Below are 124675 nucleotides of genomic sequence, written 5' to 3' on the forward strand. Positions count from 1 at the left end.
TCTAGACTATGCTTACCAATGGCGTGAGGTGGCGGCCAAACTCTACCATCCCATGCATAAAGAAGAAATGGTTCAGACCTTTATCAAAGCACTAAAGGATCCATATCACACATTATTGGTGACCTAGCCGTTGAGAGACTTTAGTGATGTTGTCAGAGGTGTCATGAGGACAGAGGAGTCAATGCGTCACGAGCGCATGAATTTGGTAATAGTTGGGGCAGGAAGCTCACCTAGTTCTACTCCTCGACTCATGAAAAGCTCAGCTTGGCTTAGTTTCAACCAAGCTTCCTACCAAACTCAAGCCCAATTTACAGGCCCGTTTATTAGTCGAGCCAAGCTCGAGCCTGATAAAGCCTCGCGAGTCGAGCTCGAATAGCTACATACATACATACATACATACATACATACATGCATGCATGCATACATATATTATTATTATTATTATTATAGATATAATATTTGTATTTTTATATAATAATAACTAATTATTATAATTCTTAATTTTTTAAATATCAAATAAAAAATATTTTTATATATATAATTTTTATTTTTATAAAACATTTTTCTCAAGTTGAGCTCAAATAGCTAGCTATTCAACTAGGCTAGAATCTACCCCTACCCCTAGACCAAGGAGATCGGAGTAAATACAATCTCCACCTATGGAGTTGCTCAGCCATCTACCTTTCCCCAAACTAACTTTGTAGTCGTTGTTCAAATCGATCCCTCACCTGTTAGACCACCCTTGTAATGAACCTCCCACCTTAACCACAAGTCCACAACCACCTCACCCTGCAACGCCCTACTAGCCTACACCTCCAAGAAACCCCTGGTACCCTCCTCTCAAGTACAATAACGTGCCTCCTGTTGCCTATCCCCCAACAACTCCCCCTCGCCCTCACAGGGAAAGGAGAGAGCTAACCTGAATTCCTTACCCATACTATCAACTATTTCCCACCTTGGTCAAAGAAGGATAATTGCAGTTGTTGAAGTGGAGGCCACCTACAGAACCCAATATTCAAAGTATCGACCCGTATCAGTTGATACATATCGTATCGGCGGCTTCATGGTACGCCCCTACAAGGGTTGTATCAGGTCAACCACTGGTTCAGAGGGTAGTTGGGCCTTAAACCGGCCCCTCTGAATTGATTTGGAAAAAACTAAGTAAAACATAGAAAAAAAACCATTGACACAGGCTAATACATCGAACCTTGACGGAACCCAAGTCGAGGAATTACGACGAGAATGCATACTTCACATTCCACTAGGGACCCAGCCATACCACAAACCATTGTTGGCCTTTAAAATTTGCCATCCAAGACTTGATTGATCAAAACCTGATTACCTTTAATCTGGTACGAGACCGACCTCCTCAACCAGTTATGGGCATAACACAAAACCCTTTACCCGACCATAGAGCTAGTCCTAGTTCATCCATCAACCTCATAGAATCTGGGGAGATGTTTGTTGATCCCAAGGAAGTCATAGTCCTTATGGAGAATCCCATCATCCTGAACTATCCAGTAACTCAACTTGACACTTTTGCCCTTACCCTAGAGCCTAGAAGGCCCCCTCTCGTTATTTCTTTCCCCTTGCCCAAAAATCAATATTGCCAAGTATTCCCCCACCACCCGCCTCTTAGGCCCATTAACTTTCCACCTTGAAGCCCTTTTGCCATCCCCTTTCCAAAATTAACTTACTAGGAAACCAACCAGGTCCCTAAAAAATATTTGGTGGAGCCTATAGTAGCACATACACAAGGTCCCTAAAAATTATTTGGTGGAACTGAAAACACCCCACTTTTGTTCCCTTTCCACACTAAAGAATCCTCTGAATGCAAATTCTAAACTTGAGATTAAAGAAAAACAAAGAAATTCCCAATCATTGAAGTCCCTTCTAAAGGTTAGAGCCTAGTAAATAGCATTATCCCTTATCATAAATGTATCTGCTACCACTACTTCTTTATCTTCAGCCAAACTGAACAAGGTGGGAAACATACCCTTTAAGGGAATTCTCCCTTGTCCAGGCATCCAACCCAAACCCGATCCTTCTTCCCTTCCCAACTTCTTCAATTCACATAAAAGATCACTTTATCTTATTTGTGTCAATATTGACAAACCCTCAACTAGTCTAGTGACAAATATCAGTTGAACTTCAACTAAGTATAGAACCTCAATCTTCATAGTTTTTACAAAAATTATGCAAAGAACTTAAATTCTAGCTAGATGCTCTTAGCTAGAACCATGGGACTAGAAAAAGGAAAGAAAGAAACGTTTGTAATAAATACAAACAATTAAATATTTTCTTTCAATTTTATGAAAAGAATAACAATAAATGAAATAATCTATAAAAATGTAATAAATTCTTTTGAAAACACCAACTGTTTAATATTCTTAATAAAAATAAAAATATTCTTAATAAAAACAATAACCCATAGTTCATCCAGCCAACCCCAAGTAGTTGTAATTGAGGTTGAGTTCGGATGAGTTAACTTGGGCTATCAATTGATTTACCTATGTTTGATTAATGCTCAAAGCTAGGTTATTAGCCTCTTTTGTCAAATTTAAAGTTGAAAATCTTCATGAGCTACTTGAGCTTGACTCGTGAAAAGCTTGACTTGGCTCGGTTTCAACCGAGCTTCTAGCCGAGCTCGAGCCAAGCTCGAATAGCTACATACATACATAACAGCCAAGCTTGAGCCCAATTTATAGATATAATATTTTTGTTTCTATATATAAGAAGAACCAATTATTATAATTCTTAGTTTTTTAAATATCAAATAAAAAATATTTCTTGTATATAATTTTTTTTATTTTTATAAAACATTTTTATCAAGTCAAGCTTGAGCTTATGAGCTTTTGACTTTAGCCAAGCTAAAGCTCAAGGTTCTAGATCAAACTGAGCTTGAGCCTTGTACTACCTTGGCGAGCCGAGTGCGAATACCTAGCTATTCGGTTTGGCTCGACTCGGTTCAAATCTACCCCTACCTTTGGGGATGACATAAATTGTAATGCTAGTAAAATTCCTGAAGTGAACATTGTTGAATTTCCAATGAGTAAAGATACAATAGACTTGCTTGGAGGTTGAAATAGGCAAGAAGCTCAAACAAATAAACTTACCTGCTTATATCAAATGACACTTTAAGGTAAGGTTGTTGGTCTAAATTCACCAGCTGCTCATGCCCACAACTTGCCTCAACACCCTCAAGTGTCAACTTTTCCTGTGTTGAACATTTGGATAACAACCTAGTAAGTTCACAAAGGGATTGTATACATGGTTCTAATAGTGCAAATAAGCATCTAGCTAAGGTCAAGAGTGAAATTCATGGGGAATTTGGAACTAATGATTAAGATCACATTGGTGTCATTAGTTCCTGTTCCTGCCAGATATGGGGCCGACTGGTCTAATCTAAAATTAAGAGAAGAACACACGTTAGCCGAGTACTTAGAGAGGGTTGGGCTATGCAAGAGATAAGAGCTTAGAGTTTAGGTCTTAATGGCCAAGAATGGCAATCTAGATCTTTACCTTGAAGTGAGTGCCCCCTTTTATAGCTAACCTTACCTTAGGAGTGGTTGGAAGCAGTTGGTAATGTGCAATAGGGATTTGGTCTGGTTAATGCCTTGTGGCACAATCTTTGGCCAGCCAAGTATCCCTACATCACTTGCCCCCACTCTCGTGGCCTTAGTGATCAAGGTTTGATGACGTGTAGTGTGGAGACCTCAGCTTCAACCAAAAAGAGAACCATAGAGTTGTACAGAGGCTTCAGCCTTGGATGAAGAGAGTACCAAGGTGCTGTGTGGAGGTGCCAACCTTAGTTGTAGGGGACACTTCTTGGCAACTATGTGGTGACTGCTTCTCTGTTCACTCTCCATATTGGTGGAGGATTGTTATGGGTCAAGAACGCGTGACCGTGGCCTGTACGGGTATGGGATGTCTACGTTCATTAGTCGTGCCCCACATAGGTGTCAATGTCATCCAATGCATGTCCATACACAAGACGAGCGTTGGTTTTGACCGGTCGGGACCGTGTGTGAAATGGCACAGAGGGGCATCCAGTTTGGTCCATTCTTGACCCAGAGCTAACAGGTAAACCGGCACCTTCCTTCGACACCATTTCGTCTTCCCAAGGTCGATGCCATGTGGAGCCTGTCAGTTCAGGCTATCAGATCATCTAGTCTATGGCCATTGGATAAAAGGGATCTAAATCGTATGTTTTTCTTTAAATTAGGAGGTTGGTTGAGAGAGTTTTCACCATTTTCTCGATCCTTGATTTTTCACATGCAATTAGAGACTTCGGCTACCAACAACTAATTCCCCAAGTCTTGTTTGAATGAACACTAGGCAAAGGACTCTCGTCTTCAATATGCCAGCCTTAGACTCTAGACTTGAGAGCTCCCCTCAGGCACCTAGCGTTTAGGTGCTAAGGGAGAGGACCGCCCTAAAGTGGTGGCTCTCCCGATGAAAGTATTGGCTCTACGAGACCAAGGCCTAACACCATGGGGAATGCCCCTAAGCTTCCCAAAGTGGTGGCTCCAGAGGAGGCTGAGGATCCTACACCCGAGGAGCGAGTTAAGGCCAAACGTTGAGGCATGACGTTGATGCATTACCCCCCGCTCCAACTTTGGTAGTGAACTCTACAAAGAGCCTGTGAGACCACTGTCCAGAATGTACCATATCTTGGGGGCTATAGGGTTAGAGTCCCCTGTGTCGATGTTCGGCCGTGGTATCCCCGAGGAGGAGGTGTGTGTCCATGAGCACTACCTCCACTTCAGCCTCTATTTCTCTTTGCCTCCCCTATCCTAGACATCCTTAATTACTTTAACCTTTCCCTTAGCCAACTTGCCCCAAACGCCATTAGGACCATAGTGGCCAAGTTGGTGATGGCCTACCTTTGAGATGTGATCGTGACCCTGAGCATCTTTTGGGGTTTGTTCTTATTGAGGAAGCATCCTGACAGGGAAGGCTTGTGGTACTTCCAAAGCCGATGGGGTAGGATAGTGGACAATTTGTTGTTTGTCCACAAATAGAAGAAGTTCTTCTTCATTATCTGTCCACAAGGTTGGTCCTTTCAGATCGACTGGGGAACGCCACACTTGTTGGCGAAAGGATCAGACCATACAACAACAAGGATGAGTCAACTATGATGAATCGGCTTCAGCAGATTGGGACAATCCATGCTAGTCCCTTAGTGGAGGAGGCCTTGGTATTGGCTGGCCTCAATCCTACCCCCATTGGTATGGGAACTCTTCTTGTTGGCTAGTTGTGTCACTTCTTTAGCATTTATCATTGTTCTTCTAATGTCAACTCTTCTTATTGCTTGCAAAGATGGACAATGGCTTGAAGGAGAGGCAACTGCAAGTTGTGATGGCCAAGTCGAGGAAGGGTCTGGCCGAGGGGACATCATCGGAAGCCGAACAATGGATCTGCCTCAGCCAAAGGGGAACACCGAGGTCAAGAAGAGGAAGGTGGCCATAGTCCCTCTCGACACAAGGACGAAGAAAGTCACGATGAGGGACTGCCGAGCTAAAGGTGTTGTCAGGGGATCTCGGCAGTTGAGGTCTCACTCCTCAGACCCGCGAGAGGATATGCCGTTGTCGACGCGCCGGGTGTTCCACCCGTGCAGGAGCGTTAGGGAGGGAGACACATTGAGCAATGCAGGTGTCGATCGCACATTAATCACTGGCATGTTGTCTGCTAGGGACCATCAATTGTGTACCTAGGTCTCTCCACAAGCTGTCCGAGACACGTTACATGACTAGTTGGCCGAGGTAAGCCTGAACCTTTACTTGCTTTATGACACGACTTTCTACCTTAGACTTTTCTAACTAACATTAGTTCTTTGTGTCTTCGTAGACATCTTCTTGCGTTGCTGGCCTCTGCAACAAGATGGAGGTGATAATACAGTAACTGTAGACGTCACAAGAAGAGATCGAGCAGTTGAAACACCACTTAGCCAAGGAGCAGGCCAACCGAGAGCCACTACTGAGATGGCTCATGGGTAATACGAGCATCGTAACAAGCTCAAGGACGATGTGGCTGCCAATAGGGACCAGTTGAGGGCCGCTAAGGCTTCGTTGGATGAGGTGGAGAAGGACCTTCAAGAAGCATCCACCGAACCATGGAGGAGCACAAGACCTTGGAGGCCCATAAGGAGGAATTGGCCGAGTTCAGTGCTGCCTCCTATCTAGAGGGGATCAAGGACCCCAAAGCTCAAGTGATGACGTTGTTCTTTCCTAACTTCGACATCAATCAACTGGGTCATCGTCTTTTGAGTCAGTAGATAGCCAATGTAGCAGGTGCAGCCAAAGGCCAAGACGGCGCTCAACAGCCCACGCAGCAAGAGGTGGCAGCCGATGAGCACGTTGATATTGGGACCGAGTGAGGATGCTTGTCTATGGCTAAGGCTCCCTTCTTCAAAGGCTTTTGAACATACTTTTTGTTTCTTTTTCTTTTTGATATACTTTTCATAAGGGGCTCGGCCTCCCCCATTAGAGGGCTCTTTTTGTAAAGGAAATTGAAATGAATATACATTGGACTTTTTGCAATATTGAGCTTCTTGTTAAAAATGTGCATTTCCTTCTTTTTCTTAATTTTCTTTTCTCTAATGCAAGGGGCCGATGCCTCCTTAGAAGGGGCAAATTTTGTAAAGAAACTCATAACTCTTAACTTAGCTACTCGCGAAGGCATTTCATCTTAAGGTTTTTAAGCCGTGGTCGACCCTTGTTGTTGAGGTCTCAAAACCTTCTACCTTAGCAAAAAGGAGGGAAGGTGGTTGCCTTAGACCACATGGATTGTTCTTCCTTAGGGACTTAGAGACTGAACATGCAAGCGCTAAGGAAGTACCTTTGCCTTCATGGAGTGGTATTATTTGCTTAGTGTGTTTTTCGTTGTATTTTGTGTTAAGTAACGGGTCGATGTCGGCTCTTTGGCCTTCACAAATACTCACTTCTTTTGAGGATCTTTGAGGCCAAGGCTAGTGTTGTAGGTCATTCGTTAACAATGGCAGAGGTCCCAAAAGTTCTTTTCTTAGTAAAAAAGGCGACTAGGTGTATGACTCTCAAATAGTTGTATGCCTTAGGCCAACATCAAGTCTAAACATATAATCTTAATAAATTTTGTGTTCTACAGCCGGTCGTTCGGCCGAGGGGTCTTGGCAGTTAGATAAAACAAAAAAAAAATTACACTAGGGCAAATGAAGCCAAGGTGAGAGGAACTTGCACACTCTATTCAAAATTGTCACTAACCATGTTTACATCACTAATAATACATCCGGAGGTTCTTGAAGTTCTAGGTACGGGGTACTGGTTTTCCACTCATGTACTAAAACCAAAAAAATACCAGGGGCAACCACCTGTTTGATTCTGTAGGGCCCTTCCCAATTAGGGCCAAACTTTCTAATGCCAGGCTTCGAAAGCATAACCTTCCTAAGGACGAGGTCACCTTCCTTGAAGTGATGCTCTCTAACCCAGGAGTTGTAATATCTGTAAACTCTTTGTAAATAGGTCATAACCCGGATTTGAGCTTGATCTTGGACGCCTTTCGACTGATCAAGGTTGTTCCTTTAGCTTGTCCAAGATGGTTCTATTAGTGACCTCAGCTTGTCTTTTGGTTTGGGGATAACCGACCGAGGTGTATTATTGTCTTATCCCCAAACTTCCACACCATTCTCTAAAGCTCGCATTGTCGAACTGTCGGCCATTGTCTGTGATGAGCATGTGGGAGATGCCAAAATGACAAATGATATTCTTCCAAAAGAAATTTTGCATCCTCTTAGCCGTTATGATATCCCGGTCTCGGCATTATAGAGGACCTTTCTAACATAAAAGAACAACCTTTGAATTCCTTTGTCCTCTCATACCAAAACTAAGCTTATGGCCTTGTGCCTGGCCAAGAGGTATATGAATAGGGTCTCTCTCGGGAGGGGAAGTGTGAGCAAAGGAGGAGACATGTAGTAGGACTTCAATTCTTCAAAGGATTTTTCGCACTTTTCAATCTATTGGAAGTCCTTCAACTTCTTCATAGATTGGCTGACTTAAACATGAATCAGTTGAGGGTTGTGACTCTGCCAGTGAGCCACTAGGTTTCCTTGATGGACCGAGGGCCTTCCATGTCAAGTATGGCTTGTATTTTCTCTGGGTTGGCCTCTATGCCTCGTTGGGTGACCACAAAGCCCAAAAACTTGCCTGTGGTGACACCAAAGGCACACTTGTTGGGGTTCAACTTCATACTGTACTTCCTTAGCACCTCAAAGGTCTCGTTAAGGTTTGAGGTTTGCTAGCTAGCCTTCAAGATTTTCACCACCATGTTGTTGACATAGGCCTCAATGTTCCTCCCTATCTGGTCCTTGAATATCTTATTCCCCAACCATTGGTAAGTGGTCACGGTGTTCTTTAGTCCAAAAGGCATCACTTTGTAGCAGTAGGTGTCATGCTTGGTGAATAATGAGATCTTGTCCTTGTCGTTGGATGCATCTTGATCTGGTTGTACCCAAAAAAAGTGTCCATGAAGCTTAACAACTCAGTGGTGGTGTCGAAGAGGTGATCAATCCTTGGCAACGGAAAGTTATCTTTGGGGCAGGCCTTGTTGAGATCTATGAAGTTAATGCATATGCATCATTTTCCATTAGCTTTCTTAATCATGACCATGTTAAACAACCATTTAGGGTAATGTACCTCTCTGATGAAGTCGACGTCGAATAGATTATCCACCTCCTCTCCGAAGGCTTTCCAATGATTCAGTGCAAAGTTCCAATTCTTTTGTTGAGCAGGCCTATAGCTCAGGTCCACCGCTTCGCCTGTAAGTAATGACCATGGGGTCAACTCCTGGCATATCAGTGGCAGGCCAAGCAAAGACGTCAACATTAGTTTTAAGGAAGCTAGTTTGGAAAGTATGTCCTGAAGGTGGTGTGGACCGACTCGTATTGTCTTCTCAGTCTTAGTCTCGTCTAGGGGAATCGGGATGATGTACTTGGCCGATTGGCCTTGGCTCGTTAGTTCATACCTTAGGTTGAGTCCCTCCAGTGGTAAGGCTTCTTTATTCTTGCCTTTTAGTGTTGTGGCATAGCACTGTCTGGCCGCTTGTTGGTTCCCATGATTACTCCCATGCCATGCTCGGTGGGGAAATTCATGGCGAGGTGATAGGACGAGATGACCACCTTGAGTGCATGAAGGGTCAACCTCCCTATGATGACATTATATGGGGAGCCTATCTTCATAACCAAGAACTTGGTCATCCAGGTGACTTGTCGAGGCTCAGTCTCTATTGTGACTAGTAGGGTTTTCTGCCCTTGCTTGATGACTGCTCTAGAGAACCCGACTAGCGGCATGTCCATAGGTAAGAACCAATCTAGCGTCAGTTACATCTTCTCAAATGTGTCATAGAACAAGATGTCGGTCGAGGAATCATTGTTCATGAGGATCCTCTTCACCATATAGTTGGCAATGGTCATAGACATCACAATGCATCATCATGGGGTAGTGAGACCCCTTGCAGGTCATCGTTGAAGAAGGAGATGGGGTCTTTCCACCTTGGCCTTTTAGGCTTCAGGCTCTAGATGTTGTACTTCTTGACGTATGCCTTCTAAGCCAAGGAGAATGCTCCACTCAAGGTTGAGCCCCCAATGATAACTTTAATGACTCTAGCTAGGGGGTGATGAGCCTGGAGCCTAGCCTGTTGTTGTTGCTATGAGGATGAGACGTCGGTGTCACCCCTGACATACTCCTTCAGGTGCCCACGGCGGATGAGAGAATCAATCTCATTCTTGACTTCATAGCAGTCCTTGGTATCATGGGGTTACCAATTTTAGGGTTCCTCTTCAACTTAGTCGGCCAATTCAAGTATTCCTCTTTCCCTACTTGCTATGTTCGGGTATAGTTCAGTGGTGTGAATCTGTTGAAGGAAGGGGCCAGCGACTTCTTCTCTTTGTCTTTGCTTATGTGGCCATGGTCGCAGCCATCCCTTTCCTTTCTTTTCTTTTCGATGACCCCTCGACTGGCCTCGACCTCTAGTTCCTAGAGGCGCTTGTTGGCTTCGACCTCCTTGGTGGTGATGTATTTTTGAACTTTATTCAATAAGTCGGCATTGTTCTTGGGCAGCGTCTTGGAGATGAACCAGCTAAGGGGTCCGAGCCGGAGGTGGTTGATGGTCGCATGCATAGAGATTGAGTGGTCAAGGTCCCTTTAAGCTCCTCTTGGTTGAATCAGTCCATGTATGTTTAAAGGATTTCCCTTCGCTTCTGCTTGATTGACATTAAGGAGACGATGGTCTTTTAGCACCGTCCGCTGTTGACAAAGTGGGAGAGAAAGAGATATGCAAACTGGTCTGAACAGTTGACAGACCGGGGGGAGTGTGGAGAACCATTTGTGTGCAATTCCCTTCAAGGTGGCATGGAAGGCTCAACACATCAGGGCATCAGAGTATCCGTAGAGGACCATGAGAGCTCTGAAGCTCTCCGAGTGGTCATCCAGATCTATGCTCCCATCATATGTCTCTAGGGTGGGAGCCTTGAAGTTAGGTGGGAGTGGCTCTGAGGTGATGGAGTCAGTGAAGCCCTCCATCCGGGTAGATGATAGTTTTTGACTAGTGGAGTCATCACGTTGGCCCTCCTTCACCTGTCTAATATGATATTGGATGGCGCCAATCGATGCCTGAAGGTCACTATGACGTTAGTCAATCGGGGCCTCAACCTCGTCCATGTTCTCTTTCACGTGGGATGGGTTGGCCCTATTCTCAAAGTGCTTAGATACTCATACTTCTTGAGCCTTGTGAGCTCGACAGTCGTTAAGGAGATTGCGAAGGTCAGACACTAGTGGGGGAGAGGTGTAACATTAGCATCTGGCCCTCAGAGGAGGATTGTAGTGGCTAGAGCATCCACCATTGTCCCAGTTGATCTCCACACAATGATGGTGGTGATTATGGTTCTTACGGTTGACTTGGGACCCCACAGGTTCGCCTCTCCAAATAAGGAGCCAAGAGTTCTTTAACAGGGACTTGCTAGCTCGTCAGCTGCTATTATTGGATTCTGAGTGATCGGCCTTCCCTTGGCCGACCAGGCTTTGGCCCAGTGATGTATGGGTGGATCACCCACTGTATTGTCCCTGGATCTCAACGAGGCGGCCTCCTGTCGGATTCCCTACCTCGTCTATCTGTTGGGATTGGTTATCTGGCCTGTCTAGGACCAACTTGAATTGGTCCATCGTAACTAAGTTCTGAGCGTTAGGAGTATTGTCTTGCTTATCATCCATGTATAATTTTACAAAAACCCCAAATTTTCATAAAATATTCTTTATACTAGAATACAGTTATTTCAATTTCATCCACCCTATATGATACTGCATTTTTTTTTTCAAAATGACATAAAATTTTGGCTTAATTGAAAACCTTGACTGCAACATAGAGAAGTGTACATTTTAGTACAAAGACCTTCTCCATTGTACTAAAACACTCCTATTTATAGGTTGAAGAAAAGACCTGGTATCCCCACTGATACTTGGAGAAATCTTGAAACCATTTTCCAGTGCCTTGAATTCTTACCCGACGCAACCCAGCAACTCTACGCTCAAGATATGCTCCTGAATCCTTAATAGGATGAATACAAGTAATTAACTGAATGCTAATTACTAAAAATTGGCATTAAAATAAAAAAATAATCACATATATTTAAATTTGGTGAAGTAATAAAAAGGGGGCAGAGAGAGATTACTGGTAAACCAATCATGACACTTAGTAGTGAAATATTGTTGACCCCATAAGAGCTTAGAGTTTAGTCCTTAATGGCCAAGAATGGTAATCTGGATCTTTACCTTGAAGTGAATGCCCCCTTTTATAGCTAACCTTGCCTTAGGAGTGGTGTGCGACCAAGATTTGATATGGCTGGTGCCATGTGGTGCGATCTAAGGCCCGCCAAGTAGCCCTACATCAGTGCCCATTGGTTATTTGGTTCCATTGTTGTCATACTATCAAATATCAAATCCACCATTGTTGTCCATCCCATTTCAAATACCAAATATAAAACGATGTCATTGGTGTCATACTAGGGGGAGAATGTATGTCCATGTGAATATAGGTGGTTCCATGGCCACAATGACAAATGATGATACTTTCTAACAACTAACTATAATCCACTCTAACAGAAGAAGATAAATCAGTTCATAAACATAAACTCAAATTCCACTACATAAACATCATGGTGTTTGATATTTCTAGTAGCCATACCCTATTATGGTTCAAAAATTTAAGTCTAGAACTCATGTATTTTCCCCTACACTTGATAAACTAAACAAAGGATAAAGTCCAAAATCATTAGAGTCTTGTTTTCAAGAGGGTGCAAAGCATGGCTGGTTTAGACATTATTAGTTCTAGTTGTGGAACCCCAAAAGACTACAATGACATTGAATTTGGAATCTCTCTCAAGCCTCTCAACCAATCTAAGTTCATCTTGCCTAAAGTCAAGAATGTTGAGACTTTTACAGTTTCTAGAAAAGTTGGACCACTCTTCCTCATTCCTCCACAGGGAGTATCGACCTATGATGGAACCACAACTCCAAAGGAGGCATCATCTCCCTAGTGGATTCCAGATACAGGTTATATACACGTTACCCATTATTACTGCTAATGAACACTGTCTTCAATCTTTTACATATAAATAAATTATTAAATAAATACTTTGCATGAGGTAACTTTGAGCTTTATTGTGTGTTCAATATGAACTAGTGAAGATTAGATATGATTCAGGCAGAGACTGAATTGATTTACTTCATTTTCCATCTTATGATTACAAATTTTTAGCTCCATTTTGCTTAGTTTCTTTTGTTGAAGAGTACAAAATATTGGGAATTTGAGTTTCTGCTCTATTTAGAAACTCATATCATCTGCTTATACAATCTAATGCATAAGTTTTTTTACTCTTTAAGATGTTGGGAGACCTTTATGGTGTTTTTGGTGCATGGGTTTACCAATTTGAGGTTGCCTTCTTGCTCTTGAAGTTGAACCTTTCATTTTGCTTTTCTTCCTCTTGAAGGACCAAAAAGCAGGTAAGTAACCATGAATGTGTCTGCAAAACATATATACCAATGTATATACAACACCTAACTACATGTTTGTATATATAATTGTTACCTCATACCTAACAGCTAATCCAACTTTACACTTGAGTTTTCTTTATATACCTTAGAAGATCTCTATGACATTTTAAAGACATTTGTTATTTTAAATGTTATAAAATTTCCAAATGCTTCTTGGTATTTGTAGAACCCAATTTTGAAATGAACCCTTCTTACAAGGGCGTATTTAATTTATGAAGGCATCACAAGGGAAATTTCACGGAGTTCTTTTTCTTATGAAGATAAATTATGACTGGATCTAGAAGTATTAAAACAAACTTATCACTTCTTTATCTTTAAGCCTCTTTAATTCCAAAAATAGGCAGGTCGCAAAAGAAATTTAATCATGAAAGTGAAGTAAAAAAAAAAAAACTCCCTTTTATAACTCTAATCAAGCATTTTAGACCTCTTAAAATTTAAGGATTAGTTAAATTGATTTTTATATATGTTATGTATATAATATGTAGATGCTAAGAGAGAACATGCGCTTAGGGAATCAAAACAATCCAATCACCAAAACCTACATAAATCTCCACATCAACCAACAAGGCAAAAGGACCTCAATTGTCTGATCCACTATTATGTCCCGGAAACATAGGGGCCCATTTCGCAAGTCTTTTTGAGAAGATCCTCTCGGAGCTCTGACAGCCAATAGACACATTGAGCTTTTAACATAAGATCTAGGCAGCCCGAAGACCGTTTGGCATATGCGCATCTTTCCGTGCGTCATTTCGGGTCTTTCCACATGGGATTAAAATGCAGAAGACATAGGAAGCTTCATTTGGAAATTCCCGAAATCAGCCCAAAATGGGCTTCCCACATCTTTTTGGCACCCCGTATTTTGGCGACGAGATCTTCCACGTGCCAAATGAGAATAAACCGATTTTTGGTCTTCCCGGCAGAAAGATGTGCCAAACAAGGCCATAGTATAGATAGACTACAAAGGTCTTTTGACACCCAAACACCCAATTGTCTTCATCGTTCACCTAGTAGATCTCATAGACATCACTATCAAATGATGGATTCCACACCCAAGTAGCATTTTCCAATGAATACATTAAAGTTGTAGAAAATCTTAAGGAAAATAACTCCATTGCACATACCCCCAAACACCTGAAACTAAAGATCTTTGCATCCAAAAAACTTGACTTTGTTAGCAAGCACCAAAGCAATCCTTGAACTGAGGGATGTACATACAACTGCCTTGTGTTTCCTTAAATGGCGAAGGCTGCAATTGATGTTAAATAATGAGCCTTTGAGTGGAAGACATTTCATGAATCTCATTTTGATCAATGTCAAAACAATTTATAATAGTTTCATTCAACCAGATAAATTGTAAGAAGAAAACTTGATTCAGTCTTTTTAAATATTTCTTAAATAATCTTTTAAATCTTAACAATGCCATCCATGACCTCAGATCAAAGGTTGCTCCAGTGGTTGTCCCACAATTGATGCAGCAACAAATTCAAAGAAATTCACAAGCCCATCTGTCTTGTTGTCAGACTGACTCAAGAAAAGGAAAAAATGAAATTCAGGATATGTAGGAAAAAAAGGAGTAATGGAAACAACATGCCCATGATATTTTTAAAAACTTCCTCTTTTGATTGATGACGCCCTCCAAAAACTCTCTGGTTCCTTTCATGCCAAACTGCCCAGAACACAACTACAGATATAATGTTCCAAACCACTTTTCCAGCCTTACTTAGATCCTTAAACCACCAAGCAAACAAAAAGCCATAAACAATGCCTATACAAGCTGCCCCAAAATGCATCCATTCATCAATTGGTCTAAAATCCAAGAGCAGTTGCAATTAAATGCCTTCTGAAACAAGCCTTCTAACACCTTTGATAGATCAACCAAGATCCAATTATGGCAAAGATAGGACCTGTCCCTCCAATAGTTGGCTTTGGTGCATAATGGAACTTATCAAATTGCCAGAAACCCCTCTAAGAAGAACCCAAACACCAAGAACAACATGAAGAAATCTAGTGTGATTAAATAAAGATCAGATGTTTCATCATATGATTGTAGTCCTTTGGTCATTGATAAGAGATCTGATGTTCCAGAAGGTTTCAGATTTATCATGTGCCCAGACCTTCCTTGCACCAGATTTTTTCTGTAAATAAATATATGAACCTCCCTTGCTGCCCAGGCTTTCACAACATTTGGTGTTGTTATACCTGTCACTTTTGTTGTATTAATATTCCATAATATTGCTAAGTTGATACATATTTTTAAGTGGTATTAGGATAGCTTGCAATTTCTTTAGCTAATTGGCTTGGTAATGGTATGGGTCAAACATTAATCAGGTAATCTGTGCCTACTGCCACGGGGTTTGGTCTGCCTCTAATATTAAACTTTAACCCACAATGGATTCATATCAGGCCTAGATTTGAAGATTTCAAGTGCTCTTTATATTGTTATATTGTTTTATATTTATTCTTTTCTAAATTATTATTTTTATATCTTTTTTTTGAAATGCATTATTTTTCATCTCACCCTACCTTACCCAACTCTGTACCCCCCTCTTCCATTCTGTTTAGGATGCGAGGGGGTTGATGATGCGCGATTTGGTAGCTCATTGTTAGAAGGCAACTCGAATGCCAAGTTGACGAGTTCGTTGGGTCGACTTGTAAAAAGATAGTATTAGAATGCCCGGGCTGCTTTACTTAGGGTGGGAACTCTAATGCTTAAGTCAATGAATTAGAGATTTTGGAGAGAGCTAAAAGCAAGAGATCTAGAGTGTTTGAGAGCTGAATCGTGCGAACCTTCTCTCAAGGAGGGGATGCCTTTATATAGGTGTAAGAAACTAGGAGCTTCTTGTAGCGCGTCCAAGATTCCCGAGAAACCGTGCCTGCCATGTTCGGAGGAGAGGAATAGAGTCTGTTCGATCAACTCTGATACAGATGATACGGAAAGACGGGTGTAATGGTCAAACGTCGTGATCCCGAAGAAGTAACAAAACAATAACCTGCTTAAGGAAGAGGTCAGCGAGCACGTCTTGCAGGTCGCCACCTGGACCTTAGTCAGGTCGACAAGTCCTCAAGGAGGTCACTGCCCATGCCAAGGTCACTTCGACCGATACTGATGATGTACCATAGGTTGACAAGTCCTCGAGGAGGTTGCTCCTCACGCTGAGGTTCCTTGGATCTGTAACGACGAGGTACTATAGGTTGGACGTAGATAAGGTGCTGCTAGCCGCCCTACCGAGGTGCCCAAGCTTTGTATGAGGTGTCCTAGACTGATTCCAGGGTGCATCCCCTTGACTCAATGAGATACGCATCTATCTGTGTGGCATTGAGGTGTCAAGCGATGAAGACAAATGCCACATATCGCTAGGTCAACGGAGGGCCAAATTTGCCCTCAAGAATTGCCCCCGCACTCAAGCCGAGGCCAGTTTGGTGAAGGTGTAGCTTGTTTGAAGATGAGACCCGAGGTGACATTCTCTGGACGTCAGTCGAGTCAATCCGCACTGGTTTGGCCGACTTGTCAGGCTATTTATTGGCATGAAGGTGTGTACTTGAAATCAAGCACCACTCTTCAAAATTTGAAATAGGGCGTGCTTTCAAATGATGTGAGCACCTTGCAAAATTTCGAGCATGCACGGCTTTCCGAAATTCAAAACAAGGCACAATTTCAAAATTTGAACTATGCGCATGCTTTTGAAAATTTGAGAGCGAGCTTCTTTCTGGACCATTGGATTGGGCGAATCTTGATTGTTGGTAGTCTACACTTCTATCTATAAATTGGGGGGGACCCTAAAAGGCCCTATGTCGCTTTCCAGCTTTGGACTTTTGCCAAGGCAAAGATTGGTGATGATTTTGATGACCTCCAGCTTGGTTGTGATGGTTTCCAGCAACTCATCCTTTTCTTCTTATCATTGGTAATTCTCCATTTTTCTTAGTTATGTCTAGCAAGTCAAAGAGGAAGTGCTACCCAAACGCTTGGGCCAAGGCAGGGACCTCGGCTCAAGAGCGAAGGGGTTCCCATGGAGGGGCCTCGACTTATCAACAAGCCCCATCTACAAATATGTTTCAAGCCCTCTGAGTTGTCTAACGAGGAGAAAATGGACTTGATTAACACCTATCAGATCCCTAACAGCTTAAACTGTATCCCGCCTGAGGACGGGCAATATCCATGGAACCACAGAAAAACTAATGTTTATGTCTTCAAGGAGGCCCTCATTGTCGGGCTCCACTTTCCCCTTCATCCATTCATCCGTGAAGTCCTTCAACACTATGGTTTGGCACTAGATTAACTACATCTGAACTCAATTAGGACCATTGTAGGCAACGTTTCTCTTATCTATCACCTCGATTTCCCCTTAGATATAGAGATCTTCAATAGGATATGTCATGTAAAGCGAGTGCCAAATGAAAATTGTTGCATATACATCAGCTATCAACCTAGGTTTAGGCTTCTAGACGGTTTTCCATCCAAGATCGTGAACTAGAAAACAAAGTTCTTCTTTCTGAGCCGCAAGGAGGGTTGGCCTATGCTAACAACCTGGAGGGTCGAGGCAAATCAGTATGAGGTCAAGTTTGACAAGGAGTTGTTGAACAACCTTAGACTCCTCATTGAACAGCGCTCCTTGGTCGATGAGTTCTTGGCCGAACTGATGTTCATCAAGGCTGGTCTTAGCCCCATAGGTAGGTTGCACTATATTTATTACCTTCAAATTTTGTTTCTTGCCCTTAGCATCTCGATTGATTTTCTTTTTCATTTGATCGCAGGGATGACTAGCTTTTCCTGGAATGTAAATGCAGCACGGATGCCATCAAAGAAGAAGAGAAGGGCGGTTGGTAAGTCTAATCGCAAGGTCAAAGAGAGGTTGATGGATGGTCACCATTTTGTAGCTAACTGAGCTATTTTTCTATCCACATATCAACTCGTTGGGTCAAGTCATGCTTGATCAAGTCACTTCCTCGAGGCATGAGTCCCACGAAATGAAAGCCAACATAGAGACCCTAGAATCTCAGCTAGAGGTCGCCCATCTCAGCACCGAGGAGGACCGTCAGTTGTTCTTTTCCCTTACTGCGAGTATGAACCGTGAGCTAGAGGAAGCTAGGGGGATGATTATCAGTTTGAGCGGCGAGCTTCAGGAGCAGTGAACCAGGCACTCTGACAATATTCACCGAGCTAAAGTTACTGTTGTTGAGTGCTTTCACCAATCTTCAGAGTTTCAACAGAAGAGAATTCAAGCGACAGTACCTTCTCTGAAGAGGGGCTTCAAATTGTGCCACCGCTTTCTTCAACACCAGTACCCGAACCTTGACTTGAGCTTTATCGCGCTTAGGTAAGTTCCAGGCAATTTGACCTCTTGTGGTAGCATTATCGATACATGCATCACTGTTGACATTGAACAGCAGGTCGGTGCCACGGCTACACCAAATCAGCCCTCGAAGACACTGGTCGTCTACTCCTACAATAAGCAACAATGAGCTTAACCTGCAGGGGCGGCTCTACTAACTATAGGTCACCAACTCGCATGGGAGCCTTGGAAGGCTCAACCCGCAAGGGCGACTACACAGTCTATTGGTCGTCAACTCCTTTAAGAGCTGTGAAGGGCTCAACTTGTAAAGGTAACCTCGCGAATAGAGCTGACGAGGCTCGTCCGGGCTTATTAACATTGAGTGCGAATTTAAAATGAGAGTTGAGAACTTGACTTCTAAGTAGCATATTCCACAGACGACACCAATTAATGATGCGCGATCTGGCAGATCCCTGCTGGAAGGCAGCTCGAATCCCAAGCTGGCAAGTTCACCGGGTTGACTTATAAAAAGGCAGTATTAGAGAGCCCGGAATGCTTTACCCGGGGTGGGCACTCTGATGCATAAGTCAGCGAACTGGGGATGATGTATGATCGGACATTGATGTTGATCTCAATGTTCTTATTCGTCCCGTGGATTGTATCAAATGAGAGTATTTCAGGTTTTGGAAAGTCTCATGTTGATCTAGTTGTGTTTCCAAGTTTCAGAGGTCTAAGAGGAGGGTAAGAAGAGGTAGGGTGAAAGGACAGAGCAAAAATTAGGTGCTGACAAATGCCCCTTTGTTGGAGCTAGCAAGGTATCGAACAACAAAGAAAAAGAAGCACACGGAATTTTTTGTAAGGGCCAAGAGTTTGGACGAGGAGATTTCGCTGTTGGAATTTCAGTTGAGGTTGAAGTTGATGTAGTGCAAAACCTTTGCTTGGAAGGTGTTGTACCATCCCAAGCCTTAGAAGGAAATTGCACTTATCAAACAAATACGAGAAAAACATAGTGATGCCATCCCCAAAATAGCTAGCCTTAGTAGATGTTTGATTTTCTATTAATGCATGCATTGGTGATTGATGATTTGAAGGATTTTATATGTTTTAGTATGAAATAAAGCTTGTTATTTTTTTGTTATTATTTTTATGGATGTTAAAGTTGTTATTTGTTGGGTGCTTATAAGTTGAGTTTGTATGGGTTTTACCTTTTTATGACATTTGAATTGATTATTTGATGAAATCCTATAAATTTTGATTTGAAAGACTATTGAGTTTTTTTACAAATTTAGGTTTTTGATAATTGATGTTGAAGCTTGAATTTGCTATTTGATTCAAATGTTTTATGGAATTTTACTAAGTTAATATGGATTTTGGTTTTTGATTTAAGTTTTTTATAGGTCTTGATTTTAATTTAAATATTTGATGGATTTTGAATTTTGATTTGAATTTTCATGGGTTTTGATTTTTGAAACTAGTTATTTGATTTAAATATTTGAATTTTTGTGCACTTTAGTCATTTGATATAAATGGACTTTTGCTTTTGATTTAAATTTTTATGGGTTTGATTTTTGAAATTGGTTATTTGATTTGAATATTTGATGGATTTTGACTTTTAATTTGAATTTTTATGGGTTTTGATTAGTTATTTGATTTTTTTATATGAATTTTTATGGGTTTTAATTTTTGAAAATATCTTATGGATGTTTAGTATAGATTTTGATTTTTGTTTTGGGTTTATGAGTTTTAATATTTGAAATTTGTTATTTAATTTGAATATTTGGTGGTAGTTTACTAATTTAATAAGGATTTTGATTTTTTTATTTGCGTTTTTACAGGTTTTGATTTTTAAAATTAAATATTTGATGGAGGTTTACTAATTGAATATAGATTTTGGATTTTGCTTTGACTTTCAACGGGTTTTAATTTTTTATGTTGGATGTTGAAATCATTTTAGGAAACCATTTTGAAAACTTGACAAAGGCCATGTGATTGCTATAGCGCATGCTATTGTTCTGATAGGTAATAAGCCCTTCAGATAGGAGTTACTTGCGCATTAAAACTTCGAAAATTCAGGTGATCAAAACTATATGGTGCAAAGTGTATGATGTTAAAGCAAGTCCAATGCCCCCAGTAACGGTTTGGATTTCATAAGAGTGGTTTAAGGATAAGGTGGTCTAAATGAATGATGAGGGACCGAGAAATGATCGACCGAAAATGGCCTCCAGTCATTTATTTGATCAATGAACAATTGATATTGGTTTTGATGCCTTTATGTTGACTTAGGAGTAGCTGCTGTGAATTCAATTTAATGCCCCATTGCCTTTTAGTGTCTATACTACCCAAAGTTGTCCCTTCTCCGAACATTTCCTTTTTTGAATTTCCATTCAACAACCAACCTTTCTCAATATCATATTGATGAAACTTGTTGCAAGTTTTCGATCATCCAATCTAGATACATTGGAAGTATAAATTGGGCCAAGTTGAATTCATTGTTTTGTCGGGAGCAAGCATTGGGACATAAATTTAGATTGATAAAAGACATAAAGCAAGATTTCATTAAGTAAAAACTGAGTACACTTAGTGCAAAGAAAACAATGTTTAATACAAGTGTTCTTTAGGTGGTAGCATGTCCATAATCTTAAGCGTAGGGTTGTATTGGCCATCACCAATGAGGTGTTGGATAGCATACTTCAATTGTCAGCATCCATTAGTCTCATATTCTGGTATTGATGGTAGACGCAATAAGCCTTTTTGTTGAAATTCTTTGAATCTATACGAGGCTACTAAGGCAATAAATGAATGTATCTTTTCTTGACCAAGATGGGCAAAAGTTGGGAAGGTTGGCAAGGTAACAGGTTAAACTTCTTCACTTCTTTCTTGAATGGTTGAGGCGGTGGCTTAGGATTTGAAACAAAAATTGGTGGTGTTACTCCTGTGTGGGAGATTAACCAATCAACTTGAAGGGTTAACAGGTTCATTGCTTTTCGAAGCTCTTGTTGGATTTTGAATTGATCTTTGGTAGGTGTGGTCATCTTTCCTATTGGGAGAGTTAGACTTTAGATGGAATGTAAACATGCATGTAATGAATGTTAGTGAAATAATACATAAATGTTGCAAACAATGCCTAAACTATAAGGGTTGGTACTTAGGGGGTGTCTAGGTAGAAAACCTAGAGTTTTTAGGGGAAGATGCTAAAAGGTGTTCATTTGAGAGTCCTAAAGTTTTACTTTTATTTGATTATCCAAGTCGCACCTAAACACCACTGCCCAGGTTGCTTACGTACCCATTGTGAGGGATCAGACCAGTTGTAGTTCTTAAAAAGGTTACAAACTTGACTACATATTTTAGTTATTTTTTAAAGTCTATTGTTCGGTGTTGATTTGATCTTGATTGTTAACTTTGAGAACTATGTAATTGTTCATTGAGTGCCCTGATCCTTAGTGATAAGAGCAATATTTACCCATCTTGAAGCTCTTTGGTAGGGGATTGGGAATTAGTTTAGGTGACAAAGGTGTTAGATATCCACTCTCGATTAATTAAGTAAGCAATTGAGATTACAGAGGGGGGGGGGGAGTGAATCGTCTCTTGACTCTTCTTTTGAAATGATTAGTTAAAGTTTGACGTTTCCATGTTGAAAATGAAGGTTGATGTATGATAGCAACTATAGTAGGTTCTTTGGTCTCAACTAATGGATTTGTGAATGTTAGGTGGATTTTCTCGTGCTTAATTCCCCATTGGATGCATGCACCAACCTTTGGCAACAAATGAAAGTCTTAGAAAGCTTGTCCTATCATTAATGAATAGAAAGGTTCTCTGAGTGACTTGATGAAAATCTTAATCGCATCATCCTCTTGAAAGGGTTCATTCACTTTGATAGATGCAACCTTCCATCATTTCAAATACACAGAGAAGTTTTCATCTAGTCCTTGAGTAAGGTGTTCTAGATCACCCCATGCCAACGATGGGTCAAAACTCTTGATATATTGTTCCACCAATTTGCTCCATGTCCTCCAAGTGTCTAGGTTGAGCTGGGTATACCAATCCAAAGCGCCTCCTTTTAGGCTCCTAGAAAATAGTTGGGCTAACAATCTTTCCTCAGATCCAAGCTGAAACATGTCCATACAATAAAGATGGATGTGTTATTTGGGACAACTAGATCCATTGTACTTCTGGAATTTTGGGATTTTAACATTTTCAAGAAGGTTTAAGTTGGGGTGAGGGAACAAAGAAATAAACTTGATTATTTTTTCTAGTTGGAATGCTTATATGTCCTTCATATCTTCCTTCATCCAAGCCAATTCTTCTTGGTAGAGCACAATTAACAACTCTTGCTTGGTGGGAAGTTAATGAGAGGCTTGCTCCATGATGATCCTGAAAGGGTTTCTTTTTAGTTTAAGAGGGATTTGAACTTTTGGTTGAGGTCCTTTGGACCGGTAATGATGATGTACTACATGTTGGCCCTAGACGAGGTGCTGCTAGCCGCCCTACCAAGGTGCCCAAGTTGTGTATAAGGTGCCTTGGACTGATTCCGGGGTGCATCCCCTTGACTCGGTGAGATACACGTCTATCCACATGGCACTAAGGTGTCAAAGTGGAGAAAATGGGTGCCACATGTCACTAGGTCAGCAGAGGGCCAAATCTATCCTCATCAGGGGTCAAGGTTGTGGGAAAATTAAGTACATTACATTTTCGTTAGACTTCAAACCATGATGAGTTTGACCCATTTTCATAAATGATCTTTTTAGTTTTTTTTTTTTTGTTTTTTATGGGTTTGTGCCAAAGATCTATGTTAGCATGTTTACGCAAATGTGACTTAATTTGATTTATATAGTGTTGCTAACACGAAAGAATGCTACTTTGCTTCTAAGAAGGATATCATAGTGAGAGCCACCGAAGAAATTAAATGATTTTATCATATAATCTATCCCTATATCTAATGTCAAAAGTGTTTACACATTCTAGGGATTGGACATACAACTAGATGGGTCTACTTGCTAGACAAAAACTTATCTGCTTGGGTATTCTCACCTACACTTATCATTAACCAATGTCAATGGGATTAGCTTCCCTATTTTTGTTGATAGCATAGCTACATCATCCCTTAAGATTGATGTTGATCTATTAGTTTGGTTGCTATTATAACTTTTTAATTTTTATCAATATAATTGGGTTAAGCTATAAATCATTTTTATTTTCCTTAATGCATTATTTTTGTTCCTATTAGCTATATGCTTTGTCTGAATAATTTGTGTATATGTTTTAAGGTAGTCAAATATTGCATAGTAAATGATGAGATCATAACGTCAATTATTTCTACAAAGTTTCTGAGAGAATGCATCAAGAGAGGCTGAGACACAAGTTCATAGCTCCCCATCCAATAATCACATTGAGATGCCACCCCCACAATTTGTACAAAGGGAGCATACTAATAGAAATGAGGCTTCAAGCTCGGAAGGTCATGTTGCAATGAATTTACAAAGAGATACCCCTTCAATTAGTGCATTTGGTAGTTCTTCTAGTCTAGTGCCTATAGGTAATTTTTATATGAATAAAGTTTCACAATTCATATTTATATCATTTTTTAAGTATGACACTATAATATGTGATGTGTGCACAAATTACACATAAAATTTTGGTGTTTATGCATGGTTTTGATGCTGATTTGTATGAATTCTTATCCCAATTGAGCTTGATTTCAGGAAATTGTTAAAGGGGACAAGTGTAGGGAAAGGTGCATAAAACCATGCTAAAGGAGGCCAAATTGAAGGTGATACAACCCAATTGGGAGCAAGGCCCAACTGAAAGTTCAAAGGAGGGTTATTCGGCCCTTAAAGCCCATACAACACTCTTTGGGAGAGCCCAAAGAGAGAGCCAGCCACAGCCTTCCAAGGGAGCCTATTCGGTCCAGCAAGGAGGAGGCCCATTTGTAGCTCGAAAGTAGCCCAAATTGCAGCCAAAAGAATCTAGGGGCGGCAACTTCTAGAAGGATCAAGAGAAACTAAAGGCGCCAAACTTTCTAGATGAGAGAACTTTCTAGATGAGAGAAAGGGGTTGAAGAGAAGGCTATAAAAGGAGAAGAAGAAGAGGGAGAAAGGGGTCAAAAACCTTTTGGGCGAATTCCTTTTGGGGAGAAGAGAAAGATAGGTGCAAGAGAGGAGAAGAGAGGGGAAAATTCAAGAATATTCAAGAGAAGAAGAAGCTAATTTCGAATTTGGAGAAGAAGCCATTGGATGAGATCAATCTAGGTTGTCTTCTTCCTTGATTTATGCACAAGTGGTAATCGAATTCAGCTAGGGCTTTCATGTTTATTTTCTCCATTAATTCAATCTTTCTTGCTGTAATTGAATGATGTTTCATGTAAATTCAGATCTGTAATTAGTTCTCAAGGGTTATTCGAATGAATTAGATTCAATTTTAATGTTTCTTGATTAGAAATTCAATTATAAAATTGTTAGTGGAGCTATTATCTTATAATCTCATATCTGAAATTTCAGTTCATGCAATTGTGATACCCGAACTACTATTCTCTAATTTCAGATCATGAACTTGTAAAGTCTGAATTGTTATTTTGTAATCTCATATCTGTAATTTCAGATCATGAAATTGTAATATTTGAATTGCTTGAGAGAGAATTCAGGTAACTTTGACTCAGTTTGGCCCATTTGTTCCTTGGAAATCTTAGAGTGCTTGAGAAAGATTTTGAGATTTCAAATATGCTAATCAAAAACCGAATTGAGTGCAAGGTTAGAGATAATTTGCACAATTCGATTGGTGATCATTGAAATCCGAAATGATGCCCTAGAATTTCTAGACCTTAATGCATGCATGGGGATTACAATCTTGCTAGAGATAGAAGAATCATCACTCATGCATAGAATGAACATGTGCTTGAAAGAGTTTATTCATTGCCTTGGGGTTTCACCAAACCCAGGCTGAATCCTAATCTAATCGAATGACCTAGAGATCTAATTGCTGAATCAATTCTATGCATAGTTAACTTGTCTTCTCAATTTGCTTGCAAGGTGTGATCAAATTTGTTAGAGCTAGTTTTGTAGTTAGGATTTCAGATTTGAATTAGATTTAAATTTTGGATAATCAGATAAGAGTTGGCTGATGTACTACTAGTAGTTGCTACATAAGTCATCGTGGGAACAATACTCTATTCATCACTCTATTACTTGTGCGGCTAGTGCACTTGCTGGTGTAAGCAAATACGCATCAATATGTTATTTATTTTGATATAGTTTCTAATAATACAAGAAAACAAACTCAGGGTTAAGGGCATACAATCCTTAGAAACATTGTAGAACTACCCAATGATCAATGATTTAAGTTACAATGGAATTATGACTTACATCCTATTAGGGAACATAGAGAAAATTTTGTAAATTATATAGGGATGCAAGCAAGGAATGGGAGACTTGTACATATCCATCACGTGGATTAGAATGAGGTTCCTTAGAGGCATAAGGATGAGGTATGGCAGATGATCCAAGTAATATTACCAACAAGCATATAAAATCATTTTTTTATTGTTATGTTGCCTTATCAATCTAAAATGAATATATTTTAATTTTATAATTTATTAACCAGTTGCAAAAGAAGTTTGAACCTAAAGAAAAAACATAAGGATTTGGTCATGAGAAATCTTAGAGATAGGTGGAGGGCATACATGCATAAAATGAGGTAAACTATTATGATAAGTATGAAATTAATGAAGAAAGAATTACAAATTGCCCCCTAATGTTCATTTGGATCAATAGAAAGAATTTGTTAAATATTTTTAAGTGATTTATTTGAGGTATGTTATAATATCAGACATTTTTTATATATCTAGTCTTTATTATTATTATTCTTATCTTAAATAATGCATTTATATGAATGCACAGTGCAAGCTCGAAGTGGAAGAGGTAAATTAAACTGAGCAAAGCATACTATGGTTCATGTTTCTGGTTAAAATCAAGAATAATTGGTAATTTATATTTATAATTGAAACAAATTACAAGTTATATTTACATTTATGAATTTTAAACTTATAATTATTGTATGTTAAAAAATAAGAAAAACATGCATCCAGAAAAAAGGGAACCCACACGAACAAAGATATTTAGGGCCACACGTCAAAGAAAGAATAGAGATGTTCCAAATGAAGATATTGCTCATGCTATTGTAATTTTTGTTGTTATATTTTATTTAATAATAAATTTATGTATATGAAATTAAGTAAATCTTTCATATTTTAATTTATATTGTAGAGAATTTTAGATGAGATAGAGATTGATGGAGAAAATTCACAAATTAGCAATGGGCATCTGGATGTTATTTCTCAAATACTTGGTCTAGAGCATAATGGGTATGTTCAATTGTTTTAATTTGGACCAACTTCATCATAAGTTTGGTGTAAAAAAGGGAGAATGATAGATTAAAAATGGAGAATGTCAAGTTACAAAAGTAATTAGAGGAGGAGAGAACAAAGACAGAACAATTGGAGACACAACAAAACCAAATGCAATTGGTTACGACTTCACTGTTGGCTAATCTTGGTCAAAATGGAATTATAGACTTGTGGCATATTTTACGTGGATCGACTGTAGCATCAGAGGTAATTTTTTTCTTAATAGATTTATTTAAAGTTTGAATTAAGTAAATTTTTTAATATCATAATTGATAAAATTATTCATACATTATTTTTTTGTGTAGGGGAATAATGAGGGTGCTAGTGCTTTTGGAAATCAATCACCACGAGAACAAATTTGATGAGAAGAAATTTTAATATTCTTTGAGACTAGCATTTTTTATTTAACTGTTACTTTCTTTTTTTATTTAAACCTCTCATATATTAGATTTTATGACTTGAACATATCTTTTAGAAACCGATGAATATATATTTATACAATGGATGGTTTTAAGATTGTCTATTGATTAAATGAGAAAATGAATATCCATAATAAATTATATGTAAAATATGTTATATGGGTGTAGCATAAGTTAATTGTTAGCAACATTGAATTTAATATTGATAATATTTTTATTGTTTTAATGCTCAGTTAATTTATTGGTAACAATTAGGTCTAAATTGACTACAACTAAGTAAATATATACAACAAACAATTAGGTTATCAATGAAAATTGGAAAGTATTTACTTACAATTATGTCATCATTAGCAATAACCGTGTTACTTTTAGATATGGTCAAATTTTCTATTAACCACAATTTGTAAATTATTTATAAAAATTAAAAATATTGATAACATCAACTAAATGAATATTGACAACCATTTTCAATTGTAACTAAATACAATACAATTTATTTGGTGACAATTGAAACAATTATTTGCCTGTTGCTAATCTTACAACAGTCCATGATACTGTTGTTAAAACTATAGGAAATAATTGCATAATTGTTATCAATTATATTGGCAACAAGTAATTTGTTTGTTATCAACAATTGGCAACAATTATATGATTTTCACTAAGAATTATTACAAAAAATGGTTACAAGCAATAATTGTTCGATTGTTGCCTATGCTTTAACAATAATTAGTTCAAATGTTTCTTATGATATGTAGGCAATGATTGCATAATTGTTGTTAATACAATTGGTAACAATTAATTAAATAGTTTTATTAATAAATGATAACAATTACATTATTAGATTGTTTTTATTTTGTTAAGAATTGTTACAAAATATGGTTATAAGCAATAAATGCTTGATTGTTGCTTATGCTTTAGCAACAATTAGTGAACTTGTTTCCAGTGACATATATGACTATAATTAGGAAATTGTTGCAAAAATTACTTTTTAGCTACAATCAATAGTAATTGTTCCAAATAAAATATTTTGGTACACAATTGAATTTCATTGTTGCAAAAAACAATTTTAAGGACATTTAGATTAGTTACTGTTATACATCGTCATTAGCAACAGTTAATTGTAATTAAAAAACATTTAACCACAACACTATCGGCAATAGTTGATCCAGTTGTAATTAAAGCCTTTAGCAACAAACATGCAAGTGTGGCTAAATGTCAATTTTTTTGTAGTGTGACGATAAAAAAAGTATCCACACCAAGTTAATTTTAACACATAACTACCTATAAAATGCTATCCACTCCAAATGATGCAGGTAAAATATTAATCTTTATAATTCAATTTCATAATTAAAATAAAATAATTATTGTAAGAGCGTTTTAAATTACAATGTAAATCTGATTTACTTATTTAAATAAAATAAAAGATTCAAATTATATATAACTATGGGATAGGTAGTGAATCTCAAATAAAATGATATTTTTATAAAAATAAAATAATATATAGGTGTAGTTAGGGGTGAGCAAATGAATAGGTTCAAACTAGAACCTGGAACCGACCCTACCCAATCTATTATCAGGTATGGTTTGGTTCCAAAATCTTGGAATCAACCACCACCTAGATTGTTTCCAAGATTTGAGGGCTTATCTTATCCGAAGTGATCTAAAGAACCAACTTTGATTGCCTTTGGTTGACCTTTGTGGAATTAGGCTTGAAACCAAACTTTCCTTGAAATAAATCCATAACTATTTTAAGGATGTGAACATTTGAACCAAAGCACTCATGTTTACAAAAACCATGGTTTCACTTGACAATTGAGTTACTTAGTGAATTGATAATTTTCTTCATCTAATATTTTAAGGTGTATATACATAATGTAAAAGGTAAAATTTACGAAGTTTAAATAATAATGATAAGTTTTGAAGTATATGTTAGTATATTATGATAATCTATAAATTACTTATTTTAATCAATAAGGGTAATATAAGTTTTGAACTAATCAATTGTATTTATTAATAGTAATATAAAATGATTATAACATTATCAATGATATAATTTGTAATTATATTACATTCATAATTAATATTTGATGTAGGATGATTTGGCCCGACTTTGCTGCACGGGTACACGTGGGCGTGACTTTGCTCAAATAGTGACTCAGCATGACAGCGCAACGAGGGTGAGCATAACTCGGAGGGAAAGTCCCACAAAGTTCATCTCAGCAACTCGGCGAGTAAACTACTCGATGGGAGCCGCCTTACCCGCACCTCCTCCCCGGGGTCAAGGCACTTCAGGGGTTCCCAAGTTTAGGGTGCCCCAACCCCTTTTAAGACCCAAGCTCCTCCCAATGGACCTCGGGCCACTCCCAGGCAAGAACACACTGATCCTTCTCAGGACACCCTGAGGCACAGACACCTCGAGGTGGCTAGCTCGGCATAACCAGCTACAGGTGGCCTGTCACTCAAAGGACAGCCCGGCTCAAGGTAATTCGCGAGAGGGTAGTTCGGTATACCACAGGAGGGCTTCCTGCTCGACCGTCATACCGGACAAATCTGTGGACATCAGGCTTGTCCCTCTCACCGCGCCTGCCACCTTTAGAAAGGTGTCTCGTACCTAACAAACACGTACCCTGCAGCGAAGGCCCCGCGCGTGCCACCTCAGCCTTGCCTGTAACGGCTATGGTAGATTGACAGTGGCGGTTATGCCTGCCCTGTCAGAAGTCAGAGGGCCTGAAGCAATGGAATTCAGTTATAAGGGGCTTATTCTCAAGGAACAAGGTATCATCGAATCACCTGCGTAACCCGCACTCATAGCCTTCATTCACCTTCTGCTTCTTGCACACAATACTAACTTAAGCATCGGAGCGTTCCTGCTGGGAAACCCCCCGGGAGTTCTTCCTCTTTCCTCTCGTCTCAGGAACCTCTCAGGAGCCACGCAAGCGCTAGCTAGGAGTGACCAGATTGTGCTACATCATTTGGCGTCGTCTGTGGAAAATGCTTCAAAAGGCCTTTCTCTCTAAACTTTCACAATTCTATTCTTCTTTGAAACAATCCAATGCTCATGGCCTCCCCTAGCAACGTCGGATGAAGCACGGAAATGGATAACTCCAGGGAACAACCACTGCTTCCTACTATCTGTATCGGATAGTTCATTGTCCCCCTCTCAGCGGACGGAATCCCCAGCTTGAATGTGCCTCTCACAGTGGCACCTGTCATCGCCCCACTCCCTGCTACAGTCGAAGCGACGTTCACCGAACCTTAGGTCATGCCCCCAGCGGCCAGCTCAAACCAACTAGAGGACTTGATGCGGTGCATGCAGGCCATGCAGGCCCAAATGCAATAGTTTCAGCAACTTCAGCTCTATCAACAACACGTACTGCACTAGGTCTCCCAGTATCAGTATCAACAGCAGTTCCCCCAGCTGCCTCAACCTCAACTTCAGCAGCCGCAGTTCATACCTCGACACCTAGCCTCGCAGCAAGCTAAGTCTCGTCGCCAGGACGAGCGCCCATCTGGCCAAGGAGAGGTCCCTCGAAACCTCCCAAAAAACCAGGCCTCTCCCTGTAGCAGACGAGAGAGACTAACTACCCCGATCTCACCGCGGGCAGACAAGTTGTGACGACTCCATCTGGCCAGGTCTACGTCACCTTAGCAGTCAAAGTTTGAAATCCCGCTCCTTAAGAATCGGTTCGAGGTCCTGGCAACAGACTCCAAGTAGGACCCCTCTGTTTGCAACCATCACCAGCAGATCGGGATACTCCTTGCACAGACCATTCCGGACAGCGCAGAGGTGAGCAGCACGAATGCCGAGCCCACCAAGAAGCATAGACGCCACCGCCGAGCTCACCAATTTGTCACCCGCGATTTGCCCGAGCTCATGGGCAAAGAAGAGGTAAGCTCGGCCGAAGTCAAAGCTCCCTACCTCTCGGTTCCATCCCCCCTATCTTCCGAACTCTTAACAGTCCCAATGCCCAATTCAAGCTCCCCCCTCTTGACAAGTATGACGGGTCATTTGACCCAAATGACCATGTAGATGCCTTTCAGTCACAAATGCACCTGGTGCAAGCCAACGAGTCATGCATGTGCATGGCTTTCTCCACTACTTTTAGGGGAGCAACCCGCACGTGGTACCAGAACTTGGCATCTAGGTCGATAAGAAGTTGGGCGCAGTTCGCACAAACCTTCACGTCCCACTTCGTTTCTAGCAAGCGGTGTCCGCGAACTGAAAAAAGTCTCCTCAGCATAGTACAGAGAGAGGGAGAATCCATTCGAAGCTATATCAAGCGATTCAACGATGCCCGAATGGAGATACCATGCCTTTAATGCTTGATCTCCACTTCGGTGGCTATGAACCTGTCCGCAAGCTTCAAGAACTCGGTTATGGTCACTGGTTGGTTGACGACCATGTGTCATTTAAACTCTTTGTGTGTTACGCCATTCTTAACTGCTACAAGGCGTACGACGGGGTCCATGCGCGGTATCAAGGCCAACCCGGATAAAATTAAGGCCATTTTAGATATGAGACTGCCCCGGAAGTTGAAGGAGGTTCAAAGGTTGAATGGCCGCATAGCCGCCCTGAGCCGATTCATGTCTAAATTGGCAGACTACTGTCTACCATTCTTTAAGGAAATTAGGAGCAAAGGGTTCAAGTGGACCCCAGACTGCCAGCTCGCATTCGACGAGCTGAAGAAATACCTCACTAGTGTGCCGACCTTAACCTGACCCGATGAGGGTGATGTTTTAGAACTGTACCTCTCGGCGAACAACGAAGTGGTCAGTTTGGTACTAATAAAGGAAGTAGATCGGGTCCAACGACCCATCTATTACATTAGTAAAGTATTGCAAAGAGCAGAAACGAGATACCCAGCGAACTGCCATTAAGGCCCAAGCTTTAGCAGATTTCATAGTCGAATGCACATTCAACTCTGAAGTTCCCAAGTCGGTTGAGTACAAGGCTCCCAGCTCGGGTGAGCCTGAAGCTCCCGAATCGGTCGAGTCCGAACCCCGTGAGGTAGCAGCCAGTGTGGCACCTCTCCTAGCTCGGCCAACCGCGAGCTGGGATGAGGAGCCTTGGATCCTTCACGTAGATGGCTCCTCAAACCAACAGGGCAGCGGCGTTGGAATAGTTCTGCATGGCCCAAGCGGTACGAAACTGGAATACGCGCTATGCTTCGAGTTCGTGGCATCTAACAAAGAAGCAGAGTACGAGGCGTTGATAGCTGGACTAGCCATAGCCAGAGAAGTAAAAGCAAAGCACATTGTTATCTGCAGCGACTCCCAGCTCATGGTTAACCAGTTCACCAGCGAGTATGAAGCTCGCAAGCCAACCATGGTTGCCTACTTGACCAAGGTTAGGGAGGCCCTGCTCGACTTCCAGTCACACTTCATCAGACAGATCCCTAGGTCGGAGAACGCTGAGGCCGACACCCTATCCAAGTTAGCCAGCACTAGCGACATCACCATGAGAACCGTGTACATAGAGGACCTGTCTTGGCCTAGCATTCTCAGGGGCGTAGAGGAGGTCGCTCCCGTCGTTCAAGCAGAGCCGAGCTGGATTGACCTACTCGCGAGCTTCTTGCTACACGGGACCCTCCTTGCATATCGCAATGCAGCCAGAAGGGTGCAACGCTAGGCAGCCAAATACGTCATGATAGACGAGCAGCTGTACAGGAGATCCTACACGCTCCCCTATCTGCGTTGCTTGCGGCCTACCAAAGCCGAACTCGTACTCCACGACACTCATGAGGGGTTGTGCGGCGGGCACTTGGGGGGTAGAACCCTTGCCTAGAAAGCACTTCGACAAGGGTATTATTGGCCAACAATGAAGGCAAATGCCATTGAACTCGTTAGAAAATGTGACAAATGCCAGAGACATGCCAATATTCACCACCAACCCGCTGCCGACCTCAAGTATCTCACCAGTCCGTGGCCCTTTGCACAATGGGGGATCGATCTACTTGGGTCATTCCCGCCAGCAACGGGTGGAAGGAAGTTCTTAGTGGTAGCAGTGGACTATTTTACCAAGTGGGTAGAAGCTGAACCCCTTGTAACGATAACAACCCGAAATGTCCAAAATTTCTTTTGGAAAAACATCATATGCCGCTTCGGATTACCTCGAGTATTGATTTTCGACAATGGCAAACAGTTCGAAGACATCAAATTCCAAGACTAGTGCCAAGATATGGGAATTCGACAGAACTTTACTTCAGTCGCACACCCTCAAGCAAACGATCAGGCAGAAGTCATAAACAGAGCCATCCTCTGTAGATTAAAGGCACGGTTGGACCGGGCTAAAGGATTGTAGGCAGATGAACTACCTAGTGTTCTATGGGCATACCGGACCATGGAGAAGACCGCCACAGGAGAAACACCCTTCAATCTCACCTACGACACCAAAGCAGTGATTCCCACAAAGATCGAAGTGCCTACACTACGATTAGAGGCATACAACGATCAAACAAACGAAGATGAGCTACATACCAACCTCGATTTACTCGACGAAGTAAGGGACCTCGCGTACATCAGGACAACAACCTACCAGTAGAGAGTAGCTCGGTACTATAACGCCAGGGTCAAGAAGCGGAATCTCCGAGTAAAGTTATGGTGCCTGAGCCTGGCACTAGCAAGCTCGGGTCCAACTGGGAAGGCCCTTACCGAGTGAAACGAGTGCTCAGGGAAGGAACATACGAGCTCGAGACCTTCGAAGGAAAACAAGTACCTCGGGCATGGAATATTGTCAACCTAAGACAATACTATTTGTAAGAATTGAGTAGGTCACGAGCCACTCCCAAAGCCTAAGGGCCAAAATACCCAACTAATATGACCTCGGCACAACAGGACCCAGTGGCCTCTATGGCATGGGCAAACTCCGAGAGTGAGCCACGAGTTGCCCCATCAGCACGAATTAAGTACTTCAGCACCTGAGGTAGAGACAGCTCGGGCACGAACCTTACGACAAATAGCCTGCCTTGGCATGCGAAGAGTTAAACTCGTAAGGGCAACTGACAGCAACCTACCTCGGGGGCAGACAGGTCGGGCATGCGCCCTACTATGTCCCTCACCCCGACGTACACGAGGCTGCCCCTGCTAAATAGTTTGGGGCCACGATGGCCATTAAGGAACACCCACTTCGGAAGTCCAACTTAACAGGTTGACAGCTTGGAGTGAGATAACAGTTTCGACATAAATGAATTGCGCAAACTTTTGACAAAAGGAAGAAATTTCTTCATTTCAGAAAATTCATTACATAAATTTCATTAAGGATGCCTTGATTTCAAGAATGAAAAAGGGAAAAGATTAAGTTACAAGTATAAAGAGCAAACTACTTTGGGAGCTCGTCGCCTCTATTAGGGACCCCCTCGGGGACAATATCTGGACCAGCATCCTCTGCTTCATCTTCGGCACCCTCATCTTCGGAATCGGGGTCATCTTTTGACTGACGCACGATGTCGTTAGTAATCCGTGAAGTAGTGATGGCGCTCGTGTCCAGCTCGGGGTAGAGGTGCCTGATCAGCCATTGACTGAGCTTGAAGCCCTTACGGTAGGCCTCCGTCATCATGTCGTCGAATCTGGAAGAGTTGACGTAGTCAATGATGACCTGAGTCTTGGCCTCCTCAAGAGCACCCTCGAAGATTGCAGTCTTCTCCCTTATGTCCTCCTGGAGGTACCCCACTTCATGCTCCAGCTTCCCCTTCACCTCCTTGAGGCCTTGCACCTCGAGCTTCAAGGCATCCCGCTCAGCCTTGAGGCTGCTCACCTCGAGCCCTAAGGCCACCTGACCGACCTTAAGGCCGTTCACCTCGGCCCTCAACTTGTCCTTGTCTCGGGCCAGCTCCGCCCTCTCTGCCATTAACACATCGATGAAGCTCTTTTGAGTCGAGGCATCACTCTCCAAGCAGTGAACCTGACAATGAGCTGCCCTCAACTCAGTATGGGCTGCGCGAGACAACTTCTCAGCCTCCAGAGCCTGCCTCAGGTGCCGATCTGATTGGAAGGTCAAGGCACGAATGGCGGTGTTCACCTACAAAAGGGAAACCAGTAAAAAAAAAAGAAGAAAAGAGACTCACTACCATAGTATGAGTGGCAGCTCGGTCGCCGAGCTGACCAGGAGTGAGTTCGGCCCACTCGCTAACCTCCCTCAGGTATGTAGCTAGTGTACTCTTCTTCAGGCTGCACTTGAGGTTCAGGACGGTTTGGCTCCCTTGACCCTCCGAGCTGGAAGCCGTCATCTCCACATCACGAGTGGAACTCCTAGAGGTCTCGGCGACAGCCTCGGCAGGATGAGCCCCGGTAGCAGCAGTGTTGGCCTCGGCAATGCTTTCACCGGTAAGTTCGGTGGGCTTGACAGTAGGCTCGGCGGGCCTAACTGCAGGTCCCGTTGACACCTCGGGACCCTTAGGCATGACCCATTCTTCCATGTCAACAACAGGCGTGACTACCACCTCGGGCCCCGTGGCTGAAGTCTGCGGAGGTTGGGGCTCGGCTAAAGCTCGCGGGGACTCAATGCGTGCCTTCTTGGCTATGCGTTTCTTCCTCTTCATTTGGCGGAAAAGCTTTTGGTTGTCTAATTTCTCCGCCTCCATGGTACCTACAGCAAAACATGACATTAGCAACCTGAAGTAAACATATGAACAAAAAGTCGAAGTGAAGGAAAACCTACCCAGGCTCAAGCTCGCCTGGACGAGGTTTCTCCTCAGAAGTGAAGTCTTTATAATTCAATCCAAGCTGAGCCAAAGACTGGAGCGCCTTCTTGGTCTTCCCGTCAAGGATGATGCCAGGGTAGTGAACAGTTATCCTCCAATCGGGGGGGAAGGGCCACCCCGTACTGCTCCAGACTACGAAGTGGTCCTGCTTCCAAGCTGGGACTTTACTCGGGAGCTTGTGCATGAGTTTGAAACCCGGGTGGGGGGACAGGTAATAGGACCGCCTATGCCTGGGGAGAATGCCCGAAGCGCTCTTCTTTATAACCAAAATTGTGCTAAGAATATCTAAATCTATAGAGAGGGAGCGGTCAAAGCAAAGAGAGATGGACCCCACCACATTCCGTATGGAGTTTGGGTGGAGTTGGTCCAAGGTGATGTTGAAGTGTATCAACACCTCAACGATCAGAGGGTGAAGAGGAAGTCGGAGCCCGACTATCAGTTGTTCCCTGAAGATCACGATCTTGTTGGGACTGTGCTCCCATGGGAAGTTGCCGGTGGAAAGGTTATATGAGAATTCCTTAGGGAGGCGAAACCTCTGTATGGGGTCCTGAAGCCTCTCTGAAGTCATTATAGAAGGGCCGAACTGGTCTGGCTCCCGACCTCGGTGGGAGGTGGACGTCAGGTGACCTGAAGCCACCCGTACTTCGAAAGGGAATAAACAAATTGAAAAGGAGGGAGGAAGCTCGGGAGGACTCACCAAAAGAAATGCAACCGGACTAGGAGAGCAGGACGAACTGGAAGACCCGAGCTAAGAGACCTCTGATGCGAGGTCAAACACTAACGACGAGAGCTTTTGTGGCGAAGAAAATGGCCAAGGGGCCCCTTATTTATAGCCACAGCTGCGGGTTTGTCGAGGCGAAATCAGTTTAGCGCATTTTTGACGTCTGCGAAGTCCAAATCACGTGAGATCCGCGCGTAAACCAGACGCGACTCGAGTCTTTTCTGATTGAACCGGACACAAGACCGGCTCAACTGGACGGAGTGCGCGAAAAAGCAGCATGAAAACTGATGCCAAATCCACCCAGCGCGTCATGACCTCCTCGCGTTGGGTCATCACCGCCAGCACAGGGAGTGGGGGGCAATTGATGGAGGGTGATTTGGCTCGACCTCGCAGCACGGGTACACGTGGGTGTGACCTTGCTCAAATAGTGACTCAGCATGACAACGCAATGAGGGTGAGCATAACTCGGAGGGAAAGTTCCACCGAGTTCATCTTAGTAACTCAGCGAGTAAACTACTCGTCGGGAGCCGCCTTACCCTCACCTCCTCCCCGGGGTCAAGGCACTTCGGGGGTCCCAAGTTCGGGGCACCCCAAGCCCTTTTAAGACTCGAGCTCCTCCCAATGGACCTCGAGCCACTCCCAGGCAAGAACGCACCGATCATTCTCAGGACACCCCAAGGCAGCTAGCTCGGCATAACCAGCTATAGGTAGTCTGTCACTCAAAGGACAGCCTGACTCAGGGTAATTCGCGAGAGGGTAGTTCGGTATATCACAGGAGGGCTTCCTGCTCGATCACCGTACCCGACAAATCTGTGGACAGATGGCCCGGTGCGTGCCACCTTATCATCGAATCACCTGCATAACCTGCACTCTTAACCTTCGTTCTCCTTTTGCTTCTTGCATACAATACTAACTTAAGCATCGGAGCGTTCTCGCCAGAACCCCCCCCCTGAGAGTTCTTCCTCTTTCCTCTCGTCTCAGGAGCCACGCGAGCGCCAGCTAGGAGTGACCGGGTTGCGCTACATCAATATTAATTTATAATATTAATTATATAACTTGATTATAACATAACATAGAGACTTAACAAGCTATATAGACCAAATGATCTTCAATGCATGCACATGATTAAGATTGCATCCATGATGAGCCATGATATGCACCGCCTTGTTGAAGTCATGAGGAATATAACGAAATGGGTAATGGGAGATATGTGATAAAATTTTTCTACACTCTGCTATCAATGACATGATACGCCAAAGAGGGGAAGTGTTCTCCAACAAAGAAGTGATAACTTTTGAAGCATCACCCTCAATCTAAATCTTTATCCAAATGAAGAGAAATAAAACACAACTTCTGACAAAGCCATAGCCTTACCTAGCCACCTTCTACAAGTGACCTTGCATTAATGTTCAAGGACCAAGCATAGATCATAAAATCATTGTGATCTCTCAAAATGAAGTCAGCTCTTGCCTTAGTCTCCCTATAGGAAGCGTTGAAGTTTAATAATTTCAGCCATCTCATTAGGGGCCTAATCCATTGGTTTGTTTCATGTCTATAAAGAATTGAAGACAAAAAACACACCTCGTAGAGAGAGAGTGACAGAGAGAGCGATAGAGATTCTATGGGGATGTAGGACACTACTTCATTGATAATTCTATGGGGATCAAATCTTAATTCCTCCACAACTAACTAGCGTATAGCCTTCCAAACATGCCATATAATAATGGCACACTTAAGCCAAAGTTGACAAAGAGTCAAGAGCCAAGGGAGCATAAATACCAGCCCAATAAGAAAGCCAAGTAGAATAATTGTGCACCTTGTACAAAAACTCCAAGGGGGTCCAAGCCAAACTTTTTTAATAGCCTCACAATGAAAATAGATGATTGATCGATTCCTCATTTATAATTCTTAATGTTAAAAAATACGATTTATATTGTACTACATTAAACTCAATAACATATATAGCAATTTAATTTGATTTTTTATTGTTATGTTTTTTTTTTAAAGTAATTTTTTTTTAACTTGAATAAAGAAAGAATAGGTTCCATGAGTAGACTTTGCGATCAACCCTAAAAATGCCAAGGCTTGAACCCTCCATGTAACTGATCTTGATAAAGTATGTTATAATTCCAAAAAACCTAAAATTGATTATTGATCCAAATATAGGTTAGAGTTCTACCATGAAACGGAACTGAACCAAATCATGCTCACCCATAAGTGTTGCTGTTGAGTTCGGATCTCCTGTTAACAAAACACATTCCAACACTCTACTAACATGATCTTACAATGCACATTTCATACATGGCATTCTCGGTTTAACGGTGAGATGTGTGGTATTAGATTATGTTGGTAGGGTATTGGGACATGTTTTGTTGGTAGAGATCCTAACTCGTAGTTGTCTGATTGGTTGGTGGGGGGGTTCTAACGGTGAGATGTGTGGTATTAGATCATGTTGGTAGGGTATTGGGATATGTTTTTGTTGGTAGAGATCCTAACACGTAGTTGTCTGGTCGGTTGGTGTGGGGTGCGGGGAAGGGGTTTCATTCTCCAGCGTCTGGCCCAACTGAGATTGTTACTACTCACGAGGTTTCTGTCACAATTTCTTTTCACAATACCCGTGCATTGTACGGGTCGAGACTAGTGTTTATCATAACTCTAAAAACCGAGAAGCAGTTTAGGGTTCCGTCGAGCGCTGAAGTGGTGGAGATTTGCATTTGTCGATAAAGGAAAAGTTGAGATGGGAGGTCTGAGCTTCGAGGCTTGGATGTGGAGCGCTGGATGCTTCATATAGAGTTACAGGTACACTATTTTTTTCCCTGCATTAGTCTTCAAACTTCTTCTTCTGCCGCCGCAGCTACTTCAAGAAAACAGGGGTCCCTCCCCTCGTAGTTATAGTTTGTACTTCACCTGGAATTTGGAAAACATATGCTTTCTGTTCCTTGGAACATGAGATGACTGGTTGTTAGTATCCATGATGTTTTGATTGTTGTATCTGTGTTTCTGTTATGGGATTTATGTGAATTGTGAATTGTTACTTACAAATTACTTAGTTGGAAGTGATGTATTAACGGCTGATGGCATTTTTATGACTTATGTCATGGTTTGATTATCGTTTTTTTATTTGAAAATGATAGTTGTATTAGAAAGTGCGTTAATTGAAAACACGTTTGACTTTATTGTTTAGTCTCCATTTCATTCTAATGCTGGTTTTCAGATTCTTCCTTGTTCTTATATCATTGATTGATTATCAATTTTAGATTTGAATTTGATGCTGCTATTATTAGTAAGTGTGTTTATCGAGAACATGCTTGACATGACTGTTCAGTCTCATTTTTCTTTCCAATGCTGGTTTTCAGATTCTTCTTTGCTCTGAGGTTTCCTTATCTCGGGTCCATGGACCAGGTAATAGATATTGTTCTTGCAGTTTGTCATTCATTGGCCTTTTGGTTGCCTTCATTGTGTATTTGTGTTCTAACGTTTGTAAGTCTGGCAGTATGAGAAAGTTGAGAAGATTGGAGAAGGAACTTATGGTGTGGTGTACAAGGCTCGTGACCGTTTGACAAATGAGACCATAGCTCTTAAAAAAATCCGACTGGAACAGGAAGATGAGGGGGTTCCAAGCACTGCAATAAGAGAAATATCCCTTTTGAAAGAAATGCAGCATGGAAACATAGTCAGGTCACTCTAGCAATCCCATGTATCTGTATTAGATTTAGAGGCTGAATAGAAATACATTGTTTCTTTGTTTTCCATGGCATACAGTCATTACTTTATGGTTGGCAGGACGTTGATTTGTTGCTTCCCATATTATTATATATCAACAATGATATCAATATATTGAAAGATAAATTATGCTTCACTTTTGATTTATACTATCTCAAAGAGATTTGTTGATCTGAAAGGGCTCTCTAGACCATTATAGGAGGTTGGTGAGTCGTCTTTTATTCATTTTTTATTTTCATGGTACTTTAATCTTCAAAGCAGAGACAAGAGATAAGCCGATATGAGTTTTATATTCTAATCTAAATGCTGTACACCCTTACTTTATCAGAAAAAAAAAAACTAGAGATGTGCATTATGTAGCAGGTGTAGAGAGAACACCCACTGACCCACATAAAAACCCAGAAGTGACTGCCATAGTGAGAATATAAAAACTATAAATGCTGCTTACTCCTTGAATTTTAGTAAGAAAACAACAGATGAAAAAATCGGGCCTAACCATTGCATGTGGCAGTGGCTCCCTTATTGGCCAGATAATTTGGTTCTTCAATCTTGTTGTAGAAGGATGACTAAATAGAAATAGAGATCAAGAAATTGCACAATAATTGTTCCTCAAAGATGCATAATAACATCAACTTTTATAAGTGGAAACTTAAGATGGACAATTTGTTTGCTGAACATAAGATGGGCACCACAATTTGCCCCTTACGTAATTTTTGTTTATAATGCTAAGGAATAAAATAAAACAAGATACAAATAAAACAACCTCACTACTTGGAAAGCATGCATCACCTTGAATTTGCACGTGATAAAATCATAAATTCTCATGTTCATGTAAGTTTCTATCTTGGAGATCTTGGTAGGGGTTTAAGAGATTGTTAACGTGTAGAAGTTTTATTGATTTTCCTGAGAAGTTCTCTTGGATTTGGGACCAGGAGATCATGGCTTTTGCATCTAGATTCTAAACCATTACTGCCAACAGCTCCTTTTTAATTTTTATTCATTGATCAATAACATGATCAAAGGAGTGGAAATTGGGGCAAACTTGGGATTGGAGACCAAGAGATACTTCAATGTGGCCTTTTCTATTACATTGGTTTGAAATCCATAACAGGGGTGGGATTGAGGAGGATGTTTCCCATAGTAGGATGAGCAAAATGGAGGGATACATTTGGAATCATAGTTGTCAAGGCGATGCCTAGGTGACAAGGTGCCCTTGGAGGCTCACCTTGCCTAATCACAAGCTGTTTTGTACACTATGTTATAAAATACTTTTATATTCTTAATTTTTTGAGATTAAAATTATAAAATATACATTATTAAACTAAAATATTCATTTTGTGTGTTTATATACTAATTCCTTTTTATTATTGTCTTATTTGTTAGGGTTTTATTAACATAGACATTGCTAATGCTGTATTGAACCCTCAAAGACTTTAAAACCTTAACCAATAAGTAAGGAGGAACTTAAAATTTTGTCTAATCAACACATTTTTCTTCTTCTTTTCCTATAACAAAAAATGGGCATTCAGCCCCTATGTTTTTTGAATTTTCTTTTCTTTCTTCCTTTTCTTCTCATGAAGTTATACTTTTCTTATGAAAATTATGTATAATTATTAAGGAAATATAATTACGGAAACTAGGCAACTACCCTAGGATATATGTTTTTTACTTAAAAAAATCCATTGCCTAGGTGACTAGGAGACAAGGCGCCCCCTATTGCATAGCCTTGCCTTGGTGCCTTGAAATCCATGTTTGGAATCTTATTTGATAAGAGAATACTACTTAGGTTAAATGGAAAATTTCATAAAACGGCTATAACATAGTTTTCAAGGTGCCAAGGTGTCTCGTTGCTGAGGTGCCTGCCCACCTAGAAAATGAGAGAAATTCTGTCTCAAGCTAAGGATGTGGGGGCTATCTTCAACTGGGTTAAGAGATCAGCAAATGGGTTAGCTGACTATATGGCTAAACAAGGAATGCACTGAGATAAATCATTTTGGGCTTAGTTGTAATTGCTGTTATTGGATTTATGGTGTATGGATTCCTATCCATTAAACTTGTAATCCTTTTTCCTTAATCAATGAAATCAGTTGCTTATTCAAAAAGGGACTAAGTGTTGAGAGCCTAGGTCCTGGTAATGGCCTGTTCTAACTATAAAAACTATTGTTTCTCCTGTAGGTGTTGTAGCATCGGTTGTTGCACCCTAATATTTTAAAATGCCTGGGAGGCATATGCTTGGAGGCACTCCTCCATGCTAGGTGTCCCCAAAACGCCCTAAGGTGCATGCTGGAGGTGTTTATGCCTTTGCGGCGTATGCCTCATGCATCTTGTGCATGCCTTATACAAAAAGAAAGAAAAGAGGAAAGGAAAGGGAAGGGAAAGAAAAAGAAAAAAAGAAACAAAGGAAAAAAAGAGAAAAGGAAAGGGAAGGGAAACTCACTCACTTCACTTGCTCGCCTCTGCTTTGACAGGAACCCCCCCTCCCCCCCAATTTCATCCATCTTCATTCTTTCTTAATACAAACCATCTTCATAAAAAGAAACAAGGAAAAACAAGATGAGATCCTCCTTTCTCATTTACCTCTTAAGGGGGCTTTGTGCCTGGGAGGCTTACACCTTTTGCATTTTAAATCATTGGTTGCATCCTTGTGCATATCCTTAATTAGGTCCGCATATCTATTTAGAACTCTTCTTTTGCAAAACCAACCATATTATCTTCTTAGGGACTCTATCATACACTTTTTCTAGATTAATGAATACCATATGAAAATCTCTTTTCTTCTATTTGAACTTTTTGATCAGTTCGTTTTAAACTTTTTTCCCCATCAATTATCTTAATAGAAAGATACACACCTAGGAATTGAGATGGAGAGAGGAAAGTTCGTTTAGATAGTGTGATGGAGGAGGAGCTTGAAGGTTGAGGCAAAGATCTTTGTCTTGGAAGAAATCAAGACTAAGGGCTAAACACATTAAAGATTAGAGAACTGAAGACAACCACTGGTGGTAGTAGAAGAAGTGATTGCCTGACTCAAAGATTGTTTAGAGGGAGCTATCTTGACCAAGTGGGAGTGCAAATGGAAGAAAACAATGGAAACTGGAGGAAGGAGATATGTGATAGAAAGGAAGAGTAATACTAAAGGTAGATTTCTAGCTCTGTGGGACTTTTTTTGGAAAAGGGAGGAAATAACTCATGTGCATTCCTAAAGTAAAAAGAAGCGCAAGTCGAAAAGTAGTCCAGGTGATACGGGTTGTTGCAGAACCTGAGGGAGGAGCAGAAGACTATAGAAGATGCCCCAGAACTGTTAAAAGCAAACTCAAACAGGGAGTCTCTTGTGATGGGATAGATCATGAGGCTAACAAGTTTCAATGGTTCGATTAAAATGGTGATCAATCAGGGTAGGGGTAGTTGAGAGAAGTTGAGAGTGATCATGACTAAGGAAGAGCTTGACAATTGGTGACTGTTAGGTGAATCTATTAGCAGGGGTTTAAAGTTGAAGGGATCCATTATGCTAACTCCATTTGATAGAAGAAGGCGGTCTTGAATCTATTTGATGAGAGGATGGATTTTGATGTGTTAACGATTCACATGCGTGCAGGACAAGTGCTGATTTTAAGATGGCGTCCTTGCTCCAACTCTAAGGATTTTTTTTTCCATGAGAAAAGTATAATAGTTAGGCTCCTTGGCCTACCCTTTCATCTATGGAAAAAGGAAACCTTAGAGTTGATAGGATCAATTTGTGGAGGGGGCTTGGAGGGGCTTTTCTTGAATGACCTACACTCAACAACAATATAGCTAGAATCCATTCCTAGGAAGGCTGAGTTATTCTTCGATGGTTTGTCTTTTAATGTTTGGAAGGTTGCAAGCAGGAGGACAGAATGGTTGAGGAAGGTGCATTATGTGGCGAAAACTACGGATAGGGGTAAGAAGAAAATGGAAGTTAAAATTCTGGACAGGGGAAAAGAAGTGCACCAAACCACTATCTTTGGCTTCTATTAAAAAACTAGTCAAAAAGCATGTGGTAGATTTTACATGCAAGTGTTGATAGGTGGTTAACCTAATAGTGGGGTGGGTGCGAAGGAACTCAGTGGGGACAATGTATATGAACCGACTCGAGTTGACCTGGGGGAACCACTTGGGTTGAGGCTAGCATTTGGCAACTTAAAGCCATAGGTGAGGAATGATGGGCCTGGGCTGACTTTGGGAAAAAAGAGGTTGGACCCAAATATTAGTAGTGGGCCTCTTGAACTCAGAGAGGCACACACTGTAGTTAGTAAGCACATGAACTGACCTCTTCCAAAGCCTTGATGATAGACTCTACAAATGATCCATCATTGTGCAGCCCCAATCCTAACAACCATCACAAGGCTCCTGTTGTTTTGAGAACGATTAGGTTGGAATGGAACCCACTTGCCTTTTACTTAAAAAAAATGGAAACCCACTTGCTCAGATAACTCTACCACACCTGAGTGTCTGAATCCGAGGTATAAGAGAAGTAGGGCAGAAGATGAGGAAGGAGACAAGGGCTGGGTATCCATGTTAGATGGAAGTGATGAAGAAAATCGAGAACCTTCAAACATTTGTTGATAGTAGAAACCTGCTAAATTATTAGGAGATGCGGTCATTGGAACAGAGATATTGTTCGTGGAAGCTTCTCCGATTGACTCTAGTAGGAAGGATGTGGCTACCACTTGCAACAGGACTTCTAGTTTAGGAGAGGTGAATTGCTTGGTAACCCTGGAGAAGGTTGGTTCACACCCAAATCATGATAAAAAGAAAGGGTATACGTAATTGGGACAGAAACGTCAAAGCTTGTTAAGGATACCAACAGTCATGGGGCAGAACAGGTGGAGCCTTCCAAAGCACCTCCTCCCATACTCCTTTGCACAGTCAGTGATGGACCTGGTTCACCAGTTGCTGAAGCTCCTACAGTCCGATTGCCCCTTAACCCTCCTCCTAAAGGTATTAATGCCCCTTTTTCTTTGCAATTTCTAACATTGGGTCTCAGACAGGTATGGAAAATTTTCATTAAGTCTTTATTTCAACTAGTTGAATAAGACTATTGGATTTCCTCACAGCAAGATATAGAAAATCCTAGTCCCATCACAGGTAACTTTTATGATCTGGTCAGCCTATTATGAAAATGTCCTCTCAAGGGATAAGCTTTTTAGTAGGATATGTTTTTTTTTTTGATCAGTAATTAAAGTAGATTTCATTACCTAGAGAAAAAAGATATACAGAAACATGGGAAGCCTCGGCTACCAACAATAGAATACATAGACAAATTGGTGATCAGTCTCACAATTGAGCCCAGAAGCACTCTGCTCTATTTACCCCTTGCTTTGCTAGATGGTCAGCTAAGCCATTTGCCGACCTAGGAGCCCATTGAGATATCAGCTGCATATCCCTTGAGAACCTCTTGAAATGTTTGAATTTGTTTTTGAAAAATCAAGGAATCTTCTCGTTCTGCTTTAACAAACTTATTACTATTTTGGAGTCGCCTTCAACTATTAGCTTCCAAAACCCTATTTCCAAAGATTTCTGCATCCCATATAGTACTGCCTTCAATTCTGCTGTTACAGAGTTACACACTGCAATGGGACCTGAGTACAATCCCAAAATCACTCCGCTTTCATTCCTTAGAACCCCTCCAATTCCAGAGGGCCCCGGGTTCCCAAAACTACTTCCATCGAAATTTAATTTCAGGAAACCTACCCTTGGGGGTTCCTAGTCCTTTAGTGTCTTCCGCTTAGCTGAAGTTGAGGCTGCAATTGTTTTCCAGTTCCTTAATATATCATCAATAGAGAAATCTAAGAACAACTCCAAAGTCTTTATCCAGAAGGCCACTTTTGCCATGATCCCTTCAATTAATGCTTCCTTGCTTCTTTTCTTTTCCTCAAATATACGCTTACTTCTTTCCTCCCATAGGGTCCATATTATTGCTGCTCTTGTTCACCTCCACATCAGCCTTCCCCTCCTTTTTGGCCAGCTGAAAGTGGATCTATCAAACAACCTGTCCAATCTGTCTGGAGTATTCCGCCTGCACCCATAAAGAGAAAAGAACTGATCCCAAATACCACAAGCAAATGGACAGGAAATGAACAGGTGAAAAGCAGATTCACCATTGGATTCACACAAGCAGCACCAATTTGGGAGAGGCACCATCCAGGTCTCTTCCTCTGTAAAATATCACAAGTGTTGACTGCACCATGGAAGACCTCCCAACAAAAAGCACTCACTTTGGGGGGAATCGGATGACACCAGATCTCTTTGATTGGAAAGGGAGCAATTGGTTGAGAAGGCACAGACGACTTGAAAAACGAAGCACGACTGAAAACCCCAGAAGGATGTAGAGTCCAAATTCTATCATCTTGTTTACTTAGGTCTGGGAAAACCCCTTCAAGAATGTGTAGAAGGTTTGAAACAAGACCTAACTCATTGCCAAGGGAGAGGGGGGGCAGAAACTCAGAAATTGGCTTACCCTTAAGAGCAGAAAGGGTGAACAAAGAAGGGAAAGAAACCTTTAAAGGGCCTTCACCCACCCAAAGATCCTCCCAGAACTCGATCTTGTTACCTTGAAGATTTGGACTCTACATCCTTCTGGGATATCAGAGTTAAACATCTGTTCCACCATTCTGGTGGTTTAGACCACCACACATGAAACCTAAGAAAAGATTTAGCTTGCTGGGCCATACAGTGTGCCACGGAATGAGAGATACATACAAACATATTGCTATAAAAAAATCTAAGACAATCTCTAATTTGGCCCTCCACATCTAAACAAACTAAGTCAATTACTGAGAAAAACCATTCAAAATGTGGATAGCATTCAAGTAGTCAGACTCCATCTGGACTGATCTCCAAATTGCTTCCCCAGCAAAAAGCTGACTTCAAAAGGGCACCTGATTCAGCTTCCAGATAATCAGCCACATCACCCAACAAACCACCTGCCACAGAAATAAATACATTATTATCTACTGCATAAAGACCAAAAAGACCATTTATAAAAAAAAAAAGATCAAAGAAACCTTTACTATTGGCCACGACTCCTGCATCACATTTAATACAACTACCAGTAAACCTATTAGAATTGCAAACAAGATTTGAACTCAATCTTACACTTCCCAACATATCAGACTCGTCAGAAGCAATAGAAGAGAAGATATTGGAAATATGTGAAACCATCCACATCACTGGTTTATGCTTTTCATTAAGAAACATCCTCATTTCTAGTATACCAAATATATTAAAAAAGTAATTGCAATCCAATGAACCAAAATTAAAAAAACACATAACATCAACTCACAATAAAAAGTAATTGCAATCCAACCAACATGTCACACCTTTTTATTTACTTATGACAGAATTGAAAAAACTCAACAACAGAACCAAAATTAAGACTATTAGAAACAAAATCCCATGGACTAGCAAACGGGACTGCTCGAGCCAACTCAAAATAAACGAACAGATGAGGAACAGGCTTCATCCATTCCACACAAGGAACAACACAGGTCCCCAATAGTTCCCCTCTTTGCAAGTAAAGGTCTAGTTTTCATAAACTGTCTACAAACCCTGCATATAAAGAGCTTAAATCAAGAAGGATTTTCATCTTCCTTATTTTGTAGGTTGACAGTCCAATGGAACCACATCAAGCTTATCTTCATTAACATAAAACTGCTTAACTGTAAACTTGCCTTTAGAGTTTAAGACCCAAATGATTTTATCATCATTCCTTTGGCCAAAAATATTAGTATTAACAATATCCTGCGCATTCTCTGGAAAAAAACCCTTGTTCAAATTATCCAACTACCTTGATCTTCAATAAAAATTTAACACGTATGTTTCTCATTTCTTTATTTGGGGGTCCTATTTGGGGCTTTAAATTTATTATTCTTGAAGATCCAAGTATGATACCATACATTCGAACTAGATCTAGCATACACTAGAAAACCAAAATTATTAAGCTGAGACACAAGGGACCTCCCAATGCTGCTTTAAACACCAACCTGGAGGCTGAACCGTTTTTGCCTCCAGGTTGCAGGTCAGCAGTTTGACCATCCTGGTTGGACAGGTCAGACTGTGATACATTAACATATTATATATACATACATATATGTATAAACATGTATTATATCAATTAAATAATATATAATTGTATTCTAGACGTAAAGTTCAAACATCGCTTATAGAGGCTTTTGTAAAGATCAAAACATCAGCAAACAAAAGATGAGAAACCACAGGGAGCATTCTACAAATCTTGATACCATGAATTTTATTGTCCAACTCAGTCTTAATCATAACCTAGATAAACCTTCCATGGACCAAACAGAAAGATAAGGAGATAGGGGATCTCCTTGGTGCAAACATCTAGAGGGAACAAACATACCCTTAGGACTGCCATTGACTAGAACAGAAAAACTAATTGAAGACACACTCCAAAACTAATTGACACCTACTTGTTACAAAAACCTAGATTAAATAATCCCACTCAAGACTATCATATGCTTTAGAAATATCTGACTTTAACAGCCATATAACCACAACCAGATATCCTTTTCTTCATAAAATGAATAAGTTCTTGCACGATTACAATATTATCATGCATCAGCCTTCCTGGAACAAAAGCTGCCTGAAAGGGAGAAATACAATTCTAAATCTTCAATCTGTTAGCCACCAGTTTAGTTAAAATGTTGTATAATACATTACATAAACTGATTGGTCTAATCTTTGATTGTGGAAGGATTAGCATTCTTGGGGATTAAATTTATAAAAGTATGCCTTTTTTGATAAGTATAAAAGTATGTTTTTTTTCTTTTTATAATCTTTTTATTTTTATAAAACTCACAAACATATTGATAAATATCCTCATTTCATTCCAAAATTTTTGGTATATCAAAGCTGGAAACCATTTGGTCCAAGCACATTTGAACTCCCAATAGAATTCACCACTTCCAGAACCTTCTCCATATCAGGCACAGTCATTAACATCTCATTGTCAACCTCAAATATAACCAACTCAAATAAACTAGGGATAGGCTGAAAATCACCAACCCTCTTAGATTCAAAGAGATTTTTATGGTAATTATCCAAAATATTTGCACTATCTTCATCATTACTAAACCATCTTCTCAGGCTTATTAAAAAAAAATCATTCCCAAGTCATCATTTAACCAATCAATGCAATCCCTTTTCCTTCTAATGATAATAGATTTATGAAAAAAAAACTTGAATTCCTATCACCAAGTTTGAGCTAAAGCTTCCTGGACTTTTGCTTACAAAATATTTCTTGCTGAATTAACACTTTCTCTTTTACTTTAATCAATTCTCGAATTTGATCATCAATGTAATCATTTTGATCCTGGTCTCCAGTTCAGCATTTTTATCCTCAGCCCACCTCAATTTCTGATCAATATTCCTAAAATTTTCAAAATTCCATCTACAAAGCTGATTTTTAATCCTATATAATCAAGTTCCAAAATATTGATACACCCCAATATGCCGAAAGGGTATGTAGCGATAGATTTGATACTTTGAACCTTGTTTTTTTCAAAATTTCAGCTTGGGCCCATTTTTATGTGTTTTAATTATTAAAAGAGGTTTCCTAAAACACCTTAAAATAGGTGTATTGGAACCTAAAAGATACGAGTTGAACCTTGCATCTAATTTAATTTCAATTCTAGAACCAGCATAACTATTAATATTTTATTTCTAGCGACTATAATATTAATACATTCATTTTCCTCTAACCACATATCGAAAAATCTGAAAGGTTCAGGTTTTGAAACCAAACCAGAACCCATGGAAACAAAATTGGCTTTGATCTGATCTTCTAAAAGCGAAAACTGTGGGTGTCAGATTAGGGAACAAAGTCAAAAGCTCTTCATACAAGAAAGCTCTATCTAATTTCTTCCTAACACACACATTTGATTTCTTCCCATTAATCCAAGTATTCTTACCCCCTTTAACATTGTGTTAAGAATCCAGCAGGCCAAATTGAGGGTAAGCCCGGGACACAGAGCAATCAGGGCCACAGCAGGCCCAGTATTCACGAGACTGGCTCTCCAATCCAAGTCTCAAGCCACACCGAGCATCCAGCGAAGCCCATTAAGTATGTTTATGTAAGATGGCCACGTCAGCCAACTAACTGAGGCTTGATGGGGCCCTTAGACGTGAGCCTATACTCTCTGTTGTAACAAACTATAGAAGTATGTTGAACGAGAATTTGGGTCATCAAACTCCTTAAACAGAATTTCCCCCCTCTTCTCTCGTCTTTCTACTCTCCTTCCTTTTCCCTCTCTTCTCTGAATTAAGTCAACTTGCAATCAGAGCATCAGAGTTAGGTGGAGCCTAACGCATTAACTAGTACATGATTAAAACAGCCAATCAGATCATTCAGAATATACTCATATCTATTCAAAACAAAAGGATTTATAAACATATTATCATCACAATCATCAATAGAAACCGTACTCAGACTTCAATTAAGGTCCATGGTGGTGAACTTGCAACCTGTTGAATCTATACTATATTCTAACATGCTGTTGTCCACGTCAGATTGCTCATATTGCTTCCCAACCCTTTTAGAATTTTGTGGTTTTTCTGAAATTTAAAAAATACAAAATTAATTTGGGGCTATTTAAGTTCACCCACACCTAATTCAGTTAGGAAACTGAATGTAATGTGGGCATCTTTTTAAAATGTGATGCACGGGTCTCTTCTAGTTGAATACTAAATCCTCTTGGCTGATGTATCTGTATTGAGAGGATCTTCTATTTTGGTTTGATTTAGCTTTTGAGCTTGGTGTATTGTGTATTTTATTGCAACTTTTTTGCTTCTTGTTAATGACGAGTTAATTGATTCTATCTAACAGGTTGCAGGATGTAGTTCACAGTGAAAAACGCTTGTATCTTGTTTTTGAATATCTGGACCTGGACTTAAAGAAGCACATGGATTCTTGTCCAGAGCTTGCAAAGGATCCACGTTTAATTAAAGTGCGTGAGATGCCCTCCCCTCCCTTCTAGATATTCATGCAGTTCTATAGGAAGACATACTTGATGGGTCTTCAGGGTTTAGCTGCTACACTGAGACATTCTGGAACCATTTCCCCAAGAGGATTATATTTCTTGATAAAATTCTAGGAGGATTCATAACTGATTTTTCATTTTAGTTTAGCATATTTGATTGCATTTCTTTACAATAGGCCAAATGTTGAATTGGTGATGAGGCTAAAGTTGTAGTTTAACTTCATTTATTGACTTTCCTCCTGTCTTGCAGCTGTTTCTATATCAAATTCTTCGTGGAATTGCTTATTGCCATTCCCATAGAGTTCTACACCGAGATTTGAAACCTCAGAATTTGCTTATAGATCGTCGAACCAACGCTTTGAAGCTTGCAGACTTTGGATTAGCCAGGGCATTTGGTATTCCTGTTAGGACATTCACTCATGAGGTATCAACTTGAGGTCCAGTTGAAATTTTGAATTTTCTCTTCAATGGCATCTTATTATTATTCTTTATAAATACAAATCTCATCCTTTGATTCCTTTTTTTACCCAGCATTGTGAGTTCTAAGAAACTTTTAGGCTATTTACTCGTTCAACCATTTTGCTCAGAAAAGAATTTATAAAAGATTAAGTTAATCTATAAAACTGTATAGGCTATTTATACTTGCCTCTCTGTAACAACTAAGGGGGTGTTAAAAGTACTAGTGTTGTTAGGTGGCAGGGTATTATAATCATTTAATAATGTTTTAATTTAAGGAGGGTATTTATCTAAATGTACTCTGTTGAATAAAAGATACATATACTTGATATATACACTTGGTTGGCTGGTGGGTGAGAGTTGTGTGGTATATATATATATATATATATTATCTCTTCTTCTCTCTACTATACTTCTGCTAGGGGTGAGCATTATTTGGTTAAAACTGAATTACTGAACCGAAAATTTTGGTTTTGGTTTTTTTTGGTTCTGTTTTTTTGGTTTTTGGATACTTCGGTTCGGTTAATTTGGTTTTTTGCAATTTCGGTTTTTGGTTTCGGTTTTCAGATTTAGAAATTCAGTTAACCGAAAAAACCGAATTAACTAAAATTCATTATATAATATATAATATATAATATACAATATATAGTATGCTATATATTTATATATTAATGTATTATAATGAAATTAAATTTCATAATATATATTATAGGTTATAATATATAATATTATATATTATATAAATTCTGTTTTTAACCAAAATAATTGAAAACCAAACCAAAATTTTCGGTTTGGTTATTTCGGTTTTATTGTAATTCGGTTTCGGTTCGGTTTTCATTTTTTTTTATTTCGGTTTTAAAAATTTTGGTTTATTTGGTTTGGTTTTTAACTGAATAAACCGAATGCTCACCCCTAACTTCCGCTCTTTATTTCTTCTTTCTTTTTCTGCTCCGGGTTACTTCAATGGTATCAGAGCACTGTTAGTGACCTGGATTAATCTCATTCACCTATTCTTTTCTGCTCCTCCTTTGGGTACAAAAAAGATTTTGCGGCAAAGCTGTTATAGATCTTGGCTGAACTGAGACAACTGTATATTGGGTTGTGGCAAAATTATTTATGGTGGTTTGATGAGCCCCTCTAATCAATAGTTCGAAGAGGGTTGTGGTGGTGTTTCAAGTGATTGATGGTGTTGTGAATGTGGAAAACCACAAATGATCAGTAACAAGGTAATGCTTTCTGCATGCTCTTGAATTGTGAGAGGTGGGCAGCATTAGATAGTTGGTAGTTAAGTTATTGTGAAGTTGTGGTGTTCACAGAAAGTCCTAGCAGCTTTTTATGCTATGAAGTGTGCTGATTTATGTTAATCTGATGATATTATAGTAACTTGTGGTTATAGTCTTGAATTTTGCCTACAGGGTGTTTGTTTAGTGCTCTTAGTGTGGTTAGCAAGCTGCAATCTTTTGATAGTTTGATTGTTTGTTAGAAGGTTATCTCGAGATAAAGTAGAGAGATGGTGGCTAAGGTGGCGTTTGATTACACCTTTTAGATGTCTGATGTCTGAAAATTTTGCTTTTCAGACCCCACCAATGTTTGGGTTTAGGTCTGACTAGAGGATCTGAAACACAAATTCCGATCTGAAATGGTAAGTCCAGGTTTCCCGTCTTACCAAAATCAGATGCATTTATTGTTATTTAAATAATGAATAATATTGTTTATTTATTTTCATAAATAATAGCATTTATTAATAATATTTATTTAATAACATTATTTAGTAACAGTAATAATATTTATTTAATAAATAATAAAAGCTACTTAAATAGTATTTAATAATAATGAATATTAGTATGCAATATTTATTTTTAGTTATTTAATTAATAATAATATTTTTTATTTGTATAAAGAATAATAGTTAATATTGATATTTATTTAATATAATCTAATCATAATAATAAATCAGTATTGTTATTAATATTTATTATTAATTAATAAATATATTTATTTCTTTATTTAAATAAATAATAATATTAGTAATAATAATTATTTAACAATAATAGTAATAAAAATAATATTATTCTAAAATAATAAATGATTTCACTTTAATTTAAATAAATAATAATATTTAGTATTAATATTTATATAGTAATAAGAATATTTAATAATATGCTTATTAGTAATAATTAAAATATTTTATTTATTATTAGTTAATAATAATAAATAAATAATATTATTAATTAAATAATAAAGAATTATTTATTTTAACGAATCATAATATTTGTTTATTAATAGAATAGTAATTTATTTAATATTTCTTTTTATTATTTATAATATTATAAAATAGGATATTTCTAAGGGTAAAATAGCAAATGCCACAGTTTCAGATGTTGGACAATTGCTCCAACTCAAATGATCTTATCTTTTCGGAACCTTTAAAAAGCAGAAAATCATTTCTACTTCTTTTTACATTTCAGACCCCAATAACTTGACTTTTCAGACTTAAGATTATCAAACGCCACCTAATTGGTGATAGCAAATCTGGAATGATATTGGATTCAGAAGTGGTTGGAATGATGGCATCAGTGAAACTAAATGGACAAAATAATGTACCATGGGCCAAATCAGTGGAGGTTTTCCTTTGTCAGGAAAGGGATAGCCAAGTATATTAGGGAAAAGAAGCCTAAACCCGAATCTGCAGGGAGCCTAGAATGTGTAAATCTTATGTTTCTGGAATCTGGGTATAGCCAAAGAAATACAGAATTATGTAAAGTTTTATTCTGGACAGAAACAATGTATCAAGGATTGTCCAGTTATATTAGGAATATTTCTCTCTTCAACAAGATGATAAGGTGCTGAGGAGTATATCTACACAGCTACACTACAGAATTTGAGAAATGAGTTGAATGTGTATCAACCAGTATCTACAGACTTGAAGGCTCAGTGGCAGTACCCAAGTTACAAAGTATCAGAAACACAAGGTGTCTTGGGAAGGCAATTTTAATAGGATACACTTTAGCATGCATGGATATGGATGAAAAAAACAAAAATATGCATGGTGGATACACTAGGGAACTCAAATAAATCTTAAAAAATGTGTTAGTGACAATAATTACAAATTATATATGACTATAATTAAGTTAATGGATGAAAAAAACAAAAATACGCATGGTGGATACACTAGGGAACTCAATTAAATCTTAAAAAATGTGTTAATGACAATAATTACAAATTATATATGACTATAATTAAGTTAATTAAACATAAAAGCCATACTTAATGGTTTATAAGAAGTGAGATATCAGGACACAATTGGTAACCATTGTAAAATAATGGAAAAACTAAAATGTGTATGCATATACCCTTAGTTTCCCGAAAATTGATATAAAGTATCTTAATATTTGTTAATATATAAATTTTAATAATCGATTTTAGAATTTATTGACAAACATCTACTAAGAAGAGAAAATTTCTTAATGTGTAATTGTGTATGTATGTATATACACTTATTGCATACGATTATAACAAGAAAATAGAGCATGGCATAGTGATGGACTTGTGGTCATTAAAACCTAATGGCTAGGGTTCAAATCTTCCTATTGCCTACTTGTAGTTTTTCATACTAAAAATTTTTATTGATAAAAAAATTGCATGTCATTCAAATCAGGCGCTAGTATGGCATGCTGAATTTGAATTTGAAAACTTGCCTTAAATGTACGACTAATTAACGAGAAAGGTTAATGTGAGAGATGGAGTAATTGTCTTAATGCAAGAGTAATTAACAAAAATGATTAATGAGAGGGAGTAATAATTTGTAAAGTATTGGTCTATATAGACCTAGAACAGCCTGATGCAGGTTCATGTTGGCTTGATATAGATGAAAAGGAACAGAACAAGTGATTTCTATACGTTTTGTATATCAGGCCCTCGTTGGAATGATATGTATCAGCCAATACAGTCCATTATGTTGTAAAATTTTAAACTTTGATAGTACTGGATGCACCTAGATGTTGCCAGATTTTATCTGGATTGCAGTCTAATTATGAGCCAGTTAGAGCTTGAATCCTTTTAGTGGCAGTTTCTCTCCTCTTTCAGAGGTGTTTTTTTGTATTAAAGGGGTGTTTACCACATAGAATGATCTTCCTTCTCATGTAGAGAGATTTGCCTTAGATGTGGCCTGAGGAGGTAGTAGAGGAGGGCGTAGTAGAAGTGGGAATGTGAGAGGTGGTGGCCATGGAACCAGAGGTGGATATGGTGGTATACAAGTAGCATGTATAACATATGCTTATATATTATACATATATGCACATGTATGTATGTGTGTGTATACATATGTGTGTTTTAAAATAAGTAGGACCACTAGAATATATGATATCACTAAACTTAATAAAAATAGAAGTGCAAATCAGGGAACAATTAGGATTAGAGACCACTTATAAAAAATTAGGATTAGTGACCAAGAGATAACTAAATGTGACCTTTTTTCTCCATCTTTCTTCAATAATTCATAACAAGAGATACTGAGGTGGACGTTGCTTGTAGAATTAGAGCAGGATGGGCAAAATAGAGGTGTGGAGTTTTATTTATTGGCTGAAAGATGAACTGGACTAGTGCATGGTGTTTGAAATGTGTTGTTGGGAAGTAGAGGCTAAGAACTCTTTGAACAATGGACGCGTTTTTGAATGAGGAAGAAAGGTCAACAAGGCAATGATGATGAAAGAAATCTTTGTGAATTCGAGTGAAGAGTCTTTGAGAGGGTGAAGTGGTTAGAGAAGTGTCTAGTGAGTCAATTCGTGAACTTTGATCTTGATGAAGTAGAGGTTCTGAGATGGGTGGAGTTTAAAAGAAGTCATTCGTGTGAGAAAATTGAATGCAGGCTTCTTTCTTTTTATTTTTTATTTTTTGTAGCAAGGAAGAGGCAAATGAAGTCTTGGAGAGAGAAACTTCTAAGCTTAGGATGCTAGACCTACGACTATGTAGATGGAATCCTCTTGTGGGTGCAATTCGAGAAGTAGGAAGTAGAATCCTTGTTTGGATTAATGCCTTTGGGATTCCTCTTCATGCCTGGAATCTTAATACGTTTTGTGCCATTGGGAATGCCTGTGGTTGTTTGAGAAGGGTTGATGCCCGAGCATATAAGTTGAATATGGTTGTAACAAGAATCCTGGTTGAAGTAGAGAACCTTCACTTGATTCCCCTGAGCCTAGTGTGAAACTTTGTTGGGGAGTGGTATAGTTTGAGGTTAGTTATGGAAGGTTGTGTCTTGCTGCGTTGGCTTAAAGTAGATTAAATGATTTTTTCCTATCGAACTCAGGAGTAGGTCTGTTTGCAGAGGAACTGGGGGAATCGATTGAGCAGGGAATTAGAGGTCTAGGGGAAGAAGATGATGGAAATTGAAGGGTTGGGCAGGCGGATAGTCAGGAGGGGGAGAGGGGAGAATCTGGAAACATGGGGGGTGAAGTTGTAATTTTTCAAGAGGGAGCTGAGAAGTCTTCAATGGAGAAGGGACACATGGATGGACCGATGGAGCTTTTAAGAGGGGGAGCATTTCCGATAAAGCTAGTTGCTCTACCTCGAGTTTGAAATCGGCTCAGTATAAGAGTGGGTCCCACAAGTTTAGGAGATTTGTGTGCAACTTTAAGATGGGTGGGTCCTGTGTCTTCGGTAAAGGTAAGTTAGGATTTTGAAAGGGGAGAATCAAGAGAAGAACTAAAGCAAGGCTTGGGTGTCTTTTAGAATCCACCGGAAGAAGGTCACGATAGCCATTTCATTGGAGGTGGATGTTTCTAGCACCCAATTTATTGGGCATGGATCAGGGGCAGGTAAGATTTTTTTTGAGTTTGAGCGAGGTGTTCTTGTCTCTTAATGAAGCTAAAGGTAAGCAAGATCCGCTTTCTTCATCTCCATGCTTGGGTCTAAGTAAGGAGAATGTGGGTATTGTTGCTTGTCTGCAGGAGGAAGGCTTGGAGAAGGAGTCAGTAGTGAGCAAGGGTGGGGTGGAGAAGGTGGAGGTAGGGTTGACCATCGAAACCAAGGTAGGGGAGGAAGGAGACATCATTGAGGTAGGAAGTGGCTTTTTTGAAACTGAGGGAGAGAAGGGGATTGCTTTGAACCTCCAAGATAAGTTAATTAGGAATGGTGTCAGTTATGAGGTTTCCAAAGTGGTTGTTGGAAGATTGGGATTGGATGTGGGTCGCGAGGTAAGAAGAGGTTGATTGGAAGTGGTAAGGTCTTGGAGAATCCTAAGATGACGATAGTTTCAAACAAGCTTAATGTGATTCACGTTATGAAAGTTTTTTCAATATTTAAAGATGGTTTGGTGGGAGATGGGCTGACCAATAAGTATAAAAGAATTTACAAAAGAAATGGGGTTAAAAATAACTCCCCGAGTCTCGAGAACTTGTGTTTGAAGTTGTCCCTCTCTTCCGAAGGGGCTAGAAAGGTTTCCTCTATGGTGGATTCCCAAAGAATGGATTCAGAAGTGCCTGACCGTTCAGAAAAAAAAATCGGTCCGATGCTATTTTGAAAGAGGTTTCGGTTGAAGTGACGGCGGGGGATAAGGCAACATAGGAAAGAGGAGTGGACTTGAAGACTCTATTTGATAGAGAGGTGGAAATTGGTAAGTATATGGGCTTGTTCCTTTTAGGAGGAGAGGAGTTTGCTACAAGAGCTTTTGAAGCTATGGAGAAAAAGAGGAAGTTGGAAAGGTTCCTGAAGCGTTAGGGGGAGAAATATGGGATGAGAAAGGAGGTACGGATGAGTTTGATGAGGCGGAAGTTTGATCTGTGCATAAGATTTGATTGGCTGGTGCAGTGTCTGCTGTGTAAATGCTTTCTCATGTTTTTCTTTCTTTGTTTCTCCTTTGTTGTAGGCGGTTAGATGAAGTAGTTGTTGGGTCTGGGGGGTGTTATCTTAACACTTGCCTTTAGCCTGTATTCAACTTTTCTTTTTCAATAAAATTTTCTTGTTACCTATCAAAAGAAAATGGAGGGGTGCATTTGGAGTTTTATGTGATATGACAAATACAACTTAGACCTTGTTTTTTTAAACTGTACAAGGGGGAATTGGTCAATGGGGAAGTTGACCAACTTTCCTGCATTCTTTTGCATGGAATTGTAAAAGTGCATTTATTTTCCTGCTCGATTAAATTTTTAGGCCACTTTCTTGTGTAAGTGTTAACCTTCTCCCAATTGGGTAAACCACTTTCCCATGTAGGGGAAAAGTTGGCTAAACTATTGTGGAACTAAAATGCCCCTTAGCACACAAAAGTTAGGGCTTTTTTGGGAAATTATCTCACTTACTCAGCTAGCAATTTTTGACAAAAGAACACAGGGAAATGCATTTACTTGAGGTAGTGCATTTACCCGAGTATGTTCATGGGAAAAGAATGGGCCTAACATTAAAATGGAATTTCTATAAATCAGTTGTAACTTGTAAGGGTGGACACGAATCAAGCTATTTGTGAGCCATTTGAGCTCGTCTCACAAAAAATTCAATTCAACTCATTTCAAATTGAGCTTTGAGCTGATATCCAGCCCAATACATAGGCTTGATTGCTAATAGAGTTGAGCTCTAATGGTAGGAAGTTTGCGGACCTAATCAAGCTTATATAATATTTTTAATTCTTTTATGTATAATAAGGACTAGTTTTTGATATGTACCACTTTTAATTTTTTTATATGAGGCTTGGTTGATTGTCAAGCTCGAGCTAAGCCAAGATCAAACATATGAGCTTTTGAGTCAAGTTGAATTCGAACTAGTATTTCTAGATCGAATTGAGCCCGAGCCGAGTCTCGAGCCTTATGCTTTTCTGTTGAACCAAGATCAAATAGTCTAATATTTGGCTTGGCTTGGCTCGTATCAACCTCTATTGGGCGGGTACCACTGAGAGTGCATCAGGTGCAGCTTCCGCTGCAAATAAGGAGTGCAGGATGGAGGAGTATGTCATTATTTAGATGGATAGACTGGGGTGAGGCTAGGGTGTATTAGTGAGGAGAATCACTAATGTAGCTAGCTGAAGCCTGGGCTGCGTTAACAGGTACATCATCATCGAAGGTGACTTGAAGCTAGTTATTGATAGTCTGAAAAGGATTTCCAGCCCCCCGTGGAGAGTGCGTCCAATATTGAAGAATGCAGAGATTTAAGGGGGAGATTAGAGGGAATGGTTGAGTATCGTCACATCTACAGAGAAGGAAATATTGCTGCAGCCTGGCTAGCTAACTATGCACACACCAATGAAGTATCTATCAGCTCCATTCCTAGGCCTTTAAGTGTAATCACTTGCTTTGATTTATGGGGATGTGCTACCCCCTGTTTGTGTAGCCCCTTTCTGGTTCTATCAAAAAAAAAAAAGTGAGGAGAACATAGTTTGTCAAGGCAATGTCTAGGCGACAAGGCACCCTTGGAGTCTCGTCTCGCCTAATCACCAAGCAGTTTTCTATAGCGTGTTATAACAAACTTTTTATATTTTTAATTTTTTGAGGTAATAATTATAAAATAGACATTTTAAACTAAAATATTCATTTTGTGTGTTTATATTCTAATTTCTTTTTGTTATTTTCTTATTTGTTAGGGTTTAATCGACACAAATATTGCTAAATGCTGTATTGAACCCTCAAAGACTTCAAAACCTGAACCAATAAGTAAGAAAGAACATAAAATGTTGTCCGATCAACACGTTTTCTTCTTTTTCTTTACTAATTTTGTGTTTTCCTATAACAGAAATAGGGATTCAGCCCCTATATTTTTCGAATTTTCTTTTCTTCTTTTTCTTCTCATGAATATGTTGGAATGTGTTGATTTTCTATACTTTAACATGAAGTTTATACTTATGAAAATTATGGATATTTCTTAAGGAAATATGATTATGGAACCTAGTGAACTACCCTAGGATACATGTTTTTACTTAAAAAAAAAATCCATTGTCTAGACGATTAGGCGCTCCCAGTTGCCTAGCCTCGCCTTGGCACTATGAAAATTATGGTGGAGAATCACTGAATCAATCTAACTTGCTTATGTGTTTTAATGGTGAGATATTGGGTTCAATTCCTAAAGAGGCTTTGGTCACTGATCCAGGATGATTGAGTCAGTGCCTTGAGAGAAGGGACAGGGTTGTTATAAATCATTGTTTGGTCAATATTACTAAAATCTTCTCTAGATTGAAAAGTGGGACATGTGGTGTTGGTCCCTGCCAAAGTTTTAAAAGGGTTACAAAAGGCCCAGGGGTATGTGCTAGAAAATTAGAAATAAGTGCTGTTTGTAATCCTGAGATTTTGTTTATTTATTTATTTATATTTTCTTTTTGGGGGGGTTTTGTAATTGAGCCATTGAGTTTTGTAATGTCATGCAGTGGATGTACCAATGAGTGCTGATCTGTGTAGGCAAGTGTTTGGAGTGCATTTATTTTATTGGTTATTCCTTTTCACCTGTCTTGTTTGCTCCCTTTTTCTTTTGGAATAGCTTTTTATTCATCTAGCAAAAAAGAAAAGAAAAAGGAAATTGAAATGCATGATGTTGTCTTGTACAAGTATATTGTGTATTTCAGGCACGGGGCAGGGTTTTCATAACATGTCTAAGAAATTCTGTTACATGTTTGTTGTGCATGACAATGCAGATATTGCACCACCTTTATATCCTGATCATAGGTTCAACTGTAACTGCTTTAATTTGTGTCATACCTTGGTAAATCTTCTTTTCAGGTTGTAACACTGTGGTATAGGGCACCAGAGATCCTACTTGGTTCCCGCCATTACTCTACCCCTGTTGATGTGTGGTCTGTGGGTTGTATATTTGCTGAGATGGTGAACCAGAAACCTTTATTCCCAGGAGACTCTGAAATTGATGAACTGTTCAAGATTTTCAGGTGTGCAATATCTTGGGTCTGGAGCTACAGAACCTGAAGGTTGGTCTGAGGCCCCTATAATTTGCCATTTATCTCATGCTCATAGGATTGGGATCCATTGTTTATTGGGCTCATTAAAAGAGTCAGATCAACTCAAGGATGTTCCAGAATAGTTATTTATTTATTTATTTTTGTCGTTCTGATTGTGAAGTGCTGATTTTTGGCATATGGAAATCCCTTTGGTGGGATCAATCAAATACTTGATCTGTATCCTCTGTTCAATGAGATATCTGGCAAATTTGGGGATTTTAGACCCCTTTTACTAAGGTTTTAATGCTTACTCACTTATCAGGTTTCTGCTCATCTGAGTTCTTACTGTCCTCCTTGCTTGTATTCTATACTTACATGTGGTCTCATTATGAAGATATTTGGGTACTCCAAATGAAGAAACATGGCCTGGGGTGACCTCATTACCTGATTTCAAGTCTGCCTTTCCTAAGTGGCCTCCTAAGGTGAGTTGGATTTAATATGGTTGTCCTTGCGTTAATCCTCTTTGTTTTGTAGGAGATTTACACTGTGGTTCCTCTGTTCTGCAGGATCTTGTAACTGTGGTCCCAAACCTTGAACCAGCTGGAATTGATCTTCTTTCTGTAAGTATGAATTTTTTGATATATTTTATGAAAAAAGTAGTGCTCATAGCAGGCATAATGGCATACCCTTTTAGTGATAATGTTAAAAGCACACATCTTTCTAAAAAACCTGTATGTGCTTATTAGCGTTTTCCCCATCATCGCACACCATTGGTAGGGAACATTCTGGTTATTTGTGGTTGCCACTGGTATTTGAGTTGTACTAGACCCACAACAGGCTAGTGAAAGAGAAACACCACAGTTTTCCATTAAAAGATATGCACAACTGTGGAGTGTGGAGGTTGTCAAAGATCCTCTGGGGCTTCTGCCCGGGTTAGGGGGCAACCTTGCTCAGCACGTGTCTGAAGTATTAGTATCTTTTGTGATGTTTTTGCCTTTGATCCTATAGTAAAAATTGACAGAGATTTGTGTTTTCTGTTTCTCATCATTTCTGTACAATTGCCCCAGAAAATGCTCTGCTTGGATCCGACCAAAAGAATTACTGCACGGAATGCACTCGAGCATGAATACTTCAAGGATCTTGGATTTGTACCTTGACCCTCCCTCTCCTCTCTATAATGGTGCTCCACAAATTGTCTTTGAGTATGTTGATATAGTAGCGATTCATGGGGTTTGATTGTGTGAAAATTAGCGCTTTCTTTCAATGTATTCTTTTCTTTTTTCTGGTTCAAGAGTTCAAGACACATTAAACCATTGCTCGAGTCTGCAATCATGGAATTGTGGTCTCTGTTGGGATTTTCATGTCTCAAGGAAACTATGTAAATGGTATTCACTTTTGATACGCTTGCAAGTGGATCTTCATGCTTATTTGGAAACTTCTTTCTTCCCTTGTTCTGGAATTATTACTCTACTCAAAAAGACGCATATGAAGACGTTTGAAATTATCTCGACAACTAACTTGGATATTCAAATTTTCTGATTTCTATTTTGCTGGGGGGTGGGGGGGCATTCAGAATTAAGTAACTTTCACAGAAGCCAATCAAGCTGCGGACTGGATGGCGAACCAAACTCTTTATCTCCTCTTCACACTCAGCTCTTCCTTTATCGTTAGGGATTTAAGTTCTATTTGTTTTTGTGATGCTTGGGGCGAGTTACCCCCCGTCTTGTGTAGTTTTCTATTTCTAAAAAAAAAAGAATTAAATAACTACTGTATCATGATTTTGAATGGTCATGGAATAGAATTTAGAACCCAAGGTTTAAAGTAGCGATACAACACTCCTGATATAGAGTATATTGTATCTGTATTCATGGTCATGGATATGGGATACACCACAATTAGGTATATATTCCATGAGTCGTGTGTATCAACATGATACCATATTGTGTCGTATTGGTGGATATAGTCTGATATGCATCAATACAGAAATGTTTTGGTGCCCAGTTTGATGAATAAAACATATTTATCATTTAAAAAATAATGGTATTATTTATTTAAAAATACTAAATAAATTAAAATAGAGTGATAATTAAAGTGTGCATTTTTCATGTATTTCCATAGCATATTCAAGTGTTCTGTATGCATTTCCCTAGTATATCCCAGTGTTTTCATGTCTTTCATATGTATCCATGTATTTCCAAAATATATTTGTATCTGTATCTGAGATGTCTGATATGGTATCTGATACCAATACTTTGATCCTTGAAGCAAATAAGAGCTAATTGAGAGAGGTTAAATATATAGCAAACAAGAGGTAATCACAGAATATGTACAACTATGTATACAATGGATAGTTGGTATGGGGTGGGATATAGCGGTCTGGATGAGTTGGAGACAAAATCATTCACATCGGGTTGAGCTATATATTATGAGTGAACACACCAATGTTCAATATAGATGGGGCCCATAATGAAAATTGGCGTGTTCACTAGGGTGCAAATGGATCGAATCATGATTTGATATGAAGTTTGATCTTTTTTTTTTTTTTTTTTTGGATTCAGATATTCCCATTTTAGATCTTTGGATCAGATTGGATAATAGGATGCGATAAGAAATTAGATCGAATTGGGATCACCCCTAGTCGATTCGAGAGGATCCGATCTGATATGTGTTATTTGTTTATTTATATATGTGTGTGTGTTATTTATTTATTTATAAATATGTTATTTATATTGCACTTTCGTAAATTTGTTATATTATTTATTTTTTATAAAAAACATGTATATATATATATATATGTATATATATATATGATAAAAATAGTTGAAAAGATACTTGTATTTTTTGTTTTTCTTTATTTAAATTCTTATGTTTTACTTTTCTTTTAATAATTTATTAATTCTTTAAAAAATTAAATTGGACCGGATTAGATCCGAATATTCAACTTCCTCATCGGGTTCAATTTCAAATCAATGTTTGTGAGTTCCGATCAGGTTTGTTATTCATAGCATTGGATTGGATCGGATCCGGATATACCTTGATTCGAATCCTATCCAATCTGTTTGCATTCCCTAGTGTTCACTCATGATAGGTTGCCCAATTCAGTGTGCATGATTTTGTTTTCAACCAATACGGTCTTGGGATATAGATGTTCTAAATGATCCTTGGAGTGATGGGTGGATTCCGTAAGCCCTATAAGATGCGCGTGCCATTTATAGAGCTAAGGTTGTGGTGTAGTTCGAAAAACAAATCACGTTAAAAGAAGTTTAAAAGAAAAGAACCAAAGCTGAAGTAAAAAGGAAGAACAACTCTTCATTGAATAATTAAGAGAAAAACAATAGAACTCCTCTAGCTTTGCCCTAACTACTTTTTATATAAATTTCTTTACTTCCTTATGCTTCCTACAAGTTTCCTAATCTATTAAAACACTCCCTATTATAATCCTACTAAATCTCTTCAAAAAAGAAAGACTTAATTGAATATAAATTTGAAAATCCTTTATAACGCTAATTTGATAAATACGAATTGATAGAAATTATGTGATGGCACTAACTTGGTAAACACAAATTAAGATGGGTTGTCAAAACCAACTTAGTAATTGTTTACCTAGTTGAGCCAAATCCCATACTGCATCAGGTTGCCTTTGCTAATCGACCACAAACCATTGTAATGGAGAAGTGATGTTATTTACTCACATTTTCCTACTAATATTGCCCAAGCAATAGTACACACCTTTATCCTTGCTCACAAGGCCCAACATCCTGGAATCTCACGATCAATTTACAACCGCTTCGGTCTGGAAATATCTCACTTCCTTATCTTAATCATCAACAATTAACTTGGTATTTGTAGTTTCTTGGCATACCTTTTTTTTTTTTTTTGTTTGAAAACAACAAAAGTGTACTACACACAACAAGGGGTAGTACATCGCCAAAAATCAGCAAAACAAATAAGAAGAGATGGGGGAAAATAAGGAAAAATAAAATCAAGAGAAGGAGAAGATGCCTTTTAGCCTCTCAGAAAACATGCTGGTACCATAGACATCTAATGAATATAACTCTTTTCCGCAAGCGACTTGAAATGATGCCTTTTAGCTACCATGGAACTTGCACCTTTTGTTGATGCAAGAGATGACAAGTTTTGAATGTCCCTTGATGATGATTGGAGACTCCCCGTAGTTCATTGCTTGGTTATGGGCTTCCCAAGCAGCCCATGCTTCTGCTTGGTTGATGGTACAAATACCCAGTTTATAAGCTTTAACATCTAATACACGACGAAGGTGATCACGAACAATACTGGCAACCGAACATTTTCATCGCTGCTACGAAAGGCATCAAAATTGATTTTAATAGTACCAAAATGTGGAGCAACCCAACATATTGGTTTCCATTGTTAATAGTACCAAAATTCTCCATAAACATCCCAAGAGCCCAAATTGTTTGTCAATTCGGTCAAAGTCTGGAATCCAACATATTGGTTTCCATTGCATTTCAATTAAATCAGAGCCCATTAAGAGACATGCTCGAATTGACACACTTTGCAGCACTAGTGACACATTTTGCAGCACTAGTAATTAAGCACATGCATTGCACATGAGAAAATTTTCTTTATATTAATTACTTGAATTTTAGGTATATCATAGTTAAGATAGAAATTAAAAATTAATAAAAGTAACAATATGATTAAAAATAAAATTAAATGCTTGTAGAAAATTATTATTATTATTATTATATTTTGTATTGCATTTTTATCATAAATAAAAATAACTTTTATTTTAAAAAATATTTTTATTTCATATGATGAATATATAACATAAAAAATGTTCTCAAATGTTTTTGACAAAATTCTGTACATTTTCATTTTTGGTGTTCTATCTTTTCTTGAATATTTATTATTCAATAATGATATCATGAGTTTCTTTGAAAAGTTGGATGATTAGTTTTAAATTAGGGAAATTATAGTCGGAGCCGATTGCATGTACATTTAAAATTAAGCTACAAGTTGGCCCATAAACCAACAAAGCTCTGACAGCCGGCTCTACATTTCAAATTATAAAAACCCTCGCCATGTCATTAGAGACTTGTGTGGTTGTTGCCAACATAGGACTTTTAATTCATATTGGACACAACAAAAAGATTATACCAAAATTGCCCTTTAATGTTGAGTGATTGGAAAATAAAAAAAGGGTTTTTAGTTTCTCTCTCTCTCACTCTCACTCTCACTCACTCGCTCCCTCACACTCTCTCACTCTCACTCTCACAGTCATCTTTATATGTTCAACGATTGTGTGATTTGAAAATAAATAAAAATGGATTTTTGTTTCTCTATTTATGTTCTCTATATCAATTTCTCTCATTCTCTCTCTCTACGTATCGTTCTCCCTCAATCTCTCTCATTCTCTTTCTCAATCAATTTCTCCTTCTCCCTTAATTTCTATCGTTCTCCTTTAGTTTCTCTCCCACTCCCTCTTTCATTCTTTTTTTTTTTTTTAAATTTTCTTACACACTTATGTGGTATTAATTAGATTGTATAAAAGAACATGAGACCAACTTGGTATGGTTCAAAAATCGTTACACCTATTTGATAAAAATTCATGAGAAATTCTTGGCTATGTAATTTACATAAATTGGAGAAATAGAGATTGAGGGAGAGAAAAAGGAGATATTAACCAAGAGGGAGAATGAGGGAGAAATAGAGGTAGGTTTTGATTTGGCTACAGACCAAAGCTGGAAGAGTGGGAGAGACAGAGGGAGCGGGATATCGAGAGATGACTGTAAGAGAGAGAGAAGGGAGGAGATCAAGAGACTGAGAGAGTGGGAGAGAAACTGAAAACCTATTTTCGGTATTGGCTTTTTGTTGGTTGTTAGAGTTTTGTTGGTTTTTGGACCAACCAGCAGCCTAATTTTAAATGTATAACCGACTTTGACTATAATTTTCTCTTTAAATATATATTTCATTTACATTATATAAAATATTTTTTACTTATCGCACTTAATTTTTGTTTGTCTTTGGTATCATTTGACTCAATACACTAACCCACCATCTAAAAAGAAAAATATTTTAATTTCTAAGTTGACATTAAATTTTTGTATTACATTTCCATCATTGATAAAATTATTTCTTATGTATAAAACTTATTTTTGTTCAATATAATGTATGCATGATATTAGAGATGTACCCAATATTTTATTTTTTATAAATATATAACATTATTTTTTATTAAAAATTTTATTAATTGAATATGACATCATTTCATTTATAGGTGGATTTTAAATTTGACATTCCATTTTCACCATTAATAAAAACACTTCTTATATTTTCTAGTTATTTATTTTAATTTTTATTATTTAATTATGGCATTATTTATCAATCCATTTGACCCCAAATTGTCAAATTGCTTACCACCACCGGGAGGGAAGAAAATGGTTTTGTTTTCAAATTACTTTTCAAAATATTTATTTTTATACTATTAAAATTAATATTATGGATTTACTTGCAAGAATTTAAAGATGAAAAAATATATCTTAAATATAGGATTTAATGAGAGAGGAATAGGAAAACATTTTTATTTCCAATTGGTTTTAAATTTTGCATTCCATTTTCATCATTAGTAAAAATATTTCTTATTTATCGGTGCTTTTTAAAGTAGTATAGATTTGTGAGCAGGAGGAAGAAACATATTTGAATTGACACACTTTGTAGCATTTGTGAGCAGGAGGAAGAGACCTAGAATGTTCACTACACTGAGATCATAATGTTGGAAGTCCACTCATCTCGAGTTCCTCAACAAATTTGTTATTGGACTCCATGGCTGATTGAATGTGAACTTTGACGGGGCATTATCATCTGTGCAATCTGGTGTTGGCCTAGTGATTAGAAATCACCTAGGCAATTTTGTTGTTGGACGGGCTACAAGGTGAAGCCTTGGCACCTCCTGCTCAATAAGGGTGTCAATATATTTGATTCAATCCGATCCAAACCTTAACAAATTGAATTTGGATGGACTGTTATAAATATTGGATTGGGCCAATCTAAAATAAATTGTCTATATTTTTATCAGTTTGAGTTGGACCTAAACCAAATCCACAATAATTTTGTCATGAAGCTAAATCCTTGTTCAATTTGAAACCGATAAAAAATGAAGTCATTATAAAAACACTTTTATGAAAGTATTTTTATGAAATCACTTTTACTAAAGCACTTTTTTGAAAACACTTTTACGAAAGCATCTTTGCAAAAGCACTTTTATAGAACTAGTTTTATGAAAGCACTTTTATAGAACTAGTTTTATGAAAGCACTTTTACATGAAAGCACTTTTACAAAAACACTTATAAAAGTAATTTTATGAAAAGTACTTTTATGAAAACACTTTTACAAAAGTACTTTTATGAAAACACTTTTACAAAAGTACTTTTATGAAAACACTTTCATTAAGGTACTTTTGTGTACTTTAATAAAAGCACTTTTATGAAAGTACATTTATGAAAATATTAAAATACTTTTATGAAAGCACTTTTACAAAAATACTTTTATAAAAGTACTTTTATTCATCAACTTTGTATTGTATTAGATCCAATCCAATCCATTTGTATTTTAATTGGACTAGATTGGATTGTAGCAGGTGTTGTAGTTTTTTTTTTATATATTTTTTGGAGTTCTCATGTTATTTTGGTATTTAATTCAATTTGGATTGCATTAGACTCAATCCGATCTATTTGCATTTTATTTGGATTGGATTAAACTTGATTTAGTCCAATCCAAGGTTTTTTAAAAACGAATTGGAAATAGAACCGTTCAGGGGACCGGTTTCTAGTTAAGCGGTTCAACCGTCTGGGTTGAATGGTTCAACCTATAACATCATAAATAAATTAAAATAAAATATATATTTATAAATAATAAAAATAGTATAAAATTATATAAAAAATAGAAAAAATAAAAAAAATACAAAAAAACTATCTAAATACAAAAATAATACAGTACGAATGAAAATCTGCAAATGAAAAATAATTGAGAAACAATGGCTTCATATCGGCCAGAAGGTTGATTTTCTGAGGTCCAGGGATCAATCACCATCGCCAACAAAAGTTTCAGATGTACTTGAAGAAGAACCGACGCCGTTGTCCCCTCCTAGAATATGATCACTGGAGCCAACACCATCCACCACAGTGGTAGCCTGATCACTGGCAACAATGGCATCCACCTTCTCTTGCAAGGCAATAGCCTTCCTGATAACCTTCTTCTGGCACTCCCTAACCCCAGAATCAATGCCTTGAACTAAATTCAGCCGAAAAAGCAAAGCCATTAGGGTTTCATTCACTCTTAACCGCTCATTCCCATCCATATGAACCAAATCCGTCGTCTCCTTCCTCAAAATACGCTGTTCAACTTCATCTACCTCTTTCTTAATCTCAACAATTTTCTTCATGCTCTTTCTAACCAAGAATCCTCGAAAACAGCTCTGAATCTTCAAAGCAGCAGTCGGTCGTTTCTCCTTTGACACGAAGCGAATCAGAATTGAGATGATGTTCATAGACGGGGACTTCATGTGATGCCGAACGGGGATGATGTGGGGATTCGACAAGTAGTGCGAGGGTGAGTTCACTTTTGTTCTAACCCTAATGTAAGGCTGGAATCAAGGGACTGGGGACATGAACAACATTTTTTTTTTTAAATCAAGCGAAAATGAATTTTGCTACCTGCGATCCGCTGCGCAGGTCGAATAGTTTAGTGGTTCAATCGCCCGGGTCAATGGTTTTTGACTTTTTCAACGTTTTTTAATAAATAATGGTTTATAGTATAACCAGACCTGGGGGCTGAACGGTTATCAATTTTTCTTTTCCGACTGTCTGGTCCAGTCTGGTTTTGAAAACCATGGTCCAATCCATCTGTAAATGGACAAATATTAGATTGGACCATATCCAGTCTAATTAAGAGCCCTACTGCTCGATGACTTATGCTAGAAGAGACTATAATAAGGTGGAACATAAAGATACTCTCTTTCTCTCTCTCTATCATGACCATCTACTTTGGTTTAAAGTATGGGTGTCCCATGAGGTGTTGCCAAGGTTCAAAATATCGATATGCCTGATTGGACAGTAAGGGCGTATCGACGAATTGATATTGCATTTTTATGTTTTTTTTTCATAACCGGTTCGGGGGGCCGATTTAGGTCTCCTCCATCCCCTGAACCAATCAGACCTCCAATACACCCACTATAGGGGTGTACCAAAGGGGTCCCAAAATGATACGTATCGGCCGATACGGGCTGATACGTGTCAATACTTTGAACCTTGGGTATTGGAATGGTGATTTCAAGAAATGTATCAGGATGTGCTTTGAAATCCATGATAAGTATTAGTACACTAGATGAATTAATATTATCCAAACGCATAATAAATGCATAATTTGATGGTTTATGTGAATTGTGCACTATTGAGATGCACGTGCACATTGTTGTGAAAGTGGTGGAATTTAATTCATCAGATTAATATATATGACTAATCAATATTCGGACTATCTTGTTTCAAGTTAGTTTGGAACCCAAATAATGACAATATGTTGTTGTAGCTGGCGTTAATTATTCGGTTTTAGGGTTGCAATTAGTATTTTTTTTTTAAATTTGAATCCGAATTTGATCTAGTTAAAGAGTGATTCAGTTTTATTTAAACCATGGTCATTATTGTCACTTGTCATCACTTTATTTTTGTTTGTTTTGTTATCTGTGCCTTTAGGGGCTGTTTGGCATTGTTGCCATTTCCTGGAGCAACGGTGCCACATCAGCGTCTCATTAGAAAAAATAGTGCTCCAAGTCACGCCTCGGAAATCGGGAAGTCATGGCTTGGAGTAATGCCATATTTGGCGTTTCCTGGAGATGCAGCTCATTGCTGCCAACAAGGCAGTGATGTGGCACTAGATAATGGGTATCGGTGTTGAAAACGTTTCCTGGAGCAATGGTACCAAACAGAAAATGTTGTTGCTCCAGGAAACATCCTACCTGGCAGCAATGATTTCAAATGCTCCAATCCACACATCAGAAAACGATGCTGCAACTGCAGCATCGATGCCAAACATATACCTAATTTACCTCAAGCACTTAGTTAGACTTTTTCAATCCCTCTAAAACACCAAAAAACCCCAATAACCCAAATTTCAGCCCAAAAGCGTTTAGATCCACTATTAAACTTGTCTGATAACAATCTGATGGCCCAAATTAACCCCATTTATAGCTCAACTACTAGATAAAACACCATAATCAGACCCGAGACCTCCTAAAATACTTACCCGTAAAATTTTAACTCAAATACCTACCCGCTAAATTTTCCTATTCTTAACACCATGGAACCAATCAGACCACACCATTGAGCTCTGGACGCACCAAAATACTTGCCCATAAAATTTTTGACTCAAAATCCCCCTATTTACCCCTTTATCGAATTGAGATTCCATTTCAAATCCATTCATTGACTCAAATTTCTACAAACTTAACCCTAAGCAAACATCACCATCATGAGCATCCTAAAATCCCTACCTATAAAATCTCACCCAAAACTACCTTTCTTTGCCCCTCTTTGCCCCTCCATTGCATTAAGATTCCATTTCCAAATTCTAAATGGGTTAAATCAAGCCCCTTCCAAATATGTTTGATTTAGGCATTGCACTAAGATTCCATTTCAAAGCTCTAAATTTATCAAATCACTCCCCCTCCAGAATAGTCCAGGCCTAGTTGGGCCAATATGACCTTACCATTCAATCCAAAATGCTCAAAAACTCCATTCTAATTTCCAGCCACACATACCCCTAATTTTCCACTCATCTAAAAAGGTTCTATTTCGGTTGATCTCATTGGCACACAATGGATACAACTGTATATGATCAAATTCATCTCAACTCTTCGTACTTTGACCCAGAACCCCCACGATCAGGTTCCAACGTTACCAAAATGCCCCTAAACATTCCGAAAATTACAAAATTGCCCTTAGTAGATCTCCCCTTCCGATTCTCTCTTTCCCATTTCTCCTCTCCACCCTCACCGTTCCCCTTTCTCTTCCATCGAGCCGGAAGAACAACCCGAAGCACTGTTCACCTTCTTCTTCCTTGCGACGAGAGCAGAGCAGCGGTGGCAGCCCTTCTTCCTCCGATTTCTCTCTCTCTCTCTCTCTACTCCTCTCTCATGATTCCTTTTTCCATTTTCCCTCCATTTTCATCGTTGTTCGTCTCCTTAACAAAGGTTTCTCAGCGACGGAGATCTCCCCTGTTCCATTGATCTAACAGAACTAGCGGTAGCAACCGCCACTTATCTTCCTGGTTTCCGGCGAATCCTACCCCAGACGGTCGTTTCCTCTTGCCAAGCTTCTAGTTGCTAGCAACAGTCACCATTCGTCGACGGAGAACGAAGATTAGGTTCGAAAAAAAAAAAAACTCAGATCCTCTGTGGCATCGTTCCTATCAGGTAAATCCCATTTTCACCGTTTTTCCTCTGTTCTTTTTTCGTCCCATTTATTTTATTTTATTTTATTTTTCTTGGGGAATCGGGACCCATAAGAGGGCCGACGCAGACGGTGATAAGATTTCACCGAATTGTCTCCTCTAAATTCTCAATGCCGACCCGATCCCTCACTGTTTTTTTTTTTTTTTATCCTGCGTCATGGTTTACCTTACAATTTCGCTATAATCTCTCACATTGTGAACAGATGTATATGCTCAGAAGTTTTTGAGGGATAACCGACTATTTTTTAATGTGATTTGGTATGAAACTTGCTATGTTTCCTTAATTTTGATCTGCTTACTCGAGATATTCAGTTATACTTTAACAGTTATATTCCAGTTTTGTGAATTGGGTTGGAGAGTTGCTTAATTTGGTTTGTTGAAGCTGAGATATGGGAAACATTGAAGTTGCTTGGCCATCTGAGTGGCAGTACACTGTGGTTAGAGGTGGAGCGGTGTGAGATTCCGGGTCACCGGAGCTCCTTCCATTATAAATAAAATTGATAATGGAGTGGGCTCGTTGGGATGATAGTGGCGGTGCCGGAATCGGAACACGAGTCTCTACTCCCTCGCCTCCGACCAAGCCCGTCTGCACCGCTTCTAGTATCGTCCACATCTGAGATGAATTACAGTAACTAACTATCAATTCTAAGAATCCTATGGGTAAACTGATCTCAGGGATTTTTACACCGTTTCACTAACGGTGAGGATTCAAGATGGATTGATTTGTCATGCATAACGGAGACTGTCGAGACTTTGAAGATTGAAGATTGGACCCACCCACCACACACACAATATCAACCCCAATGGAAGACGGTTCATCATCATAAGAATAAAAAGAAAATGAAGAAAAACAGGGGAAAAATCGAATTTGGCGGAAAATGTTTAAACCAAATATAGAAAGATTTCAGCATCTGTTGATGGAACTGCCAAATTTCGCCAGCTCAAAACATACGGCGATACCAGAAGCGGTGCGGACGGGCTTGGCTCGGAGGCGAGGGAGCAGAGACTCGCGTTCCGATTCCGGCACCGCCGCTATCATCTCGACAAGTTTGGGGGCACGAGCGAGGCCATACTTGTGACAAGCTACGGATATGAGGGCATTTAGATCAACGTTCTCTCCTATGCACGAGTGCTCCACCATGCCATTCACGAGGAAATCGGGAAGAAGAAAGGGGAGGAGAAAAAGGGGAAGGGAAGAAGAGAGATCGGGGAGAGAGAGGGAGGACTTTGAAAGTCCGTCGGGGAAGATGAACAGTGTTTTTCTTATGGAAATTAAAAAATATTGCAATGCGGATTTCAACGGAAGGTTAATGGAAGGGGGTTTTTGTCTCACGGTCATAATACATACAGGGGCGTCTTTATTGCAAAACAAAGCACAGGGGGTCTTTGTTACAGAACCCATAATAAATAAATAAATAAAAATAAAATGAATCTATACTATTTTAAAAAGCACTAATAGCCTGAAGAATATTTCTGAAATTTGTTTTAGGACAAAATTTACCCTTCTATATTAAAATTTATTGATAAAAAATGATGGAAAATAGGGTAATTTGTTATTCATATTAAATGAGTTGAAAAGAGGCTATTTTAAGATATTCAATGCATTCAATTCCTTTTCATTAAATCCAATATTTAAGGTATCAACTTGTATGGACATTTTTAACATGCAGAAATGAAAATAAAAAAATGCAATGTAAAATTTTCAATTAAAAATTAAAAAAATTATCACAATTAAATAATGAAGTTCAATAATAGATAAAATGCAAAAAATATTGAAATTTAAAAAAAAATGGAAAACACTTAAGATCATATATTCGACATATTAAACAATAATAAGCATGAAAAATAGTAAATGTTTTTATTAATGATAAAAATCAATTATAAAATTTAAAAATTAAATTCAATTAAAAATTAAAAAAATTGTCACAATTAAATAATGAAGTTCAATAATAGATAAAATGCAAAAAATATTGAAATTTAAAAAAAATTGAAAAAACTTTAAGATCATATATTCGACATATTAAACAATAATAAGCATGAAAAATAGTAAATGTTTTTATTAATGATAGAAATCAATTATAAAATTTAAAAATTAAAAGTAATTGGAAATAAAATAATTTTCCTATTCTCTCTAATTAAATCTCATATCTAAGGTATATTCTCTCATTAAAACCTATATTTAAGATATATTTTTCTTATCATTAAATTCTACTAATTAAATCTACAATATTAATTTTAATAGTATAAAAAATATTTTGAAAAGTAATTTGAAAAAAAAAAAACCATTTTATTCCCTACTAGTGTTGGGTAAGCAATTCAAGTATTGAATCATTTGGGATCAAATGGGTTAATAAATAATGCCACAATTAAATAATAAAGAATACAACAAATAGAATATATAATACAAAAAAGTGGGCATATCTCTAATATTGTATATTTATTATGCTAAACAAAAATAAGTATGATATGTAAGAAGTATTTTTATTAATGATGAAAATGGAAAGCCAAATTTAAAATCAACCTAGAAATAAAATGATGTCATAGTCAAATAATAAAATTTTAAAAAATAGAAAATAAAATAATCACTAAATTAAAAAATAAAGAAAAATTTGAGCACATATATGATGTTATATATTTATAAAATATAAAATATTGGGTACATCTATAGTATTATACATTCATTATTTGTACAAAAATAAGTTTTATCAATGACGAAAATGTAATACAAAAGTTAATGTCAACCTAGAAATCAAACTATTTTTCTTTTTGGGTGATGGGTTAACAATTTGGGTCAAATAGATTAATTGATAATATGATAGTTAAATAATAAATCTTTAAAATGGGTACAAGTAATCAAAAGAATATATTAAAATTATATATTAATTATGACAAACAAAAATCAAGTGTGATAAGTAATTATTTATATAATATAGTTTAAATATATAATTTAAAATTGATAAGAAAGCAAAGCTATTTTATTATCTAGATGATGGGTCAATGATCCAACTTTTCAAAGAAACTCATAATGTCATAATTGAATATTAAATATTTAAAAAGATAGAACACAAAAAATGAAAATTAAAGTACAAAATTTTGTCAAAAACATTTGGGAACATTTCTAATGTTGTATATTCATCATATTAAATAAAAATAATTTTTAAAATAAAAACTAATTTTATTTATTCCAAAAATGGAATACAAAATTTAATAATAATAATAATAATAATAATAATAATAATAATAATAATAATAATAATAATAATAATAATAATAATAATAATAATAATTGTTTTTGTAATTTAAAATTTCCACGTGCAAATGCATGTGCTTAATTACTAGTAAACATAAAAGGGGAGAAAAAAAAACATAAAATGAAATAGTAAGAGTTAGATGGGGTATGTTTGTATAATGGGGATTAATGGTAAAGAAAGTAATAAAATGAAAAATAGTAACAAAAATTTAGGATATAATAGGATAAATAAGTGGTAATTTCAACGAATAATTAATAAATGAATATACAAATAGGGTTTCATGAGAAAATAATAACAAAAAAATAGATAAGTAAAAGAGGGTTTTTTTTTTTTGTGTTGGCCTATTCTTGTGGTTTGCTTTCCTTATTATTAATTTGATTAAATAATTGTTATTTGGGCTTGAATTTGTTTGGGACCCATGTGGGCCCCACCTATTGGACCCGAGAGAGGTGCCTAACCCCTTCCCTCTCCCATCCAAGTCTTATCCAAACTAATGTTAGTGCCTTGGATCTTAGAGTCACTATTAAATGAAAAATATTTTTGACGTAATTGTCTAAGGTCTTATCGCCTCCATTTTACATAATTGATGGGTGGTGAGTCCAAGTTAATCCAAGTGAACGGTTTTCAGACGTTCACAATTATATACTTAAATTCTTAGTATATATTAGTCAAATTGATTTTCTGAAATTCTATTTGGCTAAACCATCATAACCAAAATGCTTTATGAGCACCCACCCAGATATGAATTTCGCATTTCCATTAGACTCAGGAATCCTAAATTTACCAACCTATCATGTTTCACTTCATACTTCATGGATCCACTAATGACTCAAAACGATAATCCCTTCATTGCCTATGATCAATTAGACTCTTACACTAAACAAAATTAAGTCTCCTATTATACACTCTCGGTCAAGGATTTTACTTCCATCAAATTTTGAGTATTTAGATCAAAATGAGTAACCGGAGCCATAATGATTTTGAAGATATAATAGAAATATGAAAAATGTCTTTTTGTAATCTATACATTCTCTTTGAGGCGGTTTTACTACTAGAAAATCTTTCAATATTACTATTAAAATCTTGTTGGATTTAATGGTATTAAGTATTCCACAATGTTCAATATATCATTCTTTTTTCGTAGAATCTTATTTTATTAAGTATGACATATAACTGTTTAGTATATCATTCTAGAGGTTAGTTTCATCGGAGTCCACTTTGCTAACCAAACCTATGTAAATATTAGGGTTAACTCTAATCATGCTTTATTATAGAGGAGTTACTGATCTTGCCAATAGGACGGCGGCATTATTATAATGGGACATTGGCTTAATTGGATTTGGTATAGTTGGATCCTTGGGGCCATGGGTCATATTTATATAAACTTGGGCCTTGGGCCCATAGAGGCCCATATAAATTTAAAGGCTGTCATTTAAATTTAGCTCATTTCATTATTTAAAAATTCACATATTGACAAAAATATCATAAAAGATCTATCTCAAGAAATAGTAACAATCATAAAAATATGAAAGAAAATATTTTAAGAAAGATTGTGGGTAATACTAGAAGTATAAAATGAATGGGGTTTGACTATTAGAAAGACATGATGCCAAAAATTAATTGGGTTATCCGTAATATGAGATTGCACAAAAATAATCAAAATGTATAAGGAGTCATCATTCGAACAATAAAATATATAAAATATTTTATTTCACTATAAATGTAATAATTACATATCGTTATGTGGAAAGCAAGGTAGACTTTATGCTATGAGAATGAATTGTGACCACACAACCCCTCCCCATAACCTCAACTCCCATGAAACCAGAGGTTGCGTTTTTCTTATACCCTATGATTCTCACATGCTACTATAGACCATATTATTATTTTGTTCTTTTTTAAGAGAGAAATGGATCTTGAATGACTCATTGACCATACCTATTGTAGTCTTGTTGAAGCCATGTAGGGATAGAGGGATACTTGCCATGTAAGAAAAAGCTATTCATCAAAAGACCAATTTGTAATATTAGAGGGATATATATATTTGCCTTGATTTTGGTGTTGGTCACAAAAGTTAAATTTTATTATATAATGTTGAGTTATATCTTTACCCTTTATGCTGTATTTGGAAAAGATGCAAATAAGTGTGAACGCAAATATGTAGAGTGTAGAACAATTCATATAAATTGAAAAATTGGGTTAGAGGCGGGAATTGGGTGGGTTGGATTCATTCGGTTTGCCCGCCAATCCATTAATGACCCAATTAGATAGAATTAAATGAGTTGGGTTCAACCCAAACCCACTTGAACCCAACCCAACCCACTTAGATAAAATAATGAAAATTACACAAATAATAGAAATTGTAGGAAATAGAATAGAAATTAAGCAAAAACAAAAAATGCATAAAATTAATAGAAATTACATAAAAATTTGAAAAAAAAAAAATTACAAAAAAACTGAAATTGCATAATTATATAATAAAAATTATAGAAATTACAAAAAACAAAGAAAAACTACAAATTGAAAAAAAAGAACAAAAATTCGAGAATGATATAAAAAATCATAGAAAAACATAGAGAGTGAAGAAATATAATAGAAATTACAAACAATATAAATAGCTATTGGAAAAATTACAAAAATTTGTAGAAAAACCGCCGTTGGGCAAAATGCCTCTCATCGTATATAATGATACTTGTCATTTAGATATCTAGCAAACAATAACACTAGCCCCATTGCTTACACACTCGAGGTTCCAACAAATCTCTTCCCTAAAAAAAATAGTTGAACAGAGGCAATCCAAGAAAAACACCCTAACTTAAATGATGGTTTCTCTTTCTCCAACAATTGATCTTCTTCTCAACTGATACTACTGCCATTAGAGGTGTAAAACGGGCCATGCCGTTCGCGGCCTGGCACGAATTTGGACCGGCCCATCACGATGGTCTGCGAGCCGTGCTAGGCCCGACACAATCATGCGGGCCATGCTGGACCTGGGGTTTTAGGTCCATGGGCCGGGCCGGGCCGGGCTGAGTCGGCACGACTGAGTAGGCCGTGTTGTCTGTAGCCCGCATGTCAACACGGCCCAGCACGGCCCGCAACATGGCCCATATATATTATTTATATATATTTATATAATATTATATAATAACATATAATATATAATATATTAATAAAATAAATAATTATTTAATTTATTATACTAATTTATTTAATTATTGTATATATAAGCAATTTTATACATCAAAATTCATATAATATTAAAATTTGAATTTTTTGTCAATTTTTTTAAAATAAATAGCTTTGGCCCAAGGCTTGGGCCGGGGGGGGGGTTGGCACGGCCGGAGGGTTGGTACACTCGGCACAACTCGTTTTACACCTCTAATTACCATTAGATTAGGGTTCTTGTCCATAGAGAGAGAGAGAGAGAGAGAGGAGACTTGTCGCCCTCAGATCTCAAATATGTAGAGGAGGAGACTTATCGCCCTCAGATATTAAAGTTGTAGAGGAGGAGGAGACTTGTTGCCCTCAGATTTCAGAGTTGTAGAGGAGGAGACTTGTTGCTCGTAGAGGAAGGGAAATTTGTTGTGATTTCTCTTCAAGATATAAACAAATGATGAAAAACTAGAATCCTTAGTTGATGGATATCCGTTGGTCACCCATGACCCAACCCGCCCAACCCATTTAAAATTTTTATTGGGTTGACCCACCCGTTAAGAACCCAATATTAAAAGTTACTACCCAATTACCCGTTAATAAATGGGTGGGTTGGGCAGGTTGAGCGAGTTGGGTTAAAAATTGCCACCCCTGGCTGTAATGGATGCAAACATGAATTCCAATAAAGCATGTGCTTTTTTTTTTAAAACTTGAATGCAAATTTACTTCTTTTTTATTGATGTACTTTTACATCTTATTATCAATGTAAATATGCATTTATCTGTCATTTGTCAATGCATAAATGTAATGTTGCCAAACACAGGCAAAAGTGAACCAGAGTGCAAATTTACCCTGAACCGGGATTTACACTCCATTTGCATTGTTTCCAAATGCAGCCTTACTTGCACATGTGCATACCTAGTGCCCTTGCACTAGGAGAATAAGAAATGACTAATAAGGAAAGGGCCAAAAATTATTTTTTCCAAAAATTTCCATTTCTCTTGATAAGGTTAAGAGCAAGGTTTTAAAAACCGAGGTAGAACCAAAACTGCTTTGGCCACTGGTTTTGGAGTTGACAGTTTAACCGTTTGATTTGAATTGATGACCCATTCCAACTTAAAATAAATAAATAAAATATAAAGGCAAAAAACCATTAAATGAATCAAACAGGTTGGTGATTTGACCGCCCGGGTCAATGGATCATTAACCAAATCAACAGTTTTTGGCCAAGGATTGGATTAAGGGTGAAATGGAGCCAGTTGCCTGGATGGTTCCTAAGCCAAACAATCAAAGACTAATGATGAAAGGTCCAAAGCTTAATTTGTAGGGAATTATACAAAACTTTTCCCCTGTCTCTCTTCTTTCCCCCGTCTCTCTTCTGTTCGGGGGTCACCCCCCTCTCTCTGTTTCCAGAGAGGCTTACTCTCGAGATCTCTCAAGGTTATTTTTCTTTCTGATCTTTGTTCATTTCTTTGTTATTTTGTTTTTCTGTTCTCCATTTCTCCCTTGTTCCCATCTGTTAGCTTGTTCTCTATTTCTGTTCTCCATCTGTTCTTTTGTTTTCCCTTTTTTGTTCTCCTTTTCTTTGCTCTTTCGTTTTTCCTTTGCTGTTCTTTTATTCTTCATTTCTCCCCTGTTCCCATCTGTTATTTTGTTTCTCCTTTTGTTACCTTTGTTTCTCCCCTCTTTCCTGCTTTTTTTTTTTTTTTTTTTTTTTTATGCTTTCTTTCTTTCTGCGGGCATTTTAATATGGAGTTCCTTTCTGCGGTAACAACCGATGCAAGTTGCCACTTGTATTGCCGTCTCCAGAGTTTTGAAAGGCAGTTACAGTTCTCCGACGTCTTGGATGGTAGTGACAGTGCGCAGTTACAATCTCCGGCATTTTGGATGGTAGTTATAGTTTTCTGGCGTTGTGGATGGACGTTACAATTCTCTAGCGTTTTTTGGATGGCAGCTCGCAGTTGACAGTTCTCCTGTGTGCTGGGTGGCAGTTACAGATCATAGTGTGGAAGTTACAGATCATGGCTTTTGGCTTTGTAACCTCCTTGTTAGTTTTCGTTTTAGTTGGAAACCTCTTATGTCAGTTTGATCGCTAGTTATGGTGGTTTGAAGATGTGCAGAAATTCTTTCTATTCTCCATCCATTTCTTTATTTTGTTCTTGAAAATTGTATTTAAACTTTAATTAGCCTTATTTACATCTCTTTGTATCAATCTCTTAAATGAATGAAATATGATTTAAACCTTAAAAAGAAGACCAAAGCTTATTATTTTTATTTTATTTTTTGAAATTTTCATTTATTGCAAGGAAAAGCAGTTAAGGGTGTCAATTCATTTATGCCCCTAGAAGCAGCCATGTCTCCTACCACATTCCAAATGTTGCGTGCTACAAAATGATTGGATCGAATTTGATAAAGTGTATATCCAATTGAACTCAATAAATCATAAATCAGGGGTTCAAATTCCAAAAAAATCTGCCGGATATTGCAACTTGTGAATTCATTATAATAGGGAATATCCAAATTCAACTCTTGTCGAATTAAATTCGAATAGGATTAGGTCCGACTCACAGCCTCATGCACAGGTTACTTTTGGGTGGATTTTTTTTTTTGAAGAGAAATTTAGAATTCAGTCCACCTCATAATTATACATATGATAATGTACTTAGTCGGAATGCTCGCTGAGTGTGTCTACAGCCTACCAGATGTGGTCTTGTTTACCCAGAGGAATACAAAAGGTTGTTTTATTTGTGGTTTTTTAAAGAAAAATTTCTGATTAGTAAATAATCTATATTTTGGGCTTAGTGTCACTTTGATCTCCAAACTTTAAAATACGATAAGTTAGCATTTGAATTTTTAAAATGTACCAATCCAATACTTACCATTGATCAGTCATCGATTATGTGTATCATGTGATGATATGTAGATTTAAAATATTTGAAAATGTCAAAATTACCATGCAAAACACTGTTCATCATTTTTTTCCTCAACAATTAAGGTTGAACCAAAGCAATGGTGAACAACCCCAAACTTGTTGGGGGTTCAACACTTGTTACATTCATTAACTGTCATGTAAATTGAGCTCATTTCCATGGTTCCAAAATTCACATATCGACAAAAATATCATAAAAGATCTATCTCATGAAATAGTAACAATCAGAAAAATATGAAAGAAAATATTTAAGAAAGATTGTGGGTAATATTAGAAGTATAAAAATGAATGGGGTTTGAATATGATACCAGAAAGACATGATGCCAAAAAATAATTGGGTTTTCCTTAATATGAGATTGCACAAAATAAATAAAATGTATAAAGAGTCACCATTCGACCATTAAAATGTATACAATATTTTATTTCACTAGAAATGTAATAAGTACATTTCGTTATGCGGAAAACAAGGTAGACTTTATGCTATGAAAATGAACTGTGGCCACACAACCCCCTCCCCATGACCTCAACTGCCATGAAACCAGAGGTTGAGTTTTTCTTATACCCTATGATTCTCACATGCTACTATAGCCCATATTATTATTTTGTTCTTTTTTAAGAGAAAAGGGAACTTGAATGATTGATTGACCATACTTATTGTAGTCTTGTTGAAGCCATGTAGGTTTCAAAATAAGAAAAATCTATTCATCAAATGAACAATTTGTAATATTAGAGAGATTGAAATAAATAAATAAATAAATAAATAATATATATATATATATATAGTGGATACCTACCTGCCTTGGTTTTGGTGTATGTGACAAAAGTTAAATTTCATTATATAATGTTGACTTATATCTTTACCCTTTACTTGCACATGTGCATACCTGGTGCCCTTGCACTAAGAGAATGATCAATGACTAATAAGGAAAGGGCCAAAAATTAATTTTCCCAAAAATTTTCATTTCTCTTGATAAGGTTAAGAGCAAGGTTTTAAAAATCGACGTGGAACTGAAACTGTTTTGGCCATTGGTTTTGGAGTTGACAATTCAATCGTTTGATTTGAACGGATGACCCGTTCTAACTTAAAAATAAATAAATAAAATAAAAAGGCCAAAAACCATTAAATGGGTCAAATAGGCTAGCAATTTGATTGCTTGGGTTAACGGATCATTGACCAAATCAATAGTTTTTGGCCAAGGACTGGATTAAGGGTGAAACAAAACCATGGTTTTTTTTTTTTTTTTTTGTCAAAAGAGAAGCAAAATATATTAAGCATTAAAGGTTACATGCTGAGAATGTTTGGAGTTGAAGTGCAAAGGAAACTGGCCTTTACAGGCTAAGTAAGCAAAAAGATGAGTTGTTTGGTTGAACTGCCTCGAAATATGTACACTTTATAGATACAAAAGAGTCTATTAGATGTCGTAGATGTCTTCTATGCAGCTGCTCAAACCAGAAGGATACTCGATCAGTGTTTGCCAGCTCTACTAAAGATGCATTATCTGTATATACCAAAAGATGGGAGATTCCATTGGAGAGTGCCGTCCATAGTCTACCTAGAAGGGCTCGAATTTCGACATCATAGCTAGTAAGGGCCCAAGAAGGTCTTCCTTCAGTGATGGTAAAATGTTCATGGGGGTGTTGGTGGACGAACCCTCGTCCTGCTTTACCTGTAGCTGTATCAAAAGAGCCATCAGTATATAGAGTGAGACGGTCATTTTGCCTTGGCTGATCCCGTGTTTGCTACCTAGGCTGGGTTATTGAAAGCTCCACATGATAACTTATCGCTGAGCTTACCACTTGTGCAAGATGTTGCATGGCATTTTCAAAAATCTATTTATTCCTTGCTTTCCATATGAAATATAAAATGATAGAAAATTTACTTAAACATATTAGAGCTTGATGTTTACCCAAATGAATACACAAGGAAGTGTACCAATTTAAACCTCCTTGTGTTTTGGGTTGGCATAATTTATTCCATGGGAGGGTATGATAGGAGGTTTTTGAAGTTTGGCTCCACTAGAAACTTTTATACATTTTATCTAGTCTGTGAAGTATGGACTTGGGAAGAATGATCGTTGACATGGAATAAGTGGGGATTGCTGGAGAACTAATTTTACTAGGGTGGTGCGGCCAAATTGGGATAGAAGTTTTGAGCTCTAGGAGTTAATTATCAATTGCACCTTGTCAACAATTTTTTTATGAGAGCTGCCTAGCCGAATATTTGTCCCCACTTGGAATCCAAGATATTTAGATCCAACCAATGACCTTTTAACATGAAGTGCATGGGAGATGAACTTACGATGTTGGCAAGGTACATTTCTACTGAAAAAAATGCTCAACTTGGAATAATTGATCTCTTAACCCAACATCAGCTCAAACTTATGGAGAGTGTCTGGCAAAGATTTGACTTGTGACAGATAGGATTTACAGAAGAGAATACAATCATCAACAAAGAGAAAATGTGTGATAGGAGAATTGTTCATGTTGAGTTTTAACCCTCAATATGTGTAGAGATCATGGGGTTCAAAAGTTGTGTGAGAACTTCCATACCTATGATGGATAGGTACGGTGAGAGGGGGTCACCTTATCGTATTTCCCGGTTCAATTTGAAATGGTCATGAGATTCACCTGCAATTTTGATTGAGAAGATAGCTGTGGATATACATTGATATATCATGTTGCACCATTTCTTGAAAAATCCCATTTTCTGAAGAGTATGATACAAGAATGACCAGCCCAGATATATTGTTGTAACTCATGTGGATCAAAATAAGAAAAAATTATTCGTAAAATGATCAATTTGTAATATTAGAGATCAAAACAAAAGAACAACCTATAGAAGGATCAAAGACTAATAATGAAAGGACCAAAGCTTATTTATTTTTATTTTTATTTTGAAAATTTCATTTCTTGCAAGGAGAAGCGGTTAAGGGTGTCAATGTATCTGAAAATTCGAATTGAAAATCGAGATTTGGCATTTAGATAATTCAAATAAGATAGCAAGTCAAATTTGAATATCCTATTCTTACTATTGAATCAAACTCAAATATAACATGATTCAATTCAATAAATATTCAAACTTGATCAATTATATATATTATAATAATTTAAATATTGTAGGGATTTTATACGATTAATATTTAAATTATATAAATAATTTATATATTTTCATACTTTAAATAAATAAAATACTTGTATCATGTGTATTTATTAAAAACTTAAAATAATTAGTTGATTTAATTAAATTTAAAATTTGATATTACTTGATTCCATTTGAATTCAATTCATTTATGCCCCTAGAAGCACCCATGTCTCCTACCAGATTCCAAATGTTGCATGTATAGATAGTGCTACAAAATGATTGGATCGAATTTGATAGTGTTATATCCAATTCAACTCAATAAATCATAAATCAGGGGGTTCAAATTCCGAAAAAGGGAATATCCAAATTCAAACTCTTATCCAATCAAATTCGAATAGGATTAGATCGGACTCACAGCCCTATGCACAGGATACTGTTGGGTGGATTTTTTTTTTTAATTATAATATAAAAAAATTTAGAATTCAGTCCACCTCATAATTATACATATGAGATAAGATAAGATGTGATATACGAGGGGACACTGACAGGTATCCATGAAATGATAATGTTTTAATGTGATTGACGACAAAAAAAAAAAAAAACAAAAATGATAATGTACTTAGTCGGAATGCTCGCTGAGTGTGCCTACAGCCTACCCTTGTTTATCCAAATACAAAAAGGGTTGTTTTATTTGTGGTTTTTTAGGGAAATTCCTTATTAGTAAGTAATCTATACTTTGCGCTTAGTTCACTTTTGATCTCCAAATTTTAAAATGTGTCAATTCAATATTTGTCGTTAAGTTATCTATATGGTATAATGACGTGCAATTTAAAATTTTTTAAAATGTCAATTTTATCATTTAAAACATTATTCATCATTTTTTTCCATCTTTTTCCTCAATAATTAAGATTGAAACAAAGTAATGGCGAACAACACTTGTTACGTTTATTAACCGGGGATTTAGGGGGAGTTCTTTCTAGAACCAGATCATTGTCATTCCCTTGCAAAATTGTACCAAAAACATATACGTTTGTATCTTTTTGAGGAAGAAGATGATGATCGCTAGATTGGCATATTTTAAAAGTTTAGGATACTAAAATGTCGTGTCTTAATGTTGGGGGACCATCTTTCCTTTTTTATTAAATATGTGAATATTTGGCCCCATCTCGGGAATAGGGTACGAAATTGGAGTGAAATGTGACATTTAAAAGAAATCTATTCTTGAGAACAGCCAATTTTCATTCTTGATGGGCGTTGATTTGATCCGACCTCCTAACCAAGTGACACGTGGACATGACTTGATGTAAGCGACAGCTTAGCATGACAGCTTGGTTATAACTCGGCGTAATGAGCCCGTTGAAACCCAGCCTGAATAGCTTGCCACAAGACAACTCGCTACAGAACGGCTTACTACGAGGCAGTTTGCTATTGGAGCTCGCTATAAAGGAGCTCGCTATTGAGTAACCTGGAGTCTTCGGGAAACTTCTTATCTGACAAGACCGTGCCTGTCAGACTGCTCCCACGTCCCTTGTCTGGCGGCGCAGCACCTGCCAGTGCAGAGGACTGCGCCCACGTCTCACGTCAGGCGGCGTCGTGCATGCCAACTCTACATATTGTCTCTCAACTGACAGGACCGTACTATGCGAAGGTTACCTGCACCAGTTGAATCAGCTTGGCGAATAACGACTGTAGCAAAGAATCAGAGGCGGTTACACCCGATTTGACAGAGCATCAGTATATAAAGGCCCCGATTTCCAAGGGGCAAGAAAATAAATTTTTTGAGTAAGTGCGCATCTCCACTCTTAGCTCATTTTCCATTACAACTCTCTAGGCTCTCCATGGAGTTCTAACTTAAGCATCGGAGTGTTCCCACCAGGCGAGCTCCCCGAAAATCCTTCATCTTCTTCTCCTTCTCAGGTGTCATCCGTCGCTAGCTAGGAGCGAGGTCCCTGCCAGTTAGGAGTGACCAGATCGCGCTACATTATTTGGCACCGTCTGTGGGAATCACTACAAAAAGCCTCTCACCAAGCAACTCCAGTAAGACTTCAATGGCTTCCTCCAGCAACATCGGACGAAGTGCCGACCAAAACACCTCCAAGGAATGACCTCAGATCCCTACCCTGAGCGCTTCTCAGATCATAGCGCCGGTAAGTGCTCCACTCCCCTCGCCAGTAGAGACGACCTTTGCAGAACCGTCAGTTCTCCCGGTGGCTGGACAGAACCAGTTGGAAAACCTGGTACACTGCATGCGAGCTATGCAAGCTCAAATGCAGCAGGTCCATCAGTTCTAGTTGTACTAGCAGCAAATGCTTCACCACGTCTACCAATAGTAGTACCAAGAGCAGTTCCCACCACTACCTCAGCATCAACAACAAGTTCCACCTCGACACCCCGCTGCACAGCAGGTCTAGCCCCGTCGACGCAGCGAATGTCTCCCCTGCCAAGGAGAGACCTCCCGAACTCAAAACCCTCTCGGGAGTCAGGTCTCTTCCCACGGCAGGAGGGAAAGACAAGTTACTCCCCCCACCTCGTAGCTTGTAGTCAGGTCGGGGGACTCTCAGCCGATCAGACCCGTGTTGCCTTGGCCCTTGCAGTTTGAGATTCCGCTCGTCAAAAATCAGTTCGAGGTCTTGGCCGCGAACTAAAGACAAGGCCCTTCAGTTCACAGCCATCGATAGTAGTCCGAGCCCCTTCCTAGGCCTACCAAGCTCGACAACACGGAAGCAAGCAGTACTAATGCCGAGCCAGCGAAGAAGAGGTCAGCTCGCTGAATTGCCACTCACAACCTGCTCGATCTCAAGGGTAAGGAAGAGGTGAGGTTGAACGAAGTGAAATCCACTCCGCTCCTCTCAGTGTCGTCCCCCCTGTCTCCAGAACTTCTAGCCATCCCTATGCCAAAGGACTTCAAGCTTCCTCCCTTGGATAAGTATGACAGATCGTTTGATCCAAATGACTACGTCGATGCCTTCCAGTCGCAGATGCACTTGGCAAGGGTCAGTGAGTCCTGCATGTGTGTGGCCTTCTCCACCACTTTCAAAGGAGTAGCCCGCACGTGGTACAGGAACCCCACGCCTGGGTTAATAAGAAGCTAGGCGCAGTTCGCGCAAGTTATCATCTCTCATTTCGTCACCAGCAAGCAGTGCCTGAGAACCGAGGAGAGCCTCATCGGCATAATTCAGAGGGAAGGAGAGTCCATCTGGAGTTACATCAAGCGGTTCAATGACGCTTGTTTGCAGATACCCGACTTGGACCCCGTAGTGCGGCTCACAGCAACCAAGAGAGGCATCACACACAAAGAGTTCTAGTGGCACGTGGTGGTCAATTGGCCCAAGACTGTAACCGAGTTCCTCAAGCTCACGGACCAGTTCATAGGAACGGAGGAGGAGATCAACCAGAAAAATGAAAGTGTGCCCGAGAAAAGGAAAAGGGAAGGTGAGTCCTTGATCCAAGGGGACAACAAGAAGAAGAAAGACTCAGCTCGGGGGGGGGGGGGGGGAGGGGGCAAGGCCAAGACAGCCTTTCCAAGCTCCTCCAGTAGAAATGGCTGACTATACACCCCTGAACGCGAAGCGGGCAGAAATCCTTATGGCGATCAATGATGCCCCATATGTAAAGTGGCCACCCCGGCTGAAAGGGGACCCCAACGTAAGAAATAAGAATTTGTATTGCAGTTTTCATAAAAATCACGGTCATAGTTCCAAGAATTGTAAGAATCTCCGCGACGAGATAGAAGAGCTCATCCGTCGCGGATGCTTAAGAAATTTTGTACAAAACAGCAATAATAAAGCAAATTGGCAGGGGGAGCAAGGTAGAGATGCTCTCGAGTCCAGCAGTAGGAAAGCAGAGCAGCCGCAAAGGCAGCCCCTTGAAAAGAGACCAGTTCGAGGGATTATTCATGTGATCGTCGAAGGTTCGATCGTCGCTGGCTGCACTTCGGCTGCAGCTCGGATTTCAGCTAGAGAGGTTGGAAGGGAGCAGTAGAACCCCTCGAAGCGGCCAAAGACAGAAGACCCGATCTTCTTCACTGAGGATGACGCGTGCGGGGTCCACTACCCCCATGATGACGCGCTCGTCGTAAAGATAAGGATTAATGACTTTGAAGTCAAGCGCGTCCTCCTCGACTCCTGCAGTTCGGTAGTTATTCTTTTCAAGGTAGCATTCGACAAACTTCAGCTCCAGGATAGCGATCTCAAGCCTGCAAGTACTCCCTTGGTAGGCTTCAGTGGAGAGGAGGTCAGGCCCCTAGAGAGAATCACAGTACCCATGGAGGTCAGCACTTGGCCTAGCATAGTAAGGCTCAACCACAACTTCTTGGTGGTCACAAATTCTTCCCCGTACAATGCCATAATAGGTCGGCCCATCACCCATACTCTTTGTGCGATGGTCTCCACCTACTATTTGGCGATGAAGTTCCCCACGGACTTCGGAGTTGGGGTAGCGCGAGGCGATCAGCTCGAGTCTCGTAAGTGCTACGTCACCACCTTCAAAGGGAAAGCCAAGGTGGCCGATGACCTCGAGCTGGAGCGACTTGCAGAGCAATGCGAAGAGCGAGCTGCACCTATGGAAGAGACTATCTCCATCCCAACCTCGACAGAGGACCCAACTCGAACAATCCAGATTGGCGCTTCAGTTAAGGAGCCTTTGCGATCTCAACTGGTAAGTTTTTTACTTGAAAATTTAGATGTTTTTGCGTAGTCCATGGCAGAGTTGCCCGGCATAGACCCTTGCATCATAACTCACAGGCTAAATACTGATCTTGTAGTTAGGCCTGTTAGACAGAAGAAATGCAACTTAGCCCCAAAGCGCTGGAGAGTAGTTGACGAAGAGGTCGGGAAGCTCCTCGCAGCCGATTTTATCAGAGAGGTCCATTAGCCGAGCTTGGTAGCCAGCCCAGTCCTAGTAAAGAAGGCCAACGGTAAATGGTGCATGTGCGTCGATTATATTGACCTAAACCGAGCTTGTTCGAAGGATTGCTTCCCACTCCTAAAGATTGACCGCCTGGTGGATGCGACCTCAGGGCGTGAGTTGCTAAGTTTCTTGGACGCCTACACAGGCTATAACCAAATAAGAATGGACCCAGCAGATGAAGAAAAAACATCTTTTATAACCAAACTAGGCCTGTACTGTTATAAGGTCATGCCCTTCGGACTGAAAAATGTCAGGGCTACCTTCCAAAGACTTGTAAATAAGTTGTTCGAGCCGTTGATCAGCAAGAAAATAGAATGTTATGTAAACAACATGGTCGTCAAAACTCAGTTTTCAAATGATTTTATAAAATATTTGCACTCTGTTTTTGAAATTTTGCGTAAGTTTAACATGAAACTAAACCCAAACAAGTGTGCATTTGGTGTCACCTCGGGTAAATTCCTAGGGTACATCGTCAACCGGCGTGGCATTGAGGCCAACTCAGATAAAATTAAGGTTATCCTAGATATGAGACCACCTCGAAAATTGAAGGAGGTTCAGAGGTTGAATGGCCGTATAGCCGCCCTGAGCCGCTTCATGTCCAAACCAGCAAATCGCTGCCTGCCTTTCTTTAAGGCGATTAATAGCAAAGGCTTTGAATGGACTGATGAGTGTCAGCTCCCATTCGACGAGCTCAAAAGGTACCTCGCCAGTATCCCAGTCTTAACCCGACCCGAGGAGGGGGATGTTTTGGAGTTGTACCTCTCTACAAGTGACGAGGTGGTCAGCTCGGTACTGATAAGAGAAGTAGACCAAGTCCAATGACCTATCTACTATGTTAGCAAAGTGTTGCAGGGGGTAGAGACGAGGTATCCAGAGATCAAAAAATTGGCGTATGCTCTGGTTGTTGCTACTCGAAAGCTTCGCCCATACTTCCAAGCTCATACTGTTGTCGTCCTCACCAACAAGCCTCTGAGGCAAGTCTTGCTCAAGCCCGAGGTCTCTGGTAGGTTGACAAAGTGGGCCATCGAGCTCAACGAATACGACCTCCAGTACAAGCAGCGAACTGCTATCAAGGCCTAAGCCTTAGCTGACTTTGTCATGGAATGCACTTTCAGCACGGAAGTCCCTAGGCCGGTCGAGCCCGAGGCCCCCAGGTCGGATGAGCCCGAGGTTCCCAGGCCGGTTGAACTCGAGCACCGTGAGGTAGCAACTAGTTCGGCTTCTCTCCTAGTTAGATCGAACCCGAGCTAGGACGAGGAGCCCTCGATCCTTCACGTGGATGGCTTATCCAACCGGTAGGGCCGCGGAGCTGGAATCTTTCTGTATGGGCCAAGCGGGGTGAAACTGGAGTATGCGTTACGCTTTGAGTTCACGGCGTCCAACAATGAAGCGGAGTACAAGGCGTTAATAGCCGGGTTGGCTCTAGCAAATGAAGTGAAAGCCAAGCACATTGTCATTTGTAGTGATTCTCAGCTCATGATCAATCAAGTTACAAGTGAATATGAAGCTCGCGAGTCAACCATGACCGCCTACTTAGCCAAAGTAGAGAGGCTCTGCTCAACTTCCAGTCTCACTTCATCAAGCAAATCCAGAGATCTGAGAACGTTGAGGCCGACGCCCTGTCCCGGTTCGCCAACACTAGTGATAATACCATGAGAACCGTGTACATAGAGAACTTGCCTCGACCTAGCATTCTCAGGGGGGCAGGGAATGTCAGTCCTATTGAGCAAGCAGAGCCGAACTACATCGACCCGCTCACGAGCTTCCTACTACACGGGACCCTCCCTGTGGATCGTAATGCCACCAGAAGGGTAGAGCGCTAGGTAGCCAAATACGTCATGATTGATGAATGACTGTACTGAAGGTCTTACACGCTCCCCTATCTGTGCTGCTTGCGACCTACCGAGGCCGAGTTCGTGCTCTGCGACACTCATGAGGGCTTGTGCAGTGGACACTTGGGGGGCAGGGCTTTCGCATAGAAAGCGCTATGACAGGGATACTATTGGCCAATGATGAAGGCAGATGTGATCGAGCTTGTTAGAAGATGTAACAAGTGCCAAAAGCACGCCAACATCCACCACCAGCTTACCGCCAACATGAAGTATCTCTGATAAGAACCCACTAGACGACCCTGCTCTAGGAACTCTTGAATCAAGTTGTTATGCGCACCTAGAAACTAGAAAACAAGTTGTAGTTGATCAGATTAGAACCTTAAGGAAACTAAGTCCTTAAATGATCCAATTTTAAAGACGCCACAAAGGTTTATCACTCCCTTAATAAGTCAAGATATTGTATTTTACCAAGAACACAAGAAGGCAAAGCTAAGCTTGCTGAAAATACCTCTATATTATTGATTCATCTCGGATTACATAGTTGTAGCCTTTATATAGGCATGTAAACATCATTATCTTATAAGGAAATTCATAACTAATGATTATCTTATTAGGAAACACCTAACTGATGATGATCCATTTAATTTAGGAGAACAAATCTACTTTGAAATAGGAATCATTTTAAAACACTACAACTAGTGACAAATAAGCATAGAAAAGTCAAAATAAACATAACAAGATAAAAACAAACCCAACAAGACAAAACAAACCCATCAATACATCTTTGCATACGAACTGGGCCTTTTCTTATCATGCCCATGCGCCAAGCCCCTCAAGCTTTGTACTTCAAGTTTTAAGCCTTGCACATGTTTTGCACATAAAAATAGGTGATTATCCTTGGTGAATCTTTGGGAACTGGTAGAACAATCTTAAAATATTCTAGAACAATATCTTTGTCATGCACTTCCATGATTAAGCCTTGTAAAGCCTTTTTCATCGTCTTTGTCCTTGCCCTAGTCATTGGCCCACCGATTCCTTGCAAAGGATCTTGAGAATATTTGGGAATATTAGCTTGAGCCATTTGGCCAACACCTCGATTTCCATTATTCCCTCATTCCTTGAAAGGATTCATCTTCGAATCCTTATTAGCTTGTAGGCGATATCATTGATTCCTTCCAAGACTTGAAAAGGTCCATCTCCTCTAGATTACAATTTTGATTTTTTTTTGTGTTGAAAACCTCTCCTGCAATAAAGACACAACAACACTAGGCAAAGAGGGGTTTGGGTCATTTGTAGAAAAGTAAACATCCTTGCACATAAGTACAAGTAGTTGCTGTCTTGTAATCGTGACACTTTTATCTCCTTTTTGTACACTTTTCTCCCCATTTTTCCTCTCAGCCTCACTCTTTCCACTCTCACTTATTCTTTTTGCTTTTGCTTGTTCACTTTTTTTCTTTTTCTTTTCCTCTCGCTCACACTTTTGTTCTTCTCTCATTTTGCACTCTCTTGCTATTCTAATCTGATATTTATAAGCTTGCAAAGGTTTGAGAGGGATTAGTACAATAGTTCAGTTATTCATTACAAAAGAATATCGGTTTTTATACCCATCATGTGTAACCTTCCTATCAAAGTGCCATAGTTGGCCAAATAATATATGACCAGCATTCATTAGTGCCACATTACATAGAACCTCATCTTTATATTTGCTAATTGAAAAGGAAACCCGAACTTGATTGGTTACCCTCACTTCTCCACCTACATTCAGCCAATGAAATTTGTACGTTTTAGGATGCTTTATGGTATGCAAATTCAGCTTATCTACCAACAACGTACTAGCAACATTAGTACAACGTCCACTGTCAATAATCATAGTACATACCTTATCTTTCACATGGCATCTTGTGTGAAAAATATGCTTACGTTGCTCCTCATCACCATCATCCTTAGTGGTGGCATCTCATCCTAATCACCATGAACGGGTTTTGCAACTTCAACATCAGAACAATCCTCCAATGGTGGCATCTCATCCTCACTTGAGCTAGCACTTTCTATTTCTCCATTTTCCAACACAATCATAACTATTTTGTTTAGGCATTGAGAAACAATATGCCCGAATCCTTGGCACCTAAAACACTTAATAGCACGTGACTTAGAAGAAGTTTTTGTTTCAGTTTTACCTTTATGAACAACAATCGAATCCTTTTGCTTTACTTTCTCTTTTGTTTTTGAGGTAGCTTTGTTGTCATTCCAATTAGGTCTCCATGAAGAACCAGATCTGAACCCTTTTGATTTGATTTGTTTCTCCACTTTAATGGCTTTGTGCAATAGCTCCTCCATCTCCACATAGTGTTCTAAATTCACCACATCAGAAATCTCCTTGTTCAAGCCGCTAATAAATCTAGCCATTGTTGCTTCTCGGTCCTCCTCTATGTTTGCTCTAATCATGGCTATCTCCATCTCTTTGTAATAGTCCTCTACACTCATGGAACCTTGAATCAACCATTGTAACTTTCTATGCAAATCTCTATAGTAATGGTTAGGTATAAATCTCTTGTGCATTACCAATGTCATCTCTTCCCATGACCAAATTGGCCTCTTTCCATTTCTACGCCTATTGATCACCAATTGATCCCATTATATGTTTGCATAATCTATGAACTCCACGGTTGCTAGTTCTTCTCCTTGGAGTAGTCATGACAATCAAATACGTGCTCAACCTTTCTTTCCCACTCCAAGTATAGTTCAGGATCATTCTTTCCTTAAAAGGTCAAAATCTTCATCTTTATGCTGCTTAAATTGCTATCTCTTTTGGAAATTGCCTTCTTGATTCGTCTAGAACTTGATTCCTTCAAATCTGAATCATATTCCTCTTCTTCCTCAAACATGCATCTTCTAGTGGACTTAGAAATAGATGGGGATTGCAAATCATCCAACCTCGCATTCAACTTTCTAAATTGTTCATTAACAACCCTTATGAATAATTTCATGTCAATCTCTTGTGGTTCTCATTCAATATTCATGGTTATAACCTGCAAAAACTCATTAGAAATAAAAGAATTTTGTTCTTCACCTCTCCTTGCTTTTCTTTTTTTTTTTTTTGTTCCTCATATACTCCCTCACGTGTTTGCACTCAAATCAGATGGTTATCATAATCTCACCTCTCTTTGCCTTTTTTTTCCCACTCAGGCCATCCCCCTTTATGTTCTTAACAGAATCAAGATCAACAAATCTCAAAGAGCAATCGGTTATATGGTGGCAAATCTCAAAATCAGAACTTTAAAAACATAGTTGAGGCAAACGGTAGAAATAAGGAAGGAAAAATCAATTATGGGAGCAAAAAAAATAAAAAAATAAAACTTCAAAAGGAAGCAAAATACATGCAAAATAAATCACTAGAATATGGAGCACAAAATTAAATTAATTTAGACACAAGAATCCTTATTTGATAAGGATTAGTACTAATGAATATAGTAAGATAGCTGTTTATGGAAAAGAAATCCCAACTCAAAAAATAAAGGATTGTTAGTCAACTAGTCAAACCCAAAAAAATGAAATATGATCTTGCAATTCAAAAATCCCATTCATGCTGGGAAAATGATTAAAGAATCAAATCTACAATCTAACTCCTCCTCCTTTTTTTTTCGAATTGGATGTCTTTTTCTGTTTTTTTTTTTTCACTTTTTTTTCTTCTTCTCTTTTTTTTTTTTTTCGAATTGGATGTTCTTTTCTATCTTTTTTTTTTTGCCAAACTAAACACACAAACACAGAATTGACTCTATTCGAAAACACAAAGAAGTCGAATGGAAGAATTCAAAGAAACAATGCAGCAAGGACAATACAAGAAACGCACAAAGATCAAAAAAAACACAAAACAAGGATAAACAAAGGATAAGTAACATGTTTATAGAACAAAGGCTCTAATACCAAATGATAAAAACTCACTAGACGACCTGCTCTAGGAACTCTTGAATCAAGTTGTTATGTGCACCTAGAAGCTAGAAAACAAGTTGTTGTTGATCAGATTAGAACCTTAAGGAAACTAAGCCCTTAAAGAATCTAATATTGAAGACACCACAAAGGTTGATTACTCCCTTGATAAGTCAAGATATTGTGTTCTACCAAGAAAACAAGAAGGCAAAGCTAAGCTTACTGAAAATACCTCTATATTGTTGATTCATCTCGTATTACATAGTTGTAGCCTTTATATAGGCATGTAAACATCATTATCTTATAAGGAAACTCCTAATCTTATAAGGAAACTCATAACTAATGATTATCTTATCAGGAAACACCTAACTGATGATGATCCATTTAATTTAGGAGAACAAATCATTTTGAAATAGGAATCCTTTTAAAAGACTACAACTAATGACAACTAAGCATAGAAAAGTCAAAATAAACAAAACAAGATAAAAACAAACCCAACAAGACAAAACAAGCCCATCAATACATCTTTGCATACGAATTGGGCCTTTTCATTTCATGTCCATGTGCCAAGCCCATCAAGCTTTGTTCTTCAAGTTCTAAGCCTTGCACATCGTCTTGCACATAAAAATAGGTGATTATCATTGGTGAAGCTTTGGGAACTGGTAGAACAGTCTTAGAATCTTCTAGAACAGTCACTTTGTCATGCACTTCCATGATTAAGCCTTGTAAAGCCTTTTTCATCGTTTTTGTCCTTGCCCTAGTCATTGGCCCACCAATTCTTTGCAAAGGATCTTGAGAATATTTGGGAATATTAGCTTGAGCCATTTGGCCAGCACCTCGATCTCCATTATTCACCAGCTCGTGGCCTTTTGCATAGTGGAGGATCGATATACTCGAACCATTTTCGCCAGCGACAAGGCAGAGGAGGTTCTTAGTGGTGGCAGTTGATTATTTCACTAAGTGGGTAGAAGCCGAACCTCTCACAACGATTACAACGTGGATAACTTCTTCTGGAAGAATATAGTGTGTCATTTCGGAATACCCCGAGTACTGATCTCTGACAATGGTAAGCAGTTCGAGGATATTAAATTCCAGAACTGGTGCAAAGATATGAGAATTCAACAAAACTTCACCTCGGTGGCACTCCCTCAGGAAAACGACCAAGCGGAGGTCACAAACAGAGTCATTCTCCACGGAGTGAAGGCACGCCTTGACTGAGCTAAGGGACTATGGGTAGACGAGCTACCCAGTGTACTATGGGCTTATCGGACCACAATAAAGACCGCAATAGGTGATACCCCCTTCAACCTCACTTATGGCACTGAAGCAGTCATCCCAACCGAGATCGAGGTTCCTATGCTACGTTTAGAAGTGTACGATGACAAAGAAAATGAAGACGAGCTACGCCCCAACCTCAACCTACTTGACGAGGTACGGGACCTCACATACATTAGGACCGCGACCTACCAGCAGAGAGTAGCTCGGTACTACAACACCAGGGTCAAGAAGCAGAACCTCCACGTCGGAGTTGTGGTCCTTCGTAAAGTTATGGTGCTTGAGCACGGTGTTGGTAAGCTCGGGCCAAATTGGGAAGGACCCTACCAAGTAAAGCGAGTGCTCGGAGAAGGAACGCATGAGCTCAAAACCCTAGAAGGGAAACAAGCATCTCGGGCATGGAATATTGTCAACTTAAGGCAATACTACCTGTAATCACTGAGTTGAGTGGACTACAAATCGCTCTCCGAGCCTAAGGGCCAAAACGCCGAGCTAACAAAAAGCCTTGGCACTATAAGATCCAGTCGCCTCTTCGGCATGGGCAAACTCCAGAAGAGGGTGAACCGTAGTCGCTCCCAGAGCCTAAGGGCCAATATGCCGAGCTAACAAAAGATCTCGGCACTATAAGACCCAGTCTCCTCTTCGGCATGGGCAAACTCTAGGAGACTGAACTATAAGTCACTCCCCCAGCCTAAGGGCTAAAACGCCGAGCTAACGAAGACCTCAACACTGTATAAGACCTAACTGGTTCATTGGCATAGGCTAAGTATTAGTACCAAAGGCGTAGGCAGCTCGGGTGTGAATCCTATGATGCATAGCCCGCCCCGGTATACAAGTTAGACCCGTTAGGGACAACCGACTTCAACTTCAGTAACCCAGGTGTAGACAGGTCGGGCATATGCCTTACTATGTTGCTCACCTCGGTGTACATCATAAAATCACCCCTACTAAGTACGGGGAGACAGCTCGGGGTGACGATAGTCGAGACACTCCACTTCGGGTACTTAACTCTAACAGTTTGAGTGAAATAGTCACTTCAGCAAAAGAGTAAACCGCACAACACTCAGCAAAAAATAGAGGAACATTTCATTACTAGTTCTTATATATAAAAAAAATCAGGCCTAACAGCCCGGGAGAGCACATCAAGGCAAAAAGAGAGAGAACCGGGCTCAACCACCTAGAAACAACCACTTCAAAAGATTCATTTAGAAGAAGAAAAAAGAGCAACCAGCCTCAAGGTCCCACCACCTCTACGTCCTCGTCGCTCTCCTCCAGGGAGTCGGGCTCCTCCTCCTCCGCAGTGTTCGCCGTCTCCAGGACCCGGTCCTTTATTGTCATGCCTTCAAGGTTAAGGCTAGAGAACTTCTTCCGGACCAACCATCGGAAAAGCTTGAACCCCGAGCGGTAGGACTTCGAGCCGTACTCAACCTGGAGGTCATGGAACTGCTAGGACTCTTTAAAGTCCTTCACCACCTTAGCCTGCTCTTCCTCCACTGTGGCATCGAAGTTTCGGGTCCGCTCGTGGAGCGTGGACTCCAAGCTTTGGACCTACTGATGAAGAAGCTCCCTCCCGTCATCACCCTTGAAGACTCCCCTTGTAGCGGGCACTCTCCTTAAACAATCGGGAGATCCGCACTTCCTGGTCCTTAACGAGCAGCTCCTAGGCCTCGCTCTCCTTCTGAGCCTGGAGGACCTCACCCTAGGCCTGGTCGAGCTCGTGTTGGAGCCTCCGCACTTCCGTCCTCTGTTTGGTGGCGTCCTAGGAGTGAATAGCAGTTTGACAGGCCATGGCATGGATGGTGAAGTTTAGCTGCCAATAGAAGGCCGAGGTAAGTAAAAAAAAAAGAAAGGGGGGAGAAAAAGGGAAGAAGTAGACACTTACCACCATGTAGTGAGCCGAGGCCAGCTTGGAGAGCTGCCTAGGGTGCATCCCGGCCCAGTCCGCGATCTCCTCATGACTGACCGCCTGCCGGCTCCTCCACGAGGCCACAAGGAAATTGGTGATGCTTTCATCCCTCCCCTCGGTAGGAAACCATGGGAAGACGGTTGGGCCAGACCGCGCAGCTGGAGGGTACTACTCCTGAGGTGGGGCCTCTTCTTCTTCGCCGCCTCCCGCGGCTACTCCATCGAACAGCACAGGTGGGACCTCCGACGGCAGAACAAAGGCTGGGTCCGTAGCCTCAAACTCGGCGACCCTAGAAATGGACGCTTGGTCGGGGCGCGACCTCTTCGCCCTACGCTTCTGGTTACTCGACAACAGGCGATGTGCATCCACACCAGACATGTTGGCTGCAAGAATCACAAGGCATTAGTATAGCTCGCAACAAAAAAAAAAAAAAAAGGCGTCCTAAAGGTAACCTACCGGGGCTCAGGCTGGCCTGCACGAGCTTGTCCTCGGCCAAGTAATCCGAACAGAGAAAGCCGACCCCCGCCTAGGACTGCAGCGTTTCCCGAACCTTCGGGTCCAAGTCAACGCTCAAATCCTAAATGGCAGCCCTCCGATGGGTCGGAAAGGGCCACCCCTCGGGGTTGCGAACTACAAAATAACCTTGCTTCCAGGCTGGGATCCTGTTAGGCAGCTCGTGGAGAAGCATAAAGCCCGGACGGGGGGAAAAGTAATAAGAGCGCCTTTTTAGAGGGGCTCCGAGGGAGGCATTCTTGATCGACAGTATAAAAGCAAAGGTGTCGAGGGAAAGAGGAAGACAATACTCAAAGAACAGGGAAATAGTCCCCACCAAGTTTCGAACAGAGTTCGGGTGCAGTTGGTCTATGGTGACATTGATGTGGGAAAGAACCTCCACTATCAGAGGGTGTAGAAGGAGTCGGAGACCAGCCACGAGCTACTCTTCAAAAATCACGATCTCGTCGTGATCATGTTCCCAGGGATAGTTGCTGGATGGGAAACTGTAAATAAGATCCCTGGGGAGGTTGTAATGAAAGACTAGGGCCTGAAGTCTTTCCATAGACATGGAGGAAGGGCCGAAGCTATCCGGCTCTCGACCTCAGGAAGTGGAAGCCAAGTTACCGGAGGCTTCCTGAGCCTCCAAAGACCGCCCTTCGGGGAAATCCCAAGCTCCCCCCGAGCCCGAGGGTACCTCGCCCTAGTTACGGTCCCACGGGTACCCAGACATTATTGGACAAGACATAGGACTCACTAGAAAAAAATGAAATAAGAAAGTGACGCGAACAGAGAGAGCTCAAGCAAACAAGGCGAAGGCACGACCTCAAAACCGAAAGCAAGGCAAGTTGGCATAAAAAAGTGAGGCCTGGGGCCGTCCTATTTATAGTCACTGTGCCCGAAAGCCAACGACTCCGATTGAAGTGAATCCAACCGCTCGCAATAAAGATGGCTGCACGTCTTCAGAAACTGAAGGCAGTTTGACATGTTTTTTGGCGCTCGAAAAACCTGAAAACCACGCGCGGTTAGTCAGAGTAATTTGAATTGCGAGTCAAATCCACCTATCATTTCGTGAACTCCCCGTGCTAGAGCAAGACCCTTAGCTCGAGGAATGGGGGGCAATTGATGGGGGTGATTTGACCCGACATCCTAACCAGGTGACACGTGGACATGACTCGACGTAAGCGACAACTCAACATGGCAACTTGGCTACAACTCGGCGTAATGAGCCCGCTGAAACCCAACTTGAACAGCTCGCCACAAGACAGCTCGCTACAGAACGGCTTGCTGCAAGGTAACTCGCTACAAAGGAGCTTGCTATTGAGTAACCCGGAATCTTCGGGAAACTTCTTATCCGACAAGACCGTGCCTGTCAGACTGCTCCAACGTCTCTTGTCTGGTGGCACAACACCTGCCAGTCCAGAGGATTGCGCCCACGTCTCACGTCAGGCAGCGTCGTGCACGCCAGCTCTGCATAACGTCTCTCAACTGACAGGACCGTACTTTGCGACGGTTACCTGCATCAGTTGAATAAGCCTGACGAATAAGGGCTATAATAGAGAATTAGAGGCGAATACATCCGATTTGATAGAGCATCAGTATATAAAGGCCCCGATTTCCAAGGGGTAAGAAAATAATTTTTTTGAGTAAGTGCGCATCTCACTCTTAGCTCATTTTCCTTTATAACTCTCTAGGCTCTCCGCCGAGTTCTAACTTAAGCATGAGAGTGTTTCCACGGGGCGCACTCGCCAGGAATCCTTCATCTTCTTTTCCTTCTCAAATATCGTCCGTCATTACTAGAGGTCGTAGGAGTGACTATATCGCACTACATCAGTTCCCATGGGGAGTACCATTCCCATTCCCATTCTAAACGATTTTGGTTGTCATTCTGATTAATGTGAAATCTATTGCAAGGGTAATTACACGACAAATTGGCTGTTCTCGGAAGAGGAGTTTTGGTGATTTTGGACCAGTGAATTAGCTGCTGGTTTGGAACCACCGACACTGCCAACCACAAAAGTAGGATTTTTGGATTTAGGATTTCTCACCCCTTCATCCGGATTGGAAACACGAATAAAGCCACGGACCAAACGCATGAATACAGAAGGAAATCTGATTTCTGGTTATGTTTTCATAGAAATGAAGAGTTCAGTTAAAAAAAAAAAAAAAAGAAAAAGAAAGAAAGAAAGAAAACACAGGGCAGATCATATGCAAACACGCCTCTTTCTTTTTGCAATTGGCATTAGGCCCGAGCTTTGTTTTTGTTTGTAGCCTGAAGGAGCTTCTGAGCGTGGGATAGCTGGTCCATGAGAGACATGATCTGGGCTTGATAGGCGCGAGCCTGGTCGAGGGCCTCAGCTTCGAGCTCTCCCAGCTGGGAGCAGAGCCTCTCCTCCGCCTCTTCCACGGATCTGAGTCTCTCTGAGGTTCTCAGCAGCTCCTCCCTCATCTTCTCCTCCCTCTTCAGGCTGTTCTTCAGTTCCCTCTCCAGATTTTCATTTCTCCTCCTGAACGCCTCTTCCACCTCCTTGAAGAAGTCTCCCTTGGCCTGCTGCGGCGGGGGAGGAGCGGCGACGGCAGCCAGACTGGGGGCCATTGCCAGTGCCAGAGGATCTCCTCCGGAGAAACAGGGGAAATCGGTAGAAGCAGTTGTACCAAAATGACGAGAGAGTGGTTTCCTTTTATAAGCTCAAATAGAGATGTCCAGGTTCAATGTATCTTATGATACTTGGGGGCAATAATGCTGGTTGGCACAGTATACGGCTTGTGAGGTTTTCTAAGGAGCGTTCAAAGACAACCATTTTACGTATATCCTTGATTGGTGGCCTTTATACTCATGGTGGGACCCACGGAAAGATGTAATGCAAAGACCAAATTAACTACTTGTTGCGCACTAACTACGCAAAGATATCAAGATATTAATAGATTCGTTGCTTAGTATCGGACTTCAACTTCATCCACTGGACAGTTTTCTTTCGTGTGGAAGTAGGCAAGTAGCCAGACTATCACCGTGACGAGAACTCTGTTTTTTTTTTTTTTTTAATTTTTGGGTAAATAGATATAGAGTACTTTGTCTGGTGATTTTTAATAGCATGAACTTTTTGAGTGGGACATTTTAGCATATGAACCTTTTGAAATATATACTTTTAATTCTAATTTTGTTAAAATTAACGTTATAATAAGGGCAAAATTACAAAAATGTCTGTTTAGATTTTTTTTTTTTGAAAATTCTTGATTAATATTGTGTATTTGGGTATTTGTGTATTTGTGTCTTTTTCAAATGTCACTTAACAGCTGATGGATTGTCATGTTTTCAAAGTTTGATTACTGAATTATCGCCTTTTAAAGTTTGGTAGACCAAAGTGACATTAAGCCCGAAATATAGAGAACTAATTGGAAAATTTCCCTAAATTTTATTTTGCATTTTTTTTTTTTCATATGTAACCATCTTTTTACTTCTTTTCCATAAATAATAAAAGAATAGTGAAAAAAGAAAATTTTGAATATAAGCATTTTTATAATTTTATACCCAATGTAATGTTAGTTTTAACATAGTTGGAACAAAGTGTATATTTATAAAAGTTGATGATACTAAAATGTTGCAGTTAAAAGTTAGGCCTTTTTAAGTGTCATTATCTCCTTGGATAGGGCACTTGTATGTAATATGTTCTTTATTTTTTGGGTTATATAGCTTGGGTTAATTACTTGAATCCTAAGCGGTTTGTGAAAACTGTCCATCTTTAAATAAAATAGTGTGGATCCACATAAGCCACCGCATGGCACAAGAGGGTTAACCCCACATTCTAAACAATAGTTCTACCGGCTTTCTAGTTTTCTGTTATTCACCTATTAATCCCTCTTACGTTTATCATTACTTGCCAGTAAATTAAGGGAAAATGATAGTTCATAGGGTTAGAGTACATTTGGGGTAGGTGTAAACTTGGAATTGACGTCAATTCATGGATGGACATTGATGCATAAGGTGGGGGTAATTAATCTTTCAAAATGTTGTAGATCTGCAATGGAAATCAGACGAAGTAAATGGAGGCTTCATAGTGGTTAGTCATAGCTTCACCATCCAATGAGAGAGATAGAGAAAGATTTACTGATGAAGTTTTATGGTTTTATTTTTCTATATTTTTTGTGTGTTTTCTGTATTTTTTAATTTTTTTTCTATATTTTATTTTTATATTTTTATGTATTTCATATTGTATTATTTTTTATTTAGATAGTTTTATTTTTTATATTTTACTGTATTTTTATTTAATATCATACTAATTTTTATTATTTATAAATATATTTTTTATTTTTAATTTATTTATAATGCCACATGTCAAACCGTTCAACCTGAACGGTTGAACCACTAAACCGGAAATCAGCCCCCTGACCGTTTCTATTTCCGGTTCATTTTTGAAAACCTTACTACATAGTGCCATTGACTAGCCCAACCATAACCCAAATAATGGCCATAACACAATTACGTTATTGCAAATCCAAAATTCTACATCCAAATGCATACAAAATAATATAAAATATAAAGTTTTGTACTTTATAAATTTATATTCGTCTTTTTACCGAATTGAGAGCACAAATACGAATATATATGGTGAAAATACATAAAAAATAATACAAAATATAAAGTTCTGCACTCTATATTGAATTTGCACTCCTTCCAAACTAAGCCTATGGGTTGAAGGGTTGGGACTTAGGAGTAAGATGACTTTATGAAAACGATAGATTCAATGTTCAGAAATGATTTTAGACGTCAATTTTCAAAAAGAAAGGATGAACTTAAGGGTGTCAATGGACCGATTTTGGATTGGATGAATTGGATTTGACTCCAATTTTGTCCAAAATATTTATTAGATTGGATTGGACCTGGTCTGTCCATAATAAATTTATATCGGATTGGATTGGATTAAGCCAATATCTAGTCCATTGATATAAGATAAGAATATAGGTGTCCATGGATCAGGTTTAGATTGAAACCAATCTAAATCAAAACAAATTTAAACAGATTGAATGGTCCAAACATTGAATTGGACTGGTCCAAAATGGTCCTAATTGACACCCCTAGATGGAGTCGCTTATTGTTTGGATACTGTTGACGTTTGCAATTGGTGGTAAATTGAAGACGGAGGCTTACTGCTATTCAATCTCGCTTCTAAGGACCAGTTTTCTTAATGTTAGGCCACACAGCACAAGAAGCAATTGATGTTATTTTTTGAAGGCAGAAGCAATTAATGTTAGGCTAGCACAAGAAGCAATTAATTAATACATAATATTAAATTTCCTAAAAAAATAAAAAGTAATTATATACCCTTTTACTTGGCAGACTTTGATTGAGATTAGATTTGCTCCTCACATAATACGTTTTACATCAACCTTGCAGTTCTATATTGAGAACATCTTATTAAAAAATAGTCATTTACGAGAAGATATTCCCAATGAACACCTGCAATGTACTGTAAGATTGGTGTGAGGCACAAATCGGAATTCACTTTCATTGGCTTGATTTATTTGCATACCCCTTTCATTCAGTTGCATCTATACATATCATCATCATTCATCAACACCCTCATGCAGCTTGCTGCTATCTCTTTGAAATGTTCAAACATCAAAAGAAGAGTTAAGGGTATATTTGTCTTTTAATGTTTTCTATCAATTTCAAGGGTTAAATCTTTAACATGATGCATTATGCAATTTTCGAAACTATACTGTATATTCAAATAATTAACCTTTTTAAGACTTATCTTTAATAATTTTTGAAAGTATAGGATATATTCAAATAATAAATCCTTTTTTTCTTAAGATTTAAACCTCCCTTCACGTTTTTAGTCCTTGTCGGGTGATTTTCATCGGACAAAGACGTTTCCACAGTTACAAATCCGTCAAGATCCTTTTTAATGTGATATCAAATATCATGTGCAGGTTAAATTTTTAGAAAAATCCAATTTTGCCCCACCTGAAACGCAGACCCCCTACAGTCATGGCACTTCGCCTCTTGCCTTTTTTTGTGTTTGATTTGAAGGAAAAAGTAGGAAAATCTTTATGATGGTGTTTGGAAGTGGACATTTTTTGAGACTGATATTTAGAAAAAATGCCCATACTTCTAAGACCCGTGTTTTACAAAAAAGTGATTTTGTTTGAGAGTGTTTCTGTCATGTAGGGAGTGAATAATACTATGCTGTTTAGTATGGTGATTTTCATCACCGTTTTTTATGTATGTACTGACAGATAAGCATCACATAGGATACATGTAATCGTCAATCAGTCAACCGTTAGGGGCAACGGTTCACCAATGCATGAAACACCAAATTTAACGTTTCATGCATCGATGGGGTCCCGATTTATGAGGCATGCCCATAGTTCAATCGTTTATTCAAAAAGCATGTAAACCAAACAAACATATATATGGGTATTTGTTAAAACATTGATATGGATCTGACGTAACACCATTTTTCAGAAAGGTTTGAGCGAAAGGTTCAGTATATACCGTCCATCATAATTAACCTCTCAGTTACGCTTTGCTTTGACGAAGTGTTTGAGTCGATAGGGATTGGTTTTTAAATTTTTACCTAATAATTAAGTTTATTCATTGTGGTTTTTGTGCAGCCCTTCTATTTAAACAAAATATTGGATTAATTAGTGATTGTAATTTCTCTCGTTTCACTACTATATATTGAACATAAATCTGTTCTCAGTTTCAGCTAAAACTCAATTATAGGATATTCGACATGTGTAGCTTTAAAAGAGAAGTTGATAATGAAGGTATGATTTTCGAACCATTGTTGATCCAGAGGTCGGACCGTTCAGCCCAAAAATTGTTCAGGCAATATGTTTTATTTCACCCCTAAAGGGTAAAAATGTCTTTTCATTAATACTGCTCAGGCTAACGGCCTATTTTTCTAATTAAGTCTATTGGAAATTGGAAAGCAAAGGGGAGACGTAAGTCTTTCACCCATTCTTTTTACTTGGTACGTAGACATCCATTAAGAATAAACAAATGCTTAATTGAGGCAAGTGGTCCATGCCTTGCAACAAAAGCAATTACGGTTGTTTCGTCTAGGGATCTGGCCTCTGGGCTGGGCTAAGGGCCATGGTTCTTTCTCTAAGGCCCAATTAGATCGAGGCACATGGGATGAACATTATCATCTAAAATAATCATAGATAAATTATTTAAATATACCTGAGATTTCTATAAACCATTTAAAGATCCCTGTGGTTTTCGAAACTATTTAAAAATACCATGCAAAAGCATTCTACCGTTAAAGTTGACGGAATAAATTGATAGACAATAATGTCCTTGGTGCCATTGATTGAATCACAAGATATGTGTTTGTTGGGATTAACTGCTCCCATATTTCCGCATTTGCAGAACTCTATTTGATAGAACAAAGCTGAGTAAACCCATATGGACCATTTCAATTAAAGGCCATGATAGATTACATGGAGACGTCTTCTCACAGATGACCCTTGACAGGAAAAATACTTGGCTCCTACCGGAGTATATATGCATTTTAAGTTTTAGGATTTAGGATTTAAAGATTTATAATTTAGAATTTAAGGTTTAATGATTTAGAATTTAGTCTTTCACGACTTTCTCTTGCATTGTCATAGGGCAATCCTCCAAAAATAGAAATTAATCCCTCAAAATTTCCTGATAGTTGAAGGCGATTGATTATTGATTCAACTAACACCATTTTTACAATGTCCCCAATTTCAGTAGTTATTGTGGCTGTTGTTGATGCTTCTGTTGATTTGGGCAGTGTTTGGCATCCATGTCATAGCTTTAGTCAATGTCATGTCGGAAAAATCAGTGTTTTAGAAAACGGTAATATGTTTGGAACTGTTTTTTCATAAAAAATGGTATTTTAAATCATGCATTGGAAATCGAGAAGGCGTGGTTTGAGGAAATGCTGAATTCGACATTTTCTCAATTTGGAGCTCTTTGCTGCTAACAAAGACATGATGTAATAGTGATGTAGAATTCTTATAATGAGTATCAGTGCTGAAAACAGATGTAGAGCACTCGTACAAAAAAGAAGTATTGTTGTTGCCTCAAAAAAGTCATATCTGACAGTAACGTTTTTAAACAAAAAAAAAGTACGCTGTTTTCTTAGAAAATGATACTTCCAACACACACATGTGTAGCATCGATGACATACATATACTTAAGTGGTCTGAACCACTTCAAACTCCATCAATAAATTGGCTTCTAGTTCTAGTTCCAGTAGAAACCGTCATCTCTAGTGACATCCCATATTAGTCCTTCCTTGCTTCATGCTTTTGTGTAATCCTTACTATATGCTTCAAGATTGTTCATACTGTCATGGCGGAATCCGATACTACGTCAAGTTCCAGTAAGCATGGTTCAATGTATCACACTTTGAACCACACACCCTTTATTTTTTTTTTAATGTTTTTTCAAATTTTAGTTTTAGGACTGTTTTTATGTATATTATTTAATAAAAAGGGTTTTCAAAAACACATGTAAATTGGTGTATCAAACACTTGTGGGGTGTTTTTTTTTTTATTTTATTTTGGGAGGGGGAAAAGTTGATTAATGGGATTTTGGTTCTAATTTATGAAGAATCCCATTTTCATTTTTCAGATTTAGGTGGGGGCCACTGAAAGTTTATTTTCCTAGTATCACTTACTTGGATAAATGGAACCCACCGGGTAAATAACTTTTCCACCTAGGGGGAAAGTTACTAACACTTGAATGGGACAAAAATCCCCTTTTTAATAATGAATTTTTATAGTTAATATGGTCATTACCTTATTTACGTAGGAAATAAAAGAACATGAATAACTACACCTATCTGGATAAGTGTTTTCCAAGAAAAATTTATCCAAATAATTACATTTACCTGGATAAATAACTTACTGAAAAACGAACGAAGTTTTAATGGTATGATATGATACACCTAATATGAAACATATTGTATTGATACTTTAAACCTTACCAGTAGTAAAACCACAAAGGTGAAACTGAATAAAAAGAGTAAAAGTTTAGATGGTGCAACTGGCAATGGCGACTGCCCGGAAGTGTATCCATTGTGTCACCGACAGGACACCACAGTGGTGAACTAGGCCTGGCCCATGGGCTCCAAGACACATTGCAGTGCATGTGATGTTCGGTACATGTCAAGGAGTTTGATCCCGAAGTACCAACCGGCAGCAATCCTGACATTTGTGGTCACAAAACACTGTAAACATTGTAATTCATAAAGGCTTTTTACAGTTTACTTTAGTTCAGAATTCATAAATTAATTCTTCAAATGTATTTATTCCCATTGAGAATTTTTCCCTTGACACTTACCTGAATTGTACAATCGCATTGTAAGTTTTGAAGTAGACTGAACTCAAATTACCCCTTCATAAAACACTGTATTTGAGCATCAGGAAGGAGTTGTAGAGGTTTCAACAACAAATGTTCCTTCTGGGTTTTATCATTCATTTCAGATAGTCGATCGGGTTTTCAATGTAAACCGTTTTTCTTTTCATTTTCATTTAATTTTTATTATTACTATTTTGTAACTAGTTTTCATCTACTATTCACATGCTCTGATAGTTGATCGGTCGTTTGGACTGTTGTCATTGATTATTGTTTCGCTTTCATTCAGTCTATGGCCAAATGGCAAAATGAAATTATAATGAAATATAAGACACGTTGTATCACATGAAGGCTTTAATTGCTTCATTAATGGAGAGCCTATTTTGTGTCAAATAGGGTGATCTGACAGAGAATATTACTATATTTAAGTGGTTAGTGAAAAGGAGTTTGGATGTAGTGCGCAAAACCAATGTTTAGAGAATCGGATCGGATATAGAATCAGCGAAGGGAGAAGTTCACGGGTCAGAGTGTATTATAAACATGTTTAATGAGTACTTGATAAAAAATTATTCTTAATCTTTTTCAAGAGTAGGTTGGGGGTATGTTTTAAGGGATAGGTGTCAAATTTTTTTTTTAGTATTTACTCAATGTGCTCATCATCTGTGCCTACCATTGTGATTGAACCCCTTATGTTATGTTTGATTTGAAGAAAAAAGTAAGCGAAAAGAAGGGAAAGATAAGAAAATCTATATAAAATTTGTAAAAGTTTTCTTAATTTTCCCTTCCTTTTCCTACTCTTTCTTTCAAACTAAACACAGCATCAATGAAACAAATCTGGATCCGCTACCCACAACACATTTTATCTACACATCGAGCATGTCAATTGTCATGCATGTAGAGATTTGTTCCCAATGTGTGGTTGGAGTTTCTATGTGTCTTATGAGTACATGAGGGTGGTGTCTTTAGTAGCAGATCTGAGCCCATAGACAGAACTAATAAAGCTTTTTAAGAACCTTTCTTGTATGGTTCTACCTTTCTAAGAACCGATCTGTTCGGTTCCGGTTCCAAAATTTACAGACTCTATTGGGTTTGGGTCAGGGTCCGGGCCCTCAACATTTCATATTGAAGTCAATTCCGGTTCCAGTCCAAACCCGACCCGTTGATAATCGTATGCATCGGGGCCAATAAAAGTTGGTCACATTGGAGGAAAATTTCTTGACTTTTAATACTTCCACAAAACCCTTTGTATGTATGCCACGTTTAGGGGTGGATTCTAGCGGAGCTAAGCCGAATAGTACCAGGTTCGAGCTCGGCTCGAGACTATTCTACAATGCTCATGCTCGAGCTTGAACTTGGCTTGAGTCAAAAGTTCATAAGCTCGAGCTCGGCTCATTTTATATTTTATAAAAATATTTATTATATATTTTATAAAAATAAAAAAATATAAAAAATTTATTTTATATTTAAAAATTATGAATTATAATAATTAATAATTATAATATTTTTATTATATATATATATATATTATTTTCTATAATTTTATTATATATATATATATATATATATATATATTATATTCGAACCGGCTCGTGAGCCTCACGAGTTGAGCTCTAGTAGGCTTGAGCTCGGCTCGTTTATTAATCGAGCCAATGAATTGGGCTCAAGCTCGGCTGAAACCGAGCAGAACCGAACTCGAGCAACTCATGAAAAACTCGGCTCGTTGCCACCCCTAGCCATGTCTAAGGCCCCTCCTTGCTCCATATCCCCATCAAAGTGTCTCCTTTTATGGGGTTAGTGACAATTACCCCTAAACTTTTATTTGTGACAAACATCCCCCCTAAACTTTCACTTTGTGACAAAATACACCCTTTGTTAGTATTCCACAAATTAACTTCATCCAACTATTTATTTATTTTTTAAATCCTCAAACTACCCTTATTTATTTGAACAATTTGTGACTCACTTAATTTTCTAAATATAATATTAAAGTCCTCTTGGTTGCTCTATTCAAATGAAATGGTAGAGATTTCATTTTGATAGATATAAATTTAAGGCTTCGTTTGATTTTTCTTAATTTATTAGAGAAAGGAGTGGGTAATGTTTTCTATTTTAAGATGAAGATAGACATTCATATCAATGAAATGAAACATGCAAGAATTTAAAGAAACTTCTTTTTTTTTTTTTTTTATGTTAGTGAAATGATTCTTATTATTTTAGCTGGTTTCATTTGATGAAAACAGAAGTATTTTTGGGTCAATTAGAATTTAAGAGAAAAGAGCAAGAAAGAAAAAATAAGAAAAGTTCAAGTAAGTATTTTGGTAATTTATTGCATTCCATCATTTGACTTAATGACCAGGGGGTATTTGTTACAAAGTGAAAAGTTTTGGGTTTCTTTGTCACAAATGAATGTTCAGGAGTTGATTGTCACTGGCCCCATTGTATAGGGTGGCCTTTGTTGCAAATAAAAATTTAAGGGATAATTGTCATGACCTTGTGTACAGGGGGTGTTTATAATTTACCCTTGTTTTTTCTCCTTTTCCCAAATCTCTAACAAAGCAAAGAGGCCAACGAAGATGAGAATCCCTTCTCATTCTACCATCTCACATTCTAACAAATTTCCTAAATATCTCCTAAGGTTATGTTTGGTTTAAAGGAAAAGGTAAGGAAACTTGAACAAGATTTGTAAAGGTTTCCTTACCTTTTCTTTCCTTTCCCTACATTTTCCTTCAAACTAAACATAGCCTAAGTTTTGAGTTCCTATTGGACTACACTCTAGAGCATGGTTTTCAAAACCGAACCGGACCGGACCGAAAAAACCAGAAACTGGTCAGATGACTGGTTCTGTTTTTCACCAAAATCAGATTTTTGCCAAAAATGTTGATTTGGTCAATAAATCGCTGACCCGGGTGATTGAACCATTCAAACCGTTCAATGATTTTGACCATTTTTTAATTTTTTATTAGAATAGGCTGACAGTTTGAGCCGGGAACCGAACCCCTAACCCATTCATTATCCTGATCAATTTTAAAAGCCTTGTTCTAAAGGTCCCTTGGCAATTATATACAATCAAAGACCCACCCTGGACTTCGAGATTCCAACACATTGCCGCTGGTAATTCCTAATCATGAACAAGTGCATCTCTACCGGTCGAAGTTAGTATGCCCAAATCAGTTCATGATTTTTAATCTATAAAGCTGTCTTAAGGCATATCACATATTCAGCTTATTGCTTCTTGCTTGATTAAGCATATCTCATGAATTACTTTACTATTTCTTCTTTTTACTGGTAAATGTACTTTCATTTTTTTCTTAGTTTCTTTGTTGGGCTAGGGTTTATGTAGTTTGGTGTTGCTTCTTTTAATTAGTTGTTTCTTGCTTTAGATTTGTCTATGGTGTGAGTGTGACTTATTTTTCTTGTTATTTTGAGAGCGTGCAACACTGCTACCTGTTGGGGTTCCTATATTCATTGTGGGACTTCTTCTTTATGGGTTTGATAACATCCTCTCACACAACGTGCCTCACACCAATCTTACATTACGTTACAGTCATATATTGAAAATTTTTTATTAAAAAAAATGTTATCATTTGTGAGAAGATATTCTTAATGCACACCTGCAATGCACTGTGAGGTTGGTGTGAGACATAAATCGGGAATTGGCATTCACTGGTTGGATTTATTTGCATACCCCTTTAATTCAGTTGCAGCTATCCATATCATCCACACTTCATGCCAAGCTTGCTGCTATCTCTTTGAAATGCTCAAACATAAAAAAAAAGAGTTAAGGGTATATTTGTCTTTTATTGTTTTTCTGTCAAAGGGTTAAATCTTTAACATGATGCATATGTAATTTTTAAAATTATATTGTATATTTAAATAATTAACCCTCTTTTAACATTTACCTTTAACATGATGTAATGTATTTAGGCACTTTTTTGAAACTATAGGTTATATTTAAGTAATTAATCATTTTTCTTAAACACTTAAAACCTCCCTTCACGTTACGGGTGTCTATGAAAAATCGAAAAATCGAAAAATCAAACCGAGAGTAAATTAAACCGCAAAATGCGATTAACCCAACCGATTGATTTGGTTATTCATTATATGTAAATATATACTCATATTATATTTATAATGATCTATTTATAAATATATTATATATCATTTATTATTTATAATATAATATTATACATATATTTATATAATATATATTATAAATATAAAAAATCGAAAAACTAAAGAACTGAACTGGTCGAAAACTGAAACCGGTGGTACCAGTTTGGTTTCAATTTGGCAAAATGAAAAAATCGATACCATTGATTCGATTTACAAAAAAAAAAAAAAATCGAAAAACCAAAGAACTGAACCGGTCGAAAACTGAAACCGATGGTACCAGTTTGGTTTCAGTTTGGCAAAATGAAAAAATCGATACCATTGATTCGATTTACAAAAAAGGGCCATGGTTCGGTTAACCGAACCGTGGACACCCCTTCTTCACGCTTTTAGCCCTATCAGGTGATTTTCATCACAGAAAGACGCCTCCACCCTTAGAAATCAATTTTTAAACATGATATCATGTGCAGTTAAAATTTAAAAGATAAAATTCCTATTTTACCCCACCCAAACCCAAACCCCCCACACGTAATCCAACAGTCTCATGTCATGTACGGGTGGCAATTGGGTGGGCTGGGTTGGGTTCGGTTTGGGTTCAGCCTAACCCATCTAACCCACTAACCTGTAAATGCCCCAGTTAATAAAATTTAAATGGGTTGGGTTCCACCCAAAACCGCCTTAATTCAACCCCCGCCCAACCCATTAATCATACATACCTAAATTATAGAAAATATAAAATAATTATAAAAAAATACAAATAAAAATTACAAAAAAATATAACAAAAGTTATAAATAAAAATAAAAAATAAAAAAATAACAAAAAAATATAGGAAAAATATATCAAACATTATAAACAAACATAGAAAATAAAAATAACGAAAATTACACCATAGGTAAGAGTTTTTATATTAAAACTGGGCATTGGGCTTTATATAAGGGTTAGGCTTGAATTCGGGCCTAGACATTTTTTGTTAATAAGGAGGCGAAGCTCGATTCAAACCCAACAAAATGCAACTCCTGAATATGTCTATTCAATACCAATTGATGAAGACTCTTGTGTAAAGGTGTAAATCGGACTGTGTTGGGCTTGACTTGTTATACTAATGCGGGCCATGCTGCAGCCTAGCCCATACCTCGGCCATTCAGGCTTTGATTTTGCAGGCATGCGGATTGGCAATGAACAACACGACAAAGTGGGTCGTGCTTCCATGGGCTTTGTTTTATAATTTTTAATTTCATTTTATTTTACATTTATAAACAATTGTATACATCAAAATTCATATAAAATAGAATTTTAGTATTTTTTTTCATTTTATTAATTTATTTAAAAATTTTCACTAATTTTCAATTCTTTTAAAAGAATATGCCTCTTATGGCCTAAACCAAAGCCCGACCCAGGCTCTCTTGGGCTCATGCCATGGGTCGTGTCAGACTTGACCTCTTAAGTATCCCAAAGGAGGCAAACATGACCCACATAAACCCGCTAAACACTGGCAGCCGGCAAAGTCGTGCCATGCTATCCCGCATGGCCGAACTCTTGTGTAAATTAAGTGAAAAATAATAAAAATATAAGAAGAAAAAGAGTAAAAATTTGTTCATCTTCAATTGGTCCATTTGTTGTTTTTAATTCTTTTTTGATGTTCGGATGGGATTGATTAATAAGAGAGGAACTGGTGCTGAATGAAAAAAAAAAAATGACTTGAATTGCAACAAAGCCTTGAACGGAAGGTTCAGTGATATACAGTCATAATAATTAACCTCTTAGTTATGCTTTGCTTTGACGATATGTTCGAGCCCATAGGTATTGGTTTTTAAATTTTACCTAATAATTAAGTTTATTCATTGTGGTTTTTGTGCTGTCCTTTTATACATACAAAAATCTCTCCTGAAGTTACTAACAATTATAAAAAGCTCTCTTATAGTTTTACTTTATCAAAAATTTCCTTTTATTTAAAAAAAATCAACAAAAACCTCCCTTCCGTCGATGATCAAGATAGAAAACGTTAAACCCATCATAATTTTACCCCTTCAAAAACCGATGGGAACAATGATGGAAACCATCCACTGGCAACTCTGTCGTGGGCTTAAATATGAAGGATATAGGAAATCTCGGGCTGTTCGATGGAAACAATAGAGTCGTCTGGTAGTAGAAGGGTAGAGGCTCACAACCAGCATCTCATCTTCGAACTGGTCTACAGGTGTCCTATCACTTTTCGTTACTAGCAATGGAGCCGTCTGGTTTGTTTGCTCTTCGAACTGGTCTTACAGGTGTCCTAGTAATGGTTTGTTTGCTCTTGCTCTAAATGCAAGACCGAGCTATGTTAGATTCTTGAATGGAAATCTTTCTCTTTACATATTGTTCGCCGAGCCACGCCAGCCTGATGATACAGTTCCTGTAAAACCAGCAACCTCGATGCAGTACATTAAATTCGGGTCAGATGGGCATCTGAGAGTTTACAAGTGGAACACAACCTCAGGGTGGACGGAAGTGGGCGGTCTTCTGACAAAAGATCTATCTGATGGAGAGTGTAGCTACCCAACTTTTTGTGGGAATTATGGTATTTGCTCAACTGGTAAGTGCAGTTGTCCTGGAGGAACTGGTAACAACGATAGCTATTTTAGGCAACTAAGTGATCGACAGTCGGATCTCGGCTGCTTCGAAATAACTCCATTTTCTTATGAAGCTTCTGAAAATCACAGTTTCAAGAGTTAAGGGATGTCACTTCATATTTTTTGTCGGTGATGCAAACACAACTGAAACGAGTTTGGAGAATTGCAGGCAGGCATGCTTGAATAATTGTTCTTGCAAGGCTGCTTTGTTTTTGTACCATACCAATGCTTCCGCAGGTAGTTGCTTTTTGCCAACCAAACTTTTTTCATTGATGAACAATGTAAGAACAAATATAAGTATAATACGTCTGCATTCATTAAGGTGTAGATACATATGTTTCTCCTACCCCATCCCTTCTTCTTGAAAAGAAAACAAGCCAAATTGCAATAATATTAGGATCCAGTCTTGCAGCTCTGTTTTTTGTTTTTATCGTAGTTTGCATCTTAATTATTCTTTATAGGAAGAAAAATGATGAGGAGGATGATTTACATCAAGTACCAGGAATGCCCAAGGAGATTCTCTTATCAAGATCTCAAAGATGCAACATAGAATTTTTGTAAGAAGCTTGGAGAAGGAGGATTTGGATCGGTTTTTGAAGGGACTCTTGGAAATGGCACAAAAGTTGCAGTGAAGTGTTTGTATGGTTTGGGTCAAGTCAAGGAATCGTTAAAAGCTCTTTCGATGCAGGAAGTATGCACAATATGAGATTGTTCCTTCTTCCAAATCAGGTCCCAATTTCATGCCAATTCCTTCCCCTAAACTCAAAAGACAACACGGAGGTGAGCAGCACGAATCTGGAGCACGCCAAGAAGTAGAGACGCCGCCATCGTCGATCTACCACCCATAACCTGCCCGAGCTCGGAGGCAGAGAAGAGGTAAGCTCGAGCGAAGCTAAGGCTCCCCTCCTTTCAGTTCCGTCCCCCTTATCTCCCCAGCTCCTGGCAGTTCCAATGCCTAAGGACTTCAAGCTCCCCCCTCTTGACAAGTATGACGGGTCATTTGACCCAAATGACCATGTAGATGCCTTCCAGTCGCAGATCCACCTGACGAGAGCCAGGAGTCGTGCATGTGCGTGGCCTTCTCCACCACTTTCAGAGGATTAGCCCATACATGGTACTAGAACCTGGCACCTAGATCGATAAAAAGTTGGGGACAGTTCGCGCAAGCCTTCACTTCCCACTTTGTCACTAGCAAGTGGTGCCCACGAACTGAAGAAAGCCTCCTCAACATAGTGCAGAGAGAGGGAGAGTCCATCCGGGGCTATATCAAGCGGTTCAATGACGCGTGCATGCAAATACCGCGCCTGGATCCCACTGTGCGCTTTGTAGCAGCCAAGAAAGGCATGAAGCATAAAGAGTTAAAATGGCACATGGTCGTCAACCAACCGGTGACCATAACCAAATTTCTTAAGCTCGCGGACAGGTTTATAGCCACGGAGGAAGAGATCAACCAGAAGGGCGAGGGCGCGCCCGAGAAGAGGAAAAGTGAAGGAGAGCCTTCTAGCCAAGGGGACAATAGAAAGAAAAAAATGCAGCTCAGGGGGCAAAGCCAGGTCAGTCATTCTGAGCTCCTGTAGCGAACCGAACTAATTACACCCCACTGAACGCGAAGCGGGCCGAAATCCTGATGGTGATCAAGGATGCCCCGTATGTGAAGTGGCCACCCCGTTTGAGGGGAAATCCCAACAAGAGAAATAAGAACTTGTATTGTAGTTTTCACAGAGATCATGGTCACAATACCAAAAATTGCAAGAACCTCCGCGACGAGATAGAGGAGCTCATCCATCGTGGATATTTAAAGAACTCTTTACAAAATAATAATAATGATAATAATAAAACAGGTCAGCGAGGGGAGCATGATAAGGACGCTCCCGAGTCCAGCAACAGGCCGGCCGAACAGTCGCAGAAGCAGCCTCCGGAAAAGAGGCCAATTCGAGGCACCATCCATGTGATAGTGGGAGGCTCGATCATCGTGGGTTGTACTTTAGCAGCTGCTCGGACATCAATTCATGAAGCTGCTCGGGAATAACATAATCCTCCGAAGCGGCCGAAGACAGAAGAACCAATTTTCTTCACAGAAGACGATGCGCGAGGGGTTCAATACCCTCACGACGACGCGCTTGTGATAAAGCTGAGGATCAACGACTTCGAGATCAGGCGCGTACTCGTTGACAAGGGTAGCTCGACAGATATTCTCTTCAAAGCTGCGTTCGACCAGCTTTAGTTGCAGGGAAGTGACTTGAAGCCCGCGAACACTCCTTTGGTGGGCTTCAGCGGAGAAGAAGTCAAACCCCTTGGGAAAGTGACAGTACCTGTGGAAATTGACACATGGCCCTGCGTAGTTAGACTCAACCATGACTTCCTGGTGGTCGCGACCCCCTCCCCATACTGCCATAATAGGTCGGCCGGTCACCCATGTCCTACGGGCGGTGGTCTCCACTTATCATTTGGCAATGAAGTTCCCTACAGACTTCGGTGTGAGGGTAGCGCGGGGCGACCAGCTCGAGTCCCACAAGTGCTATGTCGCCACCCTAAAGGAAAAGACCAAGGTGGCCGACGACCTCAAACTAGAGCAGCCTATAGAGCAAGGTGAAGAACGAGTTGCACCCATGGAAGAAATCGTCGTTGTTCCGACCTCAGCCGCAGACCCAACTCGGACGCTTCAAATCGGTGCTTCCGTCCAGGAACCTTTACGATCTGAATTGGTAAGTTTCTTACTTCAAAATTTAGATATTTTTGCATCGTCCGCGGCAGAGATGCCCAGTATAGACCTTGACCTTATAACTCACAAGCTCAATACTGATCCTGTAGTTAGGCCCGTTAGACAGAAGAAACGCAACCTAGCCCTGGTGTGGTGGAAAGAAGTTGACGAGGAGGTTGCGAAGCTCCTCGCAGCTGACTTCATAAGAGAAGCCCATTACCCAAGCTGGGTAGCCAACCCCATTCTGGTAAAGAAGGCTAACGGCAAGTGGCGCATGCGTTGACTACACCGACCTAAACTGAGCCTGCCCAAAAGACTGCTTCCCGCTCCCCAGAATTGACCGTTTGGTGGATGCGACCTCAGGGCATGAGTTGCTGAGTTTCTTAGACACCTATTCGGGCTATAACCAAATCAAGATGGACCCGGAAGACGAAGAAAAGACTAGCTTCATCACGGAGTTCAGTCTATACTGTTACAAGGTTATGCCCTTCGGGTTGAAAAACGCAGGGGCAATCTTTCAAAGGCTTGTAAATAAATTGTTTGAGCCATTAATTGGTAGAGAAGTAGAATGCTATGTAGACGACATGGCCGTCAAAACCCAATTTTTGCATGAATTAATACAAGACTTGCATTCTGTTTTTGAAATTTTGCATAAGTTTAATATGAAGTTGAATCCAAACAAGTATGTCTTCGGTGTTACCTCGGTAACTTCCTACAGTACATTGTTAACGGCGCGACGTTGAGGCCAAACCGGATAAGATTAAGGCCATCTTAGATATGAGACCACCCCGGAAGTTGAAGGAGGTTTAGAGGTTGAATGACTGCATAGCCGCCTTGAGCCGCTTCATGTCCAAGTTGGCGGACCGCTGTTTGCCATTCTTTAAGGAAATAAAGAGCAAAGGGTTTGAATGGACCCAAGACTGCCAACTTGCGTTTGACGAGCTCAAGAGATACCTCGCTACCGTGCCGATTTTAACCCGGCCTGAGGAGGGCGATGTTTTAGAATTGTACCTCTCGGTGAGCGATGAAGTGGTCAGTTCGGTATTAATAAAGGAAGTAGATCGGGTCCAACGACCCATCTATTATGTTAGTAAAGTATTGTAGGGAGCAGAGAAGAGATATCCGGAGATAAAGAAGCTAGCATACGCACTAGTAATTGTAGCTTGGAAGCTCCGCCCATACTTCCAGGCTCACACTGTTATCTTCCTCACCGACAAACCTCTAAAGCAAGTCTTACATAAGCTCGAGGTCTCTGGTCAGTTGACGAAGTGGGCCATTGAGCTCAGTGAGTACGACCTCCAGTACAAGCCGCGAACTACCACTAATGCTCAAGCCTTAGTAGATTTCATTGCCGAATGCACATTCAGTTCCAAAATTTCCAGGCCAGTTGAGCACGAGGTCCCCAGTTTGGGTGAGCCAGAAGCTCCTAGACTGGTTGAGTTTGAGCCCCGTGAGGTAGCAGCCAGTGTGGCATCTCTCCTAGTTTGGCCAAGCGCGAGCTAGGATGAGGAGCTTGGATCCTTCATGTAGATGGCTCCTCGAACCAACATGGAAGCGGAGCCGGAATAGTCCTGCACGGCCCAAGTGGCACGAAACTGGAGTACGCGCTACACTTTGAGTTCGCGGCATCTAACAATGAAGTGGAGTACAGGGCGTTGATAGCTGGACTAGCCTTAGCCAGAGAAGTAAAGGCCAAGCACATCGTTATATGCAGCGACTCCCAGCTTGTGTTCAACCAGGTCATTGGTGAGTATGAAGCTCGCGAGCCAACCATGGTCGCCTACTTAGCTAAAGTCAGAGAGGCCCTGCTCAACTTCCAATCACACTTCATCAGACAAATCCCTAGGTTGGAGAACGCTGAGGCCGATGCCTGTCCAGGTTAGCCAGCACCAGCGACATCACCATGAGAATCGTGTACATAGAGGGCCTACTTCGGCCTAGCATTCTTGGGGGGGGGGCAGAGGAGGTCACTCCTATCGTTCAAGCAGAACCGAGCTAGATTGACCCGCTCGGGAGCTTACACGGGACCCTCCTTGCAGATCGCAATGCATCCAGAAGGGTGTAGCGCCAGGCAGCTAAATACGTCATGATAGACGAACAGCTATATCGGAGATCCTACACGCTCCCCTACCTGCGTTGCTTGCGACCTACCAAAGTCGAGCTTGTACTCCGCGACACTCATGAGGGTCTGTGTGGCGGACACTTGGGGGGCAGGGCCCTCGCCCAAAAGATACTTCGACAGGGGTATTATTGTCCAACAATGAAGGTAGATGCCATTGAACTTGTTAAAAAATGTGACAAATGCCAAAAGCATGCCAATATCCACCACCAACCTGCTGACGACCTCAAGTATCTCACCAGCCCGTGGCCCTTCGCACAATGGGGCATCGATCTACTCGGGCCATTCCCGCCAGCAACGGGTGGGAGGAAGTTCTTAGTAGTAGCAGTGGATTAGTTCACAAAGTGGGTAGAGGTTGAACCCCTTGTAACGATCACAACCCAGAACGTCCAAAACTTCTTTTGGAAGAACATCGTGTGCCGCTTCGAGTTACCTTGGGTACTGATTTTTGACAACGGCAAGTAGTTTGAGGACATCAAATTCCAAGACTAGTGCCAAGACATGGGGATCTGACAGAACTTTACTTCAGTCGCACACCCTCAAGCAAATGGTCATGCAGAAGTCATAAACAGAGCCATCCTCCGCGGACTGAAGGCACGGTTAGATCGAGCTAAAGGGTTGTGGGTAGATGAGCTACCCAATGTTCTATGGGCCTATCGGACCACGAAGAAGACCGCCACGGGAGAAACCCCCTTCAACCTCACCTACGACACCGAAGCAGTTATCCCCGTAGAGATCAAAGTACCTATGCTACGACTAGAAGCATACAATGATCAGACGAACGAAGATGAGCTGCGTACCAACCTCGATCTACTCGACGAAGTAAGGGACCTCACGTACATCAGGACCGCAGCCTACCAGCAGAGAGTAGCTCGGTACTATAACACCAAGGTCAAGAAGCGAAAACTCCGCGTTGGCGACCTGGTCCTTCGTAAAGTTATGATACTTGAGCCCGGCGCTGGCAAGCTCGAGTCCAACTGGGAAGGACCTTACCGAGTGAAATGAGTGCTCGGAGAAGGAACGTACGAGCTCAAGACCCTCGAAGGAAAACAAGTACCTCCGGCATGGAATATTGTCAACTTAAGACAATACTATCTGTAACAATTGAGTAGGCCACGAGCCACTCTCCGAGCCTAAGGGCCAAAATACCAAGCTAACATGACCTCAATGCAATAAGACCCTGTCGCCTCTATGGCATGGGCAAACTCTAGGAGAACGGATTATAAGCTGCTCCTCCAGCCTAAAGGCTAAAACACCGAGCTAACAAAAGACCTCGGCACCATACAAGACCTAGTTGCCTCATCGGCATAGGCTAAGTACTTGCAATGCCTAAGGCACAAGCAGTTCAGGCGAGAACCTTGTGACGGATAGCCCTACTTGGCATGCAACAAGTTAAATCCGTAAAGGACAACTGATGTCAACTTAACCCGGGTGTAGATAGGTCGGGCATGTACCCTACTATTTCACTCACCTTGGTGTACACAAGGCTACCCCTAGTAAGTATTGGAATACAGTTCGGGACCATGATAGTTGAGGAACCCTCACTTCAGGTAATTAGCCTACTAGCCTAATAGTTTAGAATAAGACAACCACTTCGGCAAGTAAAAAAAAATTGCACAAGTGTTTGGCAAAGTGAAAATTTCATTATGAAGATTTCATTACAAAGTTTGGTTACAAGAAAAAAGAAAAAGAAAAGATTAATACAAGGACCAAACTATTTTGGAGGCTCGTTGTCTTTGCCAGGGACCTCCTCGGAGGCAGTAACTAGGCTAGCAGCCGCCGGGTGGCCCGACGGGCCGGCCCGGCCTGGCCCGACCCCCGGACGGGCTTGAACATGCTTATAGGCCCGTGGGCTTAAAGTTGGGCCAAAAAGCCCGACCCGCAATAAATTCGAGCCGGGCTCGGGTTTTGTCAAAAAAGCCCAGTCTGAGCCCGGCCCGGCCCGACCTAATATTAAACTTAAAATTAGTTATGTGATTATGTCCATTTGAATAAATTTTTTGATTTAAGAATGTAAAATTGTGTTTTAAAATATAAAAGAAAGGGAAAAATACCATCTTGTAGGCCCATTGTTCATTTAAATAGAAAAAAATACTATCTAAATTTTTAATTCTAATTTGAATAGGGAAAATTGTTTTTATTTTCAATTAGGTTGGGCTTCGAGCTTGGGCTCTAGTTTTGGGCTTTTTACTAGGGCCGGGCTCGGGCTCCGGCCTAGTGTATTTTCATTAGTGACAAGTAAAAGCCTGCCCAAGCCCGGCCTGGCCCATGAACAGGTCTAGTCATTAGTGATCTGGGAAGTAGTAATGGTGCTGGTATTTAGATCGAGGTAGAGGTGCCTGATCAGCCACCGGCTGAGCTTGAAGCCCTTGCGGTAAGCCTCGATCATCACGTCATCAAACCTCGATGACTGGACGTAATCGATGACGGCCTGCACTTTGGTCTCCTCGAGGGCGTCCTCAAAAATTTTCGTCTTCTCCTTGATATCAACTCGGAGGAACTCCACCTTTTGCTCTAACTTTCCCTTGGCCTCTTTAAGGCCTTGCACCTCAAGCTTCAGGGCATCCCAGTCTGCCCTAAGCTTATCCCGGTCTGCCTTAAGCTTATCCCGATCTGCCCTAAGGTTGTCCCAGTTTGCCTTGAGACTGTCTACCTCCAGCCTCAATGCTTCCTGACTGACCTTGAAACCGTTTACTTCAGCCCCCAGCCTGTCCTTGTCTCGGGCCAGCTCGTTCTTCTCCGCCAACAGCACCTCAATGAAGCTCTTCTGAGCTGATGCGTCATTCTAAAGGTGGTGGATTTGAGCCCGAGTTGGCCTCAGCTCGGTATGTGCTTCACGGGATGTCCTCTCAGCATCCATAGCCCATCTCAAGTTCTAATCGGGCTGAAAGGTCAAGGCACGCACGATGGAGTTCACCTGCACAAAGGCAAGACTGGTTAGTCAAAAAAAAAAGGAAAAGAAGAAAAAAAAAAGAAGTGAGGGAGAGGGGAAGAACCCTTCGTGAAGAACTCACCACATGGCATGCACGGCAGCTCAACCACCGAGCTGACCAGGAGTAAGATCCGCCCATTCGATGACCTCCTTCGAATAAGCAGCCTCCTTGCTCTTTTGCAGACTGCATCGGGGGTTCAGAATACTTTCACCCTCTGGGCTATCTGAGCTTGATACAATCACCTCCACCGCATGGGCGGACTCCTCGGAAGCTTCGGCAGTAGTATTAGTAGGACAGGGCCTGGCAGTAGTCTCCGCATGGCGTGCCCCAGAGGCAGCTCCTATGTCACTCCCGGCGACGGTCTCGGCAGGCTCTGTTGTGGGTTCTGCCGCCATCTCAGGGCCCTGAGGCACCATGCCCTCCTCCAAGTTGAGAACGGGGTGAGAACAGGAAAGCTCGGGCTCCGGAGCCGGGGCTTGTGAAGGTTGATCCTTGGCAGAGGCTTGTGGAGATTCAATGCGAGCCTTCTTGGCCACACACTTCTTCCTCTTCATTTGACGAAAGAGTCTTTGATTGTCAATCTTCTCTGCCTCCATAGGACCTGTAGTGAAGCTCAGCATTAGTAACCCCGAAGTAAATATATGAACAGAAAAGCCGAAGTGAAGAAAAACCTACCTGGGCTCAAGCCGGTCTGGATGAGTTTCTCCTCGGATGTGAAGTCTTTGTAATTCAACCCGAGCTAAGCCAGCAACTGGAGTGCCTTCTTGATCTTCCCGTCTAAGATGACATTGGGGTCTTGAACGGCCACCCTCCAGTCAGTAGGGAAGGGCCATCCCGTGCTGCTCCAAACTACGAGTAGTCCTGCTTCTAGGCCGGGACTTTACACGGATCCCACCACAATCCGTGTGGAGTTCGGGTGAAGTTGATCCAAGGTGATGTTAAAGTGCACCAGCACCTCAACAATCAAGGGGTGAAGAGGA

At 39.3% G+C, this 124675-nt stretch overlaps 4 protein-coding genes, 1 long non-coding RNA gene and 1 pseudogene across 5 annotated transcripts in view; 4 read left to right on the plus strand and 2 right to left on the minus strand.

Moving 5' to 3' along the window:
• Positions 1 to 127, plus strand: part of LOC148855616 (uncharacterized) — a 552-nt gene extending 425 nt beyond the window's left edge. The window contains exon 1 of the mRNA XM_088984930.1: positions 1 to 127. This exon is cut by the window's left edge and continues 425 nt beyond it. Coding sequence (XP_088841056.1) covers positions 1 to 127 — 127 coding nt within the window.
• Positions 128 to 39148: 39021 nt separating this feature from the next.
• LOC148855617 (cell division control protein 2 homolog) lies at positions 39149 to 63077 on the plus strand. Its single transcript, XM_088982884.1, has 9 exons — positions 39149 to 39382; positions 39940 to 39985; positions 40077 to 40261; positions 51171 to 51291; positions 51575 to 51748; positions 61470 to 61633; positions 62037 to 62124; positions 62209 to 62262; positions 62710 to 63077. Exons 2-9 carry the CDS (start codon positions 39977 to 39979, stop codon positions 62797 to 62799), a joined length of 885 nt encoding a protein of 294 aa, XP_088839010.1. The 5' UTR covers positions 39149 to 39382; positions 39940 to 39976; the 3' UTR covers positions 62800 to 63077.
• A 6625-nt stretch (positions 63078 to 69702) lies between these two features.
• On the minus strand, positions 69703 to 70170 carry LOC148855618 (BAG family molecular chaperone regulator 5, mitochondrial-like). Its single transcript, XM_088984931.1, has one exon. The coding sequence runs from the start codon at positions 70168 to 70170 to the stop codon at positions 69703 to 69705; it is 468 nt and encodes a 155-aa protein (XP_088841057.1).
• A 2314-nt stretch (positions 70171 to 72484) lies between these two features.
• LOC148855619 (uncharacterized) lies at positions 72485 to 73461 on the plus strand. Its single transcript, XR_016112629.1, has 2 exons — positions 72485 to 73089; positions 73331 to 73461. It is a non-coding gene; the product is annotated as an uncharacterized LOC148855619 (long non-coding RNA).
• Positions 73462 to 101981: 28520 nt separating this feature from the next.
• LOC148855620 (protein RESPONSE TO LOW SULFUR 3-like) lies at positions 101982 to 102553 on the minus strand. The gene has a single exon (XM_088985261.1). It carries the CDS (start codon positions 102476 to 102478, stop codon positions 102125 to 102127), a length of 354 nt encoding a protein of 117 aa, XP_088841387.1. The 5' UTR covers positions 102479 to 102553; the 3' UTR covers positions 101982 to 102124.
• A 12839-nt stretch (positions 102554 to 115392) lies between these two features.
• On the plus strand, positions 115393 to 116648 carry LOC148855621 (G-type lectin S-receptor-like serine/threonine-protein kinase At2g19130; annotated as a pseudogene).
• Positions 116649 to 124675: the final 8027 nt, after the last annotated feature.

This window comes from Nelumbo lutea, chromosome 4 (assembly GCF_056320005.1).
Source record: "Nelumbo lutea isolate HS-2025 chromosome 4, American lotus-T2T, whole genome shotgun sequence".
Taxonomy (NCBI): Eukaryota; Viridiplantae; Streptophyta; class Magnoliopsida; order Proteales; family Nelumbonaceae; genus Nelumbo; species Nelumbo lutea.

Excerpts from the sequence above, each read along its gene's own strand:
- LOC148855618 (XM_088984931.1), bottom strand. The coding sequence starts at position 70,170 with ATGAACATCATCTCAATTCTGATTCGCTTCGTGTCAAAGGAGAAACGA.
- LOC148855617 (XM_088982884.1), top strand. Across the intron at positions 40,262-51,170 it reads CAGCATGGAAACATAGTCAG|GTTGCAGGATGTAGTTCACA; the intron begins GTCACTCTAGCA and ends TCTATCTAACAG. Across the intron at positions 51,292-51,574 it reads AGGATCCACGTTTAATTAAA|CTGTTTCTATATCAAATTCT; the intron begins GTGCGTGAGATG and ends CCTGTCTTGCAG.
- LOC148855620 (XM_088985261.1), bottom strand. The coding sequence starts at position 102,478 with ATGGCCCCCAGTCTGGCTGCCGTCGCCGCTCCTCCCCCGCCGCAGCAG.